Here is a 143716-nt window from a genome sequence, read left to right as displayed (position 1 = left end):
CAGTATTCTTGCCTAGGAAATCCCATGGACAGAGGAGCATGGCGGGCTACAGTCCATGGGATCTCAAAGACTTGGACATGGCTGAAAAACTAAACAAGAACAACATAGCTGCTTGCAGCCACCCACAACTCTAATGCCAGCATCCTATTGACGAGAGTTTAATGAAGTCCCAGAGTATCCACCTTTACAGATGGGCTCTTAAACAGAAACTAGCATTCAGTTCCTACTGGTATTTCTAGGAACATTTCCATAATTATTGTTTTCAATTACAGATGCAAAGACACGGGGAGCTTTAAAAATCAAAGACCACATCTTTATCCAGAAAACAGAAGGAAACTAGACCATGGCAATGATACCTCTCACCTGCTGGAAGGACTGTCATAATAATTCTAATGACCAAAGAAGTAGCAAACTCATCCTCATCCCTAACTTGGGACCACATCTTAACACATGCAGCACATCTCACCACACCCACTTCCTGGCTTCTTCATTACATCATTTGAAGCAAGACACTGCAGCGCGTCAAGATTTTACAGTCATTAGTAAAATGTGCTGTGGTGGTGGAGATGGTGGTAATAGACAAAAGAGGAATGTCTATGCTAAATGGCTAGCTCTGTGCTGAGTCATTGCTCCTTTCCTCCCTAAGTAATAATAACAGCTATCATTTATTGACCCACTCCAGTGTTCTTGCCTGGAGAATCCCAGGGACAGGGGAGCCTGGTGGGCTGCTGTCTATGGCATGACTGAAGTGACTTAGCAGCAGCAGGCGGTACCAGACACTGGCCTTAGCACTTTACTGCACACATAGGTGGACATAGTTGTCATCCTCTTTTAGAGACGGGAACTGAGGATTAGAGAGAGCTAAGAGTGCAATTTCACTGGGCTTCTCAGGTGACCCAGGCAGTAAAGGATCCACCTGCCAGTGCAGGAGATCCCTGGGTCAGGAAGATCCCCTGAAGTCGGAAATGCCAACCCTCTCCAGGACTCTTGCCTGGAGAAGCCCATGGACACAGGAGCCTGGTGAGCTACAATCCATGGGGTCACAAACAGTCAGACACGGCTGAGCACACCCAAGCCCAATCTTCACAGAATAGCAGGGTCAGAATTCAAAACCAACTCCCTGTGGCCCCAAACCCGTGGTTGTAACCACTTTGAAACACGTCCATACTCATATCTTCTTGGCTTCACAGGGTGTCCCAATCCATTCCTCTTGCTTGGAAAGCACAGCTGACTAGGATCACTCCATGCTTGTCTTTGTTTCTTAGCTATTCCTGGGAATTTAGCAAGAAACTTGAGCCAAGGTTCCTCAAGGCCATTTAGGGATATGAAGTTTGATCTCTTTATTTGAGGGGAAAGACCAGTACCCATCATTAATACCAACCTCTTCCCACTTCCCTGCTTAGTCCCTAGTGAAAAGAAAAGAGAACTGGTTATCTAGAAGGGAGGAGAACAGGGGTCCTGACTCTCAGTATTAAATACCTTCTATCTGTTCAGCACCCTGTGCAGTGATAAGAGAAGGCGTGTCTGGGAGGGACAGTGACTCATCCTTGGATGCTCTTTTGTCTGCAGGAGGAATGCGGCTGTTAAATGCTGAATAGGGTCCTCTGGACAGGGAAGCCTAGCATGCTGCAGTCCATGGGGTCACAAAGAGTTGGACATGACTGATCAACTGAACTGAACTGGAGAAGTCCTCCTTCGGAAAACCATCCACTCTATAGGATCACTGACACCCCTTCAGGCATCTCCATTTGGCTGCATGACTGAGCTTCATGACTGAGATTCAAGCCGTTGTCCCTGGCCCAGCAACTGGGACCCATGCCAGTCCAGAGCTCGAACCTGGTCCCAGGGCCCGGGATGATATATGGTGCTCTGAGCTACCCTTTGATGAAGAAACCAGAAAACCAGATGGATTTCAGAAAGAATCTCCTGGTGCAAAATGGACAGTTAAACCTTATAGATGACCCCAGTCTCCCCACTTAACCTCCACTTCCTGGGTTAGTCCAAAACTGGGATTTAAAGCCTAAGCATGTATGCCAAGTTGCTTTAGTCATGTCCAACTATTTGCAAGCTGCGGACTGTAGCCTACCAGTTTCCTCTTCCATGGGATTTCTCCAGGCAAGAACACTGGAGTAAGTTGCCATGCTCTCCTCCAGGGGATCTTCCCAACCCGGGGCTGAAACTGCATCTCTGTGTCTCTTGCATTGGCAGGTGGGTTCTTTACCACTAGAGCCGCCTGGGAACTCAAAAAAAGCCAGAGGAGAGGCTGTCATTATACCTGCCAAGACCTGGGCTCTAATGACCTTTGATCAGAGCTCTCAGTTTGATGAGTTATCAGGGCTAACAGCCGAGTGACTCTCAAATTCCTGTTCAAGTACTGCCCCCTGGGTGTGTAGCACCTTAGGACTCTTAGAAGGTTAGTGAGGCAGGATCTGGGCATTTCTGGGTGTCTCCCTCACCCCCACACCATCACCCTTCAACCATCAGCCAGGGTCCCCATGACATCCCAACCTCACACTCAGAACAGTTGTGCGGGAAAAGGGTTTTAATTGTCAAAGCCAAAAAGCAATTCAGGAAAGTGAGGATGTTTTATGGAACACTTCAGTCTGTTTATTGCACTCATATTTTCCTTTTCTGTGTATGCGCAAGAGTGATCTATGATTTTTTTAAGCCTATGTATAAAAGAAACCAAAAAGAGTATTTTTAATGGAATACAATAAGAATTCTTAAGTAATGGGCAGAGACCACCTTTAAAACATAATTCGGCCCCAAATCAGACAGCTGATCAAGGACAAAGCCAGGACGGGAATCAGGACACCCAGTCCCGAGGTGGCTGTGCTGCGGCTCCCATCCACTGGGCTCCACAGAAGGTGTCACTCAGATGCTTGGAGTTCTGCCAAAGCCCACCCACCCATGGCACCCAGCCCTCAGCAGAGAGGGTGAGAAGTGTCTCTGAGTGCTTCCTCCTCCCTGAGTCAAGCGCTCTCTTTCCTCCTCCCTGAGCAACCACTCAAGGCAACTGGGGAGAAGTGGCCCAGCTGGCCCGGGGCCGCAGAGGATGCCGGCTCAGCCCCTGGAGCCCTGCCTCGGGCCTCCTCCCCGTTCCCACACTCTTTTCCAGGAAGGTGTGAGTCTCAAGCTGCACTCAGGCTTGGCAGAGTGGGCAGAACTCACCTGGGCAAACAAAAAAGAAGGCAGAGAAGAGCACTCAAGTCTAGAACCGTGTGGATGCCTTCCAGAGAGGCAAGAAAGGCCAAAATATCTAGGGTGGAGCTGGAGGACTGCTAGGACTTCAGCCAAGGTCAGACTTGAACTTGGCTGTCCTCTTAGGACCCAGGACATGAACCCCCAGCTGTGGCTGTAACTGACATCTTAGGACCCTCCCTGGGCTGCTGTATGAAAATCTTTGGAAATCTTAACCTGCTTTTGGGGGCAGTTTAAGGACCATGAGGGAAGGGGGGGACAGATATTGCATTGGAACCTTGTGGTTGTCTAGAAAGACCAGGCTGAATTAGAAAGTGGTCAGAGTGAAGAAGGCTGGACTTTAGGCCCATCGTTCAGTCATGCTCTTGCCTGGAAAATCCCATGGACGGAGGAGCCTGGTAGGCTACAATCCTTGGGATCGTGAAGAGTCAGACACGACTGAGTGACGTCACTTTCACCTTTCATTTTCATGCATTGGAGAAGGAAATGGCAACCCACTCCAATATTCTTGCCTGGAGAATCCCAGGGACAGAGGAACCTGGTGGGCTGCCATCTGTGGAGATCTTCCCAACCCAGGGATCAAATCTGGGTGTCCCACATAATTGTCTGGAGTGGCATTATTATTTCCTTAGTAGGTAAGCATATCTGAGGGCTTCCTTGGTGGCTCAGATGGTAAAGAATCTGCTTACAATGTGGGAGACCTGGGTTCAACTCCTGGGAAAATCCCCTGGAGAGGGAATGGCTAACCACTCCAGTATTCTTGTCTGGAGAACTCTATGGACAGAGAAGCCTGGTGGGCTACAGTCCACGGGGTCGCAAAGAGTCAGACACAGCTGAGCAACTAATACATACAGACATTCACACAGACACACACACACACACACACACACACACACGCATCTTTTAACTCTGGGAAGATTAAGAATTAAGAATAGAAATATTTAAGAGAAGCAAACTTAGAACATCCATATTTATGCATTAAGAAAATATCTATGCCTATTTGGTAGAATAAGTATTTGCAATATTCAAGAGAATTTGCTTGAACAATTATAAAGTATACCTACACTGAAAGCTCCAGTTTTCAATGTATGGTTAATTGATTTAGACACATATTTAAGTTTAACTTTTCTAAGTTTATATACAGTTTTGGAACAGTTAGAGTACTTAAGGATCCCCATATATGTTTGTTTTATTAAATTTATAAGAATTACTTAGAATTTTAGAAAGTTTATTTTGTTAAGATACTGAAGGACTTCAAAATCAATTTAAAATATCCAAGGTATACATGCAGCTTTAAAAGCTTAGAGGCATTTATGTCTACAACTGGGCCCAATTATTAATCAAACACCCCCTTAAGAGTAATTGACAGTATTTGATAACTTTATAAATATAAGATTTATAAATTAAACTTTAAGATAAAACTAAGTATATGACTTTATAAATGTTATAGTAGCTATGCTGTGCTTAGTCATTGTCATGTCCAACTCTTTGAGACCCCATGGACAGAGAAGCCTGGTGGGCTACTGTCCATGAGGATTCTCTGGGCAAGAATACTGGAGTGGGTTGCCATGCCCTCCTCCAGGGGATCTTCCTGACCCAGGGATTGAACCTGGGTTTTCCCCATTGCAAGTGGATTCTTTACCAGCTGAGCCACAAGGGAAGCCCAAGAATACTGGAGTGGGTAGCCTATCCCTTCTCCAGGGGATCATCCCAACCCAGGAATTGAACCGGGATCTCCTGCATTGCAGGCGGATTCTTTACCAACTGAGCTACCAGGGAAGCCCATATTGTAGCTATGTAACATTAATAAATTAGATGCTAATTAAAAAAAAAAAACAAAGAACCCTCTGAATAACATTTTCTATTTATAAAATCTGTTTGTGAGGGGAAGAAACCTTCCATTAGAGGAAAAAGATAAAACGTTAAGAAAGAAATTGCAGTAAGTAAAGCTGATATTCTAATTGAAAAAAGGGTATCACCTGCATCCAGCTTACTGGTCTACCTCTTGGCTCCTCTCTCGACTCTGCATGCAAATCCCACCATCCTGTCCCCATCCTCATACAGCCCATTCTCCAACCAGTGGGGACATGAGCAGAGTATCCCCAGGGCAGGTCAGGGGGAAGGTACCCCAAATAGATCACCAGCTCTGAATCCACACAGACCTGAGTGTGAATAACAATTTACGCAAGCTTAGGAAGTGTCTCTGGACCCTGAGCTTCAACTCTCTCATTTCTGTAGCAGGATTTTTTTAATGCCTACTCAGAGGATTGTAGGGGCTTCCCAGGTGGCACAGTGGTAAAGAACCTCCTGCCAGTGCAGGAGAGGCAAGAGATGTGGGTTTGATCCCTGGGTCAGAAAGATCCTCTGGAGAAGGGCATGGCAACCCACTCCAGTAATTCTTGCCTGGAGAGTTTCGTGGACAGAGGAGCCTGGTTGGCTATACAGTCCAAAGGTCATGAAGAGTCAGACCTGACTGAGCATGCAGGTGCACAGCTCAGGGTGCAGAGGGTTATTAAGAAAAATAAATGTTATCTGTGTTTTATCAGTTCTTACCACCAGCCACTGAGGGTGTGATTGCCAACAAGACACACCCCAGCCGTGAAGAACAGCTAAGGGGAGAGTTGCACATGTGAACAGGGCTGATCAGTGCCTGCTGAACCTGCACCTCACACATGAAGGAAGTCAGCGGGGCCATGGTTGTCAGAAAGTCCTGGGCTAGAGAGTGGCAATGCCATCTACTAGCTGCCCAACCATGGGCTCAACGTCAGCATCCTTCTCTGTAAATGGGGAAAGGTGACCACCATGGAGAGCAGTTGAGGGCATCCAACAAGGATGTGTGTGCCCACATGAGGCTTAGTGCCCAGCATACATGGGAGAATCCCACCTTATTGCATATTCTACATGTTCATGGCTGGCTCTTCCCAGCACCACATCCCTGCATATAAACCCCAGAGTGCATGGTTGACACCAGGTCAGCATTGTGTCAACCTCTGAGGACAGGGAGAATTTTGGCATTGCTGCTGGCCAGGAAGCCTGGCGTTCCCTCCTGTACCCATGGCCCTGGCTGACCCCAAGGAACCGGCCATTGGTCTGGAACAAATAAACCACATCTGGTTCTACTCAAAGTTTCTCTCCCTTTCACCTCCTTAAAAGGTAAAACAAAGTGCCTCATCCATATTTGCCCACTGCTCACCCCAGTTCCTTTTCTTTCAGAATTTTCCAATGGAGATACTGGTCTGTGGCCCTCCTGTCTGCACTTCGTTTTCCTGGACACTTCATAACTCCTCATCCACCACGTGCAAGGGGCTGCTCTTTGGCCTAAGGGTGGGCGATGGGTTTTAAAGAGTAATGTGACAGGTGCCCAGTCCAGAACTCACACCAAATCCCAGCAAGGTACTCCCCAGCAAAGATACTCCTTCTTCCCTATTCTTAGGCACAAGATTCTCACTCAAGCAACTAAATGTTGAAATGTGGGACTTGGGGAACAAAATTCTCAGCAGTCTTTTGTGTCAGAAACATCTTGCCAAGTGTCCCAAGGGGAAGGCAAGGCCCCAGATCATGAAGCTACTTGGACACAGCTGGCCCCTAGCTTTCCATCCTTTCTCCTCCTCTCTTTCCCCCTTATCCACAGAAGAAGTGATCCGATCCCATGCCCAGAAAGGCTGCCCTGGTCCCCTGAACCCTCTGAGCCAGGAAACCATTCTTTCTGTCCAAAGGAAGGTCTTAGCTTGGACCTTTGTTTTGCTGTCTGCTTCCAATCACTCTTCTAGCAACTTTACCCAGAATTTCCTCTAAGGAAATTCCCTCTCCACTTTCAGTCCAGGGTGAAACTGACTCCACCCTAGCTGCCAGGGTGAGCCTGGCCAAGGAGAGTGTCTTAGTCAGCTCAGAGTTCCATAAAAAAAAATACCACAGATGGAGTGGCCACAGTGATAGGAATTTATTTTTCACAGTTCTGGAGGCTGGGATGTCCAACATGAAAGTGCTGGGCAAGTTGGTTCCCAGTAAGGGCTCTCCTCCTGCCTTACAGATGGCCACCTTCTCATCATGTCCTCACCAAGCAGAAAAAAGAGGGGAGCTCTATGGGCTCTTCTTTTAAGGGCAGTAATCTCATCACCAGGGCCCCACTCACCCTCATCACCTCATCTAAATTTTACCGCCTAAAGGCCCCCATCCCCAAATATGATCATATTGGGGGTTCATGCTTCAACATATGAGTGGGGGGCAATTTAGGCCATAATAGAGAACCTCTAGAAACCTAAAGGAAATCAACACTGAATATTCAAGGACTGATGCTAAAGCTGAAGCTCCAATATTTTGCCCACTTGATGCAAAGAGCCAACTTATTGGAAAAGATCCTGATTCTGGGAAAGATTGAGGCCAGGAGGAGAAGGGGATGACAGAGGATGAGATGGTTGAATGGCATCACCAACTCACTGGATATGATTTTGAGCAAACTCCGGGAGGAAATATTCTTCAAGTATTTGAAAATTATTTGACAAAGCAAAGAATATTTGTGGGGAAGAATATTCGTGGGGACTTCCCTGGTGGTCCAGTGGTTAAAACTCAGCATTCTCAATGCAGGGGGCTGGGTTCAATCCCTGGTCAAGGAACAAGATCTTGCATGCCACAACTAAGACCTGGCACAGACAAATAAATATTTTTTAAAAAAGAATATTTGCTGCTGCTGCCATTGCCTAGCACCACTGTGATTGTCCCAAGAAGTCAAAATGAACCAAACTCAGTCCCGTGCACAGAGCAACGTGCTCAAGGCCAAGAATCAGAGGAGATGCAGTGGTGAAAGACACTGCAGCTATCAGCAGGAAGGGCATCATTCAACGTTAACAACCCCCGTGCACAGAAAGTACAGCAGGGTAAGTCGAGGATGACAGACACCTGTGTGCAGGCCACCACCTCCGCATCCACGCCTCTCTGCCCACAGCCAACATGAGGCTCCAGCATCCTGCCCAGCAGAGCAGGCAGGCAGCTGCTGCGTGCTTCCCAGGGTGACATCACACAGGAGTGCAGACTTCAGGACATCCCAGCTCAAAAGTTCAGGAGAGAGATCAGCTGGAACCACAGTACTTAAGGAAGTGGCTCAGCTGGTAAAGGATCTACCTGCAACACGAGAGACCCAGGTTCAGTCCCTGGATTGGGAAGATTCCCTGGAGGAGAGCGTGACAACCCACTTCAGTCTTCTTGCCAGGAGAAGCCCCATGGACAGAGGAGCCTGGCAGGCTACAGTCCACGGGGTCACAAAGAGTTGGACACGACTGAGCGACTAAGCTCACACACAACAGAAAAGAAGCTTGAAAAGGGCCCTGAAGGATGAGTGAGACACCTGTGGGAAAGGCGCACTCCTAGGCCCCACCCCAGATCTACCGAGTTAGACACTCTTGCTCCAGCAGGCCTTCCTGAACAGGGGGTGCTGATGCGCGCCAGCAGGTGAGAACCGCTGGACTTGGCCCGCCCCTTCTCCAGCTGCTTTCTGTCACCTGTCACTCATGCCATCTTCACAGCCGCACCGTGCAGTGCACAGACCACCTGAACCTGACCCTTCTCATGTGGGAGATGAGTCTAGGGCTCACCCAGGGCCACCTGCCAAGGCTCAGTGGAGCCTGGGCTACCGCCAGGTCTCCAGGGACCAGAGCAGTGCTGCTCCCATCAGCCCAGATAAGAGAGCACATGGTAACATGAGTACCCCAGCCCTCAGGCTCCCAACCTCCCCTCTCACCTTCCCAAGGAGTTGGCCAGCCTCCTGAAACAGGCTGTGAAGAAAAGGGGTGAGGACAGCTGCCTGACAGAAGAAAGGCGGAGGGTCCTTTGCGGGCGCCCACGCACACTCATACACGAGGGACAGAAAGGGACAATCACAGCTAGCACCCGCCCCCATCAGCCCCCAGGAGCCGAAGCCTCCACTCATCAGATGCCAGGGCCCTGAGCGGGCCAGTGGCGAGGATACAGAAACTCAGCCTCCAGTGAGCCCCAGGGACAGAGCCACAAGCTCCAGTCCAGATCCAACTCCTTGTGCCAAACCCTCTCGGGCAAAGCGAGTTTAAAGAGAAACCAGCTGCCATCCCAGGCTGAGGTGACGGCTCAGCATGGGGAGTGGCAAGGGCATGGATTTGGAGCCTGCACAGCGTTTGAAATTGATGCTCCTGTTGACAAGCACTGCAAACCACATTCCTCACCTTCTCTGAGACCGTCTCTTCCCATGCGAAGCAGGGACGACACTGGTGGTCAGGACTAAGTGAAATAACACATGCAGAGGTCCCGGCAGAGGCCTGGGCCCTCCCTTCCTCCATCCTCCCAGGGGAAGTCCTCTCACTCCATCTCTATGGCTTCAAGGAAGAGGATGCCAGAGCTGCCAATGAACCAGGATAAACTCTGCCCGGGGCAGAGGATAGCTTCTACAAGTCCCTTCTTGAATTAGATCATAAGTCTGTGTTAGGTTGAAACTGTATTTGTTGGCTGTTGGGGGGGCTTTTACCCAGTGTTCAGCACTCAGCATGAACAGTAATGAACAGCTGTATGACCTGGCCTTCCCAGGTGGCTCAGTGGTAAAGAATTTGCCTGCAATGCAGGAGACATAAATTCGATCCCTGGGTTAAGAAGATCCTCTGGAGAAGGGAATACCCACTCCAGTATTCTTGCCTGGAGCAACCCCATGAATAGATAAGCCTGATCAGCTACAGTCTACGGGGTCGCAAAGGGTCGGACATGACTGAACAAGCACTCATATGACTTATGAAGCACTGAGCATGAAGAAATTCATCAGGAATTCTCCAGAATCCCCCAGTTATCTCAAATTAATCAGTAATTCTCGGGAATCACTAATTCTCTGGCAACTACACACACACAGGCCCAATCCAGCCAAGTGCCTGTTTGTATAAATAAAGTTTTATTGGAACACAGCCATGCTCATTCATCCACATATTATCTACGGTTGCTTTCATGCTACAAAGCTAAGCTGGACTGCAAAGACTAAAACATTCACTATCTGGCCGTTTACAGAGTTTACCAACCCCTGTTCTAAAAGAAAGTATACCGAAAGCCAACAGTTGCGGTTTGAGCTCTCCAAGACGTGGACTCTGAGAAGAGTGTAGAGTTCAGGATGTTAAACAGGGAACGTGTCTGGGACCCTGGCCTCTGGAAGGAGAGGAAGGAAGCAGAAGAGGGCACAGCGAGGGGTCAGGTGGCAATGCAAGCCCTGCAGCCTCGGCCAGCTCTACAGGGAATCCTGGAGCAAACAGCCCAGCAGAGGGGTCCTGAACTGGCCAAAATAGCTCTGCGTTTGCACTCTGCCTTGATCAGTTCTTGGAATCGGGCCACCCCGGAAGGGCGTGATGCCAGGCAAGGCAGCTCCCTAAGGGGCTGAGTGCTGCAGGCTGTCTGCTAACAACACGCCCGTGCCCGGGTAACAGGTCCTCCCTCCATGGGGACCTGGCACTGCATTCCATGCCCACCACACTCTACACTTTCCCTCATCACCTTCCTGCCATGCATCCACCTCAACATCACTGAGTCATTTGAACCTCCCAAGGGTGTGGTGCATCCTCAGTGACACCAAGGTCCAAGTGGGCTCTCCGCTTTCTGAATGATGAAGGGACTTCCCTGGTGCTCCAGCGCTTAAGCTTTCACCTTCCAATGCAAGGGGTGGGGGTTCCATCCTGGCCAGGGAATAAGGTCCCGCATGCCTCATGGCCATAAAACCAAAACGCAAAGCAGAAGCAATATTGTAACATTCAATAAAGGCTTTAAAAATGGTCCACATAAAAAAATCTTTAAAAAAAAATAACAACTAAGATATCATCTTCAGTGTATTTTCAGTAACATTCTTGAAAAACTGTATGTCCATAAACTTTCTTGGAAATCATACATGAACATAGGAATGCCTTTCTCCAGAAAAGTGGACTTTCTATTTCTATCAGAATAACACTAAGACTTTTTGATAAAATGATTGGTGAGATCTAAGACATGTAATATAAATATATGATATAAAATATTTTATATAAAAGGTATAAATGACAGATGAAGTGCAAAAGCTTGCTTGCTACTCTTGGTGCAGTAGCAACAGATTTTGAGTCTAAAGACCTGTGTTCAATTCCTCACACACTTCTCATGTGGACAATCCCTTCACCCTCCAGGGTTTACTTGTCTGTAAGATGAGACCACAGTATGGTACCCATCTCTACCCACAGGGTGGTCACAGAATCAGATGAAATGATGTGCGTGAAACAGTGGTAAAATCTGTAATGTGCTCCAAAAACATCTCATTGTCTATGTTGGTGTTCTGACACCTCCTTAATCTCCATCTCAAAGTTCTTAAAGTTACGTATTCAACTATCTAATAGTTTTATTTCTTGTTTCTGGTTTTACCAAGTATTATATATCACAAACATTGTGTCATATGCAAAAAAGAAAAGTATTTTTAAATACTTTGTTTGTTCATTACTTACAAACACGTACATACACACACACATGCACACACACATATACACAAACACCAGCCCCCTACACTATTTCTATCCTGAAACTATCTCAGTGAATAGACAGGTGTTAATATTTACAACTCTTGGCAAAGGATGTTGGAGACAATGTCAGTGGACATTCAAAGTCCCATCTCCTCCATGGTTGTAGAACTCTTATGAATATCTAAAAATCAATAAATCATATGGTTTAGGTGAATTGTATGGTATGAAATTATATCTCGATAAAGACAATTTTTTTGAATGCCCACCTTCTCCCAGTTCTGCTACCAAGAGGTCTCACCACTCTCTGGGAGCCTACTGATTGGGCTAGAACTCTGGGACTCTGTCCCACCACCATTCCCTGCTGTAAGAAACCCCAGATTCTCCAGCCTGGGCAGCTGGTAGAAAGATGATCCCACAAGTGATACCAGTTGTGCAATCGGCGTAATAAGACCTGTAGCTTCCACTGGACAAAACGCACTCCTTCTGTTGAGACTCACCTCTAAGTCAGACGGGGCTCTGTGCTCTGTGTGATGCAGGGAGGTCTGCTCAAATCTGCAGCCTGGGTCAGCCCTGGCTGACATCTGTGGGAGCCCACGTGGGAGCTGGGGTTTCTCCCGGGAGAGCCTGGGGTGCCCCACATCCCATCTTCCCACGGAGGTCTTTCTGCAACCCTCAGGGCTTCTGAAACAGCGCCGGGTGGTGGAGGGGGCGGTTCTAGTGTAGTCAAGCAGACAGCCCTCTCCTCTTCCACATCAAGTGGACTTGATTTCTGCCCCTTCAGGGATGGGAGCAACAAGTTTTTGTGCCCCCTCCCCCCAAAAAAGAAGAAATCAAGACAGAAAATTTACTTCTTCCCTCCGCTGCAGGTTCCTGGCTTGACTTATGTTGCTTACATAACAGCGATATCATGTGTTAGAACAGCACAGAGGGCGTCAGGAAAGGCCAAGGATGCCAGCCTGGACTGTGGCCCCCTCGAGTTCAGACATGGACAGAGGAGCAAGGGAGGGGTGTGTGGGAGTCAGAAACATTTCTGACTCCAGCCTCTGACCCTGCCGTTGTCCCCACAGATAGGAAACTCGGCCCGACAACACTGCAAGAGGGGCTTTGAGACAAAGAAGGAAAGGCAGGCATGCTTCCTGGGACCTTTGGGATCCTCAAACCCTTTGAAAGTCCATCTGACAAATTCATCTTTGAGGAGGAAAACAAATTCACAGGAGAGAGAGTTCAACTCCGGGCTGAATACCCAGTGCCCATCCCACTATCCACACCCCCTACAAGATGATGAGGCTTGTGGCTTTTGCCTCTCCAGCTTTCTAAACCTTGCCACTTTCACCCTCGGGGAACTGCTTTTTCCATAATTGTTAGTTTATTCTCGCTTTTTCTTGACGAAAGCTGCTCTCCCTCCATTTCTGGATGACATCTCATGATCTGAATCAGTAGAAAACATTAGCTTTGCCCTCTGACTCTGAAAACCTGGCCACAAAGTCAGATTCTCTGCAGATCCCTCCAGCATGAGACTCCTTGTACTCTGCTCCCTGCCACACACCACCACCCCACACAGACACTCCCAAAGGAAGGCAGGGCCTGCAAGTATTTCACAGGGAGCCTCTGCAGGCCTCTTTTCTGCTCTAAATCTTTCGTTTCTCATGCCCCTACCCCTTTGCTCTCTTCCCTACCTTTTTATTACATTGTATCCAACCACTGTCTCTTCTATTAGGTACTGAGACAGCTAACATCCAATAAATATTGATAAATGGGATGACTGTGAATGATGCCTTCCCATCTTTTCCTTTTTCATTCTTTGTTCTTTGCATTGTCCTCATTGCCGACTCCACATTCTATGGATTTCCAGTCGAGACCTGCTCCCTGAGACTTTGCAACTTACCTCTTACCTGTCCCATGTTAACCCCCTTTCTATCAAAAAGGTCTCATACAGGATGAACTTCATTGCTCCCATACTGATGTGAGCTCCTGTTTCCTTTTCCATTCAAGAGTAAATACGTATTGACTACCAATTGTGTTCCAGCAGCTGTACTAACAAACCAGATATTATAAAAACCCTCAGTTCAATAGAGGTGACATTCCAGTGGTGGAAAACCAACAATAAGCAATAAGATAAACCAGAAAACAATATGCTTAGTAGAAAATAAAGCAGAGTCTCAGAACAGAATGATGAGGAGTTGGTTGCCTAAGCCTTTCCCAAGCCTTAATGAAAACAGTCACTTGTGGGACTTCCCTGGTGGTTCAGTGGTTAAGAATCTGCCTTCCAATGCAGGGGACATGGGTTTGATCCCTGGTCAGGGAACTAAGATCCCATGTGCTGTGGAGCAACTAAGCTCATGTTGCTGCAACAAAAGATCCCACAGGTCACAACCAAGACCCAACCCAGACAAATAAAAAGATAAATGTCTTTTTTAAAGAAAAGAAAGTAATAGTCACTTTGTCTTCATGTTTATCGAAGCCTCTTGATCTCTGATGATGGACAAGGATGCACTGAAAGAGCAGATTCACAACCATCACTCCAAAGGGAAGAGAAATGGTGTCTACCTCACTAGCATCAAACCAGACAGGTGATCCTTGTGAAGACCCTGACGCAGAATCTGGAACACAAAGGTACTAAATAAATAGCAGCCAAAAAAAGGGGGGGAAGGAGGGGGTGCAGCCATGGGCAAAAGCCGTCTCATTCACTCTAGTTTTAGTTTACTCTGTATATTATCTGTGCTTTAATCAGGCAGTCCACTGCTTTAACATGCAACTGACCCTCAGACTGACAAGCTGCTCTTGGCTGAACGCGACATGATAGATACATGGGACAGTTCAGAGAGGAATGCAGGCTGAACTTGACAGTAGTCAGGAGGGCTCACTTTCCTCCCCGGGGCACCTCCTCACTCACTGGTCATCTGTTGTTGATGTTAAGTCGATAAGTTGTGTCTGACTCTTTGCGACCCCATGGACTGCAGCTCGCCAGGCTCCTCTGTCCGTGGAATTTCCCAAGCAAGAATACTGGAGTGGGTTGCCATTTCCTTCTCCAGGGGATCTTCCTGACCCAGGGACTGAACCTGCATCTCCTGCATTGCAGGCAGATTTTTTTACTGTCTGAGCCACCAGGGAAGTCCATGCTTCAGACTGAGATATTGCGATATTAAATACTCTGTTTGGGCATATAAATTGAGTATAACTCTAAGAACTATTGAGCTTCCCAGGTGGCACTGGTATTAAAGAACCACCTGCCAATGCAAGGACATAAGAGACTCGCGTTCAATCCCTGGGTCAGGAAGATTCCCTGGAGAAGAAAGGAATGGCAACCCACTCTAATATTCTTGCCTGGAGAATGCCATGGACAGAGGAGCCTGGTGGGCTATGGTCCATAAGGTCTCACAGAGTCTTACACAACTGAGAATTATTGATCGATAGCATTAGATATTTTTTTTTCTAAAACTAGATTTAAGCTTTCTCATAAAGAAACATTTAATTTGCCCATGGGAAAAAGCAGAAAGACAACAGTCTGGAGAAGCAACAAGAGGGCAAGGAGTGACCGGCAGAAGTGGAGCCCTGCCTCAGAGCTAGAGACCATCTGACTGCCTGCCTGGAATGGGAGGGTTTGGGGGATCATTTCCTTAAAGGTTCCCAAGAACTACTTGAGGAGGAAAGCCTAAGGAAATCCTGACCCCTTTGATGGCAATGGGATGGAATGGACTCTTAGATGACTGTCATTTGGGCATTGATAACTTTTTTTTTAGATGGGTAGGATGGTGGGGGGATGGCAAGGAGGTCCAAGAGGGAGGGGATATATGTACACATGTGGTAGATTCACTTTGCTGTACAGCAGAAACCAACACAGCACTGTAAAGCAATTACAAACCAATCTAAAAAAAAGATGGAGGAAATTCTTCTTCATAGCTTCCCTGAGGGACAATGCCCACAGCTCCCTCCCCAGCATCTCCCTCCATCCCCAGATGCAGGCATTGCTAACCTCTGAAGGCTGGAGAAGAAGGGAACACCTTAAGTGCCAAGGGTTCCCGATACTCCTGCACTTCTCTCTCCAGCATCCTTCCTTTCCCTTTCTCGTGAGGACAAGAGATATCACAGATATACTAATTTAGAGTCTGTACCACCATGCAAATTTGGAAAACTCAGCAGTGGCCGCAGGACTGGAAAAGGTCAGTTTTCATTCCAATCCCAAAGAAAGGCAATGCCAAAGAATGTTCAAACTACTGCACAATTGCTCTCATCTCACACACTAGTAAAGTAATGCTCAAAATTCTCCAAGCCAGGCTTCAACAATATGTGAACCATGAACTTCCAGCTGGATTTTGAAAACACAGAGGAATCAGAGATCAAATTTCCAACATCCACTGGATCATCAAAACAGCAAGAGAGTTCCAGAAAAACATCTATTTCTGTTTTATTGACTATTATTGACTATGCCAAAGCCTTTGACTGTGTGGATCACAATCAACTGTGGAAAATTCTGAAAGAGATGGGAATACCAGACCACCTGACCTGCCTCTTGAGAAACCTGTATGCAGGTCAGGAAGCAGCAGTTAGAACTGGACATGGAACAACAGACTAGTTCCAAATAGAGAAAGGAGTACGTCAAGGCTGTATATGGTCACCCTGCTTATTTAACTTCTATGCAGAGTACATCATGAGAAATGCTGAGCTGGATGAAGCACAAGCTGGAATCAAGATTGCCAGGAGAATTATCAATAGCCTCAGATATGCAGATGACACCACCCTTATGGCAGAAAGTGAAGAAGAATTGAAGAGCCTCTTGATGAAAGTGAAAGAGGAGAGTGAAAAAGTTGGCTTAAAGCTCAACATTCAGAAAACTAAGATCATGGCATCTGGTCCCATCACTTCATGGCAAATAGATAGGGAAACAGTGGAAACAGTGACAGACTTTATTTTGGGGGGCTCCAAAATTACTGCAGATGATGATTGCACACATGAAATTAAAAGACACTCCTTGGAAGAAAAGTTATGACCAATCTAGACAGCATATTAAAAAGCAGACACATTACTTTGCCAACAAAGGCCCATCTAGTTAAAGGTATGGTTTTTCCAGTGGTCATGTATGGATGTGAGAATTGGACTATAAAGAAAGCTGAGTGCCGAAGAATTAATGCTTTTGAACTGTGATGTTGGAGAAGACTCTTGAGAGTCCCTTGGACAGCAAGGAGATCCAACCAGTCCATCCTAAAGGAAATCAGTCCTGAATATTCATTAGAAGGACTGCTGCTGAAGCTGAAACTCCAATATTTTGGCCACCTGATGCTAAGAACCAACTCTTTTGAAAAGACCCTGATGCTGGGAAAGATTGAAGGTGGGAGGAGAAGGGGACGACAGAGGATGAGGTGGCTGGATGGCATCACCAACTCAATGGACATGAACATGAGTTTGAGTAGGCTCTAGGAGTTGGTGATGAACAGGGAAGCCTGGCGTGCTGCAGTCCATGGGGTCACAAAGAGTCGGACATGACTGAGTGACTGAACTGAACTGTACTGAACCACCATGTCTTATGCTCTGTAGGTGTTTGTTAAATATTTATTGAGTGACTGGAAGAAAGAGACCAACCTCCACCACCGAATACAAAATTAGCCACCTACAGAATAAGAAGGCATGAAAAGGAGAAAAAGGAATTTCATTCAAAGAGCTATACAGTGTTTGTTCTAGCATTTCTCAGGAGTCCTGATAACCATTCATTTCTGGTATGTAAACAGAAGTGGGAGCGTAGGGGGTGATAGAAGAAAACAGGTGTCAAATATGTATGACAATACTGGTCTAAAGAAGTAAAAGGGACTTTGTCTTTCACTTTTTTAAATTATAGGAATCTTCAGCTTTTATCATGATAATGTATACCATGGAAAGGTATACTATAGACTACACAGAGTGGTGCTTTCATTTGTATTTAATTACTAGCTACTTTTGGAGAAGAACTTAATCTTACAAGATCATGTTTCTTGGCTGGATGGTTCCTTGGAACACACTTTGGGAAACACTGGCTTAGTATCATCTGGATTTCCTTTTGGCTCTGAATCATGTGGCTTTTCCTGGCCATCACATAGCCCTCAGACAAAGAGAACTCTGTATCCTGTACTCATTCTCCTTATAAAGCATCTTATGTACGTGTAAATCACTGAATGTTCCCAAACATCCTCTGGACTTCTGCATCCCAGCTTCAGTTCAGGCCTGGACCCCAAGCCAGCCCACCACAGTCTTCTCAGAGACCGTAGCTCTTTTCCAAGCATCTTACAGAGTCCCTCAACTTTACAACCTATAAAACAGGTCGTTATGTACCCATTTATGCATCAAAAAATTGCACACTGAGTACTTCTTGTGTGCAAGGCACTCGGCGGGGGCGGGGGGTGTGGTGGGGTGGAAATAGTTGCATGACAGGGACCCTGCCTAAGGAGTATGTAGTTTGCAAATAAGTGTCACTTCAAATGAATAAGCTTGGGAATGAAATAAATGTGATTCTGTGGTCTTGGATAAGTTACTCAACCTTTCTATCCGTACCACAACTGTAAATTGGAGGTAACTGGGAATTCCCTGGTGGTCCATTAAAACCTACCTTCCAAAGCACAGGCTGCTGCTGCTGCTGCTGCTGCTGCTGCTGCTGCTGCTGTTAAGTCACTCAGTCATGTCTATTTGCAACTCCATAGACTCCACAGCCCACCAAGCTCCTCGGTCCATGGGATTCTCCAGGCAAGAATACTGGAGTGGATTGCCATGTTCTTGGTCAGGGAAGTAAGATCCCACATGCCATGCAGTGCAACCAAAAAAGCAAATAACAGCAAGCAAAATGGAGATACTGGTATCTCTCTCCATCTTTGCGTGTTGATCGAATATAATAAAGCATGCAAAAGTTCCAGGACAGAGAAACCATGGCACTAGACCCTCAGTAGCATTAATAGCATGAAAACCTTTAGAATCTACACAGCAGTCTCTCCCAGAAGCAGGTTCATCCTCAACTGCTTCACAGAAACCTCTAGAAGCCTCTCAATCGCTGACCCACGGGCTGGGGAAACGGCACTCGCTGCCTGGCCCTCTGTGCACCCTCCTGTCTCCGCACAGCTTGTTAGCTAGGGCAGTTGTGACCCAAGGAGGAATCCCCAGAGCCAAGTCTGGCTGGCTGGTCTCTCCAATCCTCCAGCCTGGCCCAGCCTTTGTGGTCTGGCCTGGTTCTCACAGTTACTTTCAAACAATTTTCACAGTATTAGTAGGGTATTTTTTGTCATTATCTACTTTTGACAAATGAGTAAACCCAGGATCTGAGAAAATAACCTTCTTGGCCCAGATTGCTCTGCTAATACGTGGCAAAGTTAAGATGAAGATTTCACGGGGCCAATGGTCCATAGCTAACAAGACAAAGGTGGAGAGTGAGGAGGCTGCTGTCCAGAGAAGGGTCAGGTAGGACCAATGCTAAGATAGAAAGGAGAAGAAAGGACAGGTTCAAGAGACAAAGAAAAGGTAAAGTGGCCATTCTGGGAAATGGAAGGGCCTGGGAATCCTACATACCTGTCAGTTTCCAGCCTTTTCCCAACTTCCTGCTTCAAAACCCCCCAAAGAAAAGCACGTCGTGTCTAACAGAAGCACACAAACCTCTAGCTCTGACACCTTCTCCATTGCCAGACTGGAGAAGGGCACAGCAGTCCACTCCAGTATTCTTGCCTGGAGAATCCCATGGATAGAGGAGTCTGGAAGGCTACAGTCCATGGGGTTGCAAAAAGCTGGACAGGACTTACCAGCTAAACAACACCAACAACCATTGCCAAACAGTAGCTTCTATTATATTGATCTGTACACAATCCCTGCCTTCAAAGAGTTAAAGATTTGAAAGGTAGACAAGAGAGACCACAAAAAGGACACCACGCCAAAAGTTGTGTCATACTCAGGTAACCTAGATTCCAGGGTAAGTTCTGCCACTGAGTAGTTAATGCAATCTTGGGCAGGTCACAGAACTTCATTGGATCACATTTCCTTCACCCATCACTCATTCATACACATGATCAATAAACATTTTTTCAGTTGTTTACTAGGTGCCAAGGACCGTGGTAGGCACTGGGAAGACAGTATCCCGGAACCCATGTTGGGGAAAGGCAAATATCCGTGCATGCGTGCTCAGTCCAGTCCAACTCCTTGTAACCCCATGAACTGCAGCCCACCAGCCTCTTCTGTCCATAGCATTTTCCAGGCAAGAATACTGGAGCAGGTTGCCATTTCCTTCTCCAGGGGATCTTCCCAACCCAGGGATAGAACCTGCATCTCCTGCATCAGCAAGCGACTTCTTTATCACTGAGCCACCAGGGAAGCCCAGGCAAACATTCAGACAATCTCAATTCTACAACAGATTCTTCTTCCTCTGCCTCATGACAAGACAGTCACCAAGCCTGTCTATTTCACCTCCAAAGTATAACCTGAATCTGGCCTCGGCCTCTGTCCACTACCATACTGATCAAAGCCACAGCTCATAGACACGTGGGCCTCTCCTGGGGTGAACCCAGTGTAACGGACTCCACCACCCAAGCAGAAGCCTGGTGAGTCAAGGGAAGGCTGAACCATTGTTGGACATTCTTCCTCGGAGCCCTGCCTGCTGGAGGATGGAGATCAAGTATTCTGGGTAACGGGCATCTTGCATGCAGAACCGAGGAGGCCTTGAGCCTTAAGAAGACACGCTGAGAGATGCCTGAACATGATCTCTGCATTCCAAAGAAACCACAGATTATTAAAAATCACATTATGCTCATAATTGTTTCAAAGGGAGGGGAAGTTAGAAGCCAGAGAGTTTAAGTGTCACAATAACAAAGTTATGTTTCCTGCAGGAATTTTAATAATAAAAGTGTGTTTAATAGTTATAAGTGTTTAGCCGTAAAACCAGTACATTATTAAGTAAATCCAGCCTTTGAGGATTCTGGCTTTTCTGCTCAAGAGGAATAGCTCTTCTTTCCCCCTCCCTTCCAGCACTATCAGATCACAACTTTTTTCATTCCTTTGTATGGAAAACAAAAGTCGAAACTCTCAAACAACAAATTCCCTCCTGCCCGCCCCCGCCCCCTCCCCTGCCCCACATGAATCTACTTAGGCAGCAGATAAGGAAACTTGCCTCAGTTTCCTGGTCTGTAAAGTGAGGATAGAATAGAACCCACTTTCAAGAGTTATTAGAGGATTGCATCAGTTAATATTTGTAACGTTTGGAGCAATGTCCAGCCCACAGCAAGTGCTGCATTAGAGGTGTTAAATTACAGTAATCATGAGATAAATAAATTACATTCAATCTAATTCCTTTTATGAAAATACTAGTTGTGGGAGAACCACATTAAAGCAAAGAAAGGGAAAGGTAGGAGGTTAGTCTGTCACAGCCGAGCACACAAGTTACAGAAAGAGAGGAAGTCGGAAAGACACCCTCCAAAGACGGTACAGGAGGTCAAATATGCATGCTGCTGAATAGAAATGCTATGCACATTTAACCTATGTGTACCTATGTGTACATACACGAGAGTAGAACTCCTTACTGACCCACTTAAAAATCAGGGTCTGACTCTGAGGCAAAAAAAAAAAAAAGAGAGACTCATTCATTTGCCCTACTTCTCTGTAATAACACACAAGAGGTTATAAACCTCAAATTGGGTCCAGTCCCAGAATTCAGTCAGTAAATTGAAAACAATAAGAACATAAAATGACTGAAATTCTCCATCTGCAGAAATAAACCACTCAGGAGATGGCTGTACATGTGCTGTTGATGGGAGCAGGGGCTTCTCCCCGTTTTCCATCAAGGACAGGATGCCTTACAAATTCAATTAAAGCTACCAGAGACTCCCCCAAGCCCCATCGGAATGACCCCAGGAACACAGGCTGGAATGTGGCTCATGGTAACCTACTCAGCTGAATTGCAATGAATCTGAGGTAATGTTGCGCTGTCATTACAGAGGGTGGGGGTCTGCAGGACTCAGGAAACTTAGAGTGAGACTCTTGGGGCATCTCCACCCCCGCCCAGGGCTGTTGCTCCATCATCAGGCTGTTGGGTTGGAGCCTTCCTGCCAGCATCCCTTTGGCCCTAGAGCTGCAGTGGAAGTCTCACCTGTCCCTCTGTGTCCTCGGAGGACCGTCTTCCAACAATGAGTCCCCTCGCTTGGCTTTGACGGGAACCTCACCCGCTGTACATTAGCAAATCCAATCGGTAAAGGAGCCGGTTCTACAGAGAAGCTGACTGGGTTTGTATCCTGGGTCTAGTCTTCACTGGCTCAAGACATTGAGCAAATGCCATCTGAGTCCCAGTTCCTCATGGACAAGGATGAAAACAGTAATAACCTCATGAGGTTTCCCCTGTGGTTCAGTTGGTAAAGAAGCTGCCTGCAAGGCAGGAGACCTGGGTTCGATCCATGGGTTGGGAAGATCTCCTCCAGAAGGAAATGGCTACCCATTCCAGTAGTCCTGCCTGGGAAATAACTATGGACAGAGGAGCCTGAAAGGTTACAGAGACCATGGGGTCATAAGAGTTGGACTTGACTTAGTCACTAAACCACCACCACAAGTTGTTGAGGGAGGCTAAGCTCGAATAATCCAGAAAATAACAATGCTTTCTGTGCCCAATAAATGCTTGCAGTTTTTACTGTTGGTTATCACTGGTCATTGTATTGTCACTCTGGTCTGATTAAACCCTGATTCGTCACCATCATCCTGTTTGAACACCTCTGGATAAACCACTGAAATCCAATTTTTTTTTAATTTATTTGCAATGTAATTGATTTATAATCAGGTGTATAGCAAAGTGATATATACACATATTCTTTCTTAGATTAATACCACTATATGGAAACTACTTTCCCCTTTGGTAGCCATAGTTTTTCTTTGTATATGAATCTATTTCTGTTTTGTAAATAAGCTCATTTGCGTCAAATTATGTTTTAGATTCCACACATAGGATACCATATGATATTTGTCTGACTTACTTCACTTAGTATGACAATCTCTAGGCCCATCCATGTTGCTGCAAATGGCACCATCTCATTGTTTTTATGACTAAGTAACGGAGAAGGCAACGGCACCCCTCTCCAGTACTCTCGCCTGGAAAATCCCATGGACGGAGGAGCCTGGTAGGCTGTAGTCCATGAGGTTGCTAAGAGTCGGACACGACTGAGCAACTTCACTTTCACTTTTCACTTTCATGCACTGGAGAAGGAAATGGCAACCCACTCCAGTGTTCTTGCCTGGAGAATCCCAGGGATGGGGGAGCCTGGTGGGCTGCCGTCTCTGGGGTCGCACAGAGGTGGGCACGACTGAAGTGACTTAGCAGCAGCAGCAACATCCCATTGTATATATGTACCATATCTTCTTCATTCACTCCTCCGGACATTCAGATATCTTCCCTGCCTTGACTATTGTAAACAGGGCTACAACAAACCCTGGGGTGCATGTATGTTTTTGAATCAGAGTTTTCATGTTTTCTGGACATATGCCCAGGACTGAGATTGCTGGATCGTATGGGAGGTAAGTCTACCTTTAGTTTTTAAGGAACCGCCATACTATTCTCCAGTGGCTGCACCACCTTACATTCTCATCAACAGTGTAGGAGGGTTCTTCTTACTTCACACCCTCTCCAGCATTTGTTATTTGTAGACTTTCTGATGATGGCCATTCCAACTAGGATGTGAAGTCAGATTCCAGATCTGAAAAGTCATCCGTGGGATGCATCTGGAGTGACCCCAGGAAAGTTCTGCTCTCCCCACTTAGGAGGATACTTGTTTATAACTGTTAATGGCACCATTAACGTATAGAATGATCCTGTATGGCCAGAAAGAAATGATAACTTTTTCTAACTTTTCATTTTTTACTGGAGTATAGCCAGTGTTCTTGCCTGGAGAATCCCAGGGATGGCAGAGCCTGGTGGGCTGCTGTCTGTGGGGTCGCACAGAGTCGGACACTACTGAAGCAACTTAGCAGTAGCAGCAGCAGCCAATTAACAAAGTTGTGATAGTTCAAGAACAGCTAAGGGACTCAACCATACATACGCATGTATACATTCTCCCCTGGAGGAAGTTTGCCCCTCCCATCCTGGCTGCCACATAGCAGTGAGCAGAGTTCCCTGTGCTCTACAGCAGGTCCTTGTTGGTTATTCATTTTAAATATAGTAGGACGTCCATGTGACCCCAGGGATTCCCGAGTGGCTCAGATGGTGAAGAATAGCCTGCAATGCAGGAGACGCAGTGTTGATCCTTGGGTCGGGAAGAGCCTCTGGAGAAAGATATGGCAACCCACTCCCATGTTCTTGCCTGGGAAATCCCATGGACAGAGGATCCTGGTGAGCTACAGTCATGGGGTCACAGTCAGACACATCTGAGCAACTGAGCATGCACACACGCACGTGTCCATCCCACACTCTCTAACCATCCCTTCCTCCCATCCTTTCCCCAGGCAACCATAGGTTCATTCTCTAAGTCTGAGTCTGTTTCTCATTTGTAAATAAGTTCATCTGTATCAAGAAATGATCATGTTTTGAATAAATAGATTTCTGTGCAAAATGGAATGTTTGATGTTATAGAATTACCCACAATTGCCTCTCAGGGGCCCAGTCTCAGTCCACTTTCTATCGTGAAACCACATAGAAGGGGATGTTGGAGTCGATTATGGCCTGAAAGGCAAGCTCACCTTCTCACTGTCACAGCTGAGACAGAGAAAACAGCTTTCTGCTTTTTTCTGATTCACGGTCCGATGCTTGTTACCCTGTGCCCCCCGAGTTCACAAACCATTGACGACACAGCAGAACTGCAAAAGGAACCACTGAGCCGTGGCCTGAAGTTCAGAAGCTCAAGCTTGAACCTACGTCCACAAGAGTGACCTCAGGCCAGCTGTTAACCCCTGCCCAAGCCTCCGTCCCTAGTCCTGTAAAAGGGACACAGGGTCACTGGACATTTCTCCTGCTCAAGGTTACAGGGCAGATGGCGCCTAATGAAGCGTGGAGATGCCTTGTGGGCTGTGCCTCTGGACGTAGGAGCAACTTTCTCGAGTTAGCAGTAATCACGCCTGGGAGAGACATCCCAAGGCAAATGGGGTTGGAGTAGGAGTGGTAACAGGGAGAGCCACAGGAGGACCCCAGGAAGCTTCCTGGAGAAACAGCAGTGATTCCACACATTTCATCTTCTTCCCCAGCTTTTTGTGTCCCCAGCCATTCCTAATACAGAGAAAGAATATCTGAGAACAGGGCTAAAGCTTTGCTTGGAAAAGCAGGTGGTAAGTCATAAAGCCATTGAATCTGGGGCTGGGAATGGGAAACACATGGCAGGTCATTCTAATTAACTCTTCACTGGGTTGCCCAGCGCTGGGATGTTGGTTCCAAGGTTTTACGTTAGACTTGTCCCAGGCCGCTCGCTCACCATAGCAACCGAAGTTTACCGCGAAGCAGAAAGGTCTGTATGGGAGAGAGTTAACGGAGTCGGATACAGTTCGGCTAACCACAATTAATTTTTAAAAAGAAGCAGCAGCAGCCAAGTATTTCCTTCCCTGTGCACATCCTTGGGGAGATGTTCCCTGCCCCTCTCCTCCTCGTCCCTCCTTCTCTCTCTCTCCGTCCTCCATGCCCCTCCCTCTCCACTTCCCTGAAAACTCCTTTTCTGTGTATCCATTTCTCACCAACTGAAAAAAGTGAGCAAACAAGAGCGCTAAGTCCGCAAGTGTTCTCCACAAATACTTGTTTCTATCAGCACTGCGAAGGTGGGGCCTCACCAGCTTTGCTCTTTGTTGTTGCATAGTCGCTAAGTTGTGTCCGACTCTTTGCGACCCCGTGGACTGTAGCCTGCCAGGCTCCTCTGTCCCTGGGATTCTCCAGGAGATGATATACAAGTGAGTTGCCATTTCCTCCTCCAGGGGATCTTCCTGACCCAGGGATCGAACCTACATCTCCTGCTTGGCAGGTGGGTTCTTTACCACTATGTCACCTGGGAAGCCCACCAAACGGCGGTTCAGTAAAGTGTTTTCAGTGACTGAATGAATGAATTTGGCTCCTCCCTCCTTTTGCGGTGGACTGTGGGCTTTGTTTCTATATACATTGTAGTTTCAGCTGTGCTGGGTCTTCATCGTGGCGTACAGGCTCTCTAGTTGAAGCACTCAGACTAAGCTGCCCCACGGCTTGTGTGATCCTAGTTCCCTGACCAAGCTTTGAACCCACATGCCCTGCCTTGGAAGGTGGGTTCTGAACCACTGGACCACCAAGGAAGTCCCTGGACTGCAGATTTCAATATGATAACCGTATTTCAGAGAGGCAGTACAGCAGGTCATAAACCTACTGGCTCACCTGAGAATCTGAAGACCAAGGGTCCCATTCAACCCTGCCACCTACTGTTTTTGACGTGTGGACATCAAGTTAATCACTGATGTCTCCTCTCTGAGCTTTATTTCCTTCCCCTGAAAACAAGGTCATCAAGCAAGAAATTTGTTAAAGCCTCCTTAGTTCTAATCTCCTCTGAGTGTTTTACCAAAGACCTTGGAGGGAGATAACCCCCCCTCTGTGGGTCAAAAGGCCCATGCTATCTTTTCTGACCACAGAAGTGGAGCCAGCTCAATAAGAGGCAGGGAGTGTCCACTTTCGCTGCACGTCTTCCTCAGGTTTACATCTGCTACAATGGGAGGGAAGCTGGAAACAGGCTCAGCCATCTGAATAGCCACCCCATCTGGGCCAGCCACCCCTAGGCATGCACTTCCTGCCACACTTGCGTGACTCTTCCTCTTCCTTCGTTCTTACTGGCAAAACTGTAAATTCTTAAAGAGAGTTAGGAGAGTAAAGAGGTCATGAAATCCTTTCCCCACCTCTAAGAACTTCCTCCTCCAAATTACCCCAGAGAAGTGATTAGATTCTTCACTAAAGCATCATCAAAGAATATTTCACAACTTTTCTGGGCCTTGCACCATGTTCAGAAACAGAAGTGTAGGAAGGTTTCTCTGTGATACACATGTCAGGAAACATCCCTCAGGCTCTGAAAATTCATTGATTTGCAGAGATGATGGGCTTTGGACTCTTCTGAACAGTGGCAGCTTCTCAGATGGAGCCCTGGGACAAGAACTGGAAGGCCTGGTTCACTGTGAGCCCCTTCTTGGGCATCCCTTCCACCGCCGTTAGCAGCTCAACTACCTGAGAGGTCAGGGTAGCCAGGCCACACCTGGGCCCCATGGCTGGGCGTCCACCCAGACTCCTGCTCTCAGGTGCTGAGCTGGGTGGAGAGGCATGTTCCCTCCCCTGGCTGGTGTCCATGAACTCCAGACTCTGGGGCGATTGCTTCAGACCAGCCAAGTTAATGTTTAAAGAGCTAATAAATAAATAAATAGGTACTCTCTTGGAGCCAAACTGCCGAAAACAGCTCACAACTTCCTGCCTTCTGAAAGTCCTTTTAGAAAGGGCCTCAACTGGCAGGTCATTAGGGAAAGTGAGATGTGTTCATTGTGCAAAGCTCCCTTTAACCTCAATGCTCCTTTGTTCTTGTGGGCATCAACACACTCCATTTGACATTCTCAGTTGCTCTGATAAGAAGTTCTTAGAAGTCATGGAAGCTCAGATCTCCCCAATCCTGAAGCAGACCTACAGGATTAGTTGAGCAACTTTGAACAACCTACAGGATTAGTTGAGCAACCTTGAACAAGTGCTTTATTTCTCTGAGACTCAACTTTTCAACTGAAAATGATTCACAGTCCTTCAGTTCAGTTCAGTTCAGTCGCTCAGTCGTGTCCGACTCTTTGCGACCCCATGAACCGCAGCACGCCAGGCCTCTCTGTCCATCACCAACTCCCGGAGTTCACTCAAACTCACGTCCATCGAGTCAGTGATGCCATCCAGCCATCTCATCCTCTGTCGTCCCCTTCTCCTCCTGCCCCCAATCCCTCCGAGCATCAGAGTCTTTTCCAATGAGTCAACTCCTCACATGAGGTGGCCAAAGTACTGGAGTTTCAGCGTTAGCATCATTCCTTCCAAAGAAATCCCAGGGCTGATCTCCTTCAGAATGGACTGGTTGGATCTCCTTGCAGTCCAAGTGACTCTCAAAAGTCTTCTCCAACATCACAGTCCTTAGAATCTCCTTAATAATCCATGACTCTGCCAGCAGCCCCTTGGAAGGAGTATAGCAGTGGAATCACTCAGGACTGGGTGTGGGTCTGACTCTCCCACTCAGGGACTCGGGCCAGTCATTCTGCACCTCGAGGCCTCTGTCTCCACTCTGGTGCAGAATAAACGAATGTGTACCACCAACCTGTACAAACTCAGGGGAAACGGGCAAATATGATGTTTGGGGTATTTTATTTTATTTATTTATTTATTTTGTTTGGGGTATTTTAGCAAATTGTTCAAGCCTCTAGCTTCCAGGTGGCACTAGCGGTAAAGAATCTGCCTGCCAATGTAGGAGACATGGGTTCGATCCCTGAGTCGGGAAGATCCCCTGGAGAAGCACATGGCTACCCACTCCAGTATTCTTGTCTGGAGAATCCCATGGACAGAGGAGCCTGGTGGACGACAGTCCATGAGGTCACAAGGAGTCAGACACCGCCGAGCGCTGGAGCACATTTGACATATCAGCAGAAAGCCTAGTGTCTCTCTTGCAGTTACTTTGGTCACAAGTTCTCCAGGAGCCCCAGGCCTCTCTGGATTCACAGGTACCTCGTCCTAGATCCAGTGGCTCCTTACTTTTGAGGGATGTTGCTCTGATTACTCAGCCCACTCAGATCAACCGTTGACCTTTGCCCCTAGAGCCAGGATGGACTCCTCAGCGTCACCTGGGGAACACCCCCGAGGGACCCAGCATCACAGATCTTCACTCACACACCGTACAGCCAAAACCCCTGTACTCAAAATCCCCAGGCAGGAGTGCCGGGTGCAAGGGGCTCACAGAACACAAAAACCAGCCCTTGCCAACCAGCCTCAGTCCTTGTCTTGAGTGTGGGAGACTGGTCTACTTTTCAAGAAAGCTCAGGGACTTCCCTGGTGGTCCAGTGGTTGTGAATCTGCCTTGCAACGTGGAAGACACAGGTTTGATCCCTGGTCTGGGATTGAAGATCCCATAAGACACAGGGCCAACTGAGCCCATGTGCTCTGGAGCCTGCATGCCACAGTGGAAGATCTCACGTGCCTCAACTAAGACTTGACACAGCCAGATAAATAAATATTTAAAACAAAACAAAAAAAAAGAAAGCTGGGGATCAGATCCTTCTTTCTTCACATCCCTTCCCCCTTCCCTCTTCCCTTCTCCTTCTTGGGTAAGTTTGCATGCCCAGAGGTCAGATAGCATTTGCAAAGAGATTTTTTGACAAGTGTGGTCCCCCTGTCTCATTACAATACCTACCTATGTAAGCGCCTTATATTTGCCTAACCAAGAATTTTTTCCCTATACTTCCAAGGTTTCATCTGCTCTCTCCTCCTGAAGCTGATGAAAGGAAATGTTGAAGTAATTTTAAATAACCCCCTTAATGAGCAGCCCATCAGATCCCTGTTTTATCCGTAACCTAATGCACTGGCGCAAATATGACAACTACCAGCACCTGATAACGAAGTTTAAAAAGTGGCCGCACATCCTTCCCCAACAAGAACCACACCCAAAGCAAATAAATGTTCCCTGCCCAAAAGATTACTTCTTCACCACTTGCAACATCAGGTTTATTTACTCCTATCCCACTCTAGTACTCTTGCTTGGAAAATCCTATGGACAGAGGAGCCTGGTGGGCTGCAGTCCATGGGATTTCGAAGTCGGACACGACTGAGCACTTCACTTTCACTTTTCACCCTCATGCATTGGAGAAGGAAATGGCAACCCACTCCAGTGTTCTTGCCTGGAGAATCCCAGGGACAGAAGAGTCTGGTGGGCTGCCGTCTATGGGGTCGCACAGAGTCGGACACAACTGAAGCGACTTAGCAGCAGCAGCAACATTAAGCCAGGGGAGGCAAACCTTTTCTGTAAAGGGCCAGGTAGTCAATATTCTAGGCTCTGTAGGCCATTCACATCTTTGTCATATATATATATAGCTATTCGTTTGTTATATATATATAATTATATATATTTAAAAGTGTAAAAACCATTCTTTTTATTTTTTTGGCTTCACCATGCATGTGGGATCCAAGTTTCCCAACCAGAGACTGAACCTGCATCCCTTGCACTGGAAGCATGGGGTCTTAGCCACTGTACTGCCAATGAAGTGAGTGAGTGAAAGTCACTCAATGTGTCCAACTCTTTGTGACCCCATGGACTATACAGTCCAGGGAATTCTCCAGGCCAGAATACTGGAGTGGGTAGCCTTTTCCTTCTCCAGGGGATCTTCCCAACCCAGTGATTGAACCCAGATTCCCACATTGCAGGTGGATTCTTTACCAGCTGAGCCACAATGGAAGCCCACTGGACTGCCAGAGAAGTCCCTAAAAAGCATTCTTACGGCTGTCAAAAAGAGTCTCTGCAGGTTGGATTTTGCCCAGAGGCTCTTGCCTACCCCTTGTCTAAACCTAAGACTTCAAAGTCTACACATTAATCAGCCCAACCTGGGGATGGAGCTAGGGAGGGAGCTGGTTTTGGAAACAGATTCCTAGGTCTTAATCCACACCCACTCAGTTGGGATTTTAGGTAAATCCTCCAGCTCCTTGGTGCCTGGAATGGAAGCTGTCTGCCGCTGACCCTAGAGGCCCTTCTCCAGACTCTGCGCCTCTCCAGCCCCCTCGGGTGATTCTCTCCCCTGCTCAGATGTCTTTGTTGAGCAACTCCCATCATGCACCATCCTCCATCTCACCTTTCCTTCTGTCTTCCTGCTTGCAAATCAATAAGGTGCATTTTTTTAATAACCCTTTCCAGTAATACTTGATAATTTTATCAATAGCCCTTTCCCTACAAAGCATGCTGGCAAGACAGTGTTCCCCAAAATGTTGCCTCACCCCATCCTAGTGGATGACATAATTCCTCCTCCACCCCATCCTTGCAACTAGGCTTGCCCCAGCTTCACCCTGGACATGGCCATCCTTGGGCTGAAGGATGCAACAGTTACCAGATTTCTGAGTCAGCCTTGAACTTGCTTCAGGAGGGTAGATGTCCAGTTCTTTGGAAGTTTTCCTTGATTGCACTTCTGAGTTTCTGGTTCCTCAGGGTCATGGGGTCATGGTACATAAACAGGCAACCTACCCCAAGAGTCAGGGTTAAACCTCTGGTCCTAAGGGAAGGTTATGCACTGCACATATCAAAAGCAAAGTCAAAAATAAAAGCAACTGGGAATGAAAGCCGAATTTTAGGGGTTTGTGAAGCCAGCACAGGATTTTGAAAGCAACTGGCAGTCAGTCCTAGATGCAAACTGGATCAAAATGACGCTGAGGTCACTTGGGTGTAACCCACAACCTTAGTGGAGGTGCAGATGCATGAAGGTTTTCGTGGCACTGATGCTCTCCACATCATCACGATTTTTCACTTGAACATAATATACCAGCTGGCTCAACCATCATCATTTCCAGAACTTTGTCAACAAAAAAAAAGCCTTGACTAAAGGAGTTTTACAGTCAGTTCTAGCTCAGTTTTTTCCTGACTCAGATAGGATTGGAGAGAAGCCAGGGCAAGGTTGCAAAGGGTGGGGTGGAAGGAGCCATGGACAGCAGGCACGGTAATATAAAAAATCTGAGGCCGCAGGAGAGAAGATAGGCATCTGTGATTAAAACAATGAGTACTGACCTATTGACCTGGATCTCCCAGGATTCTCCAACAAAGTTCATTAGATGTCAAACAATGGCTGAGTTGCTCTGCTGTTCCCCTGAGAATATCACAATATTGTTAATCGGCTATACTCCAATATAAAATAAAAAATTTTTTTAAAAAGATAAGGAGCAAGTCAGTGTATATACAATATGTGTAATAAAAATATACTTTCCTTAAAAAATAAATTTAAAAAGAGAAGCCAAACAATTTCCCTTTAAATCTGTTATATGCAGAAGACTGAACTGTTGGGAGTTGGGCTAATCTGGTTTTCTCTCAAGTGAGATGGGGTATTAAAGAAGAGGTAAGAAAGAAGGGATGTTGGAAAAAGTGAGTGGAAAGTTTCAGAAGCCATAACAGTCCATAAAGTGCACTGAACAAACACCGAGTAACCCTTCTTGAAAATAAAACCAGAGAATGTCTGGATGACCTTGGGTTTGGTGATGACGTTTTAGATACAGCACCAAATGCACAATCCATGAAAGACAGAAGATAAGCTGGAATTCATCATAATTATAAACTTCTGGTTGTGAAAGACACTGTTGAGAGAATGAGATGACAAGCCACAGTCGGGGAGAAAATATTTGCAAACGACATGTCTGTAAAGGACTGTTATCCAAAACACACCAGGAAACTTAAAAGCCAACAAGAAGAAAATGAACAATATGATTGAAAATGGGCAAAATACCTGAACAGACACCTCACCACAGAAGATATACCCATGGAAAATCAAAATGTGAAAAGATACTTAACATCATATGTTGTTCAGTTCAGCTCAGTCGCTCAGTCGTGTCCAACTCTTTGCGACCCCATGAATTGCAGCATGCCAGGCCTCCCTGTCCATCACCATCTCCCAGAGTTCACTTAGACTCACATCCATCGAGTCCATGATGCCATCCAGCCATCTCATCCTCTCTTGTCCCCTTCTCCTCCTGCCCTCAATCCCTTCCAGCATCAGAGTATTTTCCAATGAGTCAACTCTTTGCATGAGGTAGCCAAAGTACTGGAGCTTCAGCATCATTCCTTCCAAATGAGCACCCAGGACTGGTCTCCTTTAGAATGGACTGGTTGGATCTCCTTGCAGTCCAAGGGACTCTCAAGAGTCTTCTTCAACACCACAGTTCAGAAGCATCAGTTCTTTGGCACTCAGCTTTCTTCACAGTCCAACTCTCACATCCATACATGACCACAGGAAAAACCATAGCCTTGACTAGACAGACCTTAGTCGGCAAAGTAATGTCTCTGCTTTTGAATATGCTATCTAGGTTGGTCATAACTTTCCTTCCAAGGAGTAAGTGTCTTTTAATTTCATGGCTGCAGTCACCATCTGCAGTGATTTTGGAGCCCCCCAAAGATAAAGTCTGACACTGTTTCCACTGTTTCCCCATCTATTTCCTATGAAGTGATGGGACCAGATGCCATGATCTTCGTTTTCTGAATGTTGAGCCTTAAGCCAACTTTTTCACTCTCCTCTTTCATTTCAACAAGGGGCTCTTTAGTTCCTCTTCACTTTCTGCCATAAGGGTGGTGTCATCTGCATATCTGAGGTTATATATCATATGTTGTTAGGAAATTTCAAATTAAAGCAATGATGAAATACTACTGCACACCTATTAGAATGAACAGACGCCACAACACTGACACCACCAAACGCCGATGGGGACGTGGAGCAACAGAAACTCATTCATTGCTGGTGGGAATGCAAAGTGGTACAGATGTGTTGGAAGACACTTCAGCAATTTCCTTTTTTTTCTTTCATTTTTATTGAGATACAATTGACAAGCAGCACTGTATAAGTTTAAAGGCACAGCATAATGACGACTTAACATCTGCTGTAAAATGATTACCTTAGTGAATTTAGTTAACATACATCATCTTATTGTTGTTTGGTTACTAAATTGTGTCCAGCTTTTTGTGACCCCTTGGACTGTAGCCCTCCAGGAACTTCTGTCCATGGGATTCTTCAGGAAAGAATACTGGAGTGGGTTGCCATGCCCTCGTCCAGGGGATCTTCCCCACCCAGGGATGGAACTCAGGTCTCTTGCATTGCAGGTGAATTCTTTTCCGCTAGTGCCACTTAGGAAGACCTACATCATCTCATATTGATACAGAAAAAAGAAAAAAAAAAAAGGTTTTTTCTTCTGTGATGAGAACTTTTATAATCTACTTTCTTAGCAACTTTCAAATACACCACATAGCAATGCTAACTACTGTTATCTGTTGTACACTACATACCTGGAATGTATTTATAACAGTAAACTTGTGCCATTTGGTTGCTTTCATCCAATTCTCTCACTCCCTACCCCTGACAGTTTCTTACAAAACTAAACATATTTTTACTATGCATATGATCCAGCAATCACGCTCCTTGGTACTTATCCAAATAAACTGAAAATTTCTGTCCACAAAAAAACCTGCATACAGATATTTAAAGCAACTTTATTCACAACTGCTAAAACTTGGGAGCAATTAAAATATCCTTTAGTAGGTTGAATGGACTAAACAAACTGGTCCATCCAAACAATGGAATATTACTCAGCACTAAAAAGAAATGAGCTATCAAGCCATAAGAAGACACAGGAAACTTAAATACACATTAGTAAGTGAAAGACGCCAATCTGAAAAGGCTACATACTGCATAATTTCAACTCTGTGACACTCTGCAAAAGGCAAAACGAGGTAGAGAATAAAAAATCAGGGTCGGGAAGGCAGGTAATAAGGGGTGAGGAAGGAGGAATGAGTAGGTGGAACTGAAATCATGCAGAAGATTTTTAGGGCAGTGAAACCATTCTATGTGATACTATAATGATGGTACCATGTTATTATATATCTGTCGAAACTCAAGGAATTTTTTGCCAAAGAGTGGACTGTATCAGAGGTCCCCAACCTTTTGGGCACCAGGGACTGCTTTCATGGAAGACAATTTTTCCCCGGACATGGGTTGGCTGGGTTGGGGGCAGCGGATGGTTTGGGGATGATTCAAGTCATTACATTTATTGGGCACTTTATTTCTGATCTAATGCTGCCACTGATCTGACAGGAGGTACCAACCCACAGCCTGGAGGTTGGGGACCCCTGAACCCACATAATATAAACCGCAGAGTGTGAGTGGTGATGACTGTCACTGTAGGTTCATTGATTGTAACAGGTGCATCCCTTGATAGAGGATGTTAACAGCAGGGAGACTGTGTATGTGCAGGCAGGAAGCATGTGAAAAATCTCTGTACTTTCTGCTCAACTTTGCTATGAACATAAAACTGCTGTAAAATATACAATCTGTTCACCGGGCACTGACCACCTTCAGCCATACTGAAGGAAATGGATTGGATTTTTTTGAAGTCACGTGTTCATCTCCCAAAACAATAGTCAGTTCCAGCTGGATAAGAAGTTTATACTTCTTGAACTATCAGCCAGAACCAGGCCATAACAGAGCCCTGTGAATATGTGTAGAATGACAGACTTATCCTGAACCTCACTTGTGCAGCACCAACATGATGTGAGGCTTGCGTTGCCGCCACCATCCTGATGTTCATCAGCCCAGATCAGTCACGAGGAAACTGAGGCGCAAGCACATCCCGGGCTTCCGTCATTCCAGGACTTGTCCAGAGCCATGAAACTCAGGTTACAAACACACCTGCTGACAAGGCCCAGAACCTTGGGAGATCTTTGCCTCTTGTACTTCTGTCGTTCCCCTCATTAAACCCATCAGCCAATGCCATCAGCGCCATCTCCCCAAAAGACTCAGCATCTGACCCCTTCCTTCATCTCAGCCTCCACCTCCCTGGTACTGGTCGCCAGCATTCCCGCCTTGACAACCACAGCAGCCCCTTCCTGCAGGCTCCCAGCCCCACCCTGGCGCCCCCCACCTCACCCAGAAAAGAATCCGATACTCTTACTACCCTGCTGTAAGAACCTGCGTAGTCCCAGCACAGGTCCCTCTCTGACCTCACTCGGGCCTCCCGACCCCTCCCCAGCCCACCAACCTCCTTGCTGCTTGCAGACACACCGGGCGCACTCTCCTCCAGGCCTCCCTATTCCCTATACCCAGACACTCCTCTCCCAGAGGTCCTCCCCCTGCCACTCAGGTCTCCACTCAGAGGTCACTCATATAAAAAGGATACCTCCTGCACCCTGTACAAGCTCAGGCGCCTGCCCTGCTGCTGCCGCCGCCTCTCCACCCTCCCTCCCCAGTGGTGCGTTGTGTGAACACTTGTTTTGTTGTGTTGTGGTGTCTTCTTCCCTTGCTGGAATGTAAGCTTCATCAGAGAGTGTCTGCTGCTCATGCCCAGGGCCTAGAACTGTGCAGGGTATGTGGTCTGAGTCTGATAAATATTGGTTGGAAGAAAGGAAGGGAGAGAGGATGGGAAAAAAGGAAAGGGAGGACGGGGAGGAGAAGCGGGGAGGGAGGCAGGAGGGATGGAGGCAAGCTAGCTTCTCCCATGAAGTCACTGTTGGCCCCGTCTCCCAGGACTCCTACCACCTGCTCACCACCCCGAAATGCTTCTGAACATCACAAAAGAATAATAAGCCACTCTCTTTGTCCCCAAGAATCTGTCTTGTGAGCAACGAGAAAACATGCTAAAACCAACGGAATGAATGATAGAAGCAATTCACTGTGCTGAAGAGACTCCAGAGCTAAATATCCGTGAACACAGACCAGTGTGGTGGGAACCAGAAAAGAAGGAAAACTACACGGAAACCGGATACGGTGATAAAGCCTCAGCTGTGTGTATTTCTCTGGTCCTACAGAGCAGGTCCTCCATAAAGAGTCAGACACACTATATCATGTTCTCCGAATTGGTTCTGCGGAAATTTGCCCAAATCTTTCTCAAGTGCACATTACCCACAGCTTCAGGAGTGTCCAATGACCTAAAAATCTCTGAGATCCTTATTCTCATCAACCTATAAATTCAATCTCCCCCGTCAACCCCTCCCCTAACCCTTCTCTCTTTTTCAGGGGAGGGGCAAGGGAGCACGTCTTCCTATGCCTTCTTTGATTCCATTACTCATGTTTTACTCATCTTTTTTAACTTTTCCATTTAATCTCAATAATCCTTTATTCTTCTCTTCACTTATTTTTTTAAAGACTTTTGTTGTGTTTTTGTTTTTTTTTTTAATTGGCCACACCATGCAGCTTGTGGGATCTCAGTTCCCCACCCGGGGGTGGAACCTGTGCCCTCTGCAGTGCAAGCACAGAGTCCTAACCACCAGGCCACCAGGGAAGTTCCACTCTTCACTCACTTTTAATCTTCTTTTTGTCTCAGGCAGTCTTCAGTCGGTCTTCTTTTCCTTACGTATTTCTTCTGGATTTTCCAGCATGGAGGTTTGCATTTATAGCTCACCTCACTGCCCCATGTTTAATCACTGCAAAGCATCCTTGCCAAAAGCATTCGATTACAGGGAGAAAAAGCAGTGCCTTCCCTCATCAGCCTGCATCCCACGTACTAGGTGAAGGAAGCAGCTAATAAATCATTCCTCCGCGTTCTCAGGTGACCAAACCGGCAGAGGTGGCCAGCCGCCGTGCTCCCCTGCCGCTCCATCGCCCGCCCACTCGTCAGCCTGTAAACCCAGGCCAGGATTTCAATTCAGCGCTGCTCCTTGGCAAAACGGTGACTGGACCTGCCCAGTGGAACGGCACACGTGAAGGAATGTTCTCCTGGCACACGAAACCATGTGCCCGGTTTGGACCTGGCATCGGGGTTATACGCAGCCAGCATATAAGTTGGACCTCATCACAGACACAAACCCAAGGGGCCACCCATGTCAGGAGGCACCCACCACTTCCACCCCCACAACTGAGTAATGGGAAGTCTGTCCCCCACAAACTGAAAGTGCCAAGAGTTCCAGAAACACAGAAGGGGTCGGGCAGATGGCACTGATTAATCTACCGTCAAGGGCTGAAGGACTGAAAGATAAAGGGTGAAACACAAGAAAGTTAATGGAGGAAAAGTCAACACACAAGAAGCCCGTGTGGCTTTAGCTTGACTATGAGGGTCTCTATGGGAAAATGCACTTGTTGGAGACGCAGCTGGCTTTCATTAGAGCCTAAAAGAGTTCAAAAATAAACACAGCCCCCCTTCTTGCCACCCCAAATTCAGTGCACATTCGATGCTAACAGAACAGACACCCAGGCTTAAAAGTCAAATCATCTGAAACCCCTGCCACGGAGAATTGTTGTTCAAATGGTTTATTCCTTTGGAGGCCACTAACTAAAACAATAACAACTTTCATGTCAAATTCCAGGAAATAAAGGATAGACAATAAAGAAAGGGTGTTTTTTTTTTTCCCCCAAATGCAAACAAATGAATTAGTGCTGTGGGGCTGAAGGGAAGCCGAACAAATTAGGCCTGAGGGCGCCCACTAGCCCGCCTACCCTGCTGACCGCCTCCTGGGCGCCTTCTCTGTGAGAGTTCAGAAGTGGTAGGGGTTGGGGGACAAATATGTAACAAAAGATGTAGGCCCACCCAGAAGATGTGGGAGCCTGCTGGGAGGATTACAAACACTGGCCCAGGGCCAAGCCCTGCCTCCCTTCCCCCAGCTACAGAAAGGAAGGGAAATGGCCAACCCAGACCTCGTGGGCACGTCCCCCCACCATCAAGAGTGGTTTTTAGGCTAGAATAATGCCTGTCATTGTGTCTGCTGAGTCTTGGGTTGGGAACTACATTTAAAAATCATTAGTTTTTCAAACCCGCTCTCCATTACCACATCAGAGCATCTCCATCAGTGAGAGCATGGCCTGCTTTGTTGGACACACAGTAAATATTTGTCATTAGAATTAATTAACTGTGCTAAAGAGGCCCGTGGCCAGCATCGTCCAAACACAGCCTTTCAGCTTCCCACTGAGAAAAAGCCTATTCTTAACCACAGGCTTTAACCCAGCATCTGAAAAAAATGGTATATGAGTCGTGAGATGGGCTGTGCTAAAAAGCAGATGCCTCAGGACAAACAACCCACCCACCCAATCAAGAAGTATGGGTTTGAAATAGTATCTTGTGAAGGTGAACTCATTTCTGTCCGCGTATTGTATAGAGGTGACGACTGACAATGGGAAGTGTTCAAAGACCTCCCGAGAACAAATGGTAACCATGAGATCAGCCCTTACATCTCCTTCGCTGGTTTTCATTAAAAAAAATCTTATAGTTGGGTTCAAAAAGTAAAACTGTTATTCCTCGCTAGCCCCCACTTAGAACCAAATGCTTCTTCGACCTCTGCCTTTCGTAAACCCTCCACTTTCTGGGACATCTCCTCCCCACACCTGCTCCCTGAGGGCATTCAGGAAATCCCAATGTCCACAGACAAGCAGAATGACCAAACAAGGACAGGAGGCCAGCTGACTTGGTGGCCTCAGGACTCATGGAATTGAAGGACAGCGCTGACTGCTGTCGGGGTGTCCAACATAAGGGGCGTGGAAGGAACCAGAGCAGGGGTCAGTAGTAAGACAGCAGAGCATGGGACTCAGCATTAGAAAATGAACCTCCAATGGTCTGGCATGAACTCAAGTGTTTCCGCACCACACGTAAACCAAAACTTCTCCCCCTGGATTTGCTCAGCTGCCATCTGCTGGTTTGATACCTGGAGTTCTGCTCAGCTGGGCTTCTTGTCTTTCAGTTGCATCACTTATCACCTTTCACCATGAGCTTCATCACAGACCATCTGGGCCATCTATGATGAGAAACACCCTAGCCTACTGACTCCTTTTGCTTCTCGAGGGCTGTGGCTATACTTGTTGCTGTTTAGTAGCTAAGTCTCTTCTGACTCTTTGTGACCCCTGGACTGTAGCCCACCAGGCTCCTCTGACCATGGGATTCTCCAGGTAAGAATACTGGAGTGGGTGGCAATTACCTTCTCCAGGGGATCTTCCAGATCCAGGGATTAAATCTGGGTCTTTGGCATTGCAGGCAGATTCTTTACCATCTGAGCCAACTAATCACCACCACCCTCCCAACACACACAAAATTATATTTAGACAAAGCAAGATATTAGGTTATGTTGAAATCAGATTTCATTGCACAATTGCATAGATGAATTTCATACTGATGAAATTCATACTTTCTGGCTTTTTTGTGTTAATTGTGGCTGCCCAGCCCCTTGGGAGCCAAGAAAGATCCTTCCATTTAGGATTACAGCAGGCAAAGCATTTCCAGTGGAGGCACAATGATGGTGGAGATAAACCACCAGGTGGTCTTCGAGTTCTTCTTTCCTGGTTTGTTATCGCAAACTTTGTTGCTTCAACATTCAGAGAAAAATCACTTATTGCCAATGAAAAAGAGGTTTAATCAGCAGCCTCTGCATTCTTATCTGACATTTGGACCTTATCTACTGTCACTACATCACCACCATTTATGTTCTTAAGATATAAAAATCTAGACTGTCCCATGCCATGCTGGTTTACAATGACAACAATCTTCTCCCACCTTGCCCAAAAAATCATTTTTAACAAAAACGTCAAACAGTTGTATCCCTAGGATCATGTAAAGCATTTCCACATGTCTTCATAAATAACAACTAAACATTAAAACATTTGGGCTTTGTTTTACATGTGTGTATATGTGTGTATTTAAAAGTAATGAATAGATTGCAAGTAGGTAGGGCTCTTGGTTGAAGACATCTGTCTTCTTTTGATAATCTGGATCATTGTATTCATTGATTAAATAGGGAAGGCGGGTGAAACTCAAAGAATTTCCAACCTGTCAAAGCTCAAGATATGAAGTCATTAAGCTTGGAGCTCTTTGGTCTGGAGCCTAGCCAGTCACTTCTGAGGGAGTGTCCCAGAGCACTACTGAAGACCCCTCAATGCCAATGTTCTGTGAGCATTTCTCTACTAGAAATGTCTATGATCTATCTGTCTCCTCAGTATCTCCAGTTGGGTAAGAAGAGGATGTAAATTGTTCAGAGGACCAAATGAAGTACCCAAAAACCACGCTTGTTACTAGTTCATCAAGCAAGCATGAAATCCATTTTGTCTCCCCATAACTCAGCGTTCTGTCTGCAGAATGAAGAAGCTATGGGGCCAGTGAGGATCCAAATGGCTACTGATGTTGGTGAAATGTATTCCTTAATGGTTCCTTAAATCATTCTTTTAATGGTTTCATTATGATTCTCACCAGGTGGCACAGTGGTAAAGAATCCACCTCCCACCATAGGAGATGCAGGAGGTCCAGGCTTCATCCCTGGGTTGGGACGATCTCCTGGAAAAGGAAATGGCAATCTTGCCTGGAGAATCCCATGGATAGAAGAGCCTGGCAGGCTACAGTCCATGGAGTGGCAGACATGACTGAGCAATTTAACACACACACACACACACACAAACACACACACGACTCCACCACCCCCACTCCTAATACCGAAACATCTGGGCAGAGTTATAGACACAGTCAAGGAGGAAAAAGGTGATGTCAGAAGAGGCAGAGGGAGCTGGGGTCAGAAGACAAGCTGGGGCAGGAAGTAGAAATTCCAGAATCCGATAGGCAGCAGTAATGAGATGGCTCCAACTGGTCTACTCAGGCCTCCTCTGTGCCAATTTGATTGGACACAGTTTCAAAGCAAGAAAGAAAATGCCAATGGAAACCAAAACAAAAGATAAAGAGCAGGCTTTCCAAATGGGTGGGCAGGGATCTGGCCTCCTGGCAGGGGCAGAGGCCAGCAGCCCGGGGAACCTGTCCCCAAACCAGCTGAGCCCTCTCTGCCCCTGCAGCCACTCCTTCCCACGGAGCTCAGCTGCACTCTCCACACCCTGAACTCATTTGGGGGATTTTTTGGAGGGAGTCTGGCAAATTATTACACAAAAGGAATCAAAGAGGAGAACGGGAAAAAATAAAATCATTTCTTCAGCATAAAAAATTATGCTTTGACTTTAGCCAAAGAATTTTTAAGCTCTATTCAGTCGTAAAATCTGTTCTCATGCCACCCACATTTTGCATTCCTCCCCAACTTCTGCTGCAGCCCCTCCTCTCCCCCAGCTCCAGGTCCCCCACCCCTCCCCCTCATCACCCCTCATCTGCCATCCCCGAACTCAAACCCAAGCATCCATCTGAAGCAAACATGAGGACCCAACAAAAATGCATTCCCTCTTGATGGGCATGGGTTTGAGCAAGCTCCAGGAGATGGTGAAGGACAGGGAAGCCTGGCCTGCTGCAGTCCATGGGATCAAAAAGAGTCAGGCATGAGTTAGTGACTGAACAACAATTTGCACATATTCATGTTTGTATATACACACATACAGCTAGCCCCATTCCTCACTAAAACTCTTTTAACATCCCACAGAGACGTCAGCTGTGGCACCAGCTTGCCCCACACTCTCTCCCAGTGAAACTGACAAGGCCCAGCTCCTGTTTTGGGGTAGCCATAGGGGATGGCTACTTCACCTGGTAACCACACTGGACCCATAGCTCACTGGACCCAGAGTCACTAATAAAAGGGCAATGACAATGACCCTGAGTGTGGTCAAGTAAATAGGAAGTTGGACATATTTATTTATTTCTTACAAATTGTAGTTGAGGGGCTTACTGCTGCTGCTGCTAAGTTGCTTTAGTCGTGTTCGACTCTGTGCAACCCCATAGATGGCAGTCCACCAGGCTCCACCGTCCCTGGGATTCTCCAGAGGCAAGAACACTGGAGTGGGTTGCCATTTCCTTCTCCAATGCGTGAAAGTGAAAAATGAAAGTGGAGTCGCTCAGTCGTGTCCGACTCTTCACGACCCCATGGACTGCAGCCCACCAAGCTCCTCCATCCATGGGATTTTCCAGGCAAGAGCACTGGAGCGCATTGCCATTCAGGGGCTTGTGAAGTCGCTCAGTAGTGTCCAACTCTTTGCAACCCCGTGGACAGTAGCCTGCACCAGGCTCCTCTATCCATGGGATTTTCTAGGCAAGAGTACTGGAGTGGGTTGCCATTTCCTTCTCCAGGGAACCTTGGAACCTCTTGCCTAAGCCTTTTTCATTGAAGGAGCAAGTGCCAGAAGATAAGCTTCTGAAACAAGTCAGGTTCTCTGGGGGCAGCATTCCCACCAGCCCTGGAGAGCTTTCACACAGATCTTTGTCCAGGAATAAGCCTGTTCAGTCTGCAGAAGGAAGTGTGATAATACAGGAATGTGGCTCCGGGTCTCAGGTCTCCATCCCACAGGGAAGGGGAGAGAGCAAGAGAAGGGAGGAAAAGCAAAGCTAAAGGTCACGAGTAGTTGGGATTTGATAATGCCATCAGCCCTTGACACTGAAGTCACACGTGTTGATAGGGCTCAGAACTCTGGGCTCTCTGTGAGAGCCTTAAGCTGAAAGGTCGGTTATAGTTCTGGTCTTCAGGCGATCAGGAACCTCTTCATAATGCTAGCATCTGTACACTTAAAAAAAAAAAAAAAGCACAACCTGAGAGTTGTGAGTCAAGTTTTATTGGGGGCAACATGAGGACTTCAGTCCAGGAGACAGCACCTCAAATATCTCTGAGAGACTGCTCCAAAGAGGTCCTGGGGAAGGACAATATATATGTGATCCTGGTGAAGGGAGAGTACATGCAGTCGAGCACATATTTTTTCCAGAAGATTTCTACTGGTCTCAGGAAGCTTTCTGCTAGTCATGGGAAACAGCAGTTACCATGAAAGGTTTTAGTGCTTTTCTAGATTTGAGGAGATACAAGAGTTAGGCTCATAAAATCGGCTCCTGAAAATATCTAACTATCTGAAAACCTGTCCTGCCAGTTTTTCCCCAAGCACAGAGGGCCTCATTTCTGCTCTCCACCCAGAACTCCCCTCAGGGAGTATTGAAGGTCAGCAGCTGCAGCAGCACGTGATCTAATCCTTGCAGAGGTAGATGGCAACTGCCCATGTGTAGTTGACACATCCCAGTGATTAGGGAACCACTGCCTCCCCAAACTGCACTTCTCCAATTGGATTCACCTTGAGAATGTGACCTGTTAAACCAGAAGGGGAATGTTACACCCCTCCTCTTTTCACCCTTTCGAGGCAAACTGATTACATAAAGAGACTTACCTCTGGCCTTTGGAGAAGTCTGGACACTCGCGAAATTTTGTCCTTTCTGTGTTTGGAATGGCCATAGCTTCTGCTAACAAAACCTAAGGTCTGCAGGGTTTCCTAAACCCCCTATGTCGTGCCAGCTTTGGCAAGTTTCCTAGACCTAATGAAGAGGTAACGTGGAGAGGAAGGACATTTGAAAGGTGGCAGAAAGGCATGGGTAAACCATGCATGTTCATTTTAACACATTCATCTTGCACTATCCACACAGAACATTTTCCTCGAGAGAGCACCCATGAGATGTAAGGACCTGAGAATGAGTTTCACTCCCTCTTCCTTCTTCCATTCACCAGTGGCTGGATTAGGAAATAAGCAGCTGGGTGAAGATCAAGTGGCAAGAAGGAAAAGGAAGCAAAGCAAGGGTCGGTATAATCTAGCCCCTGCCCCTGCAGATCATCCCAGTGCTCCGACAGATTAGGAGGGACCCTTTGAAAGATGAATGTTGAGACTTCCCTGGTGGTCCAGTGGTTAAGAAGCTGCCTTCCAATGCAGGAGGCGTGGGTTCCAACCCTGACTGGGAAACTAAGATCCCACATGCTGCAGGGGCAACGAGGACCTGGCACAGCCAAACAAATTAATTAACTAAAATTTTAAAACATATATGTATATTTTTAAAAAGGAAGGTGAATGATCTCAGAGCATTTTATGGAAAGTCAGATTTTCTCATTATAGTTAATCAGTACAAGTCTGTTAGAATTCCACAGAGGCTCAAAATCCACATCTTCAAGCATGTTCCCCAACCATCTCTTCTGATGCTAGGAAGTAAGCCCATGGTCAAGTGAACAAAACTCATCAAAAGATCAAGAGAGAAAGAGTGAAGGAAGGAAGGAGGGAGGGAGGGAGGGAGGGAGAGAGGGAGACAAGCAGAAAACCTGACTCTGAGGTTTTTTTAACTTGGTCCCAACCAATGAGAGTGTGGTTTATACCACTTGTCAAGGCAGAGAAAAGCTGAAAATGTCAGAGAAGCTGACTAAGTGACCGTGTGCCTCCTGCCCAGCTGTGATGTCCAGTCTAAGGCAAGAAGAGCCTGCTGGCGGTAATTTGTCAGTGGAAGGGAATCTTCTTTAGAATTAAGCAGTTGCATCTCTTTTCATTCAAAGAAAAATGGTGTCCATTTTCCAGAGAAAAGACCAGTCAAGAATTCAAGAAGTGGATGCTCCCAAGAGTGAGGGAGAAATCCGCTTAGTCATGCAGGCTTCAGAACTGCTATGGAAGCAGAGGAGAGCAGAGCTGAGAGCAAAGGTCTTTGAGAGCCAGACCCAGAAGATCGAACAGCATGGTAAACACTTGTCTTTTGGGGCCACCCAACATCCAAGCACTCTCCTACTGGGGGAAGAAATCCCAAATTAGGTGAAAAACGGGCCTCCTTCCTTTGGGAGCTACACCCAGAGCTGAGCTTACTCTGTCACGAGGTCGTCTGACAAAGCAGGAAATGGAGAAGAATGTTCACAAAGTTCTCTTCCAGACCCAAGATGCTGTGAAACGTTTCAGTTTTCCCTCACGAATCCCACTTAACAACAGTATCAGCCAGAGCTAACGTCTGCTGAACAGGTGGACAAGCCAGCACTGCTCAGCACTGCATCCGCCTTCTTTGTCTACGGGTTCCACATTCACGATTCACCCGACTGCGGACTGAAAACATTCACACACACACACACACACGCACACACACACACACACACACACACACACACACACACACACACCCCATACACCACACGCAAATTCCAGAAAATTCCAAAAAGTGACACTTGAGTTTGTCATTCACTGGCTAGTATTTACATAGTCTTTACATTGTATTTAAACCATTTATGTAGTGTTTACATTGTATTTACAAGAAATTGCATAGTATTTACACAGACTTTACTTTTTGGGGCTTCAAAATCACTGCAGATGGTGACTGCAGCCATGAAATTAAAAGACGCTTGCTCCTTGGAAGAAAAGTTATGACCAACTTAGACAGCATATTAAAAAGCAGAGACATTATTTTGCCAACAAAGGTGCATCTAGTCAAAGCTATAGTTTTTCCAGGAGTCATGTATGGATGTGAGAGTCGGACTATAAAGAAAGCTGAGCACAGAAGAACTGATGCTTTTGAACTGTGGTGTTGGAGAAGACTTTTGAGAGTCCCTTGGACAGCAAGGAGATCCAACCAGTCCGTCCTGAAGGAAATCAGACCTAAATATTCATTGGAAGGACTGATGCTAAAGCTGAAACTCCAACACTTTGGCCACTTGATGCAAAGAAATGATGCATTTGAAAAGACCCTGCTGCTGGGAAAGATTGAAGGTGGGAGGAGAAGGGGACGACAGAGGATGAGATGGCTAGATGGCATCACCAACTCAGTGAACATGGACATGAGTTTGAGTAAACTCCGGAAGTTGGTGATGGACAGGGAGGCCTGGCGTGCTGCAGTCCATGGGGTCACAAAGAGTCAGACACGACTGAGGGACTGAACTGAACTCAACACTGTATTGGATATTGTAAGTAATCTAGAGATGATTTAAAGTGTGTGGGAGGGTGTGTGGAGGTTATATTCAAATACTGCACAGCTTTATACCAGGCACTGGAGGATCTGCAGATTTTGGTGTCGGTGGGGGTCAGGAGCCAATGCCCCACAGACACCGAGAGACGCTGCATAGAGGTATGCCATTCAAACCTATCAAACCCTCATCAGTGTGTTCGCAGAGAGCTGTACAGTAGCCAAGGACTCGGTCTCGCAGGGACCAGGACAGGGCCGGATGAATGTATGGAGTGGCCTGAAAACAAGGCAGCCAAGTGCAGCCAAGTCATTGGATGGGGGTTTGTTTGTTGGTTTGTTTGCCAGAAGAGATGAGGAACAAGCCAGGGGAGAAGTGGGAAGGAAGGTCACAGTTGTTGAACGTTCCCCTGTGAATCCTCACAAAACCACATAAGCAAGGCCCGGTTATCCCCGTTTTACTAGGAGGAAAGCCAAGACCCAGAGAAATGAGGGAATTCACCCAGGGTCTGGCCGAAGGAGGCCAAGTCCCAAAGCCCAGGTCTGTTTGGTTATGGAGCTGGGCCCCCAGAGTGAGGCAGGTGTGACTGGAGAGCACAGTCCCTGGAGCCAAACCTCTGACCTACATGTTTCCTGGGGCCTGTTCTCCTAAAGGAAGTGAGGAGTCTGTAAGCAATCCAATCACACAAGCAGTCAAAGCAAGCTTGCAGTTTCCCAGGGGCCCTCTTGGGTTCTCTACATGGACCTACCAAGTCTGAGAATCACACAGGCTAAAAGAGCCCAGGATCTGGAGGCCAAGAACTTGAATGCAAGGCCCCCATCCACACTTTGCTGGCTAGTGATCTCGGGATTTTGGAAACTGTAAAGCATGCAGCAAATCCTATTTTTAGGGGTGATCTGAGAAACCCAGTCTCAGTACATGGTCAGATACCATCTGGTCCTGAATACTGATCCCTTCAAGCATATCAACAGCCTTCAAAAATGACAGCATGTCTCAGCTACATCTGACACAGCCTCTATGAGCTTCCTGGTCTGTTTATTTGCTCTGAGCATCTGCTTGGTTGGAGAAACACAGCAAGAATATCCTTGTGCCTGCAAGCTTCCCCTGCAGCTGGACAGATGGGCCAGAGAGCAGGGTTCCCAGGAGTAGGGATGCTCAACAAGATGCAGATGGCCAGCTGACCCGGGCCATCGCACTCCACGTGCCGGAGGTTGAGCAACAGCACAGGCAGCTGCCCCTCCCCATGCTGCGCTGACCCCTCTGGCAAAGAGCTCACGGCTGGGACAGGCATCGCTCCCCTACCCTCAGCTCCCTTCCCACACTGGCCAATTCAGCACTGCTGTCGTCAGGAAGGCCTGAAGCCTGGACTGTACTCAGCTGATAGGAGCTGTGCATGTTGGTGGGGAGGTGGGGGAGCCTGGATGGACACTGCCCTCTGGGCAGTGAGCTGGGATGGATGGTCCAGGGTGAGCGCAGGTTCCCAGGCCTGGCCAGGGCTGACAGGACATGAGTGTCTTTCTCTCCCCAGTGTCCCTGCCCAGGAGGTGTTGATAAGTTTACTTGGAACACCTTCCACTACCCTCTCCACCCCACCATGGAGACAGACACAATCTTGGACAGACAATCTGCTCTCTCTGACTCCCAGGGTGGAGTTATTCTTATTTCAAATCTCCTCTTGCACCCTGTATCCACCTGGGGACCCACTCCAGTGTTCTTGCTTGGAAAGTTCCATGGACAAAGGAGCATGGCAGGCTACAGTCCATGGGGTCACAAAGAGCTGGACACAACTGAAGTGACTTAGCATACATGCATATATATATATGTATGTATATATATACACACTATTAATTTTCTATTTATACACATATGATTTCTATATATTATATGCTAATAGATTAGCATGTTATTAGTACTGATACTATATTATGTGCTAATAAATATAATAAACTATTGATATTTTCCAGAATGAAAAATATCATATCCTGTCTTCATCTGTTTGGTGGTCTGCCTGCTTCACCAGACGGTGAGCTCTATAAGAGCAGGAACCATGATTGCGGTTTTGCCCACCCCTGAAGCCAGGGTCTGGAATCCAGGTGCTCAGGAATCAACTGATGAACGGATAAAAACCAAAACACGGTGCTGCCCACCCCAGCACATATCCTATCAACTGAGGCAGAAGAGTCCACTCGCCACCCACTCCTCCCCAGTCTTTTAAGTTCCCCAGCAGAATCTCAAGCGGAATGTTCCAGCAGAGGCCTGGCTTTAATTTTCAGAGATAAAGAGAGCCAAGTGGTGGAGAAATGCCTTATCCGGGTTTCCAAGCCTTTTCTCCTTATTCTCTCAAGACGCCCACTCCGGCCTCCCTCCCAGGCCCCTCCCAGGCCCCTCCCAGGCTGTCTCCACCCCTGGGCGGCCCTCCTTTCCCACACAGCCTGGGACACGCTGCCTGCTCACAGGGACACGGAGCAAACCAGCCACCTCAGAGCGGGGAGGGCGGGTGCCATTCCCACACCCGCGGCCCCTCAACACCCGCTAGCTCTGCTGGAAGCACGGCCTCCAACACCCAGAGTGCCACCCAAACCCCAGCCTCCATGGCCCGCAAGGCTGGAGGGACCACACACAGCAGGACATGCACACCTCCCACCACCCTTGGGCCTCATCCCCCCCAGGCCTCACACAGACACCCACCTCACGCACTGTACCCCTCTGCGCTTCTCAGGGGCACCCTGTCACCTCCGCCCTGGATGCAGACAACGCTGCCAAGGACATGGTACCCTTAACACTGTCACTCCCTGTGTCTGCACCACCTCCTGTCTGCCGTTCATCACCAGCAGAGCAGAAAGGAGGCAGGAGCCCTGAGCACAATACCGCCTTTAGGCTCTATGATCTCAGAGAGAAATGTGAAATGTAAATGAGCCCCACACATCAGGTCCTACACATGCCAGGCACTTTCTACAAATGAGAAAGACACTGCTATTCCTCCTTTATGTGGCAAGAAAAATGAGGTTTATGGTACAAGTTTTGACAATGTTCTTGGTCGAGCGTCCTTGAACCCAACTTTGGGTTCCCCCAGGGCAGCTCCACCTTGGTGTGCTTTATATACAGACTCTAAATCAACTTTAGATTGAAGAAAGGATGCCACGGCAGGACTCCCCTGGCAGTCCAGTGGCTAAGACGCCAAGCTCTCAATGCAGGGGGGCCCAGGTTTAACCCTTGTGGGGAACTAGATCCCATGTGCCACAATAAAGATCTCTCATGCCACAATGAAAACCCAGCACAGACAAATAAATTTCTAAAAAAGAAAAAGATTATCATAGCTATTAACTCATGTTCACGCAGTTCCTATATCCGTTGCTAATCTGATGGTCAACCTGGATGAAGTTTCAGCCCCACCTTCTCCCCATTTCTTCAACTCTCTCTACATGCTCTCTACATGTACACGCGCATGCATACACACACACATACACATGTGCACGTGCACACACACACGCGCGTGCGTGTGCACATGCACAGCAGTCCTCCCAAGACCAGGCTTGATGTTCTTGGCGAGTAAAGGGCTATTTGGAGATACCATGCTGATATGGCAAAAGAAGCCAGGGTGGCCATCAGCCTTGGCTCTGGGAGCAATACTTTCACTGGGAAGGATGTTCATGCTTCCAGCATCAGTCTCCTGGCTTAGCTGAACCACAGCATTCTGCAACCCCCTCAAGCCTGGGGTCACTCCATCCTTGGGTGTCCGCTGCACACCCAGAAGTCCATGCTGGGAAATGAGGGTGGATGGGAGAACACATGCAATCCCGAGGATATTGTTGGGAAATAGAGGAATCTGTGGCATAAACACTTCACTGTTCTCAAGTTCGTCTTCCCATAAAAGCCCAGTGCTAGAGAGTGGGGGGTGCATCTGACATCCTGTAAGCTGTTATTAGACCCAACTACATGCAGAAGCCAGCACTTTTACCCAGAAGCATACAAAAGAAAGCTTTCCCATCTACAAGGACCTGACCGTCTCATTGGAGAGATAAGACCACAGCTGTCCACAGAGGGGCACGTGGCAACCCAAAGCAGCGTGTGGTCAATACCAAGGGAAGGAAGGAACTCAGAGGAGAGATAGAGACCTCAGGAAGCCATCATGGTGAGATGGGACTTCATGAGCTCATAAAACACTCAGGCAGGAAAAGGGTGGATGGGAAGCATTTCAGGGGTCAAAAAGAAGCCTCAATGAGGCTAGGTTAGGGATGAGGGAGAAGTGGTCAGAGGACTCTGAGAAGAGTCCCAGAGCTGCCTTTGGTGGGGGCACTGAGAATAAACACCAGCATCCCCAAGAGTGTTTCCAAGTGATGACTTAGTGTCAGGCAACTGTCAGTTTACGTAAAGGATTTATATAAAGAATATCTCCCTACCTCTAATCATCCTGTGAGGCAGGTGGTGTCATCCTGGCTTTACAGAGGAGGAAGGTGAGGTCCAGTAGTCATGCATGCATGTGAGAGTTGGACCATAAAGAAGGCTGAGTGCCAAAGAACTGATGCTTTTGAACTCTGGTGCTGGAGAAGACTCTTGAGAGTCTCTTGGACAGCAAGGAGATCAAACCAGTCAATCCTAAAGGCAATCAACCCTGAATTGGAAGGACTGCTGCTGAAGCTGAAACTCCAATACTTTGGCCACCTGATGTGAAGAGCCAGATCACTGGAAAAGACTCTGATGCTGGAAAAGATTGAAGGCAGGAGGAGAAGATGGCAACAGAAAATGAGATGGGAGGATGGCATGCCCAATTCAGTGAACATAAACTTGGGCAAACTGTGGGAACCGGTGATGAACAGGGAAACCTGGCACGCTGCAGTCCATGGGGTGACAAAGAGTCAGACACGATTTGGTGACTGAACACCAAGCTTAGTTCGGAGAGCTGAAGTCACCTGCTGAAGGCCCCATTCCTGCCCAAGGCCCCATTCCTGACCCCCTCCTCCCCCTAAACAAAACCTGAGCTTTCTCTTCCCAATTCCCTGTGTTATTTGAACCCAAACATCATAGTTTCCACGGCAGCCAGAGGAATGCTCTCATGAAGGCAAACTTAATGCTAAGATTCATGCTAATTGTTTTCCCACAGTCAAATTTACCTAAGCTACTCCTTTCTCCATCCATCTCATTGACTCATTCATGCAGTAAACCCATGACCTGAAGGAAATATGTGTTAAAAGTCTTGGATTTCAGTTAACTGTTGACTTAAGTTACAGTCCTCAAAGAAAGTGTCAGAGGGAGCCAAAACTAAATTAAGCCAATGGACTTGAGGTACGAGAAGGAGATGAAGACAGAAGTGCAGCCCCAGCACGGCTGGGCAACACCACGAGCCCAGGTGAGCGAAGGTGGGGCTGCAGTGGGCACTGAGCCGAGGTGGGCACTGATCCACAGTGGCCGTGTTTCCCAGACCCATCAGGGTGGGGTGGGGCTGGGGGAGGGGGAGAGGGGAGGTGTCAGAAGAACAGGAACACCTGGCAGGAATTTTCCTGGAATTCCCGGAAGCAGTTGGGCCCTGGGACAGAGACACTTAGTCTGGTTCTCTCCCTGTTTCAGAACCAGACCTTGATGCGTAACCTGTTCCCTCCCCTCCCTCCACCTTGGTGACTGAGAGGAAGGGGGGAGGAGGTGGGGGCCATGGGGAATCCAAGCAGCCCCCCTCCTCTGCCCTCAGCTCCACCCTCCTCACCTGCACGAGCAATTCAAGGCTGAGCTAAAGGCCAAGCGACCTTACCATCTGGCCTCCAAACCAGTGTCCTCCTGAGATGGCAAGGAGGCATCGTTAATAATTATGCAAGGCGACGGCTGTAACTGGAGCTGGGGGACGAGGCCATGTGGTCCCCCTGGTTACAGGGCTCCCGGCAAAGTCTATGCATGGCTGGCTTCGAAGAATGTACCTTTTAAGGAAAATCAGTTGATTCCACATATAACAGAGAAGTTCTCCCAGGGACATTTTGGGAGCCCCTAAATGTATAAGGTTTACCGTCAGAGAAAGCAGGTAGAGAAAGGCGGGGATTGAGCTCGCTGCCTGCTTACTGAGAAACTCAGAAACATATCATGGCAATGATTCTATTGACAGCTGGGTCAAACTGGAGCCATCTCCCAGAAACCCCTCCCCTGGATGGTTCTGGGTTAGAATTGGCCTAAAGTGGGGCTTTGGGAGCTTAGGAGGCAGAAATGGAGCCTCTGCCCCATCAAGCCTGTCGCAGGGGAGCCTGAGGGTCCACCTCTTCTCCTGAATCCTGGTTCTGTCTCCATCAGGGGCCTGGCCATCAGATACTTGGCTTCCAGTGGACTTGCCCACACCTGCTTCGTGGGGCTGTTTCAGCAACTGGGCTTCTCCAACTGGCCACACTTCCAGCTCTTCCTGGTGCCTCTCATGTCATGCAAGAATCCATTCCTTTGCCAAATCTCTTCTCTCATAACTCCCAAAATGGTGGATCTGCTTCTCTGCTTAAACCCTGACTGGCACATGGAGAGAGCAGATTTTTAAATATCTGGACAGATGGCAGTTTACATGCCAAGGCACACTTGCCTCTTGTTGTTCCCGCAAATAGTGGTAACTCTAAGGCTAGCCTCAGAGGAGCGCTCACACGACGGGGCTCCGAGGAGAGGAAACCAGTCCAGGCTCAGGAGCACGGGTTCCTGGAACCAAAACCAGTTCTGCCAACTCATCACTACCACGGGCGAGTGGACAACCTTCCTGAGTCTCAGTTTTCTCCTCTGTAGTTCCTGTTGCTCTGCAACACTCAGCTGCACCAAAGGGCCAACACATAACTGGACATCACTGCCCCTCCTCTGAACCCACCGCCCCTGTGACTCTCCATGCCGGCCACCAACCCCACATCCAAGGGGCAGCAGCTGGGAAAGGAAGACCCACCAAAGCTCAGGCAAGGGCTGAGCGGGTGGAGGAGGCATCAGAAGGAGCCAGAAAGGAGATGGGCAGAGGGGAGCGTCTGTAGGAGAGAGGCAGCCTCACATGGCCCTTCCCAGGCTGCCTGCCAGGAAACATCCAACGATGGATTTTGAAGCAGAGGGTCACATTTTGAGATGTCCATTTCATTCGGGGCCAGCCTCATGTGCACCACTGTGGTTTCAGGGAGCTAACACACTGCCCACCACCCCCCATGCCTGCTCCTCCAGCCTGACGGGTGGCATGTCTGCCCAGGTTCCTTCAGATCCCTACGGGATTCCGTCAGCCCCAGCCTACACTCTGCATTTCCCTAAACAGGAACCAAGACCACGTGGGTCACCTGAGAGCTGGGGCTCTGAGCAGACATGCATGCATGGAGACTCCTAAAGCCCCGAGGATGATGCTGGAGCTCAGGTTCTGAGCAGGTGCCATTCATCGTCGGGGGAAGTGGGCAGGGGACGGGGACAAGGCGTCCAAAGGCAGATTCCTGCAGGAGTCAAGCTGGAGAGGCCATGTTGGGCGTCCCTCGGCCTCCCTAGAGGACAGTCCTTCCACTAGGTGGACTGCAACGTGGACTCTTTGCAGGACACTCTAGGTGGACCATGCTTCTCGGCAGACACCCAGACAGATTGGGGGAGGCCAGCACTGTGCCCATGGATCAAAGTCATCAGGCTCTCTACCCTGATTCTGACTCTGGGTTCTGAGACGCATCTGCGGCTGATTAAATCAACAAGTGTGATTTGCCTCAGGACCCTTGAGAGATCTCCACTGCAGAACAACACGGCATTTGGCAAACTGAGTCCCTACACTCTCTGCTTTGAACTCAGTACCTCAAAGTTTTCCCACCCAAATCTATCTTCCGTCAACATGGAGTCAAGCAAATCAAGACTCCACTCAGCCCTGGTGCCCTTGTAACCCTCCTAGAGAGGTGACTGGTCAAGACCAGTGGTTCATGGGGCTCCCAGACCAACAGCATCACACCCCCCAGGAACTTGTGTGAAAGGCAAGTTATTGGCTCCCACCCCAGACCTGCTGTTTCAGAAATTCTGGGAGTGGGCCCACCACTCTGTCGTTTAAGAATCACTGCTCTGTTTGATAGTTCTCCTTCTCTGTTTGACTTCCTTCACTCACTATGACGTTCTCTGAATCCATCCATGTTGCTGCAAATATGACATCCCTTATATGTGGAATCTAAAAAGAAATTATACAAATGAATTTACATACAAAACAGACAGACTTTGAGAACAAGCTTATGGTGACCCAGGGGAGGACTAGGGGGAAGGATGTTAGAGAGTTTGGGATGACATGCACACACTGCCATGTTTAAAAAGGAGGACCAGGTAGAAAAATAAATAAATAAATAAAAATTAAAAGGAGGACCAACAAGAACCTACTTTAGAACACAGGGAACTCTGCTCAGCGTTATGTTGCATGGATGAGAGGGCGGTTTGGGGGAGAATGGGTACGTGTGTATATATGGCTGAGTCCCTTTGCTGTCCACCTGAAACTATCGTGACATTGTTCATTGGCTATACCCCAACACAAAATTGAAAGTTGTTTTTTTTGTTTTTTTTTTTTAAAAAAAAGAACCACTGGTCTAGACTTATGATTTCTTCTCTTCCAGTCAGAGGGAGAATAGGAGGGCAGGTACTGGAGGCAAGAGGGCTGGGCAGAGCCCTGGGACCCTGCTGCCGTCTGGGGCACTGGACAGAAGAAAGGAGAAGCTCAGCTTGCTCTCTGATGAGCGAGGAGGGAGCATGGCTTTCCCCCAGCAGCAGAAGCTCGGGCATCGGTCCCTCTGTGAGCCTAATCCAACCCCAGAAGAGCCTGACCATATGTCCCTGCAAACACAGCTTGCTCTGCTGCGGAGCAGACGTTCCCATGAGCTGAGCCGCTTGACTAGAGTTAATGGGTAGCCATAAATCATCAGCTGGAGCCACGAGGAGGCTGCAGGGGAGATGAGGCCACTTGGCCTGAGCTCCAGCATGAGAACTAGGTGTGTGCTCCGCTGGAGCCAGCGTTCAGGGCAGCAGCCAAGCAGGGGAAGGATGGCAGAGCTGGTCCCTGTGCCTGCTCAGAGCTCAGGCTGCAGTCACTCACATTACTGGGGAGACCCTGAGTGCGGAGCACAGAACCCAACTGGCCAGGGCCCTACTCAGATGCTCACCCAGCTGCCTACCCCGGAGATCAGGAAGGGCACTTTACACCCCACTTCCCTTCTCTCCTTGCCAAGGTTCTCATGGAGGTTTTTCCCCAGGAGGTCATGAGCGAGTGGGAGAGGTGGACGAGGAAGGGAGCCCAGACAGGAAAAGGTCCTGGGAAGCTCCAGGACACCAGCAGCCTGGAGGGAAGACTTCTCCATTACCACCCCTTTGTCCTCCGAAGTGCAGCCTCCCCCAGCTCTAAGCTGTACCTGACGCTGGATACACCACTGACTTCCAGCCTGAGACTCCCCCTGGCCCCCAGCCTGGGGCAGCAGGGCCAGTGCAGAGCCCCGGCCACAGTCCACTCATCAGTTCAGCACTGAAGACCATCAGTGCCATCAGCTGGGACTGGTTCTCCAAAACTACGGAGAGGAGGGTAAAGTTGGTGGAGTAACCATGCCCAGCCATTTGTCAGGAGGGCACAGAGGGAAGAAATCAGCCAGGATTTAGCAGGTAGGGAATGTAACTCAAATTAAAAAGATTTAAATTCTGGGCCAATTAAGTGTATGAAAGGGTCCTGAAATTAAAGTTTCAGCAGAAGAATCCATATAATAAAGATTGGTACCACCAGGAGTGTGAGGCAATTCCTCTGTGTGCAATTTCCAGGACAAACTGCACCCCTCTGGGCTGCTTGGGCAGATCAGTGATTTGGAAGGAGGACCGAGAGTTGTGGGAAAAGATGCCGGATGAAATTTCTGCAGGGAGGGGTGTGGCTGAGCTACGAGTCTCACCCTTTCCTTACTTGGCTGAACTTCTAACCCCAAAGCTAGTGAGAAGTGGCTGCTAGGAGATTCCTCAGAAAACCTATACTGTGTTTCGTGCCACCACCGTAAAGGCAAGGGCTTCCCAGGTGGTGCCAGTGGGAAAGAACCTGCCGGCTAATGCAGGAGATTCAAGAGATGCGGGTTTGATCCCTGGGTTGGGAAGATCCCCTGGAGGAGGGCACGGCAACCCACTCCAGTATCCTTGCCTGGAGAACCCCATGGACAGAGGTGGGATCTCCTGCCAAGAATACTGAAGCGGGTTGCCATGCCCTCCTCCAGGGGATCTTCCCAACCCAGGAATTGAACCCCAGACTCACACATCACAAGCAGATTCTTCACCGTCTGAGCCACCAGGGAAGCCCATTTTGAGAAGATAAAGAGACCTGGTGCAGGGTCGCTTCTGAGAAAGTGAAAATTGAGGTGCACCCACATGTCTGTTTACATGTGGCTATATTTCCCTGAAACCTACAACTTCTATCTCTTTGATGCCCAACCTTCCCCTTCCCCTGTGGCTGCTTCCTCAGAAGCAGCAGGTCCCATGCAGGAAAGAGGGTTAAAAGTGGGCTTTCAGTTCCGGCCAGAGGTGGAGATGTGATGCGTGAAGGGTGTTCATTTTTTTTCTTCACCACATACTTTGCAGTCATGACTGCACTTTAAAGAGAATATCAGGTTGGTGGAGTTGGTTAAGATCCAAGACAAATGTTAGCTGTTTGTTTTAAAACCAGGCCTCCTGAGCCACAACCCTAGCAAGCTTTTGACAGGGAAAGCCTCCTCTTACAGACATGGGGACAGCCAGAGGCTTCCTTAGGCTGAGGAAGACTTTCTTTTCTAGTTAGAAACCCGGGGTACAAACAAAGCTAGGCACTAAATAACTGGTCGAACTTTTAAAACAAATGCAAGGTCCTACGAGGAAGTAGACTCTTTATAAGGTTTGGAGACTGTAAAAAAAGGGAGAAACATCCTGAGATCCTGGGCCCAACCCTTGAGTCTCTAAGAATTGTCCCCAATACCCCCCTGGGTCAGTGAGAGTCCTAAAAGGCACCAATGACCACAGCAATAAGATTCTGGCCAAACAGACATATAACTCCTTCGGTCAACAGCCATCAACAAGCCAGCAGCCGGCCAAGAGACCTCGCAGTCAGCACAGAGGTCAGCATCTCAGGAGAAGCTTTGAAATCAGGTGCTGGTTCAGAGTCCAGCCCTAAACTTACCACCTGAGAAACTCCTGGTAAACTACTTACCAGGCCCCAGTTTCCTGATCTGTGTGTGTGTATTTGGGAATGTTGCTCAGTCGTGTCTGGCTCTGCGACATGGAATGTAATCCATGGAATTCTGCAGGACAGAACACTGAAGTGAATAGCCTTTCCCTTCTTCAGGGGATCTTCCCAACCCTGGGATCGAACCCAGATCTCCTGCATTGCAGGCGATCCTTTACCAGCTGAGCCACAATGTAAAGCCAGTGTCCAAACGAAGGGTGATCATGAGGACTAAATGAGATGATATTTGTAAAGCAGCTTGCACTTTTCCCAGCTGTTAAATCTTAATACACGTGTATGTGTGCGTGCCAGCATGCTCAGTTGAATCTGACTCTTTGTGACCCCACAGACTGCAGCTCACCAGGCTCCTCTGTCTGTAGAATTATCCAGGTAAGAGTACTGGAGTGGGTTGCCATTTCCTACTCCAGAGGATCTTCCTGACCCAGGGATCGAACCCATGTCTCTTTTATTTCCTGCACTGGCAGGCAGACTCTTGTGTTAAATACATTTTTAATATACATTTTAAATACATTTAGAGTATAAAAACGTTTAAATTTAAAAATTGTAAAAGCCACTCTTCCCCAGAATCCCAGCCCCCAATTTAGACTATTTGTGATAACTTTTGTGAGGGTTCAAAGAGAAAGCTGAACCTTCATTTCTGGGAAGATGGAGTAGACATTTTTCCTGTTCCATCCACCATATGCAACTAAAATCCCTGGATAGAATGTACAAAACAAACACAAAAAGACTCTGAAAGGTGAAAAGAAAAAGGCAGAATGGTGAGGGGCCTCAGGACCTGACGATAACGCAACAGTCGGTTCTCTGGGCTTATTTTTTGCCTCATATGCAGCAGACTTGGAGCAGAAGATGGCAAATAGGCCAAAAGACCAACTCCCAGCAAAACTCTTCTCTCTTTGGCTAAAGAACAAGGGAAAGGGAGCCTAGCAAGACAGAAAACTTGCAGACAATGAGTGCTCCGCTCCAGCCATCTGCAAAAGGGCTGTGATACAGAGGGCTGGGTGGGAGGCTACCCTGCACCTTCTCCCTCATGCTGCAACAAGACACCTCCAATGTCACTGCTGGTACTGTCACAGGAGGTCAGGCAGGAAGCTGGGGGCTTCATGCCCACCAGGCTATGAGATCACCTTCCCTCGGGGTACAGGTGGAAACCAATGGAGACCTTGACTTCAGGTTCATGGGGAAATAACAAGGCGACCCCCACCTTGCAGAGAGTCTGTGTCAGGAGACAGGTCTCACTGTCACTCAGCAGTAATGAACTCGACACATGCCCCCTTCCCTGACGTCAGTGGAGCCACGTGGGGAGCAGAACAAGGCACCCCTCCCCCTGCCGGTCAGGACATTTTAGTGAAGGCCTAGCTAGGAGCCAGAAACACACCTCCCCACCCGCTGTCCAGCAGTAATGAGGAGCCCCCTCAGGTGTCACTGGATGTCCAGTGAGGGACTCAGAATTCTACTGCCACCTGGCAGCAGCAGGTAGCCTTCCCCTGTAATCCTAAATGTGCGTGTACCAAACCACAAAGCTGCAAAATATTGAAGCAAAAACTGATGGAACCGAGAGGAAAAAACAAACAGACCCACAGCTACGGCTGAGGACTTCAATGCCCCATGTGCTCAGTCACCCCGTTGTGTCCGACTCTTTGTGACCCCATGGAATGTAGCTTGCCAGGCTCCTCTGTCCATAGGATTTCCCAGGCAAGAATACTGGAGTGGGTTTACCCCTATTCAACAATTAAAAGAAAAATTAGAAAATTAGCAAGGGTATCAGTTCAGTTCAGTTCAGTTCAGTTGTTCAGTTGTGTCCAACTCTTTGCCACCCCATGAATCACAGCACGCCAGGCCTCCCTGTCCATCACCAACCCCCAGAGTTCACCCAGACTCATGTCCATCGAGTCAGTGATGCCATCCAGCCATCTCGTCCTCTGTTGTCCCCTTCTCCTCCTGCCCTCAACTCCTCCCAGGATCAGAGGCTTTTCCAATGAGTCAACTCTTCGCATGAGGTGGCCAAAGTATTGGAGTTTCAGCCTCAGCATCAGTCCTTCCAAAGAACACCCAGGACTGATCTCCTATAGAATGCACTGGTTGGATCTCCTAGTAGGGTATCAGTTCAGTTCAGTTCAGTTCAGTCGCTCAGTTGTGTCCGACTCTTTGCGACCCCATGAATTGCAGCATGCCGGGACTCCCTGTCTATCACCAACCCTTGGAGTTCACCCAGACTCATGTCCATCGAGTCAGTGATGCCATCCAGCCATCTCATCCTCTGTTGTCCCCTTCTCCTCCTGCCCCCAATCCTTCCCAGCATCAAAGGCTTTTCCAGTGAGTCAACTCTTCGCATGAGGTAGCCAAAGTACTGGAGTTTCAGCTTTAGCATCGTTAACCTCCAAAGAAATCCCAGGGCTGATCTTCAGAATGGACTGGTTGGATCTCCTTGCAGTCCAAGGGACTCTCAAGAGTCCTCTCCAACACCACCATTCAAAAGCATCAATTCTTCGGCACTCAGCCTTCTTCACAGTCCAACTCTCACATCCATACATGACCACAGGAAAAACCATAGCCTTGACTAGACAGACCTTAGTCGGCAAAGTAATGTCTCTGCTTTTTAATATGCTATCTAAGCTGGTCATAACTTTTCTTCCAAGGAGTAAGCGTCTTTTAATTTCATGGCTGCAGTCACCATCTGCAGTGATTTTGGAGCCCCCCAAAAATAAAGTCTGGCACTGTTTCCACTGTTTCCCCATCTATTTCCCATGAAGTGATGGGACCAGATGCCATGATCTTCGTTTTCTGAATGTTGAGCTTTAAGCCAACTTTTTCACTCTCCTCTTTCCCTTTCATCAAGAGGCTTTTGAGTTCCTCTTCACTTTCTGCCATAAGGGCGGTGTCATCTGCATATCTGAGGTTATTGATATTTCTCCCGGCATTCTTGATTCCAGCTTGTGTTTCTTCCAGTCCAGCGTTTCTCATGATGTACTCTGCATAAAAGTTAAATAAGCAGGGTGACAATATACAGCCTTGACGTCCTCCTTTTCCTATTTGGAACCAGTCTGTTGTTCCATGTCCAGTTCTAACTGTTGCTTCCTGACCTGCATACAGATTTCTCAAGAGGCAGGTCAGGTGGTCTGATATTCCCATCTCTCTAAGAATTTTCCACAGTTTATTGTGATCCACACAGTCAAAAGCTTTGGCATAGTCAATAAAGCAGAAATAGATGTTTTTCTGGAACTCTCTTGCAGGGTATAGAAACACTTAAAACCATCACCATCATCAACCAGCAGAATCTCTTTGGTATTTACGGAACACTCCACCCAATGACAGCAGAATACATAGTCTTTTCAAGTTCCCTCAGAACATACACGAAAATAAGCCATATCCTGGGCCATAAAACAAGCCTCAACAAATTTAACAGAACTGAAATCATATAGTGTGTTCTCCAACCACAATGGAATCAAAGTAGAAATCAATAACAGAAAGATAACAAGGAAATTGACAACAGACTTCTAAATAATCCATCGGTCAAAGAAGAAGTCTCAAGAGAAATCAGAAAAGACACTGAACTGGAGGAAAATGGTAATACAACATATAAACATTTGTAGAACACGAATAAAGCTGTACTTCAGTAGAAATTTAGAGAATGAAATGATACATTAGAAAATAGTGTGAGTCAAATCTATCATCTAGGCTCCCAGTGCAATAACCTGGGGGGCGGCGGGGGAGGGGGGGAGGAGAACAAAATAAACCCAAAGAAAGCGGAGGGAAGGAAACAAAATGTGTATACAAATGTTTATAGCAGGGTTTTTCAGTTGAGTGCAGTTGCTGAAACACACCGCAGCACAGCCATACCGTGGACTGTAACTCATAACAAAGAGGAACAAACTCTGATGAGCGGTCCCAGTGGCTAAGGAGGGGGTGGACCTTCCCTGGTGGCTCAGTGGTAAAGAATCTGCTTCCCAATGCAGGAGATGCGGGTTCAGTCCCCAAGTTGGAAAGATCCCCTGAATACTGAAGAAACTGGCAACCCTCAGTATTCTTTCCTGAGAAATCCCGTGGACAGAGGAGCCTTGCAGCCAACAGTTCAGTTCAGTTCAGTTCAGTCACTCAGTTGTGTCCGACTCTTTGAGAACCCCATGGACTGCAGCACGCCAGGCTTCCCTGTCCATCACCAACTCCTGGAGTTCACTCAGACTCATGTCCATTGAGTCAGTGATGCCATCCAACTATCTCATCCTCTGTCGTCCCCTTCTCCTCCCCCCTTCAAAAGACCAGCTTCAGGGTCTTTTCAAATGAGTCAGCTCTTCACATCAGGTGGCCAAAGTATTGGAGTTTCAGCGTCAACATCAGTCCTTCCAATGAATAGTCAGGACTGATTTCCTTTAGGATGGACTGGTTGGATCTCCTTGCTGTCCAAAGGACTCTCAAGAGTCCTCTCCAACACCACAGTTCAAAAGCATCAATTCTTCTGCACTCAGCTTTCTTTATAGTCCAACTCTCACATCCATACATGACTATTGGAAAAACCATAGCCTTGACTAGACGGACCTTTGTTGGCAAAGTAATGTCTCTACTTTTTAATATGCTGTCTAGGGTGGTCATAACTTTTCTTCCAAGGAGGAAGCGTCTTTTAATTTACAGTATGAAAAGGCAAAAAGACGCCTGCAGTTCATGGTGTCGCAAAGAGTTGGACATGATTTTTTGACGACACAACAACAAAAGAGGGGGTGAGAGTGAGATGAAACCACATAAAAGGCCAGCATGAAGATGCTTAGTGATGCTGGACATGCTCTGTATCACGGTCAGTATCCTGGCTGTGATATTAGAGTTTTGTGGGATGTTGTCATTGGGGAAACTAGGTAAAGAGCATATGAGCTTTCTCTGTATGATTTCTTACAACTACCTGAAATCTACATCTATCTAAGAATAAAAATATAGAGAAAGGAGAGCTGAGAGATCCAGAAATGGCTTCTAGAGGATCCTAAAGTCATGGTGGCAGGGGATGCTAAACACCAGCTGTCTGAGCCACCTTGTCTTGCCCTGTCCGAAGAACCGACTGAAGCCAGTTCTGCCTCAGGACTGCAAGGGGCATGGAGGGTCAGGCTGAAGGGAGGGTGTACATACAACTTTTGCTTTCAAAGGAACCAGACGAAGAATAAGTTCTGTATCAGACTACAGCAAGGGCAGACATCCAAGGAGAAAAGACACCTATGTTCAAAAGTTCCTAATTCAAGTTCAGCCCTTAAGGATGTGCACAGGTTGGAGACAGCAGGAAAGTTGGGGGGAGGTAGGCTGACACTCTGAGAACCATGGATACAAAGAGCAGCTCCTTGTGACATGCTCTGCTTTGTACCAGCTGTCCCTGAGCCCTCGCTCATTCCTCAGCACCTCCTTAAATGATCTGAGATGCTTGATGGCCTCCATGCATTGCCACTTTTTACCCTAAGTTAGCTCAAGATAAAAAAAAGCACTGCCCCCAAATACCGAGGCTTGGACTCTGGCAGTTTAAATACCGAGAATTAAATAGCTGGCACCTAAGGACAAATTCAATCCCTCCTTCAGTTGCCATAAAGCCACAGAACCTGCTTCAACACAGAGAGACAGAAGGGTGGATTACAACAGTAATAATGACTTCCACCTGGGTGATGTGGGGACCCTGCCTTCCTCTCTCTGCACAGATTTCATCCTCTGTTACGTGGAGGTCATAGAGAGATAGGAGGGTCTATCTCTATGCCTCCCCTTCCCTTCGAGAATCAATTGAAATGCCAACCACCCATACAAAGCCTCCCCTTGATCATCTTCAGATACCTTCTCCCTCCTCTCAACCCTTAAAAACTTTATCTAAAATACTCCCTTTTAAATTAATTTTGATTGGAGTACAGCTGCTTTACAAGGTTGTGTTAATTTCTACAGTACAGCAAAGTGAGTCAGGCATGCATGTACATATATCCACTCCCTTTTGGATTTTCTTGCTGTTTAGCCACAGAGCACTGGGCAGAGTTCCCCGAGCTGCACAGTATGTTCTCATTGATTATCTATTTTATGCATAGTCTCAGCAGTGTGTATGCGTCAATCCCAATCTCCCAATTCCTCCCACCCTCCCTCTCCACTTGGTGTCCATATATTCGTTCTCTCCCTCTGTGTCACTATTCCAGCTTTGCAAATAAGATCACCTATACCATTTTTGCACGCTTCTTATCTTGTGTTAGAAGAACATGTCTGATATTCCCTACTAAAGTGGAAATTCCTTGAGGACATGTGTTTGTTTTGCCTTTATTTGTCCACCCATAGTGCCCAGTATGACACAGATAAAGTAGGCAGTGAGTATTTGCTGAAAGAAAAAACCAAGGGCAAATTGAGATCATTTGTTCCAGATGAGGAAGTTCTTCTAAAAGGATAAAATAAAAAAAATTATAGAGTGTAAAGTCATGGCATATATCTAAGGTCTGGTCATTTCTCCCCTCCTACTTACCATGTGATCCGAGCCTATTACTTTCACCTCTTTGACATCTCACAGACAAGGCTCTGTGAACAGGGATCATAGGAAAGGTGAGATTGCTTCATTTGCTCTTGTTTTTAATTTCTACCACTCCTAATTTCAAAAGAATGAAATTGAAGGTTGGGTACAATAAAACCCAGGTATATAAAGATAAAATTGAGAAATCGGAAATGTATTGAGGAAATGGGGGAGACAAACTAACTAGTACCTTGGGTGAAAGTCACTGAGATTGGCCTCTAAATTGAGTGCTAAGCTTCCTGGTAGCCAAGGCAAAAAGGCAAAGTGGTAGTGTTCTTAGTTCTCATTGTCATAAAAAAAGATCCTACCAGATATTGGCAAAGATAAACCCTTTCCGGGAGCTGCCTTTGGCAGGAATGACGGTGTCCTTCCCTTTTTTTTCTTTAGTTTTTTATTTTTTAAATTTTAAAATCTTTAATTCTTACATGCGTTCCCAAACATGAACCCCCCTCCCACCTCCCTCCCCATAACATCTCTCTGGGTCATCCCCATGCACCAGCCCCAAGCATGCTGTATCCTGCATCAGACATAGACTGGCGATTCAATTCTTACATGATAGTATACATGTTTCAATGCCATTCTCCCAAATCATCCCACCCTCTCCCTCTCCCTCTGAGTCCAAAAGTCCGTTATACACATCTGTGTCTTTTTTGCTGTCTTGCATACAGGGTCGTCATTGCCATCTTCCTAAATTCCATATATATATGTCCTTCCCTTTAAAAGGCTGAAGAAAAACATTGTAGGCAACATCCTCTACTGCCCCCTCCCCAAGTCAGCAATGCTGAGGACCAGCCTCTCACCCTGGGAGGCCCTGCTTCTGGGTGAGCATCAGAAAGGGTTGCAGTAAAGAGCAGGGCCCCAGCCGACCCACCAGCCCCAAGCAGCTGCAAAATTGGCCAGTCACGTCATTATTTAATGCTGTCTGACGGGGTGTAGGAAAATGCCTGCCTGAAACAACTATTTCGCATTTGGCATGAGGTTCGGCTGTCCTCTCTGACAATAAATTGCCATTGGATTAAGTTCTCTACTAAAATACATCATGTCTCCTGAGTGTAAAAAATAAGCTATGATAATAAACCATGATAATCACTGTGTCAGGAGAGCATGTACCAAGTTCATTTTAAAAGTCATCAATTGCTTGCAAGTTAAAGAGAAGAGTGTTGCAAAGAGACAGGTGAGAAATGGGGCGGCGGCTGGGGGTTGGGGGCACTGGGGGCAGACAGAGCTCAGGAAACAACAGCAGCCGAAAGTCAGGGCTCTTTGAATCTTGGTGACAGGTTACCTGGCCTTTCATTGTTCTATTCACTCTGCTTTTGTGTGTTTGAAAATACCCATATTTAAAAAGAAAACAACTATAAACCTAAGAGCATTGCAATTTATACTGCAAGATTCTGGCCATGAATAGTGGTTTGAACCCTGAAAAGCCCTCCCTGGGTTATCCACTATTCACTCACTAACACTGCTGCGACTCAGCTCCAGAACACCCCAAGTGGCTTTCCCAAGTTCACACGCCGGCCTGGCCCCAGTCCTGGCTGAGGACACCCAGGGACCCACTGGACTCTGAGTGCTCCAAAAGGCATCTCAAACAATGAACTGTCTGTTCCCAGTCCAGTGGTGGCCTGGGAGAGCTGGTCTCTGCTCCTTCGATGGCTGCAGTAAGAAACTTTAACCCTCAGTGGAGGCGGAGGAACACGGGGAACCCTGAGCCTCCCTGGAGTGGGAGAGGGAAAACATGGCCTTGGCCCCAGCACTGGTGGCCCTGGGATGGGAGGAAGGAAAGAGAAGGAGCAGGAATCAGAGGAGGGCAGGTAACTCCTGTCCAGCCAAGGCCTCTCTGTCTGCAAGCTCCTGACCTAGAAACTAGAGTCAAGAGGGGTGATCCAGCAAAGAGGAGCCCAGAGCAGAGGAGGGGACCCCGCAGAGGGACGAGAGGGCTGAGACCTGGAAACCAGGAGGTCCTCAGACGTGGGTGAACTCCATGCAGCCTCGTCTCCCAGAGCTGGATGCAGAGAGACTGGTGGATGCGTGGCTGGCCGGAGCCTGGGGCCTCTGACGCAATCTGATGCCATCAGCGCAGGGAAGGGGCACACGGGCAAGCAGCGGGGGACAGAGAAGAGGGGAGCTCCAGGCTGACCCCTCTGCACCCCAAAGCAGGCCCCCTGCCCCAGCAGCAGCCAGCTCACTCCTGCTCTGTTTGAAGAGAGCAGAAGGGGACCGTGCTTTGATTTTTCCTAAAACAAACATCAGGCTGAGGAAGGAGATAAGCTGCGCCCAGGCTGGCTCAGGCTCCCGGGTGTGCGGGAAGTCACACTTCATATTTCCACCACAAGGGCCCCGGGGAGCCCCCCACCCGCCCCTTCTCCTCCAGGAAGGGTGGGAGGGAGGCTCTGCTGCGATCCGGGGACAGTGTCGGCTGAGGCATATTTCACTGCCAGCCAGACCCACGAGATCCAACAAGGACAGAGGGACCTTGGTGCCTGCCCCCTCCTGACCCTGGAGGCTTGGAAAAGTGACCTTGTGGGGAGGGGGACATTTCCCTAGGAATCTGCCTGGGTCACACCTCCTGTGAGAGGCAGGGACCTGACCTTGCCTCCCTGCCCCACAGGCCTCAAGCCCCCATCTGCACCCCTTGAGCTCAGGGTGGCAAGAAGTCCGCCAGCCAGGCACTCAGGGTTCCAAGTGCTTCTCACAGGTCGTCTCACCTGGTCCCCTCCGCGAACCTCCCAGGCAGGTACTGCTGTCACCTCCAGGTACAGATAAGGAGCCAAGGTCACCAGTAGTTCTCGGACGACCCGCCTTGAATCTGACCCTTGGCTCTGGGACCCAAGGGAAAGCTGGTTTGCCTAAGGTCCCGCACTCCAGGGCAGCTCAGCCGCCCTGTTGCCCGGAGACTGGGGTTCCACCCGCCCTTGGCACTGCCTTCAGCCCTTCTTCCTCCGCTGGCTCCCCTGCAGTCCCTTGTCCAGCCTCTCCCAGCTCCCCGTATGCGTATATGCCCAAATACTCAGGGCCCCAAAGCCTCTGCATATACACGCATATACACCATCATACCTGCACACACATAGATTCATATGTTTCTCCCACTGAAAGGCCAATTCCACACAACTTCTCTCAAAAGAAAGGAAGACATGAATTGCTCCCCTTTTCTAAGCAAATAAAAATTTTTTTTTATTTTTCAGTCACGTGGGCCTTGATAAGCCAGTCCCTTAGGGTTACACGGAGAATTCCAAAGGAGCCGATGTGGGTGGGTACACGGGGAGCCCAAGGGGCAGGATGGATGCCGACCCCCGCTCGCTGGGAGATGAAGAGCCCGGGCCTGTTAATGAGCCCAAGAGGGCGAAGCCCCGGTGCCAGATGTCACTCCTGAGCAGCGATCAGATCAGGCAGTGCACCTGACCAAGGGCCAGCGGCCAGGAGACCACTAACAGAACTGTGCTCCAAAGTTCAGGGTGAGCGAGCAACAAGAGTCCGCAGGAAGCTCTCGGAACGCCTCCACACCTCGTGGAGGAAGTGCCAGGAAAAGGCCAGGCTCTATCTTGTCTCTGCCATGCAGCTATAGAAAGACGCTCTTGGTGACCAGAAAGGACCCTTGGGAGTTTGGGACTGACATGCACACAGTAGGTTTAAAATAGATAACCAACAAGGACCTACTGTTTAAAAAAAAATTAAGTTTATAGAAATAAAGTCTAAAGAATAAAGAGAAAAAAAGAAATATTGAAAAGGAAATGGGTCAGCACCCCAAGCCCTGCCCCCACATGGGGGAGACTGCAGGCTGACCAGCCATTGCCCGTGTTTCTGTCTGCTTCTAAACGTGCCTGGGTTGGGCCGGAACGTCCATGGCTCGGTGTCACCTCTCTTGAGTAATTTCCCTGAGTCTGTCCTTCATGAGCTGCCTCCTAAATTTAATTTTCTAAGCAGATTTTACTACAAGAGAGGACGATAATAACAATAATAATGGCTACCTTATACTGAATTCTGACCAAACAGTTTATAGGTGTATCCCCCTTACACAGTCACAAGACTCGCATGCCTTGGGGTTGTTTCGTCAACACGGCCCTTCTGCCTGTCGTGAACCGCTCGCCGGCAGGCAGTGACCTGACCAACGCTGTTGCTCTGCGTGTTTCATCCCAGCACCTCATTTTCAGTTATGTATTCCACTAAACCAGATTCAGTGAGCAGCCCTCTAGGGGGAGGACACACCTCTTTACCCCAAGTTGCAAGTGAGAGCTTTTCTTCTTTATTAACACAGTAATAAAGATAGCTAACACTTATTGCTCCTAGTAGGTGCCAAGCACTCTGCCTCATGTGCCATATTCATCATCTAATGTGACTGTCTGAAGAAACCTGTTATTATTTTCCCCATTACAAAGAGAGCCCCAGAGGTTTAGAGAAGCAGCAACAAAGAGGCAAAGCCAGGATCTGAGCCTGTACTCAAACCATGAGGCAAACAACCCCGGTCTGAGGATTTGGACTCTTTATCACTAACCTAATCTCCAAAATCAAACATATTAAAAATGAAACTCATACGGTAAATAAACGGGGGGAAAGTCCCCATAATCCACTGTTACACAGCTATATCCCCTTCACCACGATGCCCCTCTCTTTCCCACAAACTTCCACTGCTAAAGGTTTGACACACAGCCTTCCAAATGCTTTTTGGTATACATATGTACTGTGCTGTGCTTAGCTGCTTCAGTCCTGTCTGTCTCTGCAACCCCATGGACTGTAGGCCGCCAGGCTCCTCTGTCCATGGGCTTCTCCAGCCAAGAGTACTGGAGTGGGTTGACACTTGCTCCTCCAGTTGATCTTCCAGACCCAGGGATCGAAACAGTGTCTCCTGCGTCTCCTGCATTGCAGGCAGATTCTTTACCACTGAGCCACAGGGGAAGCCCAGAATTCCCTGTAGTTGCTTTCAAAAAGTTCAACTCATTAACACAGAGACTCACTTCTGGCACAAAGCATATGAGTAGGTATTCTCCCCTCCTCTCTTCATTTTTCTTTCTTAAAAAGAAGACAATACCACGTGATTTCAGAATGCCAGTCCCTGTTTAGAAACCAACGTGCCACGTCACTCAGCGTGAAGCCCCAACTCTCTGGGCTGGGGCTCAAGGCCTGGGTCGCGTTCACCTGCACCCACCAACCCGCTCCCCAACGCTCCTCTGCACCAGGCCAGCTCCCTTGTCACGTCACAGAGAAGCCTCACTGCCCCTCCCGCTGCCTCTGCTCCGGCTGATTTCACAGTCTCTCCCTTCAACTGCGAGCCCCCTGGGTGCAAAAACCATGTCTCCTAGTCCACATTCCTGGATTCTAGTGAGAAAATGATAACTATAGAAAAGGTGGGAAAGGGAGAACAATCATGAGGAAGGACGCAGTGCCTGCCTCCGGAGACGAACTTCCCCTCCATCCACACTCTGCCCTCACCCATCCACCCTCTCCAGCTTTCAGATTCAGCTGTGCCGTCCACACCCACCTCAACTCCTCCTCCTCCAGAAACTTTCTGGACTGCTCTGCTCTATTTATTTATTTCCTAAGAATATGCAAAAAAACCCTCCGAACTAGACTCTTCACTCTCTTGAGGGCAAGGAGATACTGTCCACAAATAAACGCATTCTCTTTTGATGTCATTGAGACAGAAACTCAGCTGTTGAGAATTTCTGTGAGATCAGAGGCCCAGGAGGAACCATTTGAACCATTCTCACCGTTTCTAACCCTAAATTCTACCAAGCTGGTTGTCACTTAATCAATGTCAGTTTTCTAACCTGCAAAATGGGATTAATAATAGAACTCTATTGTTCTGTTATTAGCCATCAAGCTGCTGTGAGGACAGATGACAATGTAACATACAAATAATTATAACCTATAAATACATGCAACATACAGAGACTTAACAGCGCCCAGATGGGATGTAGAAAATCTCCCATTATTAGCAGCAGCCGTTGTATTATTATAACACCTTCCAAAATGTGTCCAGGTTTCTCTCCCCAAGGCCCAGTGTAAAGAGAATGCAGTGATGAGAGCTACCCACTGGGCGGCAGCGCAGAGTTCAAAACAGATTTTGGTGTCTAAGTACTGGCTTGGTAAGCAGAGGAAAGAAATGGAAATATTTAATATCACTTTTCTGGTCCATGACATCCAAAACTACTTTAACAGTCAAGAAGGGCTACTTCCCAGAGGCAGTAGCAAACCTATGTTTGCAGTTAGATTTTTTAGAGAGCTGTTCTCCTTCCAGGGCTACCTGCAGATAGAAGAAGGGATGGGCATGCTTTGGGTAGGAAAACTCCCCCCAAAATAGAGAAGCAAGGGCATTTCCAATGTATAAAGCCCAAAAGATACATCTTCTTTTGTTTCAGAAAAAGTAACAGGCAAAATCTTTTGAAAATCCACTTGGAGTTGTAATTTCCTGTTTATGGAACTGGTGAGTCTTAAGGGCTTCCCTGGTGGCTCAGAGGTTAAAGCATCTGGCTGGAATGCGGGAGACCCGGGTTCAATCCCTGGGTCGGGAAGATCCCCTGAAGAAGGAAATGGCAAATCACTCCAGTACTCTTGCCTGGAGAATCCCATGGAGGGAGGAGCCTGGTAGGCTACAGTCCATGGGGTCGCAGAGTTGGACACGACTGAGCGACTTCACTTCACTTTAAAGTTTAAAAGGGACCATGAAAGTAATGGTCAAGTCTAATGCATCATCTAAAAAGGAATCGGACTCAGGAAAAACGAGTCCCAGGCAGAAGGTCACCTGGTGGTAGCACAGCCTAAAAAGTTTAGCTCTTCTGACCCCCAGGCCATGACTGTCCAGGCCACTGGTGTGTCTGAGTTGCTCAGTCGTGTCCAGCTCTGTGTAACCCCCTGGACCGTAGCCCACCAGGCTCCTCTGTCCATGGGATTCTCCAGGCAAGAATACTGGAGTGGGTTGCCATTCCCTTCTCCAGGGGATCTTCCCAACCTGAGGACAGAACCCGGGTCTCCTGCATTACAGCCAGATTCTTTACCATCTGAGCCACCACCCGTGCATGTATAAATAGGTGACTTTTGAAGGAATAAGAGCAAAGTGACTCAGACATAGTGCCCTGGGCTCATAAGAGCTAGGAGAGACTTACCCGTTACGCAGTCAGGTATTTATCTAATTATCTCAAAGGCAATATGTGTCAGCCTTTCCCAGGATGGTGGGGAGAGAATATAGCCCAACCATTGGAATCTTCATTTAGATAGAGATTGGACAACAAGGAAATTTACCCAGTGTGCTTTTAAGGTTTTCTTGCCCAGAACAGTACATAAACTTTCTTGTCCGGAAGATCCTCATTTTTTCTCAGCCTGACTCCAATCCATTTGCCAATCCAAAACAGAGTGTGTTACACATTAAAGCCACAGGAGTCTTTATGGGTAACATATGGAGCCATAATAGCTTGTAACCCAGTAGTACTGTCCCTAGAGTTAATATAACTCTGTTAACATATGTTTCTGCTATTCCCATCCTGAGAGATGTGTATTGAAATATGCTACACACAATGTATGGTTAATTGAAAGATACAGGGGGTATATTAAAAAATAAATCTGTTTATATGACCTATGCTGGAATACATCTGAAATACCATACAGTTGCTTTCAACTATTTATAGAAGAAAAGATAGTGAACAATCTCTCTTGTCTTTTCCTCTAATTGCTCTGTCCTTTTCCTTTCAACCTCCCATGTCTTCTTATATGTTTTGTTGGTGCCAAGCTAACCACGGAATTTAAGATTAGAGGGAGTGGGTTGTGATTCCAGGAATTAAGGCAGTTAGTAAGAAGGTGTGGTAGGCAGTAAGGAGGGACAGAAGGAAAGAAAGCTACCGACCATCCTATCCCTCTGAATTCTGGCAGGCCTATATTTCAGAAACTTAATCCAGAGAGGCGATCAAGCATATCCGCTTTCACAGACACAGAGCACAGACCAGCGGTTGCCAGCGGGGAAGGGGGAAGGAGAGGGCTGGGCTGGGAGTCTGAGGCTGGTAGATGCAAACTATCACATTAAGTTTGAATGAATGAACAACAAGGGCTTACTGTAGAGCACCGGGAAATACACTCAATATCCTGTGATAAACCAGAATGGAAAAGAATATGAAAAATAATGTGTATGAATATAGGAGTGTGTATCAGTGTATAACTGGGTCACTTTGCTATACAGCAGAGTTTTGACACAACATTGCAAATCAACTATACCTCGGCTTTTTAAAAGATAAAAAAACAAAGAAGAATATCCCCTTTCCTCTCCCTTTGTTCCATGGTCATATCCACGTGTCCACGAATGACCTAAACCTACACTTCCTTCGTAAAGCACGGACGTCACTGATGGGGGAAAACCTTCGTCCACGCTTTCCTCTGGCACTTCTTTCATGGCACTGTTCTGTACACAGTTTTCAAGACTGGCTCTATAAACCCTTAACTCTACACATTTCTAGAATTTGTCGTCTCATTACCACTGCCCTTATCTATGTTTCATGGCCTTGAATCTAGATTATTGCAGGAACCTCTTACTTACAGAACTGTCTTCCTGCCAACAGTCTTGTCCTAGTCAATCTAGGCTTGCTCAAGCTCAGCACATTTGCGAGCTGATTAAAATCGAATCTGAGTTAAATATCTGATTTTAAATCCTTCCATGGCTGCCTATTACTTACCAGACAAAACACAAAGTCCTTAACATATATGGAAGGCCCTTCATGATAAGACCCCCCCACCCAACCTTCCAGCCTCATCTCCCACCCAAAACTGAAAGTGAAAGCCATTCAGTCGTGTCGACTCCTTGCAACCCCGTGGACTGTATCCCACCAGGCTCCTCTGTCCGTAGGATTTCCCAGGCAAGGGTACTGGAGTTGGGGTGCCATTTCCTTTTCCAGGGGATCTTCCTGACCCAGCACACTTGTAACTCAGCCACAGCAAGTATTTCATTTCTAATTCTCTTGTGCCATTGTCCACACTGGCCCCACAGTGAAGAAGGCCTTCCCTTCTTATCTACTGACAAATTCTAGTCATTCTTCAAGACCCAGCTTCCGCAACATTTCCCCTGTGAGGTCATCGCACATCCTCTGAAGGTTATCACCACAGCTGCTAATTCTATCATCCCATAGACGTAACACATGCCTGGAGCCCAGCACTTCCCCCACCACATCACAGCCATCTGCCTGTCCCTCCATAGAAGGTGAGCCTCCTGAGAACCTGGACAAGAGGTTTCAGTCTATAACTCATTTAATAACTACGGAGTTTGGAGACCACACTCTGCAACTTAGTAGCTGGGAGAACACATACTGTAAAACAGGCCCTTTATATCTCTGGCCCCCGGCTTCTTGACACCCAAGAGGAGACAATACTTTAATACCATCCATAATGTTGGGATGTGTATGTCCTTAGAGTTGGACCATAAGGAAGGTTGAGTGCCAAAGAATTGATGCTTTCACACTGTGGTGCTAGAGAAGACTCTTGAGAGTACTTTGGACAGCAAGAAGATCAAACCAATCTCACTTTCTGCCTACTCTCTCGGTCCTCAGAGTACAAGCATTAGCTGTACTAAGCGACAGACAAACCATTAGTGCAATGTCAGAAGGACATGGAGGCTGCACACAAAATGGGCTGGAAGTCATTCCTGGAGGAAGGACTGAAAGGGGATGAATCTGAAGCCAGAGAGAATAGGAATGGGCTACTGACATTCCCCACGTGACACCAGGCTGCACCGAGGCAGCAGCCGTGCACAGGAACGGAGGGGACAACTTTCAAGACATTTGGGAGGTGGAATGAATTCGTGTGACTAGTGAATGATGAGATGTGGGGTCCCTGCCAGGGAGAGTCTGGCCTGCTCAGGCCTGGGGGAAGTTGAGAATGCAGACGCAGGAGCCATTCCCGTGCTGGTTTTAACTGAAGTAACAGGAGAGCACGTGATGGGGCGCCGGGGGAGGGAGGCGTGAGAAATGAGCTGCACAGAGAGCCTCATGGAGCAGCATGGAAGGGCTGGAGGAAGAAGGGGAGCTCATGAGGGCAACTGAGTGGTAACAGCCAGGCAGAGCCGAGGAGCCCAGCGCAGAAGCAGCAAGGAAGCAGTGAAAGGAACATTGTGGATATTCTTAGTGCCTGATACCTGGCAGATGGATAGATTTATTTGTAGAATAAATTAGTGAATCATTGACTTCAAATGACCCACTTAAAGCTGGAAGTTCTTTCATAGAAGTAGGAGCACACCTATTATTTCACCCTAATAGAGTCTTCTGGGTGTTGACGATCAAGGAGAGAGGGACCTTGGACTTCAGAGGAAGAGCAGGGAACCCAAGGAGTGATGGCGGGCTGAAGTCCACTCGAGGATGAAAGAGAGCGTGCATGTCCTCAAGGTGTTTACAACAGAGTCAGGGAGAACAAATTACCCCACAGTTTCACCAATAGTGGAACATCCAGTGCTATGAACCTGCAGATGTGAGACAACGTGAGAGCCACACGGGAAATACAGGGGGAGAAGGGACAAGTCAATGGAACCAGGAGGAAACAACCAGAGAAAGGAATTTAAGGCAAGAAGCTTGACTGAATCCTATAAGTTAGAATCTTGGGACAATTGGGGAATTATGAATATGGACTGGATATCTGATGCTGTCACAGAACTGTCCATTTTCTTAGGTATGAGCATGGTACCATGTTTATGTAGAAAACGGTCTTTATTTTTAGGAAATGCAGCCGAAGTACTTAGGAGTGAAGTGACAGGGTGCAGCTCCCAAATGCGTTGGCAAAAATGGTCTCTCTGTGAAAGAGACAAAGAAAATACAGTGAAATAGTGATTACACTTTCTAAGCGGGTTGGCTTCCCTGGTGGCTCAGCAGTAAAGAATCTACCTGCCAATGTAGGAGATGCGAGTTCGATCCCTGGGGCAGGAAGATTACCTGGAGAAGGAAATGGTAACCCACTCCAGTATTTTTGCCTGGGAAATCCCATGGACAGAGGAGCCTGGTGGGCTGCAGTCCTTGGGATCGCAAACAGTTAGACACAACTTAGCAACTAAACAGCAACAAGAAAAAGCAGAAGATGACTCTATTCTTTCCAATTCTGTATGTCTGATATATTTCAGAATAAAAAATTGAGGGAAAGGTTAAGAAACTTATTCTTCAGAACCTTGGAGATTCGTCTTGCAAAAACAGTTCTGCTATATACAGGGGGCAGGAGCCACACTGACCCCGGAACAGTTAGAGAAAAGAGAGTAGGCAGAGTCCCAGCAAAGTGCAGAAAATGGAGACAGCATATTTCTTATTTTTTAAAAAAGATCAGAGGCACAACTATGAAAGGAGTAACCTTAACCCACTTCTCTTTCAGCACAGATTGGGAAATAACAACTATGAAAATTCTTTGAGAATTCTTGAGGCTGTGTAACTTACTCTCAGTTTGAGGTAATAATTAACTGGCATTTGTGGAGTGTTTGCACATCCCCAGCGCTGCACACATCAGTCCACTGAGTCATGCAGAAGCTGCAGGAGGTGAATGCTAGTATTTCCTCTTTCAGAGTTAAAGCAGTGGAAGCTGTGTGCCCCATTAAAAGTCTCAGCACCTGTCTGGCTCCCTAGCCACCTAGACCTTCCTAACTCAGGCCTTCACGATCTTTCTCAGCTCTCCTTTTAGGGAGTGTGCAAACTAAGCCCAGTAGTTACCTCCTGGGGTGCTGCACCAGCCCTTGGGGCTTCCTTACCCCAGCCCACTCTTTTGTAATATGTTCTTTATTTAACTCTCTGCTCAAACCATCCGAAGTTGAGTGTGCCCATCTCCTGCTGGAATCCTGGGAGCGAGAGGGTGAGAATAAGAGAAAGAAACTGGAGACAGAGTGAACCCTACCCAGCGAGTAAGCGGGTCAGAAAATAACCCTGGTTGGTGGATAAGGCAGCCCCTTAAAGAAAGCAAAACAGTTTGGGAAAACTCTAGGCATAGTAGAATCACTCTGGAGAACAATTTGGAAATAGCTCGTCATGAAGTTGAACGTGCAAATTCTCTATGCCCAGAAATTCCACCCGTAACATCTCTCACGCTCTGGAGAACATGTACAGGAATCTTCCCAGCAGAACTGTTTATATCAGGAAAATTCTGGAAACAATATAAATGTCCATCATTCCTATCTAAGTAATGAAATAATACACCAGACCGAAAAGTGAGCGAACTAGAATTACGTGTACCCACGTGAATGACTCCTACCGACAGAACGTTCAGCAAGGAATATAAGAAGTCAAAGAACACCATTTCCTGCTGGTAAATGCAGGTGCTACCCTGCATGTGTGGTTGAAAAGCAGGCTAAGCAAACTAGGCATCGTTTAGGAATACAGCCATATGTAGTGAGAGAGGAAGGAATGGCTGGGGATACTAAACACCAAATTCAAGGTCATGGTAACCCCTCCCCCACCCCAAGCAGAGGAGGAGGGGCACAAAGGAGGAGGCATCCACAGGGCGCCTCAACTCTGCTGGTGATGTGTTATTTCTTACACTGGGTGATTAGCATCTAGGCTTTATTTTATCAATCCTTGTTCCTTATATGTGACAAATATTTAATAAATATTTTAAGGAAACAACAAAACAACTTATGGAGGTTTCCAGGGAAAAGGAAGAGCCATGGGGTTGCTGGACTCCCTGAGCACACGAGGATGGTTTGCTCACATCTCCTCATTCTTTTCTGCTTCTTTGACTCAAAGTAGCACAAACCGTCTAAGGTTTCTGGGGCCTCTCTGAACTCGAGGTTCATTTGGCTGCAGAGTGGTTCCAAGAGCCAAATGCCAGCCCTAAAAACCTCAGAAGAAGCTTCCCTGGGAAACATACCAAGAGAGCACTCGAGTGCATCAGCTTCCTATCGGGAGAGGTTATAGGAGGATTTCTTTTCATTGTACTTCAATGTACGTTGCTTCACAGATACTGCGTTTTTTGCAGAGTGATGGTTTGCAGTGACCCTGTGTTGAGCAAGTCTATGGGCACCGCTTTTCCAATGGCATTTGCTCATTCATGTCTCTGTGTCCCATTTCAGGAACTCTCTCAGTGCTCAAGATTGTTTTGCTATGATGACGATATTTGCTGCAGTCATCTGTGATCAGTGATCTTTGATGTTAGTACTACAAAGAGATTACAATTCACTGGAGGATCAAATAATGGTTAACATTTTTTAGCAATAAAGTATTTTTTAATCAAGGTATGCATATTTTTCAGACATATTACTATTGCACCTTTAATAGACTACGGAATTGTGTAAATATAAGTTTTATAGGCACTGAGATGGAGAAGGCAATGGCAACCCACTCCAGGGTTCTTGCTTGGAGAATCCCAGGGACGGCGGAGCCTGGTGGGCTGCCGTCTATGGTGTCACACAGAGTTGGACACGACTGACACTGCTTAGCAGCAGCAGCAGCAGCAAGCAGTGAGACTGAAGAACTCACGCAACTCGACTTATTACAATATTCACTTTATTGCAGTGAACTGGAACAGAGTCTGCAGGATTCTCCAGGCCTGCTGTACAGGGCTCAGGGCATGTCTGGGTTGTGTTAGGGAGTCCTTTAGAAACCACATAACATTGCCTCAAGAAATGCTCTCAGTCATTCCAAGAACTCTTTCAGGGCAGAAGAAAGGAACATTGGTCACTGAAGAAAGGACATTGTCTTCCCTGCCATAGCAAAAGGCTGACGAGGCCTCCTAGAGCCCAGCAGAGCAGGGAGGAGCCTAGTTCTGGAAGGGAGAAAACTTGGGCTTGAATCTTGGCTCCACCACTTGCCAGGGTGACCGCACAATTCACTTCACATTCTGAAAGCTCGGTTTCAGCATCTGGAAGGCTGGATCGGTGCACCTGCAGAGGGTGGCTGTGAAGGTCAAGCGGGATCATGTTTGTAGGTTAATCAGCGCCTGCACGGAGCAGAGACCCGGAAGGGACCAGCTCCCTCACCCTCTTGGTCTGACGCTCGTTCCCAGGGAAGCCTCTGCCTGGAGTCACTCTCTGATGGTAGCATGGCCCCAGGCCCTCCGCTCCGTGTGTGGGTACAGGCTGGCGGGGCCATATCCCCTTGCTCTGCAGACCCAGGCCCATGAGGGTGTGTGACAGGGTCACGGCAGCAGAAAGGAGCATTGGTCACTGAAGAAAGGTCATTGTCTCCCTGAATACACTTCCTTAGGCCTCCCAAAGGCTCTTTCCTCAACATCCCCCAGCACCACCACATCTGTTGGGGGAACCTCTGACTGAAACCTGGGCTGGCACCACAGTAACCATTTGTATGAGTTACTTTTTCCCCAGGAGATCCTAGTAAAGAACTCAGAACTAATAAGCCACCACCAACTGGACAAATCTGGTAAAGATCGTAAGGAAAGAGGAGACTCCAGTCCATGCGCCCTCCCAGAGTCCTCCTCGCTGGAATCTGTCTTGGCTGAGCAATACACACACCACCAGGAAGGACCTTGAGTCAGTGTGATTGGCCAGAGACAAGCGGGAAACTACTCCCATCACCATATAACCCAGAGACTGCCAGCCTCATGGCAGAGCAGTCCTCCTGGGTTCCCTCACCCTGCTGCTCTGCACCCGGGCGCCCCTTCCCAATGAAATATCTTGCCTTGTCAGCACTTTCGTCTCCTCGGACAATTCATTTCCAAATGTTGGACAAGAGCCCCCTTGTTAGGAAGCGTGTCCCTTCCTGCAACACCAGAAGTCTCTGCCGGATGAGCCATGGTGAAAGGGACAGGTCCTCTCTGCCGAGTCTAGAAGTCCAGTCCATGGGGTCAGAAGTCCCAAACAGCGGGGGCCTAAACCCCGGCATATACCAGCTAGGACTGCGGCCTGTGGAGCAGGGGAGGGCATGTGCATAGGGGACTGTGTGTAGCAATATGGGCACTTGCCATCTACCTCAGTAAGGATTAGACCACGTGCTGCTGCAGCTGCTGACCTTCAGCACCTGCTGAAGGAGTTCAGGGTTGAGAGCAGAAATGAGACGCTCTGTGCTTGGGAGAAACTGGCAGAACAGGTCTTCAGATAGTTAAATAATTTCATGTGCCGATTTTATGAGCCCAATTCTTGTATCTCCTCAAATCAAGAAAAGCACTAAAACTCTTCGTGGTGACTGCTATTTCTCATGACTAGCAGAAAGCTTCACGAGACCAGCAGAAACCTTCTGGAAAAACATATGTGCTCGATTGCAAGTACTCCCACTTCATCAGAATCACATATACACTGTCGTTTCCCAGGGCCTCTTCAGAGCAGTTTCTCGGAGCTATCTGAGGGGCTGTGTCCTGGGCTGCAGTCCTCATGCTGCCCCAACACAATTTGACTCGCAGCTCTCAGGTTGTGCTTTTCCTTTTTACGTCAACACAATTCAGGGGTGCAGCAACAGCCTCATCAGCCTCCCAAGCCTTCGCCGTCACAGCATCTGCACCGTTGTCCCAAAACCTGCTGTCCTCGGGCAGACTCCCTGCCTCCTCTCGCTCTGTCTTGCCCTTTCTGCCAAGATCACTCTCCCTTGGAAGGAACTAGCTCTGCGTCTTCCTCGGAATGCCTCTGGAAGCCAGGAACTGTTACCTCCCTCGGCAACTTTCTGGCCCGTGTTTGGAATGTGATTTACGGTACTGACCGCGAGTACAAGAGAAGAAGGCAAGGCCAGGCCCTCCCAGCTGAGCGCAGGGCTGGGTTTTTCCGGGTCCCCGCGATGATGCAGGCAGGGAGGGCCCCCTTCCGGGGAGGAGTGAGGGGTCTCTGCCTCTAGGGCCCCACAGTGCGGCGGTGGCGGGGGGGTCTCTTCCCGCGATGGTACAGTGTGGATACCACTGCAATGCCCTCCCAGCCCAATGGGCTGGCGGGTGAGGGTCTGTCTGGGGAGCTTGAAGGAGACGCTGGGTTTGCTGGGACTTGCTGCTGGGACTGCAGGCTTCAGGCCTGATTCAGCCAGCAGGGCTGGGCGCAGGCCAAGGGCCATGGAAAGACTTGGGGTCACACACGCGGCCACGGGCTGCGCTAGCTCAACCGCTGGGGCAGCCAGGGCTCACTGGGCAGGAGAGCGCGGCCCAGGGAGTCGAGACCTTTATGCAATTATAGAGGCTTTTTCTCCACTTTGGCAAGAAGACATTCCTCTCCCGAGGAGGAATTACGAAGCAAATTGTTCCTGACTCTCTTCAAAGGCCAGGGAGGTTAGGACACTCCATCCTTCTCCAGGAAGCTAAAAACACAGGCAGATTGGTCTACTCTCCGTGCTTCAGTGTAAGTCGCTGCCTCTGGCACCTTGACAGAGGCGCCTCCGAGCCCCCAGTCTGGCTGCCGGTGGGACGCAGACTTCTGCTCTCCCTCTTTTCTTTTTTAAGACTTTTTTTCCCTGTGGACCATTTTTAATGAGTTTACTGAGTTTGTTAAAATATTGCTTCTGTTATCTTTTATGTTTTTGGTTTTTTGGCCTCTAAGGCACCTGGGATCTTAGTTCCCTAACCAAGGATCAAACCCGCAGCCCCTGCATTGGAAGGCAAAGTCTTAACCACTGGACCACGGGGGAAGTCCCTCCGCTTCCTTTTTTATTTGCTGCAACACAATAAGAAATACATGTGCTGGTCCTTGTCGCCTGGTTCCTGATACAGAATCCCTAAAACAGTCATGATTTCCTGGGTGACAGATGCTAGAGGCATTCTTCTGTTCTATCATTTGATGCTGGTTTCTGGTTCAGAGCTCCTAAATCCTTGGAGTTTCCCATGTGAGGAAACCTCCATAAAAATCCCTCAGCTATGCAGATGGGAGCACACTATATGGTTGGGAAACTGTTCTGGATTGGTCGACACACCCACATGCTGAGAACAACAAGCCCCAAGCCCACATGCGTGGGGATCCTCCTGGACCTTGCCCTGTGTACCTCCTCGCCTGTTTGCCTATGTCCTTCATCATGTCCTCTGTGATCAACCAGGAAACATAAGCTAACGTTTCCCTCACTTCCGTGAGCCGTTCCAGCTCAGAACTGAGAGGGATTCATGCTTTGTAGCCAAGTAAGTCAGAAGTATGGGGGCCCTGGGGGCCCATTACTTGTGATTGGTTCTGAAGTGTGGGCAATCTTGTGAGACAGAGCTTTAACCTGTGGAAACTGATGCTAATTCCCAAAATGACTTTAACTAGAGGACACACTGTTGGTATCCAGAGAGCTAGAAATTGGTTGGCAAGGGGGAAGAAAAAAAAAAACATAAATTTGGTGTCAAAAGTGTTGCAGGTAGAGAAACAGCTTGTCCCTTACCCTCCAACCCATGGGAACTTTTCCTCTCAGAGCTTTTACTGGCAATTGCTGCAGTGGAAAACAGGAGGGGCAACAAAAATAACAACCCCAAAAATGTGACAACATTTTGGGTAATTTCACAAAGATCTTACAGTTGCTGACTGCCAGCTGAGACATCAACCCCAACAAACCCTTCTGAATCCTGTCCAGGCTCCCAGTAGCTTGGAGAGCCAGGCAGGCTCTTCTGGCCCCCTGCTCCTTCCACCAGAAATTTCTGTCAAGTGCCAAAGCTTTGTCCAAGCCCCCTTCCTGGCCCCTCACCCTGGACCCCTCTCCAGAAGAAGTCCACCCATCTCTGAATCCCAAATTAAAACCAAATAGTCACCCACCAAAGTTGACTGCTTAACTGTGCCTGGAAACGCAGACTATAAACCTGAACACACTCTGAAGAAATAGGAAATCTACCTTCCTCCTAAATCTCATGGACCCCCTCCCTCACTGGGCAGATTAGGAAATGGGGCTCCAGAGACCGTCTCAGATCTGAGATCACTGCAAGTTTCTCAACTCTTAGTTGGATGTTCTTTAAAATATGTCACGCCTCTGCCCCGTCTGGAAATCTAGCATCGTCCGACCAAACCGGAACTAGGAAGAAGCAAATGTTCTCCAGACGGAATGAAGCTTTCCCTCTGGAAATCTGGGATCCCTCCTAAGGCAGGTAGCGTATTGGGCCCCCTGACCTCAGTCTAGCCCCAGAGGCCACACCCCTCAGGCTGCCTGCATAGCTATTCCTTCTAGCGCCCACCCCCAGCCCCCACTCAGCAGAGTATGCCCCTCTCCATCAGCCCTCCTCCCTTGATCCCTCCCCTACACCCCACTCCCCCAGATCCAGTGCTCCTGCTCAGCCCAGGCCGACCCCGCTTAGCACTCACTGCACGCATCACCACCTGGATCTTTTCCAGCCTAGGCGCTCACTGCACGGGGCAGGGACCCAAGGTCTGGCCCTCAGCGGGTGCTGAGAGAAGGTATGTAGAGAGAAGAGGAAGGCATGGAGGCAGGACATGGGTCTTAAATACAACTTTATTGGGAGCAGGCCGTCGTCCCCGCAGCAGCCAGCTCCCACGTATACACAGTATACACAGCCCCGCCAGCACCCAGGTCCTTCCATCCTACAGCACCCGGAATGCAAAAGAACCAAACACATGAGGGGCTCTGTCAGTGACAGTGTCTAGCGCCTTTGAGAGCCAGCACCCAGGCCGAGGACATTCAGGACCTTCCACTTGTCCTCAGCTCCCCACCCCTGCCCCAACATGGCAAGACCCGCGAGGATGGGCTCCTCCAGTCAGTGCACGTGACGGGCAGATCCTTACTGGTGCATGCCCCACACAATTGCAGCCCCCAGCACGTTCCTCTTCTTCCACAGACACAAGAGATCACCGTAACTTTTTGCTCGGTCACCAGAAACCTGTGCCTTGAGGCTTTTCTCTGCTCATAGAGAAGAGTATGTTCTTGGAGAGCATGGTTGGATTAGTGATATGGTCCCAGAAAAGACATAACCTCCCAACTTGTCTCGCTCATGCTTCTTTTCAAAGGGGGGAAAAAAAAGGTAAAAGAAAAACATCACAACAGAAAAGAGCTTTGAGACCCAGCTTGTGTCAGGAAAAAGACTGGTTATCCCTCCTTAAAATGATTCCTCAAGCCGCTCTGCTAGGGGCCAGACGCCCCCACAGACGGCCTCTCCCTTCCCACCCACCTTTCTGCACGCCCCCGCACCACCTCGGCTCTCCTCACCAGGGAGGGGTGCACTGAGCGCGGGGCACGGTGCTATCGTCAGCTAGTGGGGGTCCACCTCTGCCCTGCAGCCCCTCAGCGTTCACTCAGGCGGGAAGGGGGTTCATCCTCTCTGCCTTCTTCAAGGGTGAGAGCAGCCCAGCCTAAGACACCCGCCTGCCCTCTGCCCCCAGTAGGAGCTTGTTCAAGGGCTCAGCCAGGGTTAGACCAGGGTTAGAACACCGTCCCAGGCTCACCGGCTGGCCCGCTGGTCTGCAGACTCTGACTTGCAGGGAAACCCGATAAAAGTGCTGACTGCCTGTCACCTCACTGGGGTCCAGGACTCGCCACCTGCACTCAGAACCAGAATCTCTGGTGTCCGTGCTAGCGCAGCCACACCCTCAAGAAATACCCTGCTCAGCCAAAGAAGCTCTAAGCCCAAAGCATCTTCCCACTCAGAGCTGTAGGAAATATCCTGGTTTCCATTCCCCTACCGTATCTCTGAGACAGACAAGTCTCCAGCAGCACCAAGGGCCCCTGGGTCAGCTAACTGATTGTTGCTGCCTCCTGAAACCTGTCCCCAAGGCACCTGAAGAGAGAGACCCTGTCGCATTTGGGGGCCTGGGGGATGGCCAGGCTGTGGGAGGCAGGAAGCAGGCACCCTAGTTCATCTCTGCATCTGGGCAGCTCAGTCTATGGAGGATGACAGCCGGGGCTGCTGGAAGCACCAGGGTCACCACTGCCCTGGGAAGGGAAGGGTGTGTACTCAGAGAGCAGACCTGAGGTAGCAAACAGTGAACCCCATTATCCAACTGCAGAAACTGTGGCCTGCGATGCAGTGGGACGGTTCCCAGGTCAGACCACTTGCGGCTCTTCAGACGATGTCCTCCTGGATGTTCGACACCTGGCCCTTCTGGGCGTGTCCCACGTCCCCCCCAGTGGGGTCAGCACCATGGCAATGCTGGTTTAAGATAACAGCGTTATTTATACCTGCCTCCCTGGAGGAAGAAGTCATCAGAACTGGGGCCTTCTCCTCCCTCCCTAGGGTGACATGCCTTCAAAGCTTAGCCCCCAAGACAGCAGACCTCCCAGATCACCCTTCAAAGTCACTGCTTCAGCAACAGAACCTGTCACCCCTCGAAAGTTTCAGCATCTCTTTAGGATGGTCGGATCCCTTGTGAAGAAGACGACAGTCTCCATGCTGACCACCTGCCTCCACCTGCAAAGCCTCAGAGGACACCGGCACACAAGCCCTCCCACTAGTGTGGTGGCCAGACAACACTGGGAGGAGAGGGAGCCCTCGGACGGACAGCTGAGAGAGGAAGGAAGATGCACCCAGGCCGCTCCCCGCCCCTGCACACACCTCATTCCACATGGAGTGGCCCAGGCTCCAGTTACACCTGCCCTGCCCCCGCCCCTCAGCTTTGCCCACCCTCCAGCCAGTTTTCACTGTTCAGTCCAGGTCGGGCAGGAAAGAGAGTGGCTGAAAGCACCAAAAAGACCTGCCTTGTTCAGAGATGGCTCAGAGCCCTGGGGCCCCCTGAGGGTGCCACGCTGCCGGGCCGTGGCTCTTCCAGCAGCCTGCGACCTCCCTGTAGGGAGCATGGTCCCTGAAGTTCTGCTGGGAGGCGCCTGTCCATCCTCCTGTCCCTGGGAGGCTGGGCCTGCGCCTCCTGCCCAGCTCTGCACCCCTCTGAGCTTCGCCGTGAGGCTGGCCCCGGAGGAGCCGGGCGTGAGGTAGACTGTGCCTTCGTGACTTCGCTTCCCTGCCCAGGTCCTTGTCCCTGGATGTGGGTGACCTCATGGCCTGGGCCCTGGGCCGCTGCCTTGTGTGGGCAGCTAGCAGGGAGGCGGCAGCATGATGGGCCTGACAGTGGGCAGGAAGGCCGCCGGCTCAGCACGGCCTCAGGATGCAAAAGTCCAGCTCCTGGGGCTTCCGGCGCAGGTCGCACTGGTCGCGCGCCAGCAGCCGCCCTCCGTGGCCCATGCACTTGAGTGGACGCCTCTTGAACCCCCGGCCACAGCTCTTGGAGCAGGGCGACCAGGCGCCCAGCTCCCAAGTTGGACAGGGCTCCCCGCAGCTGCGCGTCTCCACTGGGCGGTGTGCAGCATCACAAGAGGATGCCCCGCGCTGCCCTGGGGACCCGCGACAGTCCACTGGCCGCCGCTGCAGGCCGCCCCCGCAGCTGGCCGAGCACGGCCCCCAGCTGCCCGCCACCCAGCGCGCGGGGGCCTGGGCGTCCGGCTGCTCCACCTGGTTGGAGAGGCTGAGGACGCTGTTGTGGTGTACGGAGGGCGCCCGGGGCTCCTTGGGCAGGTAGAAGGAGTAGCGGACCCGCGGCGGCGTCATCTTGCCCACAGAGAGCACCTCCACCGTCAGGGGCTCCAGGATGGGCCGCGAGGCCTGCAGGCTCTCCACCGCGGTCCCCGTGCCACTGTAGCGCAGCAAGCTGCCCTTCACCACCAGGTCCCGCTCCACGGCCGACACCACAAAGTGCCCATTGAGCAGGTATTTGCCTTGACTGTTCTTCAAGGCCAGATAGTTGTCGTCTCCGATCAGCCCCTTGTAGCCGCGCTGGCGGATGTCGATGCTGGAGGCACCCGCTGGGATGGCCACCACGAAATTGTAGCCATGCCTGCGGTGGAAGGATGCGTGTTAGAGGGCTGCAGGCCTCATGACCCTGCTGCCCACCTCATGACCCCACTGCCCTCCACCCCGAGATAGGTTCCTCTTCTTCAAACCCCTCGGCGGCTCACACAGGTGGCAGAGTCCATAGCCTGGCCCCGTCCAGGGTCACACACACCAAGTGGTGGTGAGGCTGCCTCACCCACCACCAGATCCTCCAGAGGCAGTGGAGAGGAAGGAGGAGGAGCAGGCTGGGGGGAGGCTGGGGCTCTGTGCATGGAGGTGTATGTGCGTGCTCAGTTACTTCAGTTGTGTCCCGACTCTATGCAAGTCCATGAACTGCAGCCTGCCAGGCTCCTCTGTCCGTGGGATTCTCCAGGCAAGAATAATGGAGTGGGTTGCCATGCCCTCCTCCAGGGGATCTTCAACCCAGGGATTCAACCCAGGTCTCCTACATCTCCTGCACTGACAGGCCGGTTCTTTACCACTAGCACCACCTGAGTGCAGGGAGGTATATGGCCCCAGAGTCAGGGACCCAGACCAAGCCTTGGCTGGGGTGTCAGCTCCCTGGTGACTTCAAGTGAATCAGACTCTCTGGGCTCCACAGCTCACCTACACAATGAGCAGGTTAAAAGAACTGATGTCTTAGGCTCCTTCTGGCTCCACTAGTCTATCAAAGGGACACCTGCCATTTAGCCAGTGAAACAAGTCAGGGGGTCTACCTTTAATTCCCCTCCCCGGGTCTCCCCTGCAGATCCCTGAGACTGCAACGCCATTGGCTCTCAGTGTCTGAGCACCCAGAGAGGTTGCACCCAGGGCTCGACAGAGGGCACTGTGTCTGGGGGGACAGTGGAGGCTCCTGGACAGCCATCAAGGCCTTCCCACCAGCAGCATGTGGACCCCCAAGTTCTCAGAGCCAACCATACACCCTCAACTGAGACAGCAGGAGCTCTGCTTGCCTCCTCTACTTCCAGAGAGTGGGTCCGGACTTTCCAAGGAGCACAGTCCCCTGAAGAAAAGGGGCTGTGCTGGACCTTGGAAAGCCAGGAGCCCAGGCTCTGCTGGGACAATTCTCCAGCTGATCCAGGCACCCATGTCCAAGGGAGGGGGCTCCCTCATACCAGCTGCTCACTCCCCGATCTCCCTAAAGTTTATTGCTATTCTTGCCTTCATCCCATCCCCAAGGCCAGGGCCTCATGCTCAGGAATCAGGGAGACTGTCACATCTATCCCCAGGTACTTTTTTTTTTTTTAATCAACATCAAGAACATTTAGTGAGCATTTATTATGCACCAGGTACTATGCTCGGAGAAAGCAATGGTAACCCACTCCAGTACTCTTGTCTGGAACAGTCCATGGCGTCGCTAAGAGTCAGACATGACTGAGCGACTTCACTTTCACTTTTCATGCATTGGAGAAGGAAATGGCAACCCACTCCAGTGTTCTTGCCTGGAGACTCCCAGGGATGGCGGAGCCTGGTAGGCTGCCGTCTATGGGGTCTCACAGTCGGACACGACTGAAGTGACTTAGCAGCAGCAGCAGCAGCAGGTACTATGCTAAGCATGTTACTCGAATTAATTCCCTTAACCTTCACAACAGTAGACTGGAAATACACTAGCACCAGACTCACTTTACAAGTGGGGAAATCTGAAAGCCTAGAGATTGCATCACTGGACCAGGGTCATCAAGAAAGTGGGAAATGGGATCTGAACATAGGTCAGTCTCACTCTAGGACCCGAGACGGGCCCTAATGACTTTACTGTCTCCCTAAATATCATCTCCCGCTAAGCAGGGTCCTACTCAAGACTCCATCTTTGTTGGATGAATGAATGAATGAACATCACTCTCGTGGGCGAACATGAGTGGCCTCCACAGCAAGGGTGCTGGCCAGGATCTGACATTAACCCCATCTAACCTGGGAGTTGGTGATGGACAGGGAGGCCTGGCATGCTGCGATTCATGGGGTCACAAAGAGTCGGACACGACTGAGCGATTGAACTGAACTGAATTGAACCCAAGGTTCCAGGGCCTGGGGGGTAACTCCTCCCCTCCCACCCCCATCCCTCCTCTCCCTGTCCTGGACACACCCCCATGGCCCAGAACTCACATGGGCTTGGTGAAGAGTCCTGACACCTTCTTGCAGCTCTTATTGTCTCCTCCACATACCCCACACTTGTCGAACTTCTTTTTGGAGCCCAGGTTCCCATCGCAGCCTGCCTTGATGCACTTGCCCTGGACGCAGACTGAGGTGGAGTCTGGGGTACAAGGTGTGCCGTCCACCACCTGCAGGGCCCCCCGGACAGGGAGAAGAAGAACAGGGGCAGCTCAGCCCGACGCTCCCTAAGACTGTGTACCCCCGTCCCCCGGCCTCCTGCCTGGGCTCACCCACCTTGGGAGCCAGCACGTAGAAGTAGCCGGTGCCGTTGGCTCGGCAGATGAGCTTGCACTTGTCCCGTGGGGAGACACCTGAGTACTTGGGCACCCAGGCCACGGCCAGGGTGAGCCGGTTGGTGCTGTGGTTGTAGCCGTTGAAGGCCTCACACTGCTCCTCCCGGAAACTCTTGCCAGAGGCTGAGGAGGAAGGAAGCACACGCAGGAAGCTAAAGGGAGGGGCAGTGGGGGAGAGGGCAAAGAATAGGAGCCCGCCCCGTGTGGTTGCTCAGCCTCCCTCGGCTCTAAACAGCTCCTCTCCACCCTTAGCTGAGTGGTCCTCATCACCGAAACCACCCCATCTCAAAGAACCAGTGCAGACTGGGACCAAAGGAGGCAGGATACAAATGATCATGCATCCCCCAGGCAACGTGCTGCCTTCCCCAGTGGTCCAGCCTTAAATTCCCTCTACAACAGGAATCCTAAATAGAAGCCTTCAGTGACCTAGTGAGACTGTTTACAGAATGTTCCTAAATGCATAAAATACATACATAGATTACAAAGAATACCAATTATATATTAACATACAACAATCAATATATTTTGAAACATATTTGTGATGCATGTGCTTCCTTGTTAACTCATTATATAACAAAATTCAATGATGAGTCTAAAAACCAACGAGGAGGTCTTCCCTGGAGGTCCAGGCGTTAAGACTCCAGCTTCCACTGCAAGGGGCAAGGGTTATTTCCCTGATCGGGAAGCTAAAGGTCCTACATGCCATGCCACACAGCCGAAAAATAAAGTAAAATATTTTTTAAAAGCTTAAAAAAAAATCTAAGTGTGGTGATGAGCACAAATGGCATTTTCAGAAATCTGCCACAACTGGAAATATGTAACATATGAAAATACCTGGGATTTCTAGCAGTGGCAGAGCCACAGACCAGCATTACAGTTTATTGCCTAACTAAGAGAAATACTAAATTTTAGGTGGAGAGGTTAGCAAAAACAAACAAACAAAAATACTAAATTTCTAACTGAAAATATTATTAATTTTTAGATTAAAAAGTTAATAAATATAGAGATGTCATCTTCCCCCACCCAAGTTCAAGAGGCTTGGATGAAGAATTCCTGCTCATATGTAAGTAAGAACCATCTCTGAGTTCTAAGCTGGGCTGTATCTATTCCAGTCTCATAAAAATAGCAAGAAACTGAGAATGTGGAAAAGATGTAATTTACTTTTATCCCAGCAAATTACAGAGAGCTGATCATGGTCTATAGGAAAGTCAAACAAAGGATAGGTAACAGTTTTTTTTTTTCCTAAACCATTTTATTTTCATTCTGCTATTGTTATTGCAAAGGATTATTCTTGGAAAACACATAAATTAAAAGCTAACCTGTTTAAAAGAATTCCTGCTTATGAAGATGGGCTTGTCAGTGCTTAACTAAGAGGATTCTAGTGTCCTGTCCCCCTTGGACCATTTAGCCTTCCAGCCTCGGCCTCAGAGGATAACAGCCCTGGCAGAGGTGAGTGGGCAGAGAAATGATACCACGAGGTACCTCTGCGCCTGCAGACTCTGCCCCAGGGGCGAGGGCCTCAGCTGAAGTAGCTCTGTGGCCTCCAGCCCACCTTCCCAGCTGCACCACGGGCACCCCCTCCTCACCTGAGCTGGGGCAGGACTCCAGGTTGCAAGAGCGGTACTTCACCCTCACCCCTTCACAGTACTTGCCGCCACTGGCAGGGGTGGGGTTGCTGCACTGCCTCCGGGCCAGCTGCACGCCCCCTCCACAGGTGCGCGAGCAGGGGCCGTAGGGCTCCCACTTGGCCCAGGAGCCGTCCACCTGCGAGGAAGGGACTATTACACTCTTGAGGGGTCCAGGCACCACACGCACACCGGGATCCTACAGGAGAGCTTCATGGGGACGGTCTCCACCATCCCACCCCATCAGAACAAAAAATGCTTTGTTTCCGGGCCCGGGACACACACCACACTGTAGCCTAGAGATGAGCAAATGGCCACCGCTCCCAGTTACAAGCCAGGCCGCACGGGAGGACAGGGCTCCTGGCTGTAGTCAGTCAGGACGCTCCACCTGTGCCCTCACCGCATGGGTGGTCTTGAGCAAAGCAGAAAAGCTTCCTTAAGTTCCAGGGGTTTCATGTGCAACACTGGAGCCAGCACATCTGACCTCAGGTCAAGGTCAAGTGGAAGGCTGAAATGATGCAACCTGTGCGATATTTCCTAGGCCAATCCTGGCCACCTCCCAGGAGCGCAAGGCTCCTCTTCACATATTGTTAGTGTCCTTACAAGAGTCTCTGGGCCTAAAGTGGCCAGTAAACCGTGTCACGACAGATGTCCGAATAGTCTCATCTGTGAGGTTTCTATAATTCAGACTTTTCACCAAACCAGATTGGTTGTCACCTCAGTCTGGGGCTGCATTTGTGAAAGTTTTGCTACAAGCAGATGTAATGTTTGTGTTCAGAGGAGATAAAGAGAGGAGACTACTAAGCAATCCTCAAAGTCTATTTGGCTTTGGGGTGAATTATGCAGTGTTGTTTTACTTTTCAAGAGGGTGGAGAGAGGGTAGAGAATTTATAGTCTTCATTATGTTTTTCTTGGGATGACAGTAAAGTTAAGTTCTCGGCATTGAAAACTCATGAGGTGGGCGACAGGGGGTGAGGCCCTGCTGTCCAGGCTGGGGTGGAGACATGGCCACAGATCATCCCAAGCCACCAGCCCAGGAGGAGCCTGCCACTGTAACTGCTGTAGGTGCTCAGAGCATTTCTCCCAACTGTTCTCTGTCAGAAAGTTTCTGTTTCATTGTTGCCAGCGTGTCTGTTTCATCTTGCAGAAGAACACTTTCCCTTAACCCTGCTTTGTCCTCAAATCAGAGCCCACCCCAACTCAGCCCTTCCCTTCCTCAGCGAGTCAGCTACACCTGCTCTTTCTACCTGCTGCCTCTGCTGTGCCTTGCACCACAGGAGCCCCCTGGCCAAGGCAGCAGTGACCCCCTAAAGACAGAAAGAGTCCGTGCCCAGGCCTGTGGTCCCCAGTCTTCAATATTTAACTTTGCTCCTGTGGCTTCTGAGATGATGCTACTTTGTTTTACCTGGCATCACTTCTTGCATGCTCCTACAGGAAACACTTCTGCCATGCACCATCCAATCACTCATTTGCCCAGTATTTGTTGAATTGTTACTAGAAGCAAATCTCTGCCTTCAAGGCAAATGCATCCCAGCAGGGAAGACAAACAATAAAAAGAAGCCTGTGCACCTGCTGTCAGATGGGATTAAAGCAGGTGGGGGAGAGGGAGGTGGGGCTGGTCCCGGCAAGGTAGGCCAGCACCACTGGGGATGGGAGAGAGTCAGATGCCATTGGGGCCTGGCTGAGCCCTGTGAATACACTGAATAGGGATGGGGCAGGGGAGTGTCTGTGAAGGAGTGATTCCAATGCTGGACCACCACGTCTCCACTCAGTAACAGGCTGGTGAGGCTCTGAGTTGCGTGAGGGACAATGGAAAGATGGTCAGATCAGTGGATGGACTGTACATAAAACGGACTTGAAGAATTGCTGGAGTTCAGAAACTAGAGGCAGTAAAACTGGGGGAAATGGGGCCTCAGTGGACAGAGTGGGATTCCTGAACTAGGTCACTGGGGTGATTAATAAGCTTTGTGCTTTGACCTTGACTGTTGAGGCAGTGACTCCCTGAAGGGCCAAGGTAAGGAAGCAACAGTCTGCTCAGAAATGAGGTTGAGGATGAAGTGGATTTGGCTGCTGATGGACTGAGAGGTCCAGAGTGCCTCTCACATCACATTTCCTATACCCAACATCCTCTTCACCTATCTCTTTACCCTCCAGATTCTTCTTCCCAAGAGAAGGAGCTGGCTGTGACTGGCCTGTCCTCAAGAACTCCCAGCCTCTGTGCAGCAGACTAGGGGTCCAGGCAGCCTCTGGCTGGTTTCAAACCACCCTCTCAAAGATGTCCCCAATAGAGCACTGATCCCCACAAGCCTCCAGCTCAGCCCACCTCCCGGACTCTGCCCCATCTCTGCCCATTGAGACCCTACTTATCCCTCATGACTCTCTTCCAGTTCACCCTCCTCATCAGGGCTTTTTCCGGCCCCTGCAATCATCAGTGGTCTCTCATCCTTGTTCTCTGCAACATGTGTCATGCTCTGTCTCAACACACAGCGTACGCTCTTCCACCCCTCGGATGACAGTCACATTTCTAATTTCCCCACTAGACTGTGTGCTTTCTGACGTGGCCCATGTTTTCTTTGTTTTTCTGACCACCCAGAACCTTGAATACAGTGGGTTGTTGCCTAATGAGTGAAGTTTTAATTAAATGTATATTCCCAAAACAGAAGATTTTACAGAATTCTGTACCACACCCATCTCAGGGAAATTGATAAAGTATTTGATGAATGCTTTTTCATTATGTTGCATCTGAGCACATAAAAACCCCAAGGCAAGATCTCTTGTGGCCCGGGCTGAGGCAGAAGATGGGCGGACAGTCCCCACGAGGATCTAGGGATCTAGGGTGGACCTCCTGCCTGGAAAAGTGCCAATCCCTTTGCTATCCCAACCCAAGATCTGAAGAATATAAAACTCTTATTATTCAGAGAATATCTGGGTTTTGAATTTGTTCTGGTTTGGTTGGTATTCCTATTTATCAGGAAAAAAATAACTTTCATTCATTTATGTTTCAACTTCAAAAACGACAAATCACAACAGAAACTGAAGCTAAGTCCAGGATGTAACAAGTGAGCCTGGTGCACCTTAGGCTCCCTGGCCATGAACTACCCAAAGAAGGCAGAAATGAAGAGCAGGTCACGAGCCAGTCGGAGCTTCAGGGGCTGGAGTCTGGGTCCTGAGCCCCTCCCAAAGAGATAGGGTGCAGCTCAGGGCTTGCCAGCTTCCCTGACTGGCCACATCATTTTTCTCCAGTCTCAGAATCAAGGAGAGAACAGGACCACCGCCAGTCGTGGGGACACCCGCAGCACTGATGCAGTTACAGCCACGCAGCAGTCTGTGCCAGGCACCCCCACCCCCACCCCTCCGCGCCGCTGCAGCCCACTCACCCGGTACTTGTTGAGGTTGTGTCTCTCCACGCAGGCCCCCTTGAGGCAGAACCGGCCCTCGCCGCAGCCCGTGCCGTCTGCCCAGGGGAAGTGGCGCGTCTGGCACACCATCTGGCCCTTGGCCTTGCCCGTGCACCACAGCTTGGTGCAGGACTGCATGTACGGGCAGGGCTTGGAGCCCACACCGAAGGCCAGCTCACACTGCTGGCTCAGCGGGTAGCTGGCCCCCGGCAGGTCCTCAGGCAGGGAGACGGGCTTGCTGGGCTGGTCCAGGAGGCAGTCTCCTGCGGGAGCCGAGGATGTTCATCAGGGACGGGCCCAGAAAGGCAGCCATGGCCAGCGCGGGGTCTCGAAGGCAGGGAGAGGATGCAGCCAGGGACACAGAACGGGCCCCGCCAGAGCCTGGCTCCTCGGGTCGAGAGTGAGGTGGGTAACAGAAGACAGATGGGCCGTGCGGCCCGCCTCCCCAGCCCCGCTCACCGTGCCCACTGTCCAGGAAGTCGGTGACGATGGCCGCGCTGCAGGCCGACCAGGGGTTGGCACGGTCAATTCGGATGAGTGTTGGGGACATCATATGGTTGCCCCGGAGCTTCCCGAACACCTCCTCGCACACCTTCACATTGTCGTGGGGCATGTTGAACACGTGGCCTGCAGGGGAGACGAGCGGTCTCAGAGGGGGCCATGGCATGGGGGACCCATGGGGCAGGCCCACCCAGAAGAGGGAGCCCCTGCTACAGGGCCTCGAGGGAAAAAAGACAAATGTCCACCCCTGCGCAGAGCACACCCAGAGGGAGCAGAAGGGAGCCCTGCCCTCTCCACCCCCACCCTGAGAGCCCTGCGTACCCAGCTCGTGGGCGGTGGTGAAGGCCGAGGGCAGCCCATCGTCCTCGATCACGGAGCAGCTCCTCTTGGGGTCGCACATGGTGCCCACGTCGGCCATGCCCAGGGTGTCACAGGTGGTGGCCCCACACAGGTCCTGCCCAGGACGGGGAGAAGTGGAGGCCGGTGGGAGTTAGAGATGTAACGTGGGGACCCATTGAGAAAGAAGGACACTCAACCCACTCCCAGACCATGGGGACCCATCACCTCCCAGCCAGGCCCTTTGCCCAGGGGGTTATGAGCTGCTCTTTCTGGAATGAGCCCAGGCCTCAGGAGGAGGCCTCGGGAGGAGGCCTCGGGAGGAAAGCTTGCTGGCTTGCGAGCTGAGAAGATGCTGCCCAAATCCTACCCAGGGAAGCCCCAGGGAGGAAATCAGGAGGCCATAATTACATGAGAGGGACCACTGCTTCCTAAAGAGACCGCCTTCCAGCCCAGGAAGTGGGGGCTCCCCAGCTGGGTGAGGTTCTGGTCATGGCTAACTGGGCAGGAGGGGGTGGAAAGCCAGCGCTCTCCCAGCGGAGTCGGCTCTGGGAGCCTGGGTCCTCAATGGGGGATGGCCTTCAGACAACCATGAATTAAGCTCAGACTCTCAGCCAGCGGGTCACTGGCCAAGGGTCCGCCCTGCCCAAAGCCCAGCTGCTACGTCTGGGAGGGGCAGAGCGAGGCAGATGCAGGCCCAGATCCAAACCCCACTCCACTGGCCACAGAGCTCAGGGGACCACAGGCTTGACAGCCGCTACAAAGACTATACATTACAGGGAACAAGACCTGAGCAGAAAAGGCTGTCCCTCTTTTTGTACTGAAACAAGCTGCAGCGGGCCAGGGCCTCCAGCAGCCCTCAGGGAGCACATCCCACAGGGCTTGGGAGCACTGTGGGCCAGCGACACGCCGGGAACCTTGGCGCCCTGAGCAGGATGGGAACGGGACCCCTGTGCACATTCTGCTCCTCCTGAAAAGTCGCTTTAAACAGGTGACACTGATGCTATCTGCATCCCATCCCCGCCTGCACTGTGGAAGGCATTGGGCTGTTTACAAGAAGTTTACGGGCAGCATCTCATGTGCCCCAGCACAGGCTGAAGAGGCAGAGGTGTTATCACACACATCTGTTGAGGGTGGAGCCTGTGACTCGTGATCACATCCTCATCATGGTGGTGACCTTGGGTCTGCACCTAACACGCAGAGTCCTGGGAATCCTCCAACCCAGCCCAGAGTAGGGCTTTCAGCACCACCCTCCCCACAGACGCCCCCTTTAGACTACCCTGAAGCTCGGAGATGCTCAAGCCCCAGCCAGGATCTGGAGTCTGGACACTCAGGCTCTTTCAGCCTCATCGCTGCTGTTTACCCAGCACCTCTGGAGCCCCCCTGGGGAGAAAGCACTACTGGTGTTTCCCTGGGGAGCCCAGCAGCTCACACAGCACACACAGAGCTGTGCTCAGCTGTATGTCTCTAGGGATGTGTGCGCATGTGTGAGCATGCACACCCATGCCGACGTGGGGAAAATGTAGGCAGCCAGGAGGCATAAGTGGGGCCAGGGGGCACGGGAGGAAATGCGGTCATAGTACAGAAAATCAGCAAAATTTAATCTCAAGCACTCAGAGGTTTACCACCTGAGCAGTCAGGCTTGGCTTCCCACGGTCAGGTGACAGGCACAGCTCCTCACAAGTTCACAGGGCTTCTGGCCAGAGAACCCCCAGGGGATCAGACCAAACCGGAGGACACCCGAGTCACTGGTGGGTGAAATGCCGTCTCACCCTCGCTCACAGCACCTCTGCCCCTTCTTCAAGCCCCCCAGGTACACCTCAGATTCCATCTCTTTCAAGTACCCTTTCCTCGTCAAAGGCTCAGAAAGCTCTCCTTTCCACCCCACCCCCGGCCCCTGAGTTCTGAAACCCAGAAAATATCTGCTGTCAGGACACGGCAGGAAGTAGGGAAGAAGAAGCTCATCAGTGGTTCAAGGACTGTGGCCACCGAGGAGCAGTCTGGGTGGACAGAATGACCTGGGGACAGAGGACGGAAGGGAGACGGGAATGGAAGGGAGGCAGGAAGGCTCATGCGGGGGCAGAATGAGGGGGATACAGGAGCACAGGACCCCACAGAGGTGGTCACCCCTGGAAGTTCCAGCCTGGCAATCACAGCCTTCAGGGACAGCCTCTGCCAGACAAGCGTGTCACACTGTCCCCAGGCCGCCATGGGCACCCTGCACTGGCCTGGAGTGGGAGAGAGCAGGACCAAGAAGACTAGAGGCTGGCCCTGGCCCATCACAACACAGACATGTCACGCCGTCCCCAGGTCACCATGGGCACCCAGCACGGGCCTCATGTGGGAGAGGGGAAGACCAAGAAACCTAGAGGCTGGCCCTGACCCATCAGGACGCAGATGTGTCCCTTCAGGCAAGTCAGCCTATTCCCTGGGCCTTGTTCCCCTCCTGGAAGGGCCAGCTCCCACTGAGAACCAAGACAGTCCAAGTGCCGTGAGCCTCTGCCCCTTGTCAGCTCAGGGGAAGGAAACCTAAGGCTGATCTTGTCTGCCAACGCACTCTGTGCAGCTGATAAAAGCAACTCACAGAAACGTGAAGTCACCCACAAGGAGACTCAGAGGACCAGCCCCTGCCTTGCTCAGTGGAAGAGGCTGGAGCACAGCGAGAGCTCAGGCCAGGGTCCGGCGGCTGCTGCGAAGCCCACCTCTGCAGCCCAGAGGCCCTGGAAGCCGAGAGCTTTCTCCTTGCCCTCTCTTCTGTCTTGTCCTCCTTTCTCTGGGGAGGCGGGTTTTCTCTGCAGCAGATGTGCCACTGCAGGCCCCTCCTGGCCAGGAGCAACCTGTTCTTGCCATCAAGAAACTGCTGTTTCTCTGGATCAAACAAGAGGAACAAGGCAAGAGCCAGCAACCTTCCTGAGGGTCGGGGTGCAGCCAAGAAGCGGCTGTGCCACAAGAGCCAGCCGGTCGCGGGGGGAAGACCAGCAGCTGGGCGTCAAGGGCTCTGCCTGGCCCTCAGCCCCGGCTCAGGACTCAGGGACTCTCGCTGGACCTCCTGCTTTCAACCCCCACGGGTGACTGTGCAGGGCCCGCCATGCCTCCCTTGTGGCACTGAGTCCCCACCCTTCTGGAGGAATCTCACACGTACTCCAGCGGCCTTAACTGCTTTACAGGAGGTGCTTGTCTCCAGAACCAGAGCCGCTTCTGGGTCCTTCCACCTGCAGGGTGCAGGCACCGCCCAGTCCAGTTGCCACCTGCTTCACTATTTCTGGGGACTTGCCAATTCTTCTTGTAGCCACAGCCACTTTTCCAAAGGACCCAAGAATCCTCTCGGCCAAGAACCTAATCCTCCTGGATCATTCTTTTCTGTCTCTTTTTATAACAATAATTTAGGATTGGAGCCACAATTTGGAAACAAATAAGGATAGCACCTCACTCAGTTAAGTAAGGAATCCACCTGTCACGCAGGAGACTGTCTACAATGCAAGAGACCCAGGTTTGATCCCTGGGTTGGGACGATCACCTAGAAAAACAAATGACTACCCACTCCAGTATTTTTGCCTGGGAAATCCCATGGACAAAGGAGCCTGGCAGGCTGAGTCCATGGGGTTGCAAGAATTGGACATGACTTAGTAACTGAGCCACACACACACCACCCCTCCCAACCAGCTGTCCTCCTACAGTCCTCCTTCCACCTCGTCTCACTTTCCCCACCATCTACTGAGGCTCTTGATGTTTTCCAGCAGTATGAAGAGAGGGGATGACAGAGGATGAGATGGTTGGATGGCATCACCGACTCAATGGACATGAGTTTGGGTAAACTCCGGGAGTTAGTGATGGACAGGGAGGCCTGGCGTGCTGCGGTTCTCGTAGGGTTGCAAAGAGTCGGACACGACTGAGCGACTGAACTGAAAGTGAAATGTATAGCTCAGGAACTCTACTCAGTGACCTGTGGGGACTTACATGGGAAGGAAATCCGAAACTAACAGGATACACATATACCTGTGGCTGACTCACTTCGCTGTACAGCAGAAACTAACACAACCTTGTAAAGCAACTATTCTTCAGTAAAAGTTAATTTAAAACATCAAGCACAGTAAATTTTTTTTTTTATGTGGCAGAAGACACATGTTATGTGAGCAGCTTTCCTGTTCACACTGAATTTCTGGGCATGAGAGGCCATGCTCATGGTCACAAGCCATATCACAGCTTCCAAGAATCCTACTCACAGTTCTTCACAGCCTCTCTCTCATTCTGCAGGTGAGGAAACTGGGGCTCCGAGGGCTATGATGGCTCCCCGCCAGAGCCAGGCCACTTTGAAGTAAAGAATGGAGTCAGAACCCACCCCCTTGGACACCCAGGGTAGCACGGCCTTTAGTCTGGAGAGTATCACATGAGCTAGGGCTCAGTTCACCACTGGGGAGACCACTGCACTGGTATTAACATGGCCCCTATAGTTGGCTGCCCATCTGAACCTCTCTCATGCGTCACTGGAGTTCCTCGTCAAACTCAAAACCCACTTCTGTTTGCAATCCCCAAGGACAAGAGGGCCTTGCTTTGCTAGAAGGAAAAAAATCTATCAGTTCAGGGTCTGGGCAGCGTGACTCAGGAAGCCTAGGGAGAAGAGGCTGGCGTGTCCTAGCAGTGTGTATCTGCAGGTTCTGTTCCCCCAGGTCTCCTGCATGGCAGATGGATTATTTACCGCCGAGCCACCAGGGAAGCCTAATTCTGTTCCACCAGAATACAAATCCCTCGAGATGCATGGAATGGTGTCACAGCAAGAGATGGAGGGAATCAGCCAGGAATGCCCTCAGCGAGGAAGCAGGCGAACCCAAAGTTTGCAGGGGACCAGACTCTCTCCAGAAACCATCACTTCAAGGAGTACCATGTCCAGTGGTCGCTGGCATTCACATGGCAGATGCTGTTCTAAGTGCCTCACCTGCTTGTCGGATTCCTCACTGCACCTTTGTGAAGGAGGCGCCACAACCAGACCCCGTCTGCAGATGAGCCCCAGGAGACCATGCGTAACCAGCCCGGGGTCGGCAGTGAGCTCAAGGAGAGACAGGGAAGGAGGGTCGAGTGAGGGCTGAACCCAGGCCGTGAAGCCGTGAAGCCTGATCCTCCCCAGGCCTGTGTGCTGCCTCCAGGGCACGAGCCCTCCAAGAATGAAGGGGCTGGTTAGGGGCTCAAGAGGACAAGGTCGTCCACTCTGGACCCCTGCCCCCAGAGCTCAGGCTGGTCACCAGCGGGGAAAGGCCGGGAGAGACCCGGGCAGAGGGGAAGGCAGGCTCAGGGGCCAAGAGTGCTCTGGGAGAGGGGTCTGTGCCTGGCTCCCAACCCCATCCTGACACGCCGAGCACATCCCTATGGTGCACCAGGGCAAAGCCAGAGGCAAGGAGCCTCAACGCAATGCCAAAGAACCTAAGGCTCCCTCTCCCGACTCTGCAGGCAGCAACCTTAAGAGATGGAGGAACGATCCCCCGGAAGGAAGGTGAAACCACGTGAGCACTCAGGGTTCTGTGGGTCCTCCCACCCCATGAATGACAGCAACGTGCAAGGCCCCATCAGAGGGGCTACACAGACGCAGGGAGGCCCTGCCTGAAGGCAGTTTACACATCACTGGGACTGGCCACTTCAGAGCCCAGAGTCTCCACACATAGAGGAAGCGTCAGGGCATACCTGCAGGGGGATGGGGCAGCAGGCTTCGCAGCAGGGCCATCTTAAACCCAAGCTCCAGCCAGGGGCCCACCCGCAATAACTGGACAACGGCAAACACACAGTCAGACTAAAGCAGTGATGGTAACAGGGCACTGATCCTGGAACACTCAGTAACTCATCCCCTCAGCAGCCCTGCACAGCATCATTATCCCTGTTTTATGGATGAGGATAGAGAACTTCAAACAGCTGATACATTCAGTGTCGTGACTAAACATGCAAGCACCAAGATCCCAAGTCAGCTCCACCCGCCGCCATGCCTGTGTTCTTTCCATCACTCCACGCGACCCAGGCAAGTGTCACAGCAAACAGCTGTGAGACGTTCAGAGGCAGGGGCGGGGCAGGACCCATGGGGGACAGATCTCGCTGGCTCTCCTGACTAACCAGTGTCTAAAAATGCAAAGAGAAGTTTCCAGTGCACATCCCTCCCTCCAAACTTCCTCCCCACCCTGGCCCATCACTCTTGGCTTCCTTATGTGCTGCAAGTAAGAAACGGGGCAGAAGAACCATCTCCCTACAGACGGGGAGAACCGTCTCCCCTCCGTGCTGTCTGCCTCCTCCCTCCCAGAAGGAGTGCGGTTGAATTTCCATTTAGTGATCAAGATTTACAAACTGTTAAATACCAGATCTACAGCTGTCTCTGTCTCTCTCTCTGCTAACATCTTCCTCCAAGGCTGACTTCAAAAAAGATCCTGACAAAAGACAAAAATTCTAATTCCAAAAGATACACGCTCCCCAGTGCTCACAGCAGCACTATTTAAGACAGCCGAGGCATGAATGCAACCTAAAATTCCACTGTCAGATGACTGGATAAAGAAGATACAGTCTCTATATACAATGGAATATTACTCAGCTATTAAAAGAAGAATGAAATAATGCCAGTTGCAGCCACATGGATGAATCTAGAAACTGCCATACTAAGAGAAGTAAGCCAAACAGAGAAAGACAAATATCATATGATATCACTTACATGTGGAATCTAAAATATGATACAAATAAACTTATTTACAAAACAGAAATAGAGCAAGAGACATAGAAAAAAACTTAGGGTAACCAAAGGGGGACAGGGTTAAGAAAGGGATAAATTAGAAGTTTGGGATTAACATGTATACACTAAGATATATAAAATAGGTAATTTTACAATAAGGTTTTACTGTATATAGTCTATAAGGGAAAAGAATCTGAAAAAGTATACACACACACACACACACACATATATGTATGGCTTCCTTGCTGGCTTAGCAATAAAGAATCCACTTGCCAATTCAGGAGCCACAAGTTCCTCCTGGGTCAGGAAGATCCATCCTCTGGAGAAGGAAATGGCAGCCCACTCCAGTATTCTTGTCTGAGAAATCCCATGGACAGAGGAGCCTGGCAGGCTACAGTCAGTCCATGAGGTCGCAGAAGTGTTGGACTTGACTTAGCAACTAAACAATGACAATAACAAAGTATGTATATATATAACTGATTCACTTTGCTGTACACCTGAAGCTAACACAAGGTAAAACGAAAACAAGCAAAAAACAGATCTTGACAAAATTATGATTCTCTTTATTATATTGATAGATATATGTATAACAGACATTTATCATTTTGCTATTAGCATTTTTTGTCTGAACACTAAACTTTACTGTCATGTTGCATCTAGTTCATTATGGAAAGAACTGGCCTCTATTCCAAACGAGACTCCAGAATGCTGATCGATCCTATGCGGTGTAGGATACGGATTTGCTGTTCACTCGCTAAGTCATGTCCGACTCTTTGCAGCCCCAGGGAATGCAGCCCGCCAGGCTCCCCTGTCCTTCACTAACTCCCAGAGTTTGCTCATATTTACGTCCACTGAGTCAGTGATGCTATATATACACATCTATGCTGTACATATACACATGGTATACACACACATCCCCACAAGACCCAAGGCCAGAATGGGAAGACGAGTGCCAAGCCTGAGCGGTGAAAGGAAGAAAGGCAAGAGCAGGAGTGAGGAGAGGAAGGGGATGACAGAGACCCTGCCTCGAAGACCCTACAAGAGGAAGAAGAGAGCTTGGAGGAAATCAGGGAAGGGTGCGGCTGAGGGAGCAGCACGCGCGGTACTCAGCGCTCTCAGGAAAAACAGGTACATGAAGAAGTAAGCGGACAAACCCCACAAACTACATACCCTAAAACCTGTCAGTCCCATGGAGAAGACATCACAGGAGCAAACTAGAGCAGAGACTGGAGGAGCGGGCCTCCCACAAGAAGGAAGAAAGCTTCCTGTCCCATCGACTCTACCTGCTTCCTTCTCGCCAGTCCTTCCATCCAGCATCTGTTTGTCCCTTATCCTCGGCTGCTGCACACCAGTGTTAAAGAGAATGATTTGGCCTCCAGCAAAGAGGGATCTTGGTCTTCACCAAGGCAGTCACACCACATTGTATTGGTTGTTTCCTTGTTGGAGGTCCCTGACACACGGTGAATTCCTGGGGGCCAGAGGCCACATCTTACGAGTATCTGTATCTCCACGCCCAGGAAAACACTGCAAGTAATAGACGCTCAGCAAGCATTAAGAGAATGTATGGATAAATGAATGGAAGTCAGCCAACCACAGAGCTACCCAAACTGCAGAGGCATCCAACCTAAAGAAGAGAGAAGACCCAGGGAAGCGTGGTCCCTCTGGACCCCTGCCCAGCAGAGCGGAAGCCATAGGAACTTCTCATAGAAATAAAAGTCCACGCAGAACAACTGGCTCTCATTCTCCACAGATCCTGGTTCCAATTCCATGTGACCTCACCCGGCTGTTATGAGCTGGAAGCTGATCGCTTTGCACAATCCAACATGCACTCTTCCTCCAGGAACTTAGACTCATTCTGAGTCTTTAAGGAAACTCCTCAAATTGTCAAAATCCTTGCTGTGTGATCCATGGTTCCTCCTTTGCAGACAGTAAAGGATCCTCCCTGGGTCTCGTCTTCCCAGTGTTTTGATTTCAACACCTCACATCCCTCCCTCCGCCTGCCAAGAGGACAGCAGGCTCCCACAGCCTGGCCCAGGCTTGCTGCCACCACCGCAGCACTGAGGGGTTGGAAGGGAGCTCCACATCCGCCCGTCCAGCCCTTCTTCTGCTCTTCGCTGGGCACCCCAGAGCTGCTTGCCCCTTGTCATCACAGGAGGAAATACGTCTCGGCCAAGCCCGACCTCTTCCTAACTGCTTCCACCCCGTGAAAAACACAACCATGTGATCAGAGACAATCACACCATTTTTCCAATACCTCCGGGAGATCCAAGAAATAGGTGACTCTAAATGTATCTGTCAGTTCAAGGTCCTTTAAAGACAAAGGTAATTTACAAAATAAGCACATTTCTAAAAATGTTTAATCCAAACAAATTATATATGGCTTCCTAGATGGCATTAGTGATAACGAACCTGCCTACCAGTGCAGGAGATTTAAGAGACTCAGCTTTGACACTGGATTGGGAAGATCTCCTGGAAGAGAGCATGGCAACCCACTCCAGTATTCTTGCCTGGAGAATCCCATGGACAGAGGAGCCTGGTGGGCTACAGTCCATGGGGTCGCAAAGAGTCAGACATGACTAAAGCAACTTAGCATGCATATATAATTCTTTTCAAATTTTAGTTTGAAAAAGCATTAATTACACCAATATTCTGATAAATATAAGCAGAGAAGCTCACACATCTGATTTAAAGGATTACTCCTGACCCTTACAAAAGTAAAGAATCTACCTGCAATGCAGGAGACCTGTGTTCAATCCCTGGGTTGGGAAGAACCCCTGGAGAAGGAAATGGCAACCCACTACAGTATTCTTGCCTGGAGAATCCCAGGGACAGAAGAACCTGGTGAGCTACAGTCCATGAGGTTCTGAAGAGTCAGACACGACTGAGCGACTAACACACTAACTTACAAAGTAAGACAAAAGTCCCTCTTGTGTTGGCGTAGAGAGGTAGCTCCAGAATCCTGGAGCCCACGCCGGCCTCTGTCTAGAAAGCGCAGCTGTATGCTGGCGTTCTCATCTCATACTCTATCTTCCCCCGGGAGCTCAGGAATGAGCCATTCCTAAGACTCTGAGAACGCGGCAGGCCCCGGAGTCTGTGCTGATGAGGAGGTGGGGGAGAGATGTTTGCTCTAAAGCATAAAGCACGTATCTGCTTGACAGGCCTGCCAACACAGCCTCCCTACTCTCTGGCTTTGCCCTCACGACACCTAAGCAAAAGACAGCTTCTAAGGGGTCACACCGCACACACCCCTGCTTCTGACCCAAGTGGCCACACATCTTGTGGCTGATATGCATGGACAACAAGGCCCCCTGGGAGAGGGGAATCTAACCCACACCAGCAACAGACAGAAGCTGTCACGCTGTTTGATTGCTGCTGCTTCACAAGGCTGATCCTTCCAACAGCGTGACCTATACTCCTGCAGGAGATCTTTTCCCAGGACTGGTTCCAAAAGTGAGGCACACCACGAGGCGGCAGAGACACAGGTCTGTTACATTAGATCAGTGAGCAACCTTCACAGAGCATCCCGGGTAGCAGGTAGGCCAACAGCTGCTCTCCCCATTAAGAGATCCTGTTCACGGCCTCTGCTCTCTCCCCAGCCATCTGACTGCCGAGCTCTCTGTGTGCAGAGGTCAAGGCCCCCTCCCTTGCAGCTTCCCTGTGACTCAGGGAAGAACTTGGAGGAGTGGGGCAGTGTCAGCTCCACAGACCTCAGCTGGAAGAATGAGCACAAGGAAACAGACTCAGGCCAAAGACCTCCCTAGAGGAACCAGGTGGTGGGAGGAGAAGGCTGGGAAAGGAGGAAGTTCAGCCCAGGAAGGGCCCAGCTGTGCCAGCTGGGTCAGTGTGGAAGGCTCCTGCCCCAGCCCTGTGCGCACCAGTCCACCTGCAACACAGCAGAGACTCAGGACCGCACAGGTACCCGAGGGCTCCGTGCCATCCCCCGAAGGCTGCGGTTATGACATGAACAAAGCGAGAGGCTGGCACTGATTCAAGCCCCAGCTCCCAGGGTCAGAGGAAGCGGGTCACACGGATGCCCTCTTCCCTCTCGGTCTCTCATACCTGAGAAATTTCAAGACTCCGAAAACACAGCACCCAGTCTATGAATCTAAAATGTCAATAGATCCATAGCACCAAAGGCTTCTCTAATGTGTTATTCTGACCTTTCTAATCCCAAGACTCAGTGTCTTTCCAGCCCTGCAGCTGGGATCTGCGGGCGCTCTGTCACTGAGCGGACTCCTTCCACGCGGCCGGGGGCGGGAGCTGGAGCCCTCACAGGACGTGTCAGTGAGCCTGCTCTGGCGGAGCTATCTCAGGGCGCCCAGGTCCCCCATCCCCCGATCTGCCAACAGGGATACCCGACAACTCAGCTCAGCTCCGAGCAAAGCTCCACTCGGAGCTCCAGACTCCGAACTCTCTGACTACTCTGCCTGCTCTGAACAGGCCAGAAGCCCCCTCAGGGAGGAGCCAGACCCCGAGCTGCCTGGGGGAGGGAGAAGCAGCAAGGAAGAAGGGAATGCTCCCTGTACTTGAGTCTGTCCTTTCGCTGCAACCCACGAAAAAATCCGAACTAGCCCTCCACCCCAATCCAGACGTCCCAGGCCCAGGACGGACAGAGGACTGCAACGTGCTACCCTCGAGAAGAACAGCGGGCGCTCAGCTTGCAGGTCCCCGAGCAGAAGGAAGAAGCCTGGGAAGGAGGGTCCGGAAGGACTCGGACGCCCCCTTGAAGGAGGGCTGGACTCTCCGACACCATCCTCGGGGCGCCCCCTATCGGCCGTGCAGACCAACCGCGGCTCCGGGGCGGCAACTTCCTGGGTCCCGGCCCCTCGGCGTCATTGGCCGCGCCGGGCCAACACCTTCCGAAGGAGCGGGCGTTCCTCCCACCGCCCACGTGCGTCCGCATGCACGCGAGTCAGAGCTCCGCCGAGCCTAGCGGCAGTCTTTCCCCCGAAAAGCCCAAGTGGCAGTCGGAAGAGATCAACGAAATTCAAACTCGGGGGTGAGGCGGTGACTGCGCGGCATAAAGGACATTGGGAGAGTTAAGGGCGGAGACTGCTGCCACCCAAACAAATGGAGGCTACCTGGATCCAAAGAGATGACGGATCGACTCACCTGCCGGGTGAAGAGGATGGCCGTGTCCCAGTACTCCGGGTGCTTGTCACTCACTTTGTTCAGTTTCTTCTGCCACGCACAGAAGTTGCGCAGCGTCAAGGCCGCATTGCCCGTGACCTTGGGCCCCGTGTCGCGGTCTCCGAGAAGCAGCACCTTGACCACGACGATGTTGATGGGGTTGAGGATGCTGGGGTGGCGGTAGAGCCGCGCCGCCGTGGCCAGCAGCGTCAGCAGATAGTGCTCCAGGTCTGCGCCGTGGAACTTGACCATCGACTCGTCCGCCACCACCAGCGTCTCCACGTATCGCGGGATAGACACGAAGCGCTTGGCGCGCCCGGACCTGCGTCGGCTGCGAGCCTCCCCTAAGCCGATCCGCCGAGGCGTGTAAGGGTCCAGGGCCCGGAGGATGGCGGGGTTCCAGCCTGAGCCCACCCCGCAGCGAGACGTGGGATCTCCGGGAGGCCCGCCGGGGACGCCCCGGCGCTGGAGGAGGTGTGCGCCCTGGCTGTTGCGCTGCGCCGCCGGCGCGCTGGTGTTGGGCAGCGGGCTAATGACATACTCGGCACCCCGGTAGCCGAAGGCTCCGCGTAGCCCCCCGCACAGGCTCAGGGCGGCGAACGAGTCTGGCTCGGCATTCACGTCCCCAGAATAGAAGCAACGTCTCAAGTCCGGAGAGCTGCGGATGAGTCCCTGGAGGGGGACGCCCAGGTGCTCAGTGGCGAAGGCGGGTGCCAAGAACTGAGCATCTGGCGTCAGGTGTAGGTAAAAGTCCTCCTGAAACGCTGTGATCTGAAAAATGAGTCCCTGATCCCTGGAGTCCTCGGGACCCTGCCAGTAGTAGTGGCGGCCGTTGATGTCCGGGTCTAGTCGGATGGGGACCACTACCTCCCGCTCTGGCTCTGAGCCGCCGGCGGGTGCCCCGGCGAGAAGCAGCATTAAGATGCCCAGCAGGAGCATGGCGCCGGGCAGCGCACAGCCGCGCTCTCGGAAGGGCCCGGCCCGGCTCCCTGGCCGCCGGCACGGTCTCCTTGCAGCCCGCACACCGGAACCACCGACGCCCCGGGCCGCCCGCAGCTCCCAGAAAGGAGAACCCCAGGGAGGGAGACTCCTCCCAGAGCTGTGAGCATGCACCGGGCAGCTCGCGCCTCCTACCTGTGCCTTTCCAAGCAGAGCGCGCCCTGGGAGCTTAAGTACAATCGCTGTCAAGTGCAAGGACGAAGATTTGCAGCGGAGAGCTAGAGGGAGGTGCCGGCCGCTTCTCCGAACCCCAGCGGTTCACAGCGCAGCAAACCAGGCGCTGGGCGAGCCTCTTAAAGGCCCCCTCCTCTTTGGACTGCCCAGTCAGCGCTCTCCCTCCCTCCTCTCCCAGCCTCCCAAAGCTTGCAGCCTCCTGGGGCCACCGAAGAACTCGATCCCGCCTCCCGAGCGCAGAGCCACTTGGCGGGGAGGGAGTGGCGTTGCGCTGAGGCAGGAGGCGTGGGCTGGCCAGAGCAACCGGCGGCGGAGTCTGCATTTGCGTCCGGCCCCAGTGCCCAGAGCATCAGTCCGGACCTTCGGCTGGCTGCGCCCTGGGTCTTAGCCTTTATCTCAAGGCAGTTGGGGTCAGGAATGCAATATGAAGACTGGAGGCTAACCCTCTCTCCCAGACCCACCTCAGCCCTCCCGTTGCAATTTCCTCATCACAGTGTCCCCTAAAAAATCCAGAGCCAAAAATTGCCCCTGTACATGTGCTACTGCTGCCAGAAGGGCACATTCTGGGGCCCATGGAGAGCTTGTTTGGAACCCATGGCTGCCCAGGCCACGGGGCAGACGGTGGGCAGGATGGGCTGGTACCGATGGTTAGTTTTCAAGACTTTGCTATTACGCAGTCATCACTAACATTTTAGTTATGTGAACTTATAAACCGTGTCCTAACGATTTGAGCACAATTATCTGTGCTCTGGAGCCTGGGGGATCACCAGTCCTCCAGGACAGACCCCAGCCCGCTGGAGGAGGGGGATGCAGGGAGGAGAGCAGATGATGCGGGTAGGAGGGCAGGACTGAGTGGTGCCCATCTCACATCCCACATAATGCAGGGGCATCATGACAGAAGCTCAGACCAGGTCCTGGGGGAGTGTTCACACCGCTCAAGGGGGCAAATGCTGCCACTCAGGACTGGAGGGGGGTTGGGTAGTGGAGAGCCCTATTTAGCCCTATTTAGCACACCAGTGCCCAGGGATGTGGAGAAAAGGGTGGTCTTCCTGCCAAAGAGGAGCTGAGGCACTGGTGGACTGTGGAAAAAACATCAAGAAAAGGTACTTTCTGGGACTTCCCTGGTGGTCCAGTGGCTAAGACTCCAGGCTCGCAATGCAGGGGGCCCAGGTTCAATCCCTGGTCAGGGAATGAGATTGCACATGCCACAGTGAAGACCCAGAGCAGCTACATAAATAAATGAAAATAAACATTTTTTAAGGGAGCATCCTCAAAGTATTTCTTAGAAAAGAAAGAAAGAGTACTTCCTCCCTGCCTTTCTCTCCTGTGATCCTTGACCAAGTACAGGAAGGACTCTGGAGTGAGAAGCTGAGGGTGCGCAGTGGTGATGCCATCAAGCCACGAGTTCCCGCTGACTTTGAGGGGAGTCTGGGAGCCCTGTTTCAGGGCTCTCAGTAAAATCTACGTCTTTCTTCTGAGAAGGAAAGAGGGCAAGTAGAGCAAGGAGGGCTCTCCTGTCTCTCCTGAGACCTAGAAAATCTTTCCAGAACCAAAGGGCTCTGGGTTGAGCTTGTAAGAGGAGGAGCATGTAGGAGTGGGACTGTGCATGAAGATCTGAAGCATGAGAAGGGGGTGTGCGGAAGAAGTTTGGAATTTTCTTAGGAGAGTGGCTGCTGGAGTCAACAACTCTGCTGTGGAAGGGAAGAGAATGCTGGGACTGGTCCCAGAAAGAGCACTTTCTGCCCATTATTCTCTCCCCATAAAGGATCTGGGCGCAAGAGCCCCCTGGGGCTTTGGAACAGGAAGAGTGCTCCGGTGCCCACTATTCTCCTGGGGCCCCACTTCAGCTGAGAGTGGGGCTGAAATTCATTATGTGAATGAGTAAGAGATGGTGTTTACGCTCTGGAAATGAAAGGGAGAGTGTGCATGGGGAGATCTGTGAGAGAGAGAGTTCACATTGACAAAGGCCTTCTGTGTCCAAGTGTTTAAAGAGGGGCCGTAATTAAAGAGAAACACAGACAAACAAGGGCTATCATAAGTCACTTCTTTAGGCCAGGCAATTGTTTTCCTACACGCAGCAGTTTTAATGGTGAGTTACAAGGTTTCTGATGACATTTTACGTTCACTGTGATCCATGGGGTTTGGTAGGGACTGTGATGTGTCACTAGTGATGATGGGCTCTGGGGAAGAAACCCTTCCCCACCTGTTGGCCTCGCTGCCCCTTCCCCAGTCACACCTCGAGCACAGAAGTGGGCCACGTGGACATCCCCAAAGGCATTCGAGTACACTGAGCCCTGACTCTGCGCTCAGCACTACACTGATTTCCATGCACATCGTTTTCCGTGACCCTGGTCTCTCCCTTCTTGGGAAGCTGCACTTCTGTCCAGTTGCTCTTTCCAGGGGTTCCTAAACAGGGTTGAGGCTCTAGGAGGATGCAGGTTGAGCACACAGAACACTCGAGTAGAAGTCAGGAGAACTCCACGTGGACCCTCCGTTTCCATCACTTATCTGATTCTCTGACTCTGTATACTCTCATCTGTCAAAAGAAGAGGGACCACCCAGCATCAGAGGTCTTCAGTCAGAAGACTGCATTGGAAATCTCAGGTCTAGATAACATCTAAGATCACTTCTGGATCAAATAGTGAATGACCGCTGGAGGCCTGTGGAAGGCAACAGAGCACGATGACCGAGAGCCAAAGCTCAGAGGACCCCATGTGCGTCCTGGCTGCACCCCATCTTAGTTGTGTCTGCTTGGGTAAGTCACTGTACCTCCTGAAGCCTCAGTTTCTTCATTATTAAAATTAGCATACTGATACAACCATGTCCTATACTCATTTTGAGGATTGCTGCTGCTACTGCTGCTAAGTCGATTCAGTCGTGTCCGACTCTGTACGACCCCATAGATGGCAGCCCACTAGGCTCCTCTGTCCCTGGGATTCTCCAGGCAAGAATACTGGAGTGGGTTGCCATTTCCTTCTCCAATGCATGAAAGTGAAATGTGAAAGTGAAGTTGCTCAGTCATGCCGGACTCTTAGCGACCCCATGAACTGCAGCCTACCAGCCTCCTCCATCCATGGGATTTTCCAGGCAAGAGTACTGGAGTGGGTTGCCATTGCCTTCTCCACATTTTGAGGATTAAATAAATGAATTTTTCAAACATGCTCAGAAGTGCTTGATGCATCATAAAAAAGCATTCTTAAAGTTATCTAGCAGTGTTGTTCATTATTTTTATTGTTGCTGTGTTAGTTGCTCAGCCTTTCTGACTCTTTGTGGCCCCATGGACTATAACCCCCCAAGCTCCTCTGTCCATGGGATTCTCCAGGCAAGAATAGTGGAATGGGTAGCCATTCCCTTCTCCAGGGGATCCTCCTGACCCAGGGATCAAAGCCAGATCTTGTGAATTTCAGGCGGATTCTTTATTATTATTATTACTACCAAGACTTACTCGATCCTCCAAGATGCTTCCATCATCACCTTCTGGAGTTTCTGGTGTTTCTAGTGGAAAAAGAGGAAATCTAGCGGGACCACCTTCTCCCAGCTCCCCTCAGGGGCCCTCAGTGTCACTCTGGTGGCGGCCCTGCTTTGGACAGTGCAAGTGTCCCCTCTGAGATCTTAAGATCTTTGGGAAATAAAAAGCACCTCTTCCCCAGAGAAAGACTGGGGCCTGCCCTGCTGCCAGATCTGAAGACCTCAGCTTGGCCATCATGCCCTTCACCTGTTGAGCTGACCTATTCCTGGCCTTCTGGCCTCAGTCCAAGTGCCACTCCTTCAGAGAAGTCTTCCTAAACCACCCAACCTAGCAAGCCCAAATCAGGATTATGAGCCTGTATTTTATTTTTCTCCACAGCATGTACTTCTATCTAAACCTATTTTGTTCACTTGGATCTTTACTCTTTAATTGACTATCTGCCTCCCAATCCCTCAACTAGAAAAACAGTCAGACCTCCTCTGTCTCATGCACTGTTACCCATCCAGGGCCTAGTCCGCTGCTTGGCCAGTAGGAACTCTCCATAGTGGCTCAGATGGTAAAGAATCTGCCTGCAATGAGGGAGACCCAGGTTCAATCCCTGGGTCAGTCAGGAAGATCCCCTGGAGAAGGGAATGGCTGCCCACTCCAGTATTCTTGCCTGGAGAATTTCATGGACAGAGGAGCCTGGTGGGCTAGAGTCCATGAGGTCACAAAGAGTCAGACATGACTGAGGGACCAACACACACACACACACACACACATAAATACAGAGTGAATGAATGAATGCACCCAAATCTAACCTCAGCTCAGCCTCTCACAGCAGACAAGGAGCTCCAGATCTAGAATGGGAGTAAGGGACTTCCCTGGCAGTCCAGTGGTTAAGTCTCTGCATTTCCAATGCAGGGGGCATGGGTTTGATCTCTGGTTGGGGAATTAAGATCCCACATGCTGTATAGTGTGGCCAAAATAAAAAGTAGTAAGAAAAATAAATAAAAATTACAAAAATGCAATGGGGGTCAGGCTAGCTCCTAGGAGGATTGGGAAATTGGGATTGCCTGAAATACTCCTCCCATAATTGTCTGTGTCTCCTCTGTGAGGGGACCTCAGCCCAGCACCCTAGTCACCCAGCCCAGGACCCTCATATCATAGTGGAGGCCACTGAGGTCCAGAGAAAATTCCTTGTCTAAGGCTGCCTAGAGAGATGTTTTGCTCATCTCATAACTCATTCTCTTTACCCTTTCCATGAAAACCTGGCTCAGGCTAAATTAATCAATTTGGCTTATTCTGCTCCAAAGCTGTTGCTTCAGCTCGCCCCCTCCCCAACGCGGGGATGCCCTCTCAACCTCACCTCTGTTTGTCTCTACCTCTGGCCTCCTGTAGGAAACCACTTCATGTAACTCATAAAGCTTTGATGGCTCATTTTGTCTTAGCTCCTTCAGCATTTGTGTATTTCATTTCTAGCAAATGAGTATTTGATTTGAACTTGCTTGTCTTTCATCCAACTCAATGGATATGAGTTTAAGCAAGCTCCGAAAGTTGGTGGTGGACAGGGAAGCCTGGCGTGCTACAGTCCATGGGGTCACAAAGAGTCAGACTCGACTGAGTAACTGAACTGAACTGAACTGCTTGCCTTTTGCTAATTAAATGCTACACCTTTTCCTGGGACTGGGCTACAGGCACCCTTGACTGGAAACTCATCAAAACCAGGGCTTCCTTTCCTTTCACATGAGTCTCCATGACAGTCCCCCGAGCGGGTGTGGATGGTATGGCTGAGCCAGGTGGGTGCAGAAGGTTTCAGGTGGGAGATCAGCCCCAGAGGGTGATGCCCTGAGGCTGGAGAGGGGTTCTCTTAGGACACTCAGAATTCACCCCTTTCAGGTTCTATTCACTAACATCAGGACCAAGGGTGACTTCTGCCTCTTGAAAAAACCAAGCGTCCTGGCATATCTTCTCAAACAGGAAATAAGAATTAAGGAGAAAAGAGTCAGGGAGAAAGGAAGAAGAAGTTCTGTGGTCCAGGCAAGATTTCAGTGGGCAGGGATGTCTCTCAACTCCTCAGACAAGGTATTATTCATTGTGGCTCAGATGGTAAAGAATCTGCCTGCAGTGCAGGAGACCTGGGTTCAGTCCCTGGGTCAGGAAGAGTCCCTGGAGAAGGAAACGGCAGGCCACTCCAGTATTCTTGCCTGGAGAATCCCATGAACAGAGGAGCCTGGCGGGCTACAGTCCATGGTATCGCACAGAATAGGACATGACTGAGCAAATAATACTTACCATGTTCACATTTAGAGCAGAAAATACATTTAAGAATGCACCATTTTTGTGCTGTATGTCTCTAGCATTCTCTGGCAAAGATCCCTGAAAGTCCCAAGTATGTTTAATCTGCTTTTCATGGACACCATGCCAGAGTTAGGCAAAGCAGAAAACATCCACTGAGGCATTTGGGAAGCTTCTTGGAAGGCTTGGGAAGTGTTAAACTGTGGAGACATCAGCCACGGGCTCCCAGCAGTGCCAGAGCTCTTGGCCTGTCTTCCCCCAGATGTGGAGACAGCTGAAGCAGCTGGAGATTCATCTAAGGCTCCATGAATTACAGCCCTGGGCCTGGGTCCATTCTTCTCTGCTCAGAGGAAATATTTAACTCTATTTTTTCCCTCTCTGCCACCCACTCTGTTTTCTCTCTGGGGCTCAGTATTTAACAGATGTCCCTTTGGTACTTAAGTCCTGTATCTGTTCTCTTGGATGCTAGGGGGCTAGAATAAAGGGTCCTGACTTGGCCTGGGGACACTCACTGGGCAGTTCCAGGCTGCCTCCTTCTTGTACCCTGAATACCCCTCATACCATCTTGAATAGCAGCCACCACCCTCATATCTCAGGCCCACCAATTTAGTAACATATTCCATAGATTTACACACACACACATATACACATCAGTGTGAATGACTGGGACTCTTGGCTGTTTAGGATGTCGCTGGTGTTCAAACTGGTACAGGAGGAATCCCTAGGACGGAGACAAAATGTGTGCTAAATCCTCAACTCCTGCCTGGGATTTAGAAAGCAACTCCTTTCTGCCAAGCAAGCTTCTCACTGCTCTACTCCCTCTCAGTGTACAGTACTCTCTTTCCCACCACCGTCAGCATCCAGAATAGTAGCTTCAAGATCGAGCTTAGACCAGAGCCTCAGGCCCCCTGTGCAGTCAGTGGGAAGCACCACCTTTACACAGGATGTCAGGATGTCAGGTGAGCCCCCAAAATAAAATTCATCCTCTCTCCCAAGCGCCATGTTTTCTTTCATCAACCCATTCTCCTTCTTAATAAAAATGCTTTACATATACAAAAACAGCATATCGTTTGTAAATGAGTTCATATATATTATCTGACTTCATCCTCACAAAACACTGGGGGCAGTGGTGGGACAGGAATTATTAACATCTCCACTTTCGGTAAGAAAAACAATTAACCTGATGGTCCTAATGTATTTGGAGTTTTTACAGAAAGTCACAGAGAACTCCCTAACATAGTAGAGGTGTGTTATTTGATTTGTATTCAAAGGGCATTTTTTTCTGTTGTATTTAAATATTTTCCTTCCTTCCTTCTAAGCTACGGCACTAAGGGAACTCAGCTCCGTGGAACTCAGTTAAATTGCAATTTGCTCTGATGCAGCGATCCTGAGCCACTTCGGGCCCACAGAGAATGCTGTAAACACTGAGAAACCCCATCCTTGGAAACACCCAGACACAGACACACACTCAGAGCTTTGCCTGTAACTTTGGGAGATTTGTAGACCCCCCTCAAGCGAGTCCTACCTGTGCCCAAGCAGAAGGAAAAGCCTCCTCTCACACCTGTTGTTAAAAATGCAGAACAGCAGGGAACCTCCCTGGTGGTCAGGTGGCTAAGTCTCTGCAATCCCAATGCAGAAGCCAGGGTTTGATCCCTGATCAGGGAGCTAGATCCTACATGCCGCAACTAAAAGCTTGCATTTCACAGCTAAAGACCCCACATGCCTCAGAGAAGATCGAAGATCCTGCATGCTGCAACTGAGACCCGGTGCAGCCAAATAAATAAATGTTTTAAATACTTGAATATCAAACAGGCCACATGGGACCTGGGCAGAAAACAGCAGCCCTTATGTGACTGAGAGTAACTCGCTGCTCCAAACTGCAGATCTGCAAGCTGGGGCCCAGCCCCAGCCCTGCTTGGTGGTGGGTTGTTTGGGGGTGCCAGCTAAGTGGCTCCATCTCCTATAGCTTAGAATTCCTTCTGTATGAAAGAGGAGGGATATTTGTACTGTCATTAGTAAGGACACGCAGAACCTACAGGTGAAGAGCATCATTTAGAACTCTTGCAGTTAGAAAATACAATATAGTTCTCACTTGAGGAGTTTGCAAGAAAAACTGAGGTGAACAGCAGGCTCTGGCTGCCTTCCTGTGGATAACCCGAGGTGGGACACGCGGCCTGTGGAAGCCAGGGCCATCAGCACCCGCTCTTGGTGCCAGGCCCCTCCCTCTTCACCCTCTGCTTCCCCATTCGCCTCACCCTCTCTCCAATTCCTCTCCTGCACCCTCTCTCCCCTTTCTCAAAGTTTGCTGCTGCCAGTGGTTCCATTTTCGCTAAGGCCAAAACAACTCATAACAGCATTATAATGTTTCCCTTCACGTATATTTACACCTTAAAAGAATCCAAGCCTTTTCCAAAACAAAGTAGACAGTAGACTCTCAGACAGCAGCTACCAAGGGAGGTGCTTATACCCGGAGAAAACCATCATTCAGAAAGACACACACAACCCCGTGCTCACTGCAGCAATTTACAGTAGCCAGGACAGGGAAGCAACTTAGATGTCCATCAACAGAGGAATGGATAAAGAAGCTATGGTGCATACATACAGTGGAATATTACTCAGCCAGAAAAAGGAATGGAACTGTGCCATTTGCAGAGATGTGAATGGACCTAAAGAGTGTCAGGCAGAGTGAAGTAATCAGAAAGAGAAAAACAAATATCATACATTAACACACTTATGTGGAATCTAGAATGATCCTATTTGTAAAGCAGAAGCAGAGACACAGACATAGAAAACAAATGTACGGATATCAAGGCGGGAGGGGTGTGGGATGAATCGGGACTGACGCATATATACACTAGGTATAAACTAGATAACTAATGGGAACCTACTGCATAGCTCAGGGATCTCCACTCAATGAGGAAATCCAAAAAAAAGAGGGGATATGTGTGTGAGTATGGCTGATTTGGGCTTCCCTCATAGCTCAGCTGATATAGAATCTGCCTGCAATGTGGGAGACCTGGGTTCAGTCCCTAGGTGGGGAAGCTCCCCGGAGGAAGGCATGGCAACACACTCCAGTATTCTTGCCTGAGGAATCCCATGGACAGAGGAGCCTGGGGGACGACCGTCCATCAGGCCGCACAGAGTCAGACACAACTGAGTGACGAAGCACATGACATTCATTTTGCTGTAGAGCAGAAACTAACACAACACTGTAAAGTAGCTGTACTCCAATAAAAGTTTTTTAAAAAGAGGGCAGGAAGGTGAAGGGGCGGCACCAAGACCTTCCCAGGCAGGGCCACAGACCTGCTCTCAGGGCACGGCCCTCGTGAACCAGAAGTAAACCACCTGTGCAGCATCTGAACCTGCGTCCCCACCCTGCTCTCGCTCATCTCGCTGCTCTCCGGGCCCAGCACCGTAAAGCTGCCTGCCTCGAGTTTTTTTCTCTGGCACCTCATATAGAAATGCTTTGTGAACTGCTTCTCTGGTCTGTCCAGATCGCTGAGTAACCAAGTCCATGCCCTTTGCCTCAGCCCAGGCTTCAGGAACTCTCTGCCTTACCCTGGAAGCGGAGAAGTGAGGGGAAAGGGGCCCGGTATGTGGACGGCCAAGCGCAGAGCAGAAGCCAGAGCAGCAGAAACAATGCCCGCCTGAGCCTCCGTGACCCCGCAGGCACAGCCGTGCTTACAGGACATCAGAAATCGAAGGGCTGACTGGGAATTTTCTGGACTCTGTGCGTCCAGGGCTCCAGTCCTTGGGTGGGGAACTAAGATCCCCCGGGTTGTGAAGTTTGGCAGAAAGAAATTAAAAGGCAGAAAACCCTGGTGTTTAACTAGAGAATATAGAATGAGCCCCTGACCAGGCCATCAGGAGAAGAAAAGTTACTCTGGCTCACCTGGTCCAGGCCCGCTCCCACTAGAGTGAGGGTCACAGAGCAGAACCTGCTTGCTCCCACTCTGGGTGCCCCGAAGCTCTTCCAAGGCCAGGCATTCCCCCCTTCATCAGAGCCCTGCACGCTCTGCCTGCCCTTGCCTCCTCCTTGCACCTCTGCATGGCCTCCCTTGTCACCACTGAGAGCCAAGAGGTGATGGGATACAGCTATGTCACTGCTTAGCCAACCTGGCAGGAGCAATCCAGCAAAGCATCCAGTATTTTCCAGCTGGGGTTGGTGAGACTCCAGAAATCGAGTCACTCCAAGTAGACATCCGCCTTCCTCTCAAGCTCTCTCCAGGCCAGCCAGGAATCCCCTCCCTCACCAGGACATCCCACCCTGATGTCTGAATCAGGAAAGGACCAACCAGGAGACACCTGCAGGAATTTTCCAGCCAAGAGTACTGGAGTGGGTTGCCAGTTCGTTCTCCAGGGGATCTTCCCGACCCAGGGATTGAACCCGGGTCTCCCGCACTGCAGGCAGACGCTTTACCCTCTGGGCCACCAGGGAAGCCCACTACAGAGCCCAGGTGGGTGCAAATTACCGCATTTCATAAAGGAAGACAGAGGGTGCTGGCTCGTGGGGAGAGACCCCAGACCAGCAGGCTGGCCTCACCTGTGCTCTGGGAGGGGTGAGAAGGGAGGACAGTGAAAGAGTGGGAGATGCTGAGAAGATGAGCAGAAACTCAGGAGGAAGCGAAGAGAGTCCCTGACTGCACATGTGCTTGCAGAGCAGGGCACACACACCGTGTCAGCCACCGTCCTGGCAGCCGGCTCTGCAGCCACATGCCGGCGCCATCCCTGCCTGAGCCGCGAGGGTGTGCGTCCATCCACAGCAGCCATCCCAGAAGGTGCTCCACAAGCCTGGACATAAACGTGCTTCTCCCTCCACGAACGTGCTCAAAGCATCCTGCTTGTACATGTATACCTTCGTCCTTGTACACGGCACCTCCATCCACCTCCCCTCTCTGCAGGCGCCTCAGCCCCATCTCTTTCCCCACAGCCCCAGAGGCCCCAGTGCATTCCTGCCTGTCTCCACCACCCCTTCCCTCAGGCTCATGCTGCCTCTGGAAAGCGTGTGCTAACAGGTCCCCGTCACTCCAATCCCTCCCTTAACGCCACCCCAGTTCTACATAACGGCTGAAAAAGTCATCCTTCTAAAAGAAAAATGCAGCCATGTCGCTTCCCTGCATACAAGTCTTTAATGAGTCTGCACGGCCTGCTGGAAGAAAAGTCAAGTGCCCAGGTCACAAATACACCCCCACACGTGTGCCCAGCCCCTGCTTCACTGCCCGCTCTCCGGCATACCCACCTGCAAGGCACACCCAACTCCATTCCTTCTCAAGTGCAAAAGCTTCTTTAATGTCCTCTCTGTGTCTGTGTGTATATATGCTAGAGAGAGAGAGTGGGTTTATGGGTATAAGTGGGTGTGTGATGCACACACACACACAAGACGTGGAAAAAAGCCTTTGATGTTTCCAAGCTTCAAAGCTAATCAGAAAGTTTTCCCACGCAGGGCACCAGCCCTTCGTTCCCGTCCTCTTCCCCTTCCTCCCCGGCCACGCAGCTGCTCTAAGCCCACTTTCTTCCTAAGTTCCGAGGCCTTTCCTATTTCCCCATCTCCTTTTGAGGCATTCGGAAGACACCTCCACATTCTTAGTATCACTTGGGGTGAAGCCCTCCTTTGTAAATCATTATATGTGGCTAAAGTCTAAATACTTGGAATTCTTCCTCAATGGAAGGCTCTTTCACTGAAGAAAAAGCAAACGCCCGTGGAAGAGTCCATGTGGAAGGCGGCATGTGGGGTGATGCAGCCCAGTGAAACACACCAGCTGGCCTGCAGCAGCCCAGGGACCAGGGCTCTGGGGCCACATCCATCTTCCAGAGGGGCTGGGCCTGGCTAGAGCCACAGGACCCGTCCAAGTTCAGGTCTTGCAGGGTAAGACCTGATGGACACATGGCCTCAGACGGACACAGAGCACTGGGCTGAGAATGCACCTTCACACCCTGAATCGCCTCTCCGTCAACCAGCAGTGTGACTCGGGAAGAAGGATGGCCTTGCAGGTCTCAACCTCCCTATCTATAAAGTGGGAGGATGGAGGAAAGACTGCCTGCCATCCTCGTCCAATGTCTACATTCCTCTTTAAATTCTCTAAGGCAGTGAGCTTGATGAGACTGCAAACAGAGAGGACTGCATGGAAGAATATTCTGAAAAAGAGAAATAAATCTTGTACCCTGAGGAAATGGGATCTATGGATGCTTTGCACTAGGCCCAGATGTCTAAGAGAAAAAAATCTGGATTCTTTAATCCAGAATCAAGAGAATGCTTGTTTCCTCCACTTATCTGAGGATACCCAGAAAGTAGAACAAATGGGGCCCTAACATTCTCATAACATCATCTCTCACCCAATTCATAAGTCCTCTTTTACCCTGAAAAATATTGGATACAGGTATATGTATAACTGAATCAGTTTGTTGTATACCTGAAACGAGCATCATGTTAATCAACCGTACTCTAACATAAAAGTTTTAAAAATCTTCTTTTAACACCCTTGGAGGTGCCTCTGTCTGTCACTTAGGAGCCCTGATGTGTGTCCTTGGTCCCCAGATTTCTCTCTCAGTCTAAGGCAACCATGTCTGAAATCCCACCATTAGTTGTTCATTTCTTTTGGTTTCCCTTAGTCGAGACTCTTAAAATTCAAACACTCCCAGGAGTACTTGCGATCAAACTAAAGTGTTGACTTGGATTCCCTTCTGTGGATGACAGCAGGTCAGGGAAGCACCCCGATGACTCTAAAGAAGAGACACTGAGGATGAGGGGAACGAGGAGAGGTGAACTCCAGAGGCTTTATAACTAGTCCACCAGGGTGGGGGTTGGGGGGTAGACGACTATGATGACGCTGGGAGGGAAAACAGTGACTATTTACGCATGCCTACCGTGAGTCACACACTCTTCTTGGCACTTCCCATTCTAACGCACTGGGAAGATAGTTATAAAAGGTCGATCATTTCTATATGAAGTCCCTTGAAGACCAAGAATAAGCACTTCCTATGCCCTGAAGTCACCTTCCATCCTGAAATCTCCTACATCCCTCTTTTCTTCCCCCGACACAAGGAGAAATGGTATATAGCTCTGCAAGTTAGTACATTAAAGTATATACTTATACATATGTGTGTGCCTGTAAGTGTATAATTAGAAGTGGTTAATTAGGAGCATCCTTTAGAGCGATTTCAGTCCCCACATCATCAGCTGTAAAAAGTAAATGTGACAAGACTCCCACCTGGTGGTTCGAGTCAACCATGAAGATATGAAGGAGATGTCCTGTTTTCACTAAAAATTAAAGGATGCACCGGAGCCAAATCATTCTCACGATTAAGGTGGTCCCGGGCCTGAAGACACCTTGGCTTGGCCAACTCTCCAAGACTGCCAGATAATTGGAGTTGAGAGACACTCATCTGATGAAGACCAGTAATTACAGTAAAGAAAAGTAAAAATGTTAGTTACTCAGTCGTGTCCAACTCTTTGTGACCTCATAGACTGTAGCCCACCAGGCTCCTCTGTCCTTGGGATTCTCCAGGCAAGAATACTGGAGTGGAGTACTGATCCCTGAGACCACCCAGGGATTGAACCTGGGTCTCCCGCATTGCAGGCAGATTCTTTGAGTCACCAGGGAAGCCCCAGTAAAGACTGGACAGTGGAAAAGGGAAAACACGGGTCACATCAAACACAATGACCACAGGACACCTCCTTCAACATTCTCCAGGGACTGGGTGTAAGAAACAGAATGAACACTCAGATTTATGTGTATAATTTTGAAAGATTGCTGTCTCAGACTTCCATGCTGTGGTAGAAATGTGTAACTTTTGAAGAAGTTACTCTGTAAGAAGAAAAAAAAAAAAAACAAAAAACACTAAGCAGATACATACCAAGTTGAACATTGCCACCTGCTGGCCATTTGGTGGTAAAGCAAGCATGACCCAAGTCAGCCTTTGCTTTCTGTGGACTTTGTAAGACTCAAAATGCGCAAGAGACTGAATGGCCAGTTGCAGTACTGACCACAGATGTTCACCACAGATACATCCCAGTTGGGATCAACCTTATATGGGGGTGCCCAACAATGAGCCCAAGACTTGGCAGTTAGTCACTGAAAATACAAAGTAGGAACAAAAAATTTTGTTTGCTGCAGCTCAGGGTACTAAAATCAATCAACATCTGGCCAGCAAGAAAGTCTACGTCAATATCAGACTTAAGTTTGTGCTAGAGCCGGTTTTCAGTGATATAAATAACAGAATTGGGAGTGTGCCCAGTGAGACTGTAAACACCAGCCAGCCAGATGAAGATAGGGAAAATAATCAGGGTAGCTAGTGCTCCGCGGGAACTGGGACATTGAACTTAAAACGGCTTCAAGAATATGAATTCATGATTTTCCGTATACCGTGTGAAGTTCCAAACGTTCCAAAAGACGGAATAGTTAGCACTAAGGGAGAATTAAACAGATAAAAATACAGAGGAATGCTTGTGTACAAGTGGTGATCACAAAACTCTGCACACCAAAGGGAGTAAGTACAAAGGCCCATCAGCACAAAAGTGATATCAAAGCCAAACCCTGACAGCTGGGATTCTGAGCTCACTAGTGAGAGAGAGAACCAGGAAATCCTCCCTCTGTTATAGGCAACATGGGGGCCACAGCAATTAGCCAAAGTTATAAAAATGAACATGAATTGCAGCAAGAAAAGAAAAAAAGGTATTACTTTGTTTAGGAAAAAGAACTCTGTTTATATTTAAATGCCATCACAGGCTTTTGAGAAAAGCTGTTTATTCCCTTCTTTGAAATCTTTAAAAATGAAAACCTAGAGGTCCTTCCAGCTCAGTAATACCATGATTTAATCATTGGTTCTAAACAAAGAAACACTAGATCAGTGTAGGATGATGTCACTAGAAAAATATTATATTTAATTGGTAGTTTATGAAGCGACCTTTAGTTAAGAATGCTGTTTCCACTGCTTATTAACTGAGTGACCATAAGCAACTTATCTAACCTCCCTAAACCTATTTCTTTATCTATGGGATGTCTTTTCAGAGGATTGTCATGATGATAAAGTGAAATCATGTTTGGGGGCTGTTCAGCACAGTGCCGAGGCATAGCAAGCAGTCAAAAGGTGGATGCTATATTTACCCAAGACTTAAGGAAAATTAAGTCTAAATAAGCCTTTATAACAATGCCTGGCCCAGAGTAAGCTCTCACTTTTAACAAAAAGGTATGGATTACAAATGAAATTTGAAAGCAATAAACAGGTTTTTGGGGTTTTTTTCCCCCTTAATCGTCTTACAGGGGGAACCATAGTATTGTGAGAAAATTTGTTACCACCAATTATGTGCCTTTGAATAAGTCACTGAAAACTCTACATTTCTGCTTTTTCTCTGCAAAATTTGAGTGGAAGTGGATTAGATAGCCACTAATGGATCTTCCAATTGAAAGGAGATTCTAGAGAATACTAGAGCTTAGGATATACTAGAATTTATAATATATACTCTATAAAACCCTAATGATAAACTGAGAAATAACCAGTTACTAATAGCTAAGAGTTAACTAAAATGTTAATATGCACAACAGATCTGTAGGATTGCTGCTGTTCAGTTGCTAAATCATGTCTGATTCTTTGTGACCCCATAGACAGCAGCAAGCCAGGATCCTCTGTCCTCCACTATCTCCTGGAGTTTGCTCAAATTCATGTCCACTGAGTTGGTGATGCTATCTAACCATCTCATCCTCTGTTGTCCCCTTCTCCTCCCGCCTTCAATCTTTCCCAGCATCAGGGTCTTTCCCAATGAGTCAGCTCCTCACATCAGGTGGCCAAAGTATTGGAGTTTCAGCTTTAGCAACAGTCCCTCCAATGAATATTCAGGGTTGATTTCCTTTAGGATTGACTGGTTTGATCGCCTTGCTGTTCAAGAGTCCAAGACTCTTGAAAGTCTTCTCCAGCACCATAATACGAAAGCATCAATTTTTTGGCATTCAGCTTTCTTTATGGTCCAGTTTTCACATCTGTACATGACTACCAGAAAAACCAAAGCTTTGATTATGTGGAATTTGTCAGCAAAGTGATGCCTCTGCTTTTTACTATACTGTCTAGGTTTGTCATAGTTTTCTTTTCAAGGAGCAAATGTCTTTTAGTTTTATGACTCCAGTCAGCATACACTGATTTTGGAGCCAACGAAAATACCACAAACATAAAAATTCTTTAGTTACTTAAGGACGAATTAAATAATAAATAACTGCTAGACACAGGATTCAAGACAGACACATATATTTTAATTTTCATTTTTAATGTTATCCTTCATATTCAGAGTAAGAAATCATGTAAAAACTTCCTATTCCATATTAATCACAGACACTGAGTCTAAATAATCCCACATTCCAAATCTAAGCACTCCAAATTAATGCTGCTTTACTGTAATTCAGAGGTCAGAAAACTATTTCTGTAAAAGGTCAGATTACACGTATATTTTAGGTGTGCTTAACCCTGCTCTCAAGGCATAAGAGCAGCCAGTGTGTAGACCTTGCGCAATGCAGCCGTCTGTCAATAAAACATTATGTATGGACACTGATATGTGAATTTCATACCTTTTTCCAGCATAATGAGATTTGACTTTTCTTTTTCATGTTTTTAATCGTTTACAAAATGGGAATAGGAAACATCTTTAGTTTTTGGATGATACAAAAACAGGCTGTGTGCAGGACTCAGCTCGTGGGCCGCAGCGTGCCCCCTCTGCTGTAATTATATATTTGGGGAAAGAGCATGGTAAGGTAGGAAATCTGCAACTGGCAGATACCCAGCTGGGAATTTCACTGGCTGCTTGTTGCATTCATCTGCTTGTACTCTGTCCACCTAACACTCTCCTGGGGCTTTCACCACAAACCAGGGAGCCCCCCTCTCAGTCCCAGTATCCAAGGCACTAGATGGAAGCCTGACACCTTGAGGACACAGTGCCAGTGGCAGGCACAGGCCTGGAGTTACTAGCAAGGCCCATACGGCTGTGGTGAATCCTAGAGGGCAGAGGGAGGGCAGCCATCAGGTTCAGACCCACGTCCTCAACCTGACCTCTCTCCAAAGAACTGTCTTTGGGGACATCTCATTCTGTTTAAAAACAATAACTTCCAGAGACTTCCCAATTGAAACCTGGGGGCGCAAGGATGTCTAAGAATTTCCCTGATCTGGTTAAGACTCCCACCTGCAGCCATTGGATTTGCTGAAAGTTTTACTTTCATTATAGGTTTAAAGGATTTGTTAACAAAAGAAGCCACTCGTTACATACAAATAAAACAATTTCAGTTTCTTATAGAAGGTTGGTTGTCTGAGGAAACCTTACAAAATGGTTGAGGAGACCTTACAAATAGCTGAGAAAAGAAGAGAAGTGAAAGGCAAACAAGAAAAGGAAAGATATATCCATCTAAATACAGAGTTCCAAAAAATAGCAAGGAGACATAAGAAAGCCTTCCTAAGTGAACAATGCAAAGAAATAAAGGAAAAATATAGAATGGGAAAGACTAGAGATCTCGTCAAGAAAATTAGAGATCCAAGGGAACATTTCATGCAAAGATGGGCTCAATAAAGGATAAAAATGGTATGGACCTAACAGAAGCAGAAGATAATAAAAAGAGGTGGCAAGATTACACAGAAGAACTCTACAAAAAAGATTTTAATGACCCAGAAAACCATGATGGTGTGATCACTCACCTAGAGCCAGACATCCTGGAGTCCAAAGTCAAATAGACCTTAGGAAGCATCACTATGAACAAAGCTAGTGGAGGTGATGGAATTCCAGCTGAGCTATTTCAAATCCTAAAAGATGATGCTGTGAAAGTGATGCACTCAATATGCCAGCAAATATGGAAAACTCAGCAGTGGCCGCAGGACTGGAAAAGGTCAGTTTTCATTTCAATCCTAAAGAAGGGCGATGCCAAAGAATGTTCAAACTACTGCACAATTGCACTCATTTCACACACTAGCAAAGTAATGCTCAAAATTCTCCATGCTAGGCTTCAACAATACATGAACCAAGAACTCCCAGATGTTCAAGCTGGATTTAGAAAAAGAGGAACCAGAGATCAAATTGCCAGCATCCAGTGGATCACAAAAAAAAAAAAACAAGAGAATTCCAGAAAAATAACTACTTCTGCTTTATTGACTAAGCCAAAGCCTTTGACTGTGTGGATCACAATAAACAATGGAAAATTCTTCTGAGATAGGGATACCAGACCACCTTACCTACCTCCTGAGAAATCCGTATGCAGGTCAAGAAGCAACAGTTAGAATTGGACATGGAACAACAGACTGGTTCAAAATTGGGAAAGGAGTACGTCAAGACTGTATATTGTCACCTTGCTTATTTAACTAAGATGCAGAGTACATCATGCGAAATGCCAGGCTGGATGAAGCACAAGCTGGAATCAAAATTGCAGGGAGAAAAATCAATAACCTCAGACATGCAGATGACATCACCCTTATGGCAGAAAGTGAAGAGGAACTAAAGAGCCTCTCAGTGAAAGTGAAAGAGGAGAGTGAAAAAGTTGGCTTAAAACTCAACATCTGAAAAACAAAGATCATGGCATCCAGTTCCATCACTTCATGGCGAATAGATGGGGAAACAATGGAAACAGTGACAGACTTTATTTTGGGGGGCTCCAAAATCACTGCAGATGGTGACTGCAGCCATGAAATTAAAAGATGCTTACTCCTTGGAAGAAAAGCTACGACAAACCTAGATAGCGTATTAAAAAAGTAGAGACATTACTTGCCGGCAAAGGTCCATATAGTCAGAGCTATGGTTTTTCCAGTAGTCACGTATGGATGTGAGAATTGGACCATAAAGAAAGCTGAGTACCAAAGAATTGATGCTTTTGAACTGTGGTGTTGGAGAAGACTCTTGAGAGTCCCTTGGAGTGCAAGGAGATCAAACCAGTCAATCCTAAAGGAAATCTGTCCTGACTACTCATTGGAAGGACAGATGCTAAAGTGGAAACTCCAATACTTTGGCCACATGATGGGAAGAACTGACTCATTTGAAAAGGCCCTGATGCTGGGAAAGAGTGAAAGCAGGAGGAGAAGGGGATGACAGAGGATGAGATTGTTGGATGATATCACTGACTTGATGGACATGAGTTTGAACAAGCTCCAGGAGTTGGTGATGGACAGGGAGGCCTGGCATGCTACAGTCCATGGAGTTGCAAAGAGTCAGACATGACTGAGTGACTGAACTGAACTAAACTGAACTGATAGAAGATTATTGTTATTTTTGTTCAGTCACTCAGTCATGTCTGACTTTTTGCACCCCCCATGGACTGCAGCAAGCTGGGCTCCTTTGTCCTTCACTGTCTCTCGGAGTTTGCTCAAATTCGTGTCCATTGAGTCAGTGATGCTATTTAACCATCCCATCCTTTGTTTCCCCCTTCTCTTGCCTACAGACTTTCCCAGCATCAAAGTCTCTTCCAATGAGTTAGCACTTCCCATCAAGGGGCCCAAAGTATTGGGAGTTTCACCTTCAGCATCAGTCCTTCCAATGACTATTCAGGGTTGATTTCCTTTAGGACTGACTAACTTAATCTTCTTGCATTTCAAAGAACTCTCAGGAGTCTTCGAAAGCATCAGTTCTTCAGTGCTCAGCTTTCTTTGTGGTCCAACTCTCACACCCGTACATGACTACTGGAAACCATAGCTTTGACTATACAGACCTTTGTCAGCAAAGGGATGTCTCTGCTTTTTATAAATTATTTGACTTAATGTCAATATACAGTCATCAGAAGAAGAGAAATAGAAACAATAGAGAAAAGTAACAGCACAAATATCATCAAAGTGCGCTGACAACCTACATCCAGACTTGAACAGCAATGGCAAGTCCCTGGTTATGAGTAATCTGCAGTCCCATTTGGGAAAGGGTCCCAGGCTGTATGTCCACTCCATGGGTGAGACTTCAAATTGTAGTTTTAGGGGATCCTGCTTATAATGCCAGACCACAAACTGGTGTAATCATCAGTTTCGGCCCCCAAAATACAGCCCTACTTTTACTTTCACTTTTATAATGGTGTTTGATTCACCTTGTGAGTCATAGGATTTCTTAAGAGGGATAGACCAGGCCCTTACGGGTTTAAGCGATTCCAAGACCCACTCCTTTTCCGATCTAAAGTGCTGCCTGACTTGCTGTGCTTGCAGGTGGTCAGAGCATCCCACGAGTGTCCAAGCAGCTCAGAAACAAGGAGAGGTCCACTCTCTTGCTTCTAAAAACTGAAAACTTCCTCCATTTTAATTTCCCTAACAGTTGGCCTTAGCATTGTTTAGGCTGAAGAGCATAGGAATAAGGCAAAATAACCCGAGCTGTCTTCTTAATTCTCTAACTCAAATAACAATTCCAGATAGTCCATAGAAATAAAATGATCAAAGAAACAAGTAATGGGATAAACAATGCAGAAAACAATTTTTGAGCAGTAGGGGTTTAGTACCGAAAAGGTCCCACCAGGAATGAGAAGTATGCTCTTGTATAACAGCTCCTACACTCAACAACTTACGGGCAGCAATAGTAGTAACAACAGCAGGTTCTATCAAGTTACAATTAGTTTTATCTATGAAACTTTGTAACTCTTTCAGTTCAGTTCAGTCAGTTCAGCTCAGTTCTTCAGTCGTGTCCAACTCTTTGAGATCCCATGAATTGCAGCATGCCAGGCCTCCCTGTCCATCACCAACTCCCGGAGTTCACTCAGACTCATGTCCATCGAGTCAGTGGTTCCTTACAAATATTACATCAGGTTTCTAAGAGAAAACTAATATTGGGAACAGAAAGAGTAAAGAATAACATTTGAGTTCACAATACCTGAGTTCTCATGGAAAGAAAGTAATAGGTGGTCCCCTTCCGATATAAAGGATCAGCGTTTGTCAGGCATCAGAAAAACGGGTTTCTATCTGATACAAAGAAGTCGTTTCTACATTATTGTTTAAAATACATAAAAACTGAGGGGTCATTTTCAAAAAACAATGTAGTATTGGATTTAGGGAAAATAGTCCATTCACAAGAGTTGATGGAGTTCTCCAATGAGCAGGATTCCCAAGTGCGAGACCTTGGTCCACATAGCAGTCCCTCAGTAAACCTTGTCACAATCTATCAGTCAATGACTGTGGCTATCAAAGCCCAGATAACTTCCAGTGAAACGAGGCAACCAGTGTTCTTCTCCAAATACACTAGGTAACACATGACATTGGCACATGGCACCGTGTTAACTGCACCATAATGATAGAGAGCTACTGGGCACCACGTGTTAGTGCACTTTGTAATGCCATTGAGGACAGGCACTCAACGATGGTTAGCAATCCATTCTCTAAATAAGTTTTGCCATGCACACACATTAGTAGACATGAAAATTCCTTGGGATTATCCTTTCAAGCAAGGTAATATAATAGATGCTTAGAACAAACAGTCCAAATATGTCAATTAATGACTTAGTTTTGTGAAGCTGGAATATTACTGAGTCATTGAACAACTGTACAAAAGTCTTTGTTATAAATCAAGTTGAGGTCATGGGGCTTTAGCATTATAGGCATCCATTTAGCACTGATAGTTAAAGCTTGAACTATATCTTTACCAGTGTTGTCTAACCTAGCAAACAGATAAATTTTGTTCACAGAGCGTCAAGGTTAAGAAAAACAGGCCTTGTTTGCTGGGCAGGTGAACTTATCCTGAGTTTGTGTCCAAATTATGTTTCTCCAGCTGGAGATTCCTCAATAGCTTTCTTCATAATTTTCTTTTAATTTTAGCATATCCTTGAAGGTTGAGGCATGAATGACAATCCACATTACAGTCAGAATTCCAAGAACAGTCCATTCACAAGAGTAACAGTGGCTGCTGCTGCTGCTACTAAGTCGCTTCAGTTGTGTCCGACTCTGTGCAACCCCATAGACGGCAGCCCACTGATGGCACATATTTCCATGCTTCCAGTCCAGGAATCATCATTAATATGGTCTTATCCTTCCCCTGTACCATGACACCAGTGGGTACAGGAGGACCGCTAAGTCTTGGTGAAGCTGCTTCACCCAGACTTTTTCTCCAACTGCATGTATTTCATTTGCAGATCCAAACCCTACATCACCTCTAACTGCTAGATAGGTTGGGAGTTCTCCTTTCTCTGCTTTGCCAATTACACATGGAAAAACCAGAAATTTGGCGATTAGATCATGTTTAGTAATAAATAGATCATCCTTTCCTTCATTCTGTTAAATTAGTCAAATTTCTCCGTGGTAGTCTGGGTCTATAACTCCGCCATGGACACAGATCCCTTTGAAAACTGAACTGGAGCATTCTTTGATTAATCCAAAGTGTCTGGGAGGTATTTTAATTCTGATACCAATTGAAACAGCACACATCAATCTTTTAATAGGTCTGTGTTCAGATACAGATACAAATCCAGTCCTGCGACCTCAGGAGTAGCCCAGAAAAGAGAGAGTGCCCCGGGCTAACTTCACAATACTCAGTTGTTTCAGGATAGAAGTCTACTTTATGAATCCGTTTGTAATAGTCATTCTCATCAAATGAGTTTCTGATTCTCCTGTAGGTCTATTATATAAAATGTTGAAGGTAGTATTCACGTTAGTCCTCCCGTTTTTATAAGAGTCCTCTTCAAGTTTAATTAATTGGTTAGGCAAACCATTCATTCTTTCAATCAAACCAGCAGCTTGAGAATAATAATATGAAGGATCCATTGTGTATTATGTTAATGGGCAAATGCGTGTTTAAACTTACCTTTAAAATGTGACCCCTTATCACCCTGAATATAAAGTAGAACACAATATAAATTAATTATTTCCAATGTTTTAATAGTATTAGTCTGATTGCCTTTCCCAAAATGAATTACCACTAACTATCTAGAATAGGAGTCCATGGCAGTACACACATATTGGCGTCCTTCATCTTGAATTAATGGACCAATATACTCAACTTGTCATATCTGCACAGGCAGCCTGCCACGTGCCAATTGTCCTTCAACTAATACACCAAGCTTCTCTGCTTAATATGTTGACAAACTGGACATTGTAAAATAACAGATTCAACGAGATCCATAGGTAAGGAAATACCTCGATCCTGAGCCCACCTGTCTGTTGCTTTTGCTCCCAGCTGGCCACATTTTCGGTGTGCCCGCAAATCAAACCCTTTAAGCCGCTGGAGTCTGGATCAGCTTCTACTGCTTGGATTTGGGTTTGTTCATCTGTAATAGAGATAGAGCGTCATTCATATAATTTGGAAGACTGAGAGAATCTACTAAAAGATTAGTAGCTCAAACAGTTCCCAAATGTCAGACCATAATTCCTTGCCACCCAGTTCTCTGGAGTGAATTTGCCAGTTATTCTTTACCCAGAGGAGAAGCCAGGTGGCCAATCCACTGGCTACCAACCAAGAATCTGTATATGTGGCATTCAGTTAAACTCTCTTGCTTTAATAGTTGGTGAATAGAGTACAATTTGGCAAACTGGTTACTTTTACCTTCCCCAGTACTTGGCAGCAATTTAGTTGTAACAGAATTATTTGCAACCACTTTTCAATAGCAAGCACATCCTATATATTCACTGATCCATCAGTAAACCATGCATGCTCTTTTTGTCGTACAGCTGAAAGAGTCAAATGACTTTCCCCATTTTAGAGGAGATTCAGATAACGAGCTCATGCTTAATTATATCCTCTTGCTCCAGGCCTTCCATAGAAATCCTTTCATGTAAGACAGCGACCCCATGTGGTCCAGGTTTGGCTGGGTCCTAAATACAACATTTTCATTTGATTATGCTGGACTCCTGGGCTTGCTGAATGCTGTAGGTTTGGGGCGAACTTTGTACCCATTGCATGATTGTCACTTGAGGTCTTAATATTATAGTATAATCTATAGTCAAACATTACCTATCAATCAGAGCCCAATAACAAGCCAGTAATTGTTTTTCAAAGGTAGTGTCATTTCTCTCTGCCTCTCAGAATTTCCTACCCCAGAAGCCCAAAGGCACTCTCTCGCCTTGTTTTTTTGCCACAAGATCCGTTAGCATGTAATTCTCTTACAACACGAAAAATTCTACAGCACTGGGTTGTACTGGCCAGAAGTCTAAAGCATGTTGAAATAGACTTTTAGTGGCATCAAACGTCTATTATTGTTAATCACACCAGTGACATTTGTATCTATTCCTAGTTACTTTGTAAAGCGGACTCAATATCTGACCCAAATGTGGAATACACTGTCGCCAGATACCAAAGAGCCCTATAAATTTCTGAGCCACCCTTTTTTGTCTGGGGAGTTTTAAATTACATTGTCTATTGTCTGTCTGTAGGTAAAATCTCTCTATGTCCTTTAACCCATTGTACTCCCCAAAACTTTACAGTCAGACTCCCTCACAGCTGTTACACCTTTGTGTCCTGGTGTGTTTTGCTCATTTTTGGAAAGGATTGAAGAGGTCATTCTTTCCATTCTCCTGCCCCCAGAAGTGTGTTTTCCCACACTGAGTTATTCCTATCTTGTAAATTACCCAGGAAAGATTAGGCAGCATGCTAGGATAGAAAGCTCAGCCTTCTGTGTTTCTCAGAAGCAAGGAGCAGGGACCCTTGGAAAGGATTTGCCAGGACTTGCCCTGGTATGCTGTGATCACTAAGGAACGTCTGTGTCTGTGGGGGCCTCCTCTTCGAGAGTAAGAAGCCCTGAGAGGTCACATTGACGCGGATCCTCCATAGATGGTGATGCAGTGGAAGGACTGAAGTGAAGGCACCATCAACTGCAGGCACCATAACCCAGACGGAGAACCAGGCAGCTGGGGCAGGGGATCAGGCAAAGGACTTCAAGGTCCTGACCTCCAGGAATCCCCCTCAAGGACACCTAGGTGCGCATCCTTAGAGAACAGGACCCTCAGGCTAGCTCAGATCTTGGCCATTAGGACTGGGGTGTCATCAAGTGCTGTATTTTGTGTTCTTCAAAGAGGTCTGTGGGCCGTACCACTCCCTTCTTCAGGTTACAGCCCCTCTCACCCCAGGGGAGGCAATGCTGCAGGACACCATAATCCACTCGCGTCCACATTGAAACCCACGGCCACAAGCAGTAGTGCCACCCGTCCTGAGGTCCCAAGGCAGCTGAGCACTATTCCAGCTGACTTTTCAGGGCCAAAGATGAAGCTGCAAGCACTGACTGCCCCGGGGTGATCCCAGCTTGCTGCCACCTCCCTTCTGGTAACGTACAGCCTTGCTGAGTTCTGCTCCCCTCCCCAGCCTCTGACCAGGCAGTAACAGAGTCCTTAGCTGTGTGAACCAGGCAGTATTGTTTGCCCTGATCCTCAGCCTGGGGTGAAAAACGTGATTTTTAGCAGGGAGCTTGAGTTTAGTATGATCTTTCTCACACCTCTCCTTGGGTTTACAATGAAAAGCTCTGGAACTTTCTCTGGAGACCTCGCTTTTGCACAGTCGGATCCCCAAGTGACACTGTCGCAGGGACCTGTGCAAGGGTCTCCTGGGGGTGTGTCCTGGGCACTTGACCGGAGAAGAGGGAGCGACTGGGGCCTCACCAAGATCATTGACTGAAGGGCACGTCCAGCGTTGGAGGAATTAACGTGGCACCACGGAAAACGAGGGGGGAAGAGTTGGCGTTTACTCTTCCAGGAGGAGGGGCGGGGGAGCCAGTCTCCCTGACTCCTGATTGGTTTTACATTTCATCCAGAATTTTTTTCTCTCCTCTCTTGCTCTCTCTTTTCAGTTTCTCTCTCTGATCCCAGGGGAGGGGAAACGGGAATAGTGAGAGATCAAAAATAAACCTCTTATGTCAAAGCCGGGAAGGAAGTATAAATACGAAGAGCTCGGCAGCCCACTCGGTGCTTCCCGGGGTGTGGAGGAGGCGGGCGTGAAGGGCGCGCACGCGGCCAGGGCGCCAGCTGCTGCAGCTCCACTGGCCCGGCGGGCGCGAGCCGGAGAGGCTGCCTGGGGACCGCCGCCGCTAGACGCCCACCGGACACACGCCCGGCCAGCCGCCGAGCGCCTACCCGGGAGGACAGCGGCTGGGCCGCCCGCACCTGCCCGCGCCGGGCCCCCTTCCTGCGCCTCCCGCGCCGCCGCCGCAGCCCCGATGCCCCGCGCCGCCCCCCGGTGGCCGCTGCTTCTGCTGCTGCTGCTGCTGCTGCCGCCGCCGCTCGCCCACGGCGCCCCGGCCCGGCCCGGAGGCAGGAGGCCGGCCTCCGCGCTCGTGGTGCCCAAGCGGTTGCAGAGCATCGCTGGGGAGGTCGCGCTCCACCTGTCCGCCTTCGGCCGCGACTTGGAGCTGCGCCTGGAGCCCGACGACAGCTTCCTGGCGCCCGAATTCAAGATCGCGCGCCTCGGGGGCTCCGGCGGGGCGGCCGGGAGCGAGAGGGAGCTGCGCGGCTGCATCTTCTCGGGGACGGTGAACCGGGATCCCGCGTCGCTGGCGGCCGTCAGCCTCTGCCGCGGGCTGAGCGGCACCTTCCTGCTGGAAGGCCAGGAGTTCACCATCAAGCCCCAAGGCGCTGGGCGCTCCCTGCATCAGCCACACCTCCTGCAGCGCTGGGGGCACGTGCACCCCGCCACTGCAGCCCAGTCCCTGTCCAGAGCGTCTGAGAGGGAGGCGCAGAAGGGAGAGGGTGAGAGGCAGGAGAGAAGAGCCGACACAGCGGAGGAGGAGGAAAAGGAGAAACAGGAGGACGACGAGGAGGGCCAAGAAGAGGAGGCAGAAAGTTCCAGCGAGCCACCACCAACCCTGGAGGCCAAGAGCAGGACCAAACGGTTTGTGTCGGAGGACCGCTTCGTGGAAATGCTGCTGGTGGCGGATGCATCCATGGTTGCTTTCTACGGAGAGGACCTAGAGGTAAGACTAGCTGTGCAGGGACACCCTGATCACCTCCCAGAGTCTCCAAATTCTTCCCTTTCCTGTCCCTCTGAGAAAAATCCTTCCTGCTCCTCACCTCAAACAAGGTCCTCTCCTTTCTGAGAAAGGGAAGTAACTCTTTTCATGACCTCTGACACCCAGGAGACCATCTGCTCCTGCCACTACCTCCCTTCTAATTGGAGGGGAGGCTCTGGGCGCCCTCCTCCATGTCCACCCCCATCCCACACATGCTGAACTGAAGGTGGGTTTTAAAGCACCCCCACCCCAGACACTTGCCTCACCCAACAGAGATGATAAGTGATCATTTGGGAAGAGCATCTACCCCAGGCCCCATTTCTCAGCCCCCTACTGTCTCCAGACCTGAGGGGCTCCCAAGGAATGGCCGCTGGGATGCAAAGGTGTCCTTTGCCTGCAGAACTGAGGCTGCCTTAAGTGAAAGACATTGTTTTCAGGGAGTTGAGGCTGGAAAGGGGCTGCCCAACTTCTGTGCGCCCAGCTGGTTCTGATCAGGGGCACGGATACCTTGCCAACCTGGCGCTCAGCCCTGGCAGAACTTGGCAGCACCGGCGTCAGCACGAGAAGGGAGGGGAACAGAATTTCTGCCTGGGGACTCAGCCCAGGAACCTGAAGCTTCATGGGAGAGGGAAGGAGAAGACGATGGGGATCTGACCTCCTGTGGTGAGTGTTCCTGGTGGAGCCAGAACTATTCTCGGCCCACCTGAGCTGCCCTCCACCCAGACACAGCTCTCTACTGAGCTGGGGCAGGGAACTGAGTCCAGGGGACAGCTCCTGCAGCCAGGCTGATTCCAGCTAGATTTACTGATGCTGCGGACTCAGCAGGAGGTGTCTGTCATCCTACACCCCAGCACCTCCTCCAAGGACCAGGTGAAGCAGAAGGCTCCAGGTGAGGCCGCACTTTCTCTTATCCTGGGGAGCGCAGAACCAGAGATGTGCCCCGTGGAGGACTGACCTACCTAGAGGGCACCGATTCCTGAAATGGGCACCCTGGCTGCAGCTGCAGCTCAGTTGCTGCCATTCAGATGATGGCAGTCTTGGTTATCATTCCTATTCTAGCCTCAGCCTGTGCCCAGCTGATGCCTGCCTCGGGGGCTTTGGCACCACCTGTGCACAACAGTCTGCATGAGGCACAGTGGGCCCTTCTATCACTTGTCCCAGCTTTCTCAGTCTGCCAGTCACTGGGAAATGCATTCTAGTTGCAAAGATGGGAAGAACTGGAGGTGAAAGGTCCATGTGGCTTCCCCCCTGGATGCTGCCAGGGTGGTTCAAACCCATCAGGCACCGTGTTGGCAGTCTGTGTATTCGCTCCTCCCAGAGCTTGGGATGGCAGCTTTGACCCCGCAGTCCAGTTCTGCCCAAGGACTGTGGGTCTGCACTGACCAAGTATCTGCTTCCCGGCCTTCCAGGAGAGCAGGGGAAGGTGCCAGCCGCCTCCTCTGACTCCTGCCCCAGCAGGTCCTCCAGAGGGTGGCAGGTGGGGCTTTTCCCATCTCAGGTTGAGGACAGCCACACCTGGCTACCAGGGCCCCTGGCAAAGTCCATCCACCTCAAACCGAGAGTGCGGTGCTGAGCCCTCCCACACACGATTCCTTTCTGACAGCTGCCTGACAACCTGGAGTAGGAAAGCCCACAAGAACAGGGAGAAGCAGTGGGAAAAGTCATTGCTTTTCGGTCTTCAGAGTCCAGATGTCCTCCCTGATGTTTCCCTAATATCTCCGCTCAGCTCGACGCCCAAACACTTAAGACGCTGTGTATTTGCCTCCAGTGTGTGCTTGGCAGCTCCAGCTGTCAGAGCCACCTCAGAGCAGACATGCGGGCTGCCAGGCACCAGGGTTCCCAGGCCCCTGAGGCATGGGCAGGGCTGGGTTCTGCCCCCAGGTGTGCTGCACCAGACAGCTGGCTTCCTCTTTGCACCCAGGGCCATTTGCACCCTCACAGGACTCTTGGCTGGATGACCCAGCATGCGCGTGTCCCATGTGGTCCCCTCCATGCACACAGGTTTCTGGACATTCAGACAGGACTGCTGCAGCAGCCCACCACCCCCCTGCGTCAGAAGAACACCCCAGAAGAGCCATCAGGCACCTTGAAAGCTTAGGTCCTTCCCTGGGTGGGTAGGGTTCCCTCTGCCTTTGGGGCCAGCCCTGCCACCTCTCCCTTGGTCTCATCCCATCACTGCCTCCATTCTGCTGTCACTGCCCCAAGTGAGGCTGAGGCTGAGGCATAGCTATTTCTATGACTGACCCCTGGCCCCTCTGCTCTGACTGTTCACCCGCTGTGGAGATGCCACAGGATAGACCTGAATTTCTCAGCTCAATCCCCTGGACTGGCCCATGAGCTCAGCCAAGGCACAAGTGAATGTCAAGGCCAGGTTCCCTGGCCTGCCCAGACACACCTCCTCAAATATAACCTAGTTCTCTGCAAGTAACTCTTCAAGGAGTCCCCTGGAGACCTCATTCACACAGATGGAGGTGCTTTGGGGTGTCCCAGCCACCAGAGTGTGTAACGAGGATAAAGAGATACTTCCCCCTCCCCCGTGAAGAGACGCACCTGGACTTGGTAATGGAGTCTAGTCTAAGCATCACTGAGACTGCTTCCTAGTGAGCCTTCTGGAAAGTTCAGCACCTCGTGGGGAAGTCGCACGCTGAGGACATTCAATCTGCAGAGTGGTTTACAGGGACCACGCAGTGCAGACACCTGTGAGGGGGCAGAGGCAGAGAGCGAAGGCTGCAGAGGATCTGTGACTTCCTCCAGGTCTCCTCACCCGAAGGCCACGCTGGTGCGCCGGGCTGTGCCGCCTGCTCAGCACCAGGAGGGTCTGTGACTCTGGCTCTGCCTCCCCTGACATCGTCCATGCTGTGGGAATGGGTCACTGAGCCCAGCAGCCCAAACAGGTCCAGCCACAGTGGGAGGCCCAGTCCTGAGCAGAAACCGCCTTCAAGACCAGAGAAAGAATTAACGGTGCACACGACTGGCTTCACCACAAAGTGATGATGAAGTTTTCCAGACTCTGTACACTTGAAGAGCTCAGACAAAGGGGGCTTTCTGAAAGGGGGAACCACCTCAGAAGAGGGACCACCTTTAACTTTGTCTGCACCCAGCCGCTGCTGACTGTTCCCAGATGAAACTGCACCAGGAAGGGGCGAGAGTGGGGAGCAGCGCCCCACGCTCAGTCTGGAGAATTTTCTAGCCAGACCATCAGCTGCTGAGCTTCTCAAGTCGCTGCTGAGCAGGGAGGTCCCCAGAGAAGACCAGAAGCATCCCAGAGTCAAGCTACTAGCCAGTGGCTTCAGGGAAGGCTAAGTCACTTCACCCCCGTTCCACTGCCCTCCAGGAAAATGTCTCCCACCAGCCCTGTCACCAGAGTGGCCAAGTACCCTGGCTTGCCCAGCACAACCCCTGGCTAGGATTGTCTTGATGTAATTCATCTTTACTCTCAGAAGTGTCCTGTTTTGGATAATAACAGAGCAGACACATGTCTGAGTCTCCGCGGGCACGTTATATTGCCTGTGAAGTATGAAGACCCACTGGAAAAGACCAAGTCTTCATCTCTTCGGTCTGTTGGCATCAGAATGAGCGATCATATAAAGTACTTCCCAGTTTGAAAAGGCCGCAGTCTTCAACTGCCCTTGAGTCACCACGTGCCCATCCTCCTGTCCCACTGGGAAGGCAGGTGGGACAGAGGCAATGTCAAGGGCACGGGGTCTTGCTTGCATACTTTGTTCTCATGTGTTGCAGCTGTCCCTGCAACAGCAAAGGTGGGTGGCAGTCAGTGCCGTGAGGAAGAGCATAGACTTTGACAGAAAATAGAAATGCATGACTTGAGCAAGTTACCCCTTTTTCTGAACCTCAATTTCTTCACCAGCCTGACAGGCACTGTTATACCAAGGATCTGGCAGTGTCTGGAGGGGGCAGGAGAATACAAAAGGCATCTGACCCAGGCTCTGACGCATAGCAGATGCTCAGCAAAGCCCAGCTAACGCCAGAGTTGCCTTGGATGGCGCTTTTGGGCCTGCTCTCTGTGGGACTGGAAGTCAGTCCTGCCCTTCTGGACCAGGAGATAGGCCCAGAAGTGGGGTTCATGGTCTCATAGCTGCCCGCCTGCCCAGGCCTGGCTCCCTACCCCCAGGGTCAGTTAGATGCACAGGCATCCGAGCCACCAGTCCTCAGAGGAACTTCTCATCCCCAAAAGCTCAGTGATATGAGAGAAAGGGTAGGTGGGCCAGGCCAGGACAGCAGACTTTAACAGACACTTTGGACCATACAGGCCTGGCAGCCCTCTTTTGATGGGAATTATGTTAGAAGAGAGCATCCAAGGGAAACTTCAATGTCCTCCCATAAAACCCACTGCCTAAAAGGAAAACTCTCAAGCCAGCTCAGCCTGCCATTTGCATGATGTTTGGAAAGGATGCTATGAGCTCCCTGAACCCCGGGGAGGAGAATCCATGAGCCTCGGTGTCAGGTCGCACATCCCATGTGCTCGTGTACCTTCGGTTCACACTGGGGATCGACCCATTGACAGTCTCTGCTAGTCTGATGGAGCAGCTTGGGAACCAGAGCCTTCTTAAACCTTAGATCACTGGTTCCTTATTCCACGCCTTTAGGGACTGCTTGTGGGGCAGCTGGCATTTCTCGCCTAAATGCCTTCTTTATTAAACATCATCTCCCTAGTTTTGAGATTGTGATGTTGGAACTTGAAGGCAGTTCTCTTGTGAGGAGGGTTGCAGGTTACTGCAGGTTGTTCCAGGAGTTGGATGCTGGTCCTCGTCAGGGGTTGGCGGGTGGGGGGGCACCCTGGAAGCAGCAGATAACTGGAGGGAGGAGCCTGACAGGCTGCCACTCCTCAGCCCTCACCCCCAGCTGCCTAATGAGTTGGTTACTTGTTTCCCTCAGGAATCTGAATCCAGGAGAGGGTGCCAAGTTTTAGCTTTGCTGATAAGATGTTTACATCAGCCTAAACGTAGCTGGAATGCCTGGCACACTAAGTGACCTGCTGACCCCTGTTTTTTGGGCTTACCAAATATCTGGCTGGTTGCCGGCGAGATGAACAGACAGATCCTATTCACAAACAATGGGATTCATCTGGAACTCCCACACGTGACCTCAGCCCCGGAATGTCCCACTATAGCCTTTCACCTTCGGTTCCTTCCTTCTGGTCCCACCTTCCAGATCACAGAAGGGCAGAAAAAGAGGCTACGGGGGGTGGAGCCCTGAGGGGCAGAGAGCAGGACTGGCCACACTCCTGGCGGAGGACCTCGGTTTCCAGTTCTGTAGAATGATCCTAGACGACACCCTTCTGGAAGTCCCAGAGGCAGGAGAGTGACCTGATCTGGCCTCCTCAGAGGCCTTGGAAGCCGTTGGCAGCCCAGGGTTGGGCAGAGGCCAAGCAGTGACGTCCACTCTTCCTCTGACCTTGATGGGACCAGAAGCAGTGTGAGCCTGAGAGCCTGGGTCTCACCAGTCCATCTGGTTCTCTCCTGCCCCAAGCTGAGGAGGATTAAACCCCCTGGGCTGTCCAGGAAGAAGCCAGGAGGCCAGGCCCTGGGAAGCTTAATGAGAAGAGTGTAGACCTCAGAGGCAGACATGCCTGTGCTATACCCCAGCTTTAAGAGCTGGGCGGCTGTAGACAAGGTATTTGACTTGTGAGAACCTCCACTTCCGTTGGAGAAATGGGGATGACTGCCCAGATCGCTGAGAGCCTTTCCTGAGGTGACGCACATCCAGTCTGCGACTGGTGCAGAGGAGCTCCTGTTGGGAGTGACCATTACAGCAAAGTTTCCTTCCTGAAGAGTAGGGGTTACCCCCACAGACTGAGGACAGTTCTCTGTGGACCCTAACCTTGAGTGCTCAGACAGTGCTTCTGGACTGAGAGCATGAGGGCAGGGGTGGCTGGCAGGGAGACGGTGGGTGTCCAGGTTAAGGTAGATAACTCGTGCAGTCCAGTAGAAGAACTTTCTGTGACGATGGAAGTGTTCTGCAGCAGCCACGAGTCTTACGTGGCTATTGGTGCTCTTGAAATGTGTCTGGTGTGGCAGAGGGACAGTGATTTTAATTGGATTGAATTTTAATGGATTTAGATGTCCATGGCCATGTGTGGCTGGGAAGGATGTTAAACACACAAGCTTTGGAGCCAGGCCTTCAGGGTTATGGGCTGGCTGACACACTAGCTCTGGACCTCAGGCCACTTACTCAGCCATGAATTTCTAATACGTACAAGGAAGGGAAATAATGCCATTGCTTGGCGGGGCGGGGGGGTCGGTTAGGAGCCCACCCAAAGAGGCAATACACCAGTGCCCTGCAGTGAGGAGTGCACAGCTCAGGTGACAGCAGGGGTGGGCACTGCTGGGAGGTTGACCCCTCCCTCTTCACCCCTGCTTGCCTCAGAGCCACATCCTGATGCTGATGTCCATGGCCGCCCGCATCTACAAGCACCCCAGCATCGGTAACTCCGTCAACCTAGTGATGATAAAGTTGGTGATCATGGGGGACGAGAAGCTGGGCCCCGAGGTGTCAGACAACAGCGGGCTGATACTGCGCGACTTCTGCGCCTGGCAGCGGGACGTCAACCAGCCCAGAGACCGGCACCCCGAGCACTTCGACACGGCCGTCCTGCTCACCAGAGAGGTTGAGGGCCTCCAGACATTGCAGGGGAAGGGGCGAGCACTGGGAGGGTCAAGGAGGGGTGTGGCTCAAATGTGGAGCCAGCCCAAATGTGGGGACTGGCTCCCTGCTGGCCCTAGCTGGACAGAGAGCCTTGAATGTGGACGAGGGGGAGGGGGGGAGGAGGAGGTCATGAGGACACGTATGAGGTATTTCGAGGGAAGCAGAGGAATGCGTAAGGGCTCTGGTCCAGAAGTTTGTGACCAGCTGTCTGCTGAGGTCATGACAAGACAAAAAGGGCTCAAACTGCCCTAAGAGACATGTGGAGTTGGAGCAAAGTCCAGAGGTGCAGCTGCAACCCGGGTTAAACCCCGGGGGCAGGTAACCAGGCTCCTCCCATAATGTCTCCAAATCAGGAGGCCTGCCCACCTTCCTGGTGAGGTTTAAGCAGGTGGTTTCCTAAAGCCTAGCCAGAGTCATCATGGGTGGAGGCCCTGCTCCCTGCCCTCCAGGCCTCAAGACAACCCCGAGGTCAATGCTGCGTGTTTAGCCCCACTTCACAGCTGGGGAACCCGAGGTCCAGGGATCAGGGCCCACCCATCTCCGTATGAGGGGAGTTCATAGCCTCATGACTCATCAGGCTATCCTGCCTCCCAGGACAGACTTCCCAGGCCCACAGCCTGATGTCCTGCTGATGTAGATGACAAACGTCCTTTGTGAAGAAATAGAGATTCGGCTGAAAACATCTCCCTCATTTCAGGAGGTGCAGGAACATACAGTTCCTGTCCTCTTTCTGTCCTCACGTCTCGCTTTCTCCTGAGCAGAACCTTTGCGGGCAGGAGGGCAGGTGCGACACCCTGGGCGTGGCCAACGTTGGCACCATCTGTGAACCCAGCAAGAGCTGTGCCGTGATCCAGGACCAGGGCCTGCAGGCGGCCTACACTCTGGCCCATGAGCTCGGTAAGATCCCCTACTCCCAGAGGCCAGGACTGCTGGGTTGGGGGGATCTGCCTTCCAGAGTCCAGTGGTGCAGCCCCCAGGACTGTGCCGTGCTTCCTGGTTGTCACAGAGTAACTGTGCCCTCATGCTCTCCACTGCCACCCTGAGTGAAGGGCCATCCTCAGGGGGCACGGGGAAATGCCAGTGCTCAGATAGAGCCATGAGGGGGTGTCCTGGCTAAGCAGTCAGGATTCAGAAGGTCAACTGCAATGACAGTGTGAGAAAGTGAGCAAATGATTAAGGGGAGTGTGAATCTGGAAAGGCCCCAGCAGAAAAGAGAGGGACCCCAGTGCTCCCAGTTCCCCTGGGAAAGTGGGCTGAGAACTGTCCTTGAGGAACAAGCAGGTGGGGTTCCTGCATGAGCTGGCACTGCTTAGGCCTTCAGAGCACTGTGCCCCATGGGTGGACGGCTGACAGCAGTGGAGGCGGCAGGTGGACCAGGGGTCTCATCCTCCCCAGGGCACGTCCTTGGCATGCCCCACGATGACTCCAAGCTTTGTACTCGGCTGTTCGGGCCCCTGGACAAGCACCACATGATGGCGCCGCTCTACGTCCAGCTGAACAAAACACGGCCCTGGTCCCCCTGCAGCGCCTCATTCCTCAGAGAGTTCCTGGACCGCGGGTACGGTAGTTCCCCCGCTTCTCCCTGGCCGGCGGTGGGCACCCGCATTCCTGGACCGCGGGTACGGTAGGTCCCCCGCTTCTCCCTGGCCGGCGGTGGGCACCCACATTCCTGGACCACGGGTACAGTAGGTCCCCGTTTCTCCCTGGCCAGCAGCGGGCACCTGCTTTGCTTGCGTCTCGGGATGGGAGACACTGGGCAGCTGTGTCCTCACTGCCCTCCAGGGCTGAGGTACTCTAACGACTCCTCTAGCCTGCTGGTCCTCAGCCCAGCTTCTAGCGCCAATGAGATTATATGCAGAGCAGGTAGAAGTGGTCTGGGAACGTCTGTTGGAGAAGGTGGGTTCCCACAGACCTTGAAGGGATGGAAGAATGTTTGTCATACAGAGCTGAGAAGGGAGCCTCCGGCTGGAGCCATACATCACAGGGTAGCGTGAAAACAGTAGAGGCAGGAACGCCCCCTGAGAGCAAGGAGTGGGGCGAAGTGCCTGGTGCAGGCAGCCTGGCTTGTGGAGTAAAGAAGTGAAGACACAGTTGATTCTTGATGCAAAAATAGATTGTTCAAACATCAGTACTTTGGCTTTAATTCTCTGGGCCTGGATTTAAGAGTCCATTTACATCCCTAATTATACTGTGACTTAGATTAGTGCTACAATTAGCTGGCTTTCCCTAGGTAAACACTGAATACATATAAGACATTCTGGATGACAAAGAAATTCAATCCTTTAAATAAACGTGCTACTGATAGTCAAAACTTGGAAGGAATTTCTCTAAATGATGGAGTGTTGACAGTTTGTGGATTGAGGTCAAGGAGACCTTGAGTGTCGTGTGAGAGGAGGGAACCCCTGGCCCTTATTCCTGTTTCTCTGCTTCTTTCATTCTTCAGGGGACTGCCTTCTGGACGCCCCCTCCTGGGCCATGGCCCTGCCCACAGACCTCCCCGGCCGCAGGGCCCTCTACGACCTGGACCAACAGTGCAAGCAGATCTTTGGGCTGGGCTTCCGCCACTGCCCCAACTCCTCTGACCAGAACACCTGCACGCAGCTCTGGTGCCGCATTGATGGCCCCGACCCCCTTTGCCACACGAGGAATGCCAGCCTGCCCTGGGCCGATGGGACACCCTGCGGGCCTGGGCACCTCTGCTGGGAGGGCAGCTGCCTGCCCGAGGAGGAAGTGGAGAAGCCTGAGGTGAGGGACGGCCTCTGGGGTGTCAGGGAGAGGGACAGGGGGAGGGCTGTTTCCAGGGAGGAAGCCACACTTGAGAGCTAGGAACCAGGAGACTTGGGGCCAGATGCAACTATGAACAGAGCCACACATTCTTTGACACACAAAACAAAGCGTATTTATTCAAACACAAGAGGAGCCCTTCGAGGGTGTGCTCCGTCCGAGCAGATGGATGGTGCTATCAGGGCCTGGGCGTTTGGGGAGCTTGCCTTTGGAACAGCCGTGGACTTGACTCGGAGAGCTGGTGCTGGGTGAGAACACTCCTGCACAAGACTGTCGTGGGCACTCCATAAACAGAAGCCATTATGAGTTCTACTATAAACAGTGAGTGACAGAGGAGGGACACCCCATCAAGAAGGAGGGGAGAGCATTCATGCCCTACCCGTGTCTGAGCTGAATTTATAGCTAGGGGTCAGGACAGTGGGAGGACAAGGGTGGGGACCCCTTGTTTCAGAAGGAGGGATGAAGGAAGGGGAACCACCTCTGAGCCAGCAGAGAAAACTTGGCAGAGTGAACCTGCAGGAAAGGCAAGGCAATGTCGAGACGGGGTTTTAAACGGCTGGCTCCTTTGCCCTGCTCTTAGTACTTCCAAACTGTGAGGCTAGTCACCTTTCTCTAACTGGAGTCACTGAGCCATCTCTGAAACAATGTCTGATGGTCTCAGCCTGGGTCTGACCCAGCTGTGAATCACCAGGGTGGCCCGTACTCTCACCCTCTGGAAGGCTGTCCTCAGGGCACATCCTGTGCACTGAGGCCCAGGGGCCTGTGTGGCCAGGTAATCCACACGTTCCTTCTAAGCTTGGGCCAGGATGGGCCCCATGGATTCATTCTAAGCCCCCTCCTGGCCCCTGCCCAACATGTGGCTTTTCCCAACCCCATCCTGGAGTGTGGGCTTCACACAGTCCTGAGGGGGAGGTGGGAAGGGGGTCCCCTCCCACCTTCCCCGGCAGTGCAGCCAAGCTCCACACAGGAAAAAAGTGGCCCGAAAGTGAACCCAGGCTAGTGCTTCTAATGTATTTTTAAGGGGAAAAGACAGACCGGAAATACTGCATATATTGACAGAATCATGTCTCTGTAAAATAAAAACACGGAACCTATAGTCAGAGCCAAGGTGCAAAGGGCTATTGATGAAAGTCACATCCATGGCTTCATCTAGGTAGCAGTATATCTTCAAGTGTTACTTTCTCTCACATTTTTCCTATTTTTCATTTTTTATAGGATCATATATGACTTTGGTAACTTTTAAAAAGTTATTTTCAATTTGAA

The 143716-nt window shown here is 49.5% G+C and overlaps 2 protein-coding genes and 1 long non-coding RNA gene across 3 annotated transcripts in view; 1 reads left to right on the top strand and 2 right to left on the bottom strand.

Moving 5' to 3' along the window:
* Positions 33406–65853, bottom strand: LOC108634244. The gene is made up of 3 exons (XR_001917519.1): positions 65479–65853; positions 63493–63545; positions 33406–33453 (listed from the first exon to the last, which is right to left on the bottom strand). It is a non-coding gene; the product is annotated as an uncharacterized LOC108634244 (long non-coding RNA).
* Positions 81780–106186, bottom strand: ADAMTS15 (ADAM metallopeptidase with thrombospondin type 1 motif 15). Its single transcript, XM_018043424.1, has 8 exons — positions 105230–106186; positions 93406–93538; positions 93043–93210; positions 92563–92846; positions 89147–89324; positions 87502–87683; positions 87220–87395; positions 81780–85123 (listed from the first exon to the last, which is right to left on the bottom strand). Exons 1-8 carry the CDS (start codon positions 106184–106186, stop codon positions 84382–84384), a joined length of 2820 nt encoding a protein of 939 aa, XP_017898913.1. The 3' UTR covers positions 81780–84381.
* ADAMTS8 (ADAM metallopeptidase with thrombospondin type 1 motif 8) overlaps positions 132218–143716 on the top strand; it is an 18215-nt gene continuing 6716 nt past the window's right edge. The window contains exons 1-5 of the mRNA XM_005699727.3: positions 132218–132970; positions 139391–139630; positions 140431–140566; positions 141065–141232; positions 142113–142414. Coding sequence (XP_005699784.2) covers positions 132218–132970; positions 139391–139630; positions 140431–140566; positions 141065–141232; positions 142113–142414 — 1599 coding nt within the window. The remainder of the gene's footprint in view (positions 132971–139390; positions 139631–140430; positions 140567–141064; positions 141233–142112; positions 142415–143716) is intronic.

Source organism: Capra hircus, chromosome 29, assembly GCF_001704415.2.
Source record: "Capra hircus breed San Clemente chromosome 29, ASM170441v1, whole genome shotgun sequence".
Taxonomy (NCBI): domain Eukaryota; kingdom Metazoa; phylum Chordata; class Mammalia; order Artiodactyla; family Bovidae; genus Capra; species Capra hircus.
This window is presented reverse-complemented; position numbering and strand designations above follow the sequence as displayed.

Coding starts and splice junctions, on each gene's coding strand:
- ADAMTS15 (XM_018043424.1), bottom strand. CDS start 106,186: ATGCTCCTGCTGGGCATCTTAATGCTGCTTCTCGCCGGGGCACCCGCC. Junction 92,847..93,042: donor CTTCCTGGACAGTGGGCACG/GTGAGCGGGGCT, acceptor CGGCTCCCGCAG/GAGACTGCCTCCTGGACCAG. Junction 89,325..92,562: donor ACAACCTCAACAAGTACCGG/GTGAGTGGGCTG, acceptor CCTTCCTCGCAG/GTGGACGGCTCCTGGGCCAA.